At 35.9% G+C, this 144,179-nt stretch overlaps 2 protein-coding genes across 7 annotated transcripts; both read left to right on the top strand.

Moving 5' to 3' along the window:
* The first annotated feature begins 25,339 nt into the window (after nt 1-25,339).
* Spart (spartin) lies at nt 25,340-86,562 on the top strand. 4 transcript variants are annotated; one of them, XM_058582539.1, is made up of 9 exons: nt 25,340-25,446; nt 54,759-55,567; nt 58,849-59,046; nt 62,124-62,273; nt 66,052-66,175; nt 74,730-74,924; nt 75,955-76,113; nt 76,296-76,386; nt 84,908-86,562. In XM_058582539.1, the coding sequence occupies exons 2-9, from the start codon at nt 54,761-54,763 to the stop codon at nt 85,179-85,181; spliced, it is 1,998 nt and encodes a 665-aa protein (XP_058438522.1). In that variant the 5' UTR covers nt 25,340-25,446; nt 54,759-54,760; the 3' UTR covers nt 85,182-86,562. The 4 variants fall into 4 exon arrangements, with proteins under 4 accessions (XP_058438522.1, XP_046310174.1, XP_046310175.1 ...); XM_046454218.2 differs by lacking the exon at nt 25,340-25,446 and adding an exon at nt 48,349-48,560; XM_046454219.2 differs by lacking the exon at nt 25,340-25,446 and adding an exon at nt 48,655-48,810.
* Nucleotides 86,563-94,326: 7,764 nt separating this feature from the next.
* On the top strand, nt 94,327-141,238 carry Ccdc169 (coiled-coil domain containing 169). 3 transcript variants are annotated; one of them, XM_046454193.2, is made up of 8 exons: nt 94,327-94,695; nt 96,580-96,659; nt 103,005-103,115; nt 103,198-103,238; nt 129,231-129,329; nt 129,537-129,590; nt 134,583-134,659; nt 139,075-141,238. In XM_046454193.2, the coding sequence occupies exons 1-8, from the start codon at nt 94,613-94,615 to the stop codon at nt 139,172-139,174; spliced, it is 645 nt and encodes a 214-aa protein (XP_046310149.1). In that variant the 5' UTR covers nt 94,327-94,612; the 3' UTR covers nt 139,175-141,238. The 3 variants fall into 3 exon arrangements, with proteins under 3 accessions (XP_046310149.1, XP_046310150.1, XP_058438521.1); XM_058582538.1 differs by having other exon boundaries at nt 94,585-94,695; nt 96,203-96,659; XM_046454194.2 differs by lacking the exon at nt 129,537-129,590.
* Nucleotides 141,239-144,179: the final 2,941 nt, after the last annotated feature.

The following is a 144,179-nucleotide window of genomic DNA, read 5'->3' as shown; positions in this document are numbered from 1 at the left end:
GTCCTCTCTCAAAATAAAAAATAAATTGATCTGGGGATAAAGCTCAGCAGTAGAGCACCCACGGGTTCAATCCCCACTACCACACACAAAGACTTAAAGTTGGAAAAATATTTGGTGGGTCAAATAGGGAGAACTCCTCCTCTGATGAAGACACCAGTGTCAAGATGTAGGTGAAGAATTTGAGTGAAATTATTTCTGAAATGAGAAGAAATATTTCTAAGTTGACATTTTATAATATTATTTTTTAAGTATGATCATGTAACCAGGTCAATACTAACTTACTCAAGTAATTATCAACCATTTTATTAACATACATTATGTTCCAATATTAACATTGTCCAAAAAGCTTTTTAGTACTGTTTGCATTTTGAAAAGAGAATCATCTCGTATTTAGGGTTGTCTTTTAATTTATAAGTAAAATATTTTTAAATGCTAGAATTATTTTAAGTCCAAATTCATGAATAACATAACGTATGGTTTTACTAAATTGATTTCTATTTTTATTTTTTGGTACCAGGGATTGAACTCAGGGGCACACAACCACTGAGCCACATCCCCACTCTATTTTGTATTTTATTTAGAGACAGGGTCTTTCTGAGTTGCTTAGCGCCTCACCATTGCTGAGGCTGGCTTTGAACTCGTGATCCTCCTGCCTCAGCCTCCCGAGCTGCTGGGATTACAGGTATGTGCTACCATGCCCAGCAACTAAATTGATTTTTTGTCACTTTGGTATCATTGTGTGAGTGCTAATATGAAATTTTACAGATCAATATGATTAATCTTTGAGCACAAGCAACCCAATACAGTGCTACATATACAAAGGCTCATTCAACAGAGTTCACTACAGTAATTCAGTGTGTTTGATTTAGATTGTTCCAACATGGATCATAAAGAAGTGGTAGAGCTTAGCAGAGAGCGTGAATACTACAAGGCCGGACAAGATTTGCTGCCTGGAAGAGCCAAGATCAAACACACTGCATTACATTGGGAAAGAACCACAGCTCACGCACCTGCACAAACTCAGGTTAACTCCAAAAGTTCTCTGTGCAGGTTGGCATTTTTCTATGCTGAATTAAATAGGTTAGTATGTTTTATGCATTTTAATGCATATATTATTATATTCACAGAAGAACAAAATCAAGGAAATAAACAGTTCCTTTTCTGTTTCAATATAATGTTCAAATTTAAAGGAAAACTATCTTTTGGATCCTATGCAGTAATTATATCTTGTGTTTCATTTGTCTAACATTTGGTTTCTTGAGACCTAGGCCATCACTAACACATTATTATTCTATTTCATTTTACTCAGAGTGTTAGGAAGGACAGATGATCAACATCTCTCTGTACAATGAAAAAAAAATTATTTATTTCTAAAAGCCAAAGGGTGAGTGTTTGCAATTGTGAATGAATGTGACTGTTGACCCCCTAATTGATTTTCTCTTAGAAAATTATATATACTAATTTATCATTCCAAGTAAGCAGACAGCATAATTCCTCACTGAAATGAGTTAAATTGAGGTTAAATATTTGTTGTGAATGAGGAATATTTTTTTAAACACCAGATTATGATCTTTCAAAATCATTCACTTCCCCTATGATATAAAGAATAATAATTAGCATGACGGTTGATCTGATAATTAAATATTTCAGGATTAATTAAATATGAAGTTTAGTCTTCCTGACTATTTCAAGTGTAATGCTATTCTATACAGTTTGTTGAAATACGTCATCTGCTCTGACTTGTTATTCTCACTGAGAGATTCGATGTTGGCAGCACTATTTAATTTTGTGTCATTACTCAGTGTCAAAGGATTATGAGACCTTAAATTATATATTTATCCTTTAAGCCCTGGGTGGCTGAATTTATAGCTTATGAGAACATGCACTCTTCAACAACGAAAATGTGGGAAAACTAATTAAAGTTTAATAAGACTAGCAAATCAATGAGATTGATCTCTTCAGAAAAAAATTTCCCTTGCCAAATTTTAGAAGTGCTATAAAACTCGTTTTCAAACATTTATCAGCAAAAGCTTTGGAGATTCACTTATACACCAGAGAGATGCCATAGAAACTCGACGAAAAATAGTTTAGAAAATTGGAGTCTTCAGAGATGGTGCTGTTGCTATTTGCTGTTGCCAAGGCAAAGAAAGGAATCTGAGAAAAGGTACCAAGTTACAAAGATTAATGTTACCCAATTTGGAAATAAAATTAAAGGGGTATATGGAGCTGTTTGAATATTATTTCTCTTAATTATGCAATCTTCTTGAAGTTCCCAAGTCATACTTTGGACAAAAAGCTTAGTTGATAAAACATGTATTTGGGATAAACCCCTGTTCAAAAATGCAAAGTAGAATGTGCTTGTTCCTGAATTTAGTAAAAACATCAAAGTTACCTACTAAGCATCAAGAGTAAGGGAGATGAGATAGTAAGACAGTCTGCTTCTGATAATAAGGCAGGCAGGCTTTTTAAAAACCCTTTGCAACAGAATACCCGGATGCCAGGGAAATTTCAAGAAAATTATTTAAATGGGTAGTTTAGAGGATACAAGAGCAAGACACTACATAGGGCTCTTACATAAAGGGGGAATTAATATGTGAGCGGTAACCTAACTCTGAAGCTTCAGTCAACCTCAAGGTATCTGATTAGCAGGAAATGAGGGCCTTGTTTCTTTAATCATCAGCAGCAGCATTATTATTATTCCGAAGAATTAATTTATTGCTAAGCACCCTGCAAATCTACATCTGTTTCAGCTTCCATGTTTCCAGATAAAAGAGCTTTTCACCATAACAAGTTAGGATTCCTCACAACTCCCCCAGGGGTTCTGAAAACACATGGAGAAACTTCTCAGTTGGAGAAGTTTGTTCCTAGGTCTCTGTTCATAGCTTGTCTTTGAACCTACATGGATGAGTTAATAAATCTAATAAAATCAAAGTAAATTTAAATAAGATATTTGTTTGTATTAGTCAGCTTTTCATTCTTTTTTATATTTTTGGTGATGCTGGGATTGAACCCAAGGCCTTGTGCATACGTGGCAATCACTCTACCAACTGAGCCATATCCCCAACCCTAGTTTTTCATTCTTATAATAGCATAACCAATGCAGGCTACTTTATAAAGAAAGAGGTTTTATTTAGTTCTTGGTATTAGAGGCTGAAAGTCCAAATAGCTTGGCACAAATTCTGATGAGGGCTGCCCTGGGCTGCACCACACTATAGTGAAAATATGTTTGCAACTCTGTGTGTGTGTTCTCTCTCTCCTTCTACAGCCACCAGGACTCAGTCATGGGTGCTCTACCCTAATAACTTAATCTAATCACTTCCTAAAAACCTCACCTCTAAAAACCATGGTTAGGTTAGGTTTCTACCCTTTTAATCATTTTAACATAAGATTCTGGGGACTAAATTCATGCATGTCAGGGGAGATAAATTATATTCAGACTACCACAGTATCATTGGGACTTTTGGGTTAATGCGCTGCTAGACTGTATTCTAGAAACTGGTGAAGAACCCCTAGAGAGAGATCTGTGATATTTGCATGAAGCCTGAAACAGCAGCCCAGACCTGCTATCACAGCTTGGAGGGCTGAAGCAGAAAGATAGCAAGTTAGAAACTAGCCTGGGCAAATGAGCAAGGCCCTGTCTCAAAAGAAAAAGTGAAAGGGGTGGGGGTATAGCTCAGTGGTAGGAGTGAGTGCTGCTGGGTTTATTACCCGATATCTCAAAGGAAAAATCACATGAAAAGTGGCTAGTTTTCTTCCATTTGAAAGCAAGCTTCAAAAACAAGTGACTTCAAATGAACTGGAAATACATGTTTTTCCGAGCCTAACAAAGCTGAGGACCAAATCTCTTTCATCTGCCAGCTAGTTTCGCCATGGTATTATTATCTAAATGTACTAAGAAACAGCTGTCCTATGTCCTACTCTGAGAGCCTCCATGCTAGAGCCAACTATGTAAAATAAAGAAAATGATTAAGTAGTGCTCTGAGCTTCTATTCCTGCAGTACTGTGCTCAAATTTTTGCTTGATGGACGACTGGTTGTCTTTTGTTCAACTAACCAATGGTTGCAATTTATAACTCACTGGAAATTTTTTTGAAGTACATATTTTGGCTTTCGGTCTGACGGTTATAAAATAAACTAGAGCAATGTTCATATTTTTTTTTGCATTATTTCTGTCATGATTTTTTTTATTTTATTGGTTGTGCAAAACATTACAAAGCTCTTGATATATCATATTTCATACATTTGATTCAAGTGGGTTATGAACTCCCATTTTTACCCCGTATACGGATTGCAGAATCACATCAGTTACACATCCACGTTTTTACATATTGCCATACTAGTGACTGTTGTATTCTGCTATCTTTCCTATCCTCTACTATTCCCCCTCCCCTCCCATCTTCTCTCTCTACCCCATCTACTGTAATTCATTTCTCTCCCTTGATTTTTTCCCCTTTCCCCTCACATCCTCTTATATGTAATTTTGTATAACAATGAGGGTCTCCTTCCATTTCCATGCAATTTCCCTTCTCTCTCCCTTTCCCTCCCACCTCTCGCCCCTGTTTAATGTTAATCTTTTTCTCATGCTCTTCCTCCCTGCTCTGTTTTTAGTTGCTCTCCTTATATCAAAGAAGACATTTGGCATTTGTTTTTTAGGGATTGGCTAGCTTCACTTAGCATAACCTGCTCTAATGCCATCCATTTCCCTGCAAATTCCATGATTTTGTCATTTTTTAGTGCTGAGTAATACTCCATTGTGTATAAATGCCACATTTTTTTTATCCATTCATCTATTGAAGGGCATCTAGGTTGATTCCACAGTCTAGCTATTGTAAATTGTGCTGCTATGAACATCGATGTAGCAGTATCCCTATAGTACCCTCTTTTAAGGTCTTCAGGGAATAGTCCGAGAAGGGCAATAGCTGGGTCAAATGGTGGTTCCATTCCCAGCTTTCCCAAGAATCTCCATACTGCTTTCTAAATTGGCTGCACCAATTTGCAGTCCCACCAGCAATGTACAAGTGTACCCTTTTCCCCACATCCTCGCCAGCACTTGTTGTTGTTTGACTTCATAATGGCTGCCAATCTTACTGGAGTGAGATGGTATCTTAGGGTGGTTTTGATTTGCATTTCTCTGACAGCTAGAGACGGTGAGCATTTTTTCATGTACTTGTTGATTGATTGTATGTCCTCCTCTGAGAAGTGTCTGTTCAGGTCCTTGGCCCATTTGTTGATTGGGTTATTTGTTTTCTTAAGCAATGTTCATCTTGACAATTTCTGTTCATTAGCAGGATCTGAGATGCTGTACATTAACATTCCATATATTTTAACAAAATGTTCATGAAGCAGTGTGGTTTTCTCCTCCTTTCTTCCCTCTCTCCCTCCAACTTTCCTTTCCTTTTTCTCTTCTTTGTCTCCTTCTTTCTTTCCTCCTCTCTCTCTCTCTCTCTCTCTCTCTCTCTCTCTCTCTCTCTCTCTTTCTTTTTTGATACAGAGTCTCTCTCTGTAGCCTGGTCTGGCCTCTAACTACTGGGTTCTATCTATCCTCCTGCCTCAGCCTCTCCAATAGCTGGGACTATATATAAGTAGTTGCCACTGTCAAGATTACCATTAACCATACTTTACAAATTTTTAACATTTAAGTATCTTTAAATTTGCTGTATTATATCAAAAAAGCAAAATTTTTTTAGAGTTTTGAAAGCATCCCAAACCTCATCAATCAATCTCCAGAGGAAGTTGTAACCTTTGTGTATAATTACATATGGCTAAATCCACGCTTCTTTTCAGTCACATTACAACATCTATATTGTACCACTTAATTGTCAGCTTTAGGCTATGTATGAAGTTTGTCACTTTTTTTAAAGTTGTTAATGAGCATAATACTCTGTATAAAAACCAACGCTTAAAACAAATGATTAATTAATTGTGCCCATAAGTTTTCATCCTAAAATAATCACTATAATTTTTTTTCTTCTCTTATTTCACAATTATAGTAGTAATTAGCAAATACCAGCTGCACATTTGGTCTGTACCTCACTGCCCTTCAATTCCTTCCCCAACCCACACATCATTTTCCGTACCCACTTCCTTACCCTCACCACCCTTTGTTCCACTCTGTTACAGCCACCCTTATATTTCCCAACTGGATCCACTGCCATTGATTTTAACCTGCTGGTGTACTGCAATAGGGAGAACAAAAATTTGTTCTTAGATATCTGATCATGTTGAGGTTTAAGGAGCCAGAGGACATTTTTCTTGCTCCAACAACATCTTGTAATCTCAGTTATTTCTCACTTGTCCCTGAGATCTCCCCCACCACACCCCATAGGACAGGGTTTGGTTCTAGAGATGGTATCATCATGAACAATGTGCATCCAACTCTATGCATTTATTGAGTCCCACTCTCTGACCTGTCTTAGCATTGTGGGCAGTGATGGCTGGCCTTTGGACCAGATAATCTCATCTGCATCTTTGGTTAAACTAATAAGAGTTTCAGGAGAATCTTCAGCTGAGAGATAATTTCTATATATGTAAAAATGACAGACAATACCTGTCATTTACCTTCTTGGAATAGTTGAGCCATTTATGATGAGGTCGTAAGAATCCTTGGAGCAGAGAAGAAACACAATCAGATCTGTGTTTGAAAAAGGTAAATAAAGTCACCAGGCAAGATGAGTTGTAGAGAGCTAAAGGCAGGGAGAATTACTCAGAGGCTATTAGAACAGACCTGCAGAGAAATAAAGGAAGGCTTAAAATTAAGCAATTTACCACTAGAGGGCAACAGAGAGTTACAGCCCAATAAGTGTACACCCTCCACCTTGTTTCCCAAAGGTGTTTTGATGTTCATCAGAAAAGAGAACAGAACAGAAGCAGAGCACAGAAAATCCCATGCCCTTGGGCTTTGTTGGACTCTGTTGTGATCTTGGTAAAGGCAAGTCGGAAAGTCCTCTGTTACAGCTAGCTTGAGGCTGCCATCATGGTTGGGGCAAGCTGCAGATCAGGACACTGTCCAGAAACTTAACAGAGAGATCTGCAAAAGACACTACCATATTAGGATTTGAAAAGTTCCCACATATCCCTGGTGGCCTAGAAGGCTCTGCACATGCATGAGGCCACACGCTTGCTCAGAAGAGCTCAGAGAGGACCTAGCTATTGGCACAGCTCTGGTGGCACATGAGGCCCTGCACAGGTGTGTCACACACCCAGCAAGACAAGCCAAGGTCAATGCCTGACTGATTTGGCTGGTAATGACACAAGTGGATACTTTTTGATTCCTACGGCATATTACTTACACAGATAACAAAAGGAAGAGTAGCCAAGAGTGCTAGATAGCCCTCCAGGTTTTTATCACACATACCAAAAAGTACAACCATGAAACACAAACAATGGCAATGTGAGGTATGGGATATCCTGTTGGTGAGGATCCAATTGTAGACGGTAGCTAGGGAGTTTTGTAGTCTGCACCTTTATTCTTATGAGGTGGTGGGGGGCAAAGCAGGAAGTCCCATACCTCCCCACAACTGAAAAGATGATGAGAAATGTCTCATGACAGAAAGCCAAGAGAGATAGCAGGGGACAGCCTTGGAGCAGCTTCTTACATGCCTCCCACCCTCTCACTTTACAGGACATTCCAAGGCAAATCACCAAGACTCAGATTTGATATGGCTCCAACCTTTGCATGGGGGGCTCACATGAACTACATGGTCTACAAGGCACCATGGCAAAGTTGTTTCCCTACAAGGTACAGAGAAATCGTGACAGAAAGTAACTGCAGAATGTACGTTCAAGTACACACAAAACATTTGTCAAAATAGGCCCTATTCTGGGCTATAAAACAAGTCTCCATGAATTTAAAAGGACTGGAACCACACAAAGTATGTTCTCCAAACACAAGGGAAGTAAATTTAGAACCAACATCAGAAAGTGATTTGAAAATTCCCAAACATTTGAAAATTTAAAAATATCACTTTATCAATACTTCATGAGGGAAAGAAGAAGTTTGAATTGGAAAGCCAGATGTATGACTCTAAATATGGGATATATTATTATTGCATGTTGATGGAATATTGGGCCAAAGAATAAGGCAGAAAGATATCATTTTATACCATAGGTCACCATACCTAATCAGATTAAAAGCATGCAACAATTGCTTATTATGACGAATACAAGCAACAATAAATGTTGGCGAGAATATGGGGGAAAGGAATGTCCTTACATTGCTAGTGGGACTGCAAATTGGTGCAACCACTCGGGAAAGCAGTATGGAGATTTCTCAGAAAACTTAGAATGGAACCACTATTTGACCCAGTTATCGCACTCCTTGGTATATACCCAAAGGACTTAAAATCAGCATGCTATAATGACATGGCCATATCAATGTTTATAGCAACTCAATTCACAATAGCTAAGCTATGGGAACCAACCTAAATGCCCTTCAACAGATAAATGGATAAAGAAAATGTGGTAGATATCCACAACGGAATATTACTCAGCCATAAAAAAGAATGAAATTATGACATTTGCCAGTAAATGGATGAAGCTGGAGACTATTATGCTAAGTGAAATAAGTCAACCCAAAATCCAAAGGCTAAATGTTCTCTCTGATATGCAGATGCTAGCACACATAAGGGGTAGGGGAAAATAGACATTTATTGGATTAGACAAAACTTTCCTATGTTCATATATGAATATACAACTGGTGTAACTCCACATCATGTACAACCACAAGAAAGGGGAGTTGTATTCCATGTATGTAAAATATGTCAAAACTCACTCTGCTGTCATGTATATCTAAACAGAACAATTAAAAAAAAAAAAGATACCCATGCCCTAATCCCTGAAACCTGTAAAGAATGTCACTTAACATGATAAAAGACTTTGTAGGTGTGACTTAGGTAGGGATCTTGAATTAAGGAGGCTCTCCTGCCTATCTGGGTGGGCCCCATGTAATCACAGGGAACTTTGTAAAGGAAAGCAGTAGGAGAAATGACAATGGAGTAAGAAATGGGAGGCCTGGGTGAAGTGGTTATGAGCTAAGGAATGTGGGCAGCCTCAGGAAACTGGAAGAGGCAAGGAACAGATTTTTCCCTGGAGGATGTAGAAGCAACCAAAAGCTCTGTGGATTACTTGATTTTAACCCTTAAAACATATTTTGGGTTTTTGAAATGCAGAACTGAGAGAATACATGTGTGCTGTTAATAGGCTCCTAAATTTGTGTTCATTTGTTATAGCAGCCACAAGGTAACTAAGGCGCTCAGGAAATGCTCCTGTTCAGTATTTTTAGCATCAGAGTAGAGCTGGCTTTTTGAGTTCTAAGCACTCATTGTGTTTGTATTGTTATTTTCTTGCCAAAACCTCAAATTTTTCACATCAGGTAGTAGATTTTATGGCAAAACACAGTCTTTTTTCTAAAGAGGCGGCAAGAAATTTTCACACAATTACATGGCTTTGAAGTTCTCAAATACAAAGCTCAAAAAGGAAATTGCTACTTTTTTTCAGTTGCCCAAATATACAACCTCATTGGACTTGGACAAATTATTAATTACTCCTTGACTAATTAGTATCTCTTTATTAAATATGCTAGTATTTCATCAAAATTATTTTTTAAAGACTTCAAGTGGGACAGACTCAGTAGGTCCTGAAGTTATCCTGATAGTCTAAAATCTTATTTTTCTGCAGGGATCATCTTGTTCTGCACAGCTGCACTGAAGTGTGAAAAACCAAAATATAACCTGGGTTGAATTTCACTGCTGGACCCGTTTTTGCTTTCAATAAATCCAAATGTGATAATCATAGATTTGCCTTTTGCCAAAATCCCTACAATTTGTACAATTGAGACTGAAAAGAAAATTGACTTTTTTGTAAGAAAGATTATTTCCCAAATGCTAATTTCCCTAATGCCCTAGGATCCACATAAGCTAATACTCACAAAGTATACATATTCAATTTTTAGAATTCTAGTAATTAGGTTTCCTAATAGAGTTTCAGAAAGAGAACAGAAGGGTGGTGGATTCTATTTGAGGAAGACATGCTATGTTACAATTTACAGAGGATGATTTGTTTTTCATAAGACCTCACCCATGCACATTCTTTGGGGTAGATGTGGGAAATTGTATTAAAGAGTAAGAGAAATTGCCTAAGAAAGAAAGTAGGATTTTCTAGATCAAGGAAAGAAGGTGGATTTCCCTTGTGTCTGGTCTTTCTGGCAGCTTTCAAACAACACTCAGAAAATTAGATTTAGTAGCTCCTGGAGTCAAGAATACTTAAAATACCAACCAAGAGTGGAAAGGAAAAAATAGGAACCTAAGAGTCCCCCTCATCTGTAACATAGGACCTAGAATAGTGCTTGACATGTGGCTAACTCAGTACTTGCGGAATACATGCGTGAGTGGGAAAGGCTCTGCTTTCCTGACTATTTTTTCTAATAACTAAAAATATGTCAAAATGAAACTAGGCTTATTATGCTCCTCAAGGAATTACCATTATTCTAAACAAATATTCAAGGTGTCAGGGTGTACAGGATACTTCATCAAGCAAAGAATACTTACATTATTAACAGATTTTCCTCTGAAGGCAACGCCTTCTCCAAGGGAGCACATAACAACCTGCTATTCTTTAGTAACAAAGAATCAAATTACGGTTTGACATGTTTCATAGCAACTCATTGTCTTCAAGGCTGCCTTTCAGACTTATTGGTCTAGAAGGAAAGAGAACAGAACATTGTGGCCCAACAGTTGTTCTCCCTGCAATAGAGATGCGTCGCCAGGACAGGAGTGTCGCTTTCAGCAGTCGGTATACATCGTGTAATTTTCTTCTTCATAAATGAGCTGAGATTTTTGATTAGCATTTGATATAGATGAAGAATATGGCAAATCTATCATATTCCTCCCAAATTTTAAGTATCAGTTTCTCCATAGAAGTCTGAATCTGGAGAATGAGATTTCAAGCAGTGCCTTCAGCCTAGATTCCACAGTTGTCATAAATGTATTCAGGGCATCTGGGGACAGTAGCAAGGAAGAGAAGGTGCATCACAGACACCCTCACTGCTACTGGTGACATCCAGGGGAGCAAAACAACTACAGGAAGGAAACCTAAGCCAAAGCAGGGAGGGCCTGGTATACAGTCCTTAAATCCCGTAAACTGGTACGGGGCCAGTTAGGGACATAAATGGAGGGTGCAAGGATCAGACAAGGTAAGTTTTCAGGAAGCTGGAAAGGGTAGGTGAAAAAGGGAAGGAGTCTCAGTGGTCAGGTAATTATGGGTTCCAGGGTGATTCTGGTACAGCTTGGTCAGGGTGAGGATGTATAATTCAAGTCAGAAGCAAGGAAATTGGTAAAGGACTAATATCAAGAATGGCATTTTAGATATGGAAATGACAAGCTATTGATTGATCAAGCTTGGTCTTGATTTGGTAAATTTTTTTATTATGGTAAAATATACGTAACATAAAATTTATCATTTTTTACACTTTAAGTGCACAATTGGATGACATCAATGTATCAGCAATTTAGTAGATCTATCACCACTATTTCTAGAACAATTCATCATCTCAAACAGAAATTACCATCTATTAACAATTACTCTTGGTTCCCTCATTCTTCAGTCCCTGGGAAGCTCTATTCTATTTTCTGTCTCTGAATTTTCCTTTTCTAAATACTACATCTAATTGGAGTCATGTAACATTTTTCCTTTCATGTCTAGCTTATTTCACTGAAAACGATGTCTTCAGAGTATTGGAGCATGTGTCAAAATTTCATTCCTTTTGTGGCTCAGTAGTATTCCCTTGTATGCATGTACCATATTTTTTTACCTATTCATCTGATGGTGGACTTGGGTTTTTTCCCACATTTTGGTCTATTTTGAATAATGCTGCTATGAACCTTGGTGTGTGGGTGTCTAAATCTTTGCTTTCAATTATTTGGTATGCATTCCTGGGAGTGAAATTGCTAGATCGTATGATGATGGCATATTTAACTTTTTGAGGAACCACTAAATTGTTTTACACAGTAGATGAAGCAGTTTATAATTCCACCGTTACTGTATAAGCATTCCTTTTTCTACACATCCTCACTACTACTTGTTACCAACCCCCAATTTGTTATAATTGCTATCTAGTGGGTATAAAATAATATATCATTATGGTTTCTGTTTGTGTGTCTTGGTTTTACAGTTTTCTAGAGTTAGCTTTAATTGGATGTTTGCTATGTAGTAGGCATGGTCCAAAGTACTTCAAGTGCATTCTCCAATTCATCTTTACAATAAATCTATTAAGTAAATGATTTTTTCCTTTTTCTATAGGAGAGATTAAGAAAAGTAAGGTAACCAGTTCAAGTTCACAAGGTAAATAAAAGAGGAAGCCAGGATTCAAATCTGGTTTGCTATGGTTTTATGATTCGTTCCCTCTGAAACACATATTGAAATGTAATTCCCATTGTAAGGTATTCAGAGATTGGAAATTTAATCTCATCATGTAGTATGGAGATGGAGCCTTTGAAAGTGATCAGGATTAGATAAATTCATCAGGGCAGAGCCCCCATGTTTGATGCTGGTGGCTTTACAAGAAAAGGGAGAGAGACCAGAAGACATATATGTTTGTGCTCTTTATCTCTCACTGTGTGTTAGTCAGTTTTATGTTACTGTAACAAATACCTAATGAATAGGAAAAGGGTTATTTTGGCACAGAGATTGGGAGGTTTCAGTCCATGATTGTCTGTCTCCATGGTTTGGAGGTCACAACAGGAATGTATGGCAGAGAAAGCCTATTTACCTCATGCCAGTACCAAAAAGATTGAGAAAGAGACCAGCACTCCACAATCCCCTTCAAGGGCACACCTCCACTGACGTTAAACCTTCCATTATGCCTGATATCTTGAAGGGTTCCACCACCTTGCAATAGCACCCAGATGGGGACCAAGTGTTTAACACATGGGCCTTTGGGTGGTGACATTTAAGATTCAAACCACAGCACTTTGTGATGTCCTGCTCTACCATGAGACTTTATAGCAATAGGATCACCACCAGATGCAACCACTCAACCTTGGACCAGACTGTGAACCAAAATAAATCTCTTCGTCTTTATAATTTACTCAGCCTCTGGCATTGTGTCTTATAGAACAGAAAATGACTCAGGCAAGGATCTGTCACCATAGTTCATGCCCCCTGTGGTTATTATGCTCTTTCCACTGTATCCAATCCAGGAGAAAGACTGGCATGGTTTATGTTTATGTGCTGTCTTCAGACAGTCCAGGTGATCTGCCTCTGCCTGGTGACTGCCACTCACCAGGTTAGGCAGGATTCCTCAGCCACTGGTGACTGTGACCCATGCAAAGGTCAACTTGGAGGCTCTGATTATCCTAACATAAATCAAGAACATATGTAGATATATTGTCTTCTGGACAATATTGGGCTATTGATTTTTGTTCATAACTAGTAATTAGGCTATTAATGAAAGCCGGAAGTTAAAAGTCAAACCATCTCAAAGGGGGAAATCCTACAGGTTTCTGAGTAGTGAAAAATGTTTTTTCATCACTGAAAAAAAAATATCTTCACACTTTTTCCTTTTACAAAATAACTCAGACTATTACCATGCATATTTTATTTTATTTTATTTTTGGTACTAGATAGATTAAACTCAGAGGCACTCAACCACCAAGCCACATCCCCAGCCCTATTTTGTATTTTACTTAGAGATAGGGTCTCATTGTGTTGCTAAGTGCTTCGCCATTGCTGAGGGTGGCTTTGAACTCCTGATCCTTCTGTCTCAGCCTCCCGAGCTGCTGGGATTACAGGCATGCACCACTGTGTCCAGCACCAGGCACATTTTAAAAGAATTTTTGAAGAAATAGTAATATCATTTCCTGTTTTCATAAGAACTTTATATATTTACATACAATTTCACACACTACTGACCTTTAGTCAATTTCATATAACCATGGAAACCCACAGTATTAGTTCTAGTACTGATAAAAAAAGCAATCTTTCACTTGTGAGTAAAACAAAAAGTCATTGTACACACACTTATTATATAATTGTTATTTTAAAACTAAATCAGCAATTAAGAAGAAGAAGAGAAAAAAAGACTCCCAGAGGCTTTATTTAATCATTTTAGCAAGAAAGATAAATGGAAACAGCCATGGTGCTGATGATTTATAAAAAAAGAGGGGATACCACCAATAAAAACATGCTCATGTTTTTTGAGTTCCTACATTATAAAAGTATCCCAGAAGATTTTTAATTGGGGCTCTAAATTAACATCTACTTATAGCATTTCCCTCTGCAACGAACAATCCATTCTTCATTACATTTAACTATCATCGGCTAGAAGGGCATGTGTATTTTGGTTTATGTCAACAGTTTCTCCATCCTGTAGAGGGGAATGAGCCTGACATGCCTTTCTCTTGACCTCTCTGCTCCTCATCTACATACACCTGTGTTCTTATTTTGTAAGCTCTTTCTGCTTTTATTTGTTTGATATTTATTTCCTGATAAATTATGTTGAATTTTAAAAGAAGGACTAGCACAGAAGGAGGCATGAGGTTCTTGAACCCACCAAGTTAAGAGACAAACCCAAAGTATGGTGACTCCATTTAATTATTGCCTGCCTTGGTCCTGATTCCAGTTTCAGTCTCTAATTGATGCTAAGAGCTCAATGCCATTCTACCAAATTCTCTTTTGTATAAGTTAGAGTCAGTTTCTGTTTCTTGCAATCAACAGATCTTAAAAGATAAATTGAATCATTTCCATTTATAGCTGATCTTACTGATGTTGTGTTGTTTTTTTCTGAAAAGTTTCACTTTTTGGAGAATCCTGGAAAAAAAAAAACTGAGAGTAAGCAAATCCACTTCAACTTTATGGAATGTGCACACAGGATACATACAACAACATCTGGGTCTGACATTGATTTGTCCCTTAGTGAATAAGCTAGTTTGTCCCTAACAGCCATGTATCATGACAGAAAATTCTTCTGCATTAAGAATTATATTTAGATAGATACTTCAGATATTGGAAACTCTCCCTTTTGAACAAGGATGTTTCTTAGAAGTAAAAGATAAATATCATTCAGGGAAGAGAAAGTACATTTAAATTTTTAAGGATCTTCTTTGTTAGATGCAATTTAGCCTTGCCTTATTTTCTATCCCTTTGTAATTAAAACAATGCCAATGTCTCTATAAGGTATAGCCCATTGAAATTGAAAAGAAATTTTTAGCACTAAGTAAGGGGAAAAGGCCATTTTCTTAAAGATTATATTAGATGCTCTTGAAATGGGTTTATTTGAGGAGGAGTTCCCCAGAGTTAGGTATAAATAAGCAGAGCAGTGTTGGGACAGATAGAAAACGGAATACTTGACTTTTACCATCAGAACCTTTAACATTTTAGAAATAAAATCTCAAATATGAATATTTGCATAAATCTCAGGGCTGCATCAGACAGCAGAATAGTTTTTATTACATTTCCCTCATGTCCAGAAGATTCTATTACACTTCAGGAAAAATTATTTCACTCAAGAGCACACTATCCAAAAAGGTAGTGATCTGTTTGTGCTTGATACAGGTATGCCGGCTGGGTAATGATTCAGATGGGAGAAGCCTTTTAACTGTGACAGTGATCATAGCAATTTTCTCTGAGTGCAAACATGCAACAAATATTTTGGGGTCCTGCATATAATGCTTTATGTTATTCCCTTTTTGTGTCTTAATAAGGAGATTTTATTAAAGGAAAGGAGCACTGGACCTACATCAAAATTTAATTTCAGTTATATTTAAAGCATGTATACATTTTAGTAATAATTAGGAGTCTGGTCCTCTAGTCTAATGAGTTTGGAAACTGAACTTATTGTTATTCTTCTAGCTCAAGGTGATTGAGGAATTCTGGACTTGGACTGGACCAATTCAGGCATCCAACAAAACTTTCATTGGGAAAAATAGAAAATATTTTTTCAAAATAAGTAAAAAAAAAGATAGATGGTGACCAATTTAATATAGAGAAATAATAAAGTAATGTAACAAGAGGACAAACGGGATCTGCTTTGAATTAGGTGTGACGGGAATGTCCCTACGGAGGATCTGACATTCAGTTGAGTCCTTATCAGGAAGAGTTATTGTAAAAGTCCTGAGACAGAAATAAAGTGGCACATTCAAGAAACAAATGATTTATCTCTCTGTGCCACAGTTAGCAAGGTAGAAAGTTGTTTACCATCAAATCAGTAAAGTAGCCACAAGCCAGGTTGTAGAAGCTTTGTAAGCTCTGCTGAAGGGTTTGGATTTTACTCTGAGTATAAGGGGAAGCTAGTGGAAGGTTTTTAAATCAAGAAAGGATTTGATCCAGGCTATGTCCATGGGGTCACTTTAGAAAAAGTAGAGGACAAGAGTTGGAGCAGGAATTCCAGTGCCAAGACCACTGTAATAGTCTGGGAAAGAGACAATGATGGCTAGGACTAGAACAGAGTGGGCAGAGAGAGTGGAAATATGTCTACAGGTGGAAGCAACAGAATCTGCTAATGGATTAGGAAGGGGATATGTAGAAGAGGAGTCAAATGGTACCATTTTACAGAGATGAGATGAATGGAGAAGTGGATTTAGGGGTTGGTATCAAGAGTCACATCATGGCCTTGCAATCATATTGTCTATTAAATACCCACATAGATACTCCAACCAGGCATTGAAGATATGAGTATAGGGATCTGGGTGAGGGTGGGGAAACAACTTTTAGCATTCATCAACACAGTGATATTTAAAGTGATAAGTCAAAGTGAAATTACTCCAAGATAATGTGTTGTTATTAAAGAGAACAGAACTCTTCAATATTTAGAGAAAAGGGGGCAGAGGGTCAATATCCACTGAAGAAACTGTGGAAATAATGAGACAGGAGGAAAGTGAGATGAATGCAATGTCATGGGAACCGAGGAACAAAAGTATTTCAAGGAGGGAGTGATCAACAGTGTCAATATGTTGAAGGGTCAAGTTAGATGAGCAACAGAGCTGATCATATTAGTGATGAGACCACTAATAGGGGCCCCAATGTCTAAAAGGATTCTGGATCCAATTTCATATGGTCCCACTCTCAATCTCAGTTAATGGTTCCTGAGAATCCACTTGTTGTCAGTTACCGGGGGAGTGAGATAAAAAAAAAATTCTATAGTCTGGTCTATAGGAGAATGAAATGGAAATAAGACATTATACTTCAGTATGATAAATTGTAGAATAAAAACATATTTAAGATGGCATGAGAATGGCAGAGCATCTATAACAGAGATCCCTGCAGACTTGGCACCTCTACTTATTAACAGCACAGCAAATTATGTGTTCTCTTGAAGTCGAGCTAGTAGTACCCATCTAATTCATTAGGCCACAGTAAGCATTTAATAAAAGCCAGCCATGGTATGTGAGCTGCGAAGAAGGAAGCAGTCTAGAAGGTTCTGGAAGAACTGAATAAGATGTCACAGAGAAGGTGATATTTCTGATTGGTTTCTGCAAGAACAGTGTGAGTCTATAGGCCTTATGACAGGCATACAGGGATTCCAGACTGCAGAAAGAAAAAGAGAGAGAGAGTAGTAAGAGTTGGAAATGCATGACCTGCATAGGAGAATGTGTTTAGTTCAGTGTGACCAGTCATAGGGTATAGGAAATATAGAAAGTTGAATAAAGTTGAGTTGAGACCAGACATGAATAGCCTTGTAAGCCATGCTCTGGGATTTGAACCTTGATCTTCAGGCAGTGAGAATTCAAGGTTCTTCTTAATCAGAGATGTGGCATAATTAGGGATGTTTTTAGAAAAAATGACAACTGATAAATCTGAGACATTGAATGAAGGAAGTGAAGTCAGGAAGCTTTCCTTTCAAAGTCAACAGTGTAATAAAAAAGACATAAACATGAGGAAAGTCTAAGAAAGCGAGACTTTGTTGATTCCCAGAAGGTCCACGCAAAGAGTTTGGAGGCTATTAGAGTAGCGATGAGTGCCTGAAAATGAGAACAGCTATAGAGGGAGGGAGACAATGATATGGATTTGTGGACATGGAAGGGTAAGAGGAAGAACTGAAGAAAACCCTGAGAGTTCTTGGTCTGCAGGTGACCCTCAAAATGGCATGGATCTAGAGATTCCTGGGCCAGGATAGTCTTGGGGTAGAGGTATAACTGAACATTGCAGACAACAAAGAACAAAGAGTTTTTACACACATTACCTCCTACGATCTCTATAGCATCTTGTAACATAGCTATTATCATCATTCTATTGCATGTGAGACCTGGAATGGCTGAAATAATTGCTTACGATCCTGTTGGGAGACAGAATTTTGGGCTGTGTGAGAAACCCAGCACCTCAAATAGCTGTTTCTAGTCAAGCTTCAACTAACAAAAGAATAAACTATTTTTGTTTGTCAAACCACCCTACTCTGAGAATAAGGACAGCAAAATATGATTCATATTCCAGATTTGTAAGATTTCAGTTTTGCCCAATTTAAATTCTATATGTCTAGCCCAATATTCTGCAGGCCAGGATTCCTCATGAAGAAAAACGTCTCTAAGCTGTTACCTGGTCCACAGTATAGACCCAGAACCATGCTGCACACTCTACAGAGGTCAGACTCATGCAGTGAAACAGAAAGCACAAGCAATGGAATGGGAGTAGAAGACTATTGGCTCCTCATTCTTAGGCATCTTTTAAAAATACAATGGACATAAAATGTAATAGAAATGCATTGAGAGTGGCATACAATGAAGTGATATTGTTTATAAAATACCTTCTCAAATCACTCACCATCAAACAGAATCCCTGCCAGTCACTCCTAGGAGAGTAGGAAACAAAGCCTGACATTGGAGCAAAGTGAGGCATACTCTGATGGATTACAAAGACAAGGCAGAATGTATAATAAATCTGCCAAGGAGAATGGTCGAATTGCTAAATCCTGAACATGCACACCAGTTCTCTACTAAGAGAGAATCCACATGCACTTCAGAAGAAAGGAGGATGAGGGAATCCATATTCACCTCAGAAGAAAGGAAAACGTCTTCAGAGAAAAATGCTTCACTGACTCAGGAGCACAGAAAGCTGCTCCGTGTATTCCTGGCAAGTTTCCTTTTCCAAAGTCACTAGTTCACGACATTTTAAAAAAATAAAATAAAGGAGAATATTTTCCGCCAAGGATACAGCCCTTCAGGAAGGCAGTCTGACCACCAGCAGAGGGTGACCTTGAGGCTCCCAGTGAGCCTGGCTTTCTGCTTCCTCTTCTCCGCAGTTCCTCCACCTCCCTTTAGTTTAAAGTCTCCATTTCTTTTAGGGAGCAAGGCTTAGGGATTTGACACCAATCTTCCCAGAAATCACATTTCAAATGACACCAGACGCTGAAAAGAGAATGACTATTAAAGCAGTCAGGCAGAGCAGGCAAGGGAGAGAGTACCAAATGCTTGGAGAGCAGAATGAGCTCCTAGGGAGTTTTCACTACTTTGCATTTAAACAAGCACACTCTGCCCCCTGCTGGAGAGAAGATGTTTTGGGTTTTGTTTTGTTTTTTGATGGTTCTATTCTTCTATTGTCTACTGCCCGCCTGACCTTCCATACCCATGGGTTCTGCAGCATGGATTCAACCAAGTGCAAAACCAAATGTAAGTTTAAAAAAAATTTTTTTTAATGTATCTGTATTGACTGAAGAAGTGCGAACTCTTTTCATTATTTTCTAAACAATACAGTAAAACAATTAGCTTGGATTTTTCAGATTTGGGGATAATTGGATATGCATATTTTGGGGGTAGAACACAAGTTTAAAAATTAACTTCATTCATATTCATCTTGTGTACAGAGACTGGGAGTAATTTGATGCCCCCAAGGTCAGGTATGGAGTATTCCATTTGTGACATGTCAGTGGTCAAAAAATTTAGGATTTTGGAGAATTTTGGATTTTCAGATTAGGGATGCTCAACCTGAGTATATAGTCTACAGAGGATTTAAAGTGTCTGATTGGTCATATGCAGATAGTGTAGTTTTATATAAGGGACTTGAGCATTCACAAACTTGGTATCAGTATAAGGGTTATGGAAGAAATTCCTCATGGACACAAAGGGATAACTGTATGATTTTGATAGCAAGAGAAGACAACGAAGAATCTTAATGTCTCAAACTATCTATGGTGACATTTAGCTTCACCAGCTTGAATGTTTTTATAAACTCCTTCTATCCCCCCTCCCTACCACACTTCTCAATTTCTAGTAATAACTATTATATATTCAGCTCAACATTTTTAGCTTCTTCCTATGAGAGAGAACAAGTGGTACTTGTCTTTCTGTGTCTGACTTATTTCACATAACATAATGTTCCCCAATTCCATCTATTTTGCTGCAAAGTACAAAATTTCTTTCTTCTTTATGGATGTATAATTCTCCACTGTATATATATATTCCACATTTTCTCTATCCATTCAGCTGGTGATAGGCATCTAGACTAGTTCCATATCTTAGCTATTGTGAACAGTGCCCTCAATAAACACAAGTGTATAGATATCTCTTTGGTATATTGATTTCATTTCCTTTTTATATATACCCAGAAGTGGGATACCTGGATGATATGATACGGGTTTTTTTGTTGTATTGTTTTGGTTTTAGTTTCTTAAAGATAATAAAAAAAATAGTAAGATTTTTTATTGTTGGAATAGAAACCAAAGTATACACCACAAGAAGAGATGGAAAGGAGAAAGGATATATAACATAAGGCAGAGCCTCAAGGGACGTGGTGGACCAGGGATAGATGAGAGATTTTGTAACTCAAAAGAAAATTGGAGAGTGGAGAAAGGAATTGTTAGAAAGTGTTGCCCCAGGTTATGAATCATATTTGTCTAATGTTCTTCAGTGAATAAAAATAAAGAATACAATCACTTTTTAAAATTTTCTGTGGCTGCTAGATTCTACCTCTGGGATGTGGAACCCCCCAGATGTGTAAGAGTGACATCACCATCATCATTATTACTATTCTTAGCATTACTCAGATTTTATTTATAGACTTGAAGTTATAGAACAAAAGATTAAAATCATTTTCATGACTAATAACATTTTGCTCTTCAGAAAGATCTCCCTGGTTACATGGCCTGGCTACCTTTCAAAAGAATGAAAGTCCTCCCCTGGTCTTCTTGAGTATCAGGGGCTCCAGCTAGGTGAGGTATGTTGATCATCAAGCATCCTCTTTCCAGAAAGCTGAAATGTGTCTGAATTGATGGTGCTGGAACTTAATCTTCGAAGGGAGAGGCTGCTTCTCGAGAATGCTATTTTTTCACAGAAAGCAAAGTCAGATGGACTTGACCTGGGGGATTCTCCCCACCAGGCCAGAGTCCAGTCTGCTCTGGCAGTTAATGACTAGGGGCCAATCCTTAATATCTATTCTTGTCTCAGCAACTCCAAAGTAAGTATATACAACTACATCATAAACTGGAAAAGGTACCATCTAGATTTACTAAACATGAAAAGAGCAGTTTCAGCCTTGAATACATCCAATTTTCAGTTGCTTCTCAGTGATGTTCAGTTTTTAAACAGTGAAAATGGGAATTCTGTTATCTTCTTGACCCAAATAACCAGAGAAAATCTAAAAACAAATAAAAAGCCTGCATCAGCACAAGGTTACAACTAAATGGAAAGGAAAATTAAGAGCAAACAAAAACCATCAAGCAGATCAGTTCACAAGAGCCATATAACATGATCAGCTCTATAAATAAATAAAGACTCTGACCAGTGTAAATAATTTGGAAGTACCTAACATTACATTACAGGTGGCAATAGAAAAATAATCAGATATTCAAACATACAAAAGGAATGACCACCCCAATATCTCATCTTACTGAATAAAATATTTTAAAAACTAAAAAAATAATGTTCAGGTCTCTACCAATCTATACTAGTAGAAGTTGTAATACTATAGTGTCTGCCAGTAATAATTCACAGCTCAGGTGCTAGAGTCAAGGCCATGTGTTGAATACATTCTGAGCATCAATGGAATCTGTTCAGTAAGATATTGTAGATATTGTGAAATGTGAAGTGTCAGAGATACATTGAATAATTTTAAAATGAAGTTAGTTGATGAATTTAAGCAATCTTACAAAACTCTATTGTACAGATTAAATTTAACAAGCGACCAAATAGGAAGCATTTTTTTCATGGGGTTAAATAATTACTTTTATTAGTACCATATAGGGCACATTTGATGTGACAAGTGTTTATGACAGCTCTTCATATTAAATTGAAGTCATTCCTCATAGCAAAAGGACAATAGATCTTCTCTCTCTCTCTCTCTCTCTCTCTCTCTCTCACTAGGGATTGAACTCATTGCCACTCGAACACTGACACACATTATGCCCAGCTCTATTTTGTATGTTATTTAGAGATAGGGTCTCATTGAGTTGCTTAGTGCCTCACCATTGCACAGGCTGGCTTTGAACTCAAGATCCTCCTGTCTCAGCCTCCAGAGATGCTGGGATCACAGGCAGAGGACAGTAGAGAATTCTAGGCCAACTTTTCTAAAAACTAGATGCATTTCCATTTCTAAGTTGTAACTTTATTTTTATTTCTTATTGACACAAAAATGTTCATGTTTATAGGGTAGAGAGTGATATTTCAATCTATGTTTATGCCATGATTGCATCAGGGTAATTGGCATAATACATTACCTCAAAGATGTACCATTTCTTTGTGTTGGGACCCTTCAAAATCCTCTCTGGTAGCTATTTTGAAATATCTATGTCAATCATAGTTACCCTGCTATGCTACAAAATTCTAGAGTCATTCCTCCTATCCAACTGCACCCCTGCACCCATTTACCATACTCTCTTCCTCCTCTTACCTTCCCAGACCCTGGTGACCACTATTCTACTCCATACATCTATGAAATCTACTTTTTTAGCTGCCATATAAAAGTAAGAACATGTTGTACCTGATTTATTTCATTTAACTAAAAGTCTTCCAGGCTTATCTACATTGCCACAAATGATAAGATTTTCTTCTTTTATGGCTGAATAATATTCCTTTGTGTGTATGTGTGTGTGTATGTGATATTTTCTTTATCCATTCATCAAATAGGAAGCATTTGATGAAAGGAATTTTGTAGATGGGGTAGGGGACAGCATCTAGGATAGTGAGTCCTAAAGCATAATCACGCTTACCCCAGGCACACATGCACATATGCTCACCCGCAAACACATTACATGCCACAAAAACGCATGCAACTTTTTAACATGTAATAGACAACTATGAATATGAAAGAAATACCTTAATATCTGAGAGGGCCTTCGGTGGGCCAAACTTGGTAGGGTTGGGATGGGTGGTTAACTTCAGCAAGCTGGTTTGCAACTGAAGCTTGGGTCTTTTTGCACAGGGATGAAATTACCCCAACATATGTAATCAGCAACAGCAGCAGTAGTAGCAGTAGCAGCCTTCAGCAGCCCTCCACTTCCAGCTCCTGAGTTATTTCTCTACCTACCCAATGCTAAAATTCTCTATGAGCAGGAATGGAGATGGGAAGGAGGAGGAGGCAGGTAGCAGAAGGTGGTGTGCAAGAACAGATCCTGTTCTATCGCCTTGAAAGAGGATTGCTAGTAAGCTGCTTGTGTGTTTTAATGCTGACTCTCTAGTAGGACATACGATTTGAGTCCTTAAACTGGTAGATGAAAAGAAAGTCCCTCTAGTATGGGGGCATCAGCCTTTTAAAAAATTAAATTGTTCAACATACCATTAAAGAAGATTATGGTTTTTGTTTCATCACAAAATGCTCCTTCTTCCTTGTTATGTGTTATTTCACAGACTTCCCAGAATAATTTATCCCACCAATTCTTCTTAGAGACCCTAGAACACATTGGTAATAAAGGTGCACTCAGAAGCATTTCCTGAGGTTTAGGGTACGAGTTGGTGGTTCTACTTTACTAAGAACCATCTACTCACAATCTTAGTTTCATATCCTTCTAAGGCAAAGATGAAAAGTCTGCCATGGACATGATACCATAATTCTATGAGCATGATGGCAAATGATGCAAACCTTTGTACTCAATTAGCCTGTCTTCCATTTAGTTTGTGTTCCCAGCAGTGCAGAAATTCTGGCCACAATGACTAAAGTTTTAAAAAGTAGCATGGGGCTACAGGTAGGCCTAATCAACTGCAAAAATAAAACAAAACAAAGGGGAAATATCACGCTAGATATGGAAATGCATGCTTTATGATGGGTTTAAACCTTTGTAAGAAAAGAGTCAAGAGAACAGAGAAATCCGTAGGTAACTGATAAGGGATAGGTGGAAAGTGCCTTGACATGAAGAAGAAAAAAACATGATTATCATCATGACTTTCTGATAATAGACAAATAGTAGAGGGGAGAAAAGATTGCCTGCGGTGCATCTTGGCTTTAAGGGGTTTGAAGATGATACACACTACAGATGTATGCATCTCCGTGGGAGCTACGATAAACAGTAGTAGTTGGTTCTCTAAGCATGCCAGATCCACAGCATCAGTACCACTTGGAATGGGTTAGAAACATTCATTCTAAGGTTCCACTTTACCCACCAAATTAGAAACTTGAGGTGGGGCCCAGCAATATGTGTTTTAACAAATCTTTCACGTGATTCTAATGCCCTGATTGTGAACAACTGGAGAAGTGTGTCAATTAGCTTTTCATTTCCTTGCTCAAAATCCACATCTGTGAGGTGTGTGTGTGTGTGTGTGTTTAAAATTGTTTAAAAATAGATGTTAACCTTTACATTTTTTTCTCGTTTGAACTCAGTTGTGTTAGTGAAGGAAATAATAAGCAGAAACAGGATCACTAAATAGCAATAAGTGGTTTAAAATGATAGTAAAAGGACAACAGGAAAATACACAAATATGTCATTTTAAATTTTCTTTTTCTTAACAGCTGAGGGTAAGCCCCTTGAAATTCTGTTGATGTGAAAGTCAAATTTGTTTTAATTTGGAAGCGCTCTTTGGCACATCTGTTGCTACCTTCTCAATTTCCAGATGAGAATTTGAACAGGGTAAGGTTTTACTGACTTGCCAAGCTTAAACAGCAAATTGGTGATCCTGGGTCTGAGTAAAGAGATCTCAGGTAAAAGTTGAAGTCGAGTAGATATTCTTGACTTGGGCGTGGCAGGGGGGCAGATAAAATGCTTAACTACCCTTTATTTTATATACTTTTATGATTCCTTTAAACTATCTTCCCAGTCACTTGACTCCTGCCAGAGGCTGGTGCTGAGACACGTCTCACTAGAGGAACACATGTTCTCTCTGGAGGTGACAGGCCAGCAGAGGGATCAGGGCAGCAGACAGGGCCCCAGCTGCAAGGCTGCCTCTGCCAGGCGAATGAAAGAGCCTTTTCACTCCCGGTTTCCTCCCTCCTCCACACCAAGCACGGCACCAACAACCAGCCCCCACCTTCCCTCTGTGAACACATTCTTCAATTCTGGAAGGAAATCATACTCGAGTTGGCCAGGAAGGATTGCTTTTGAGTGAGTAAAGGGATAAACTTATTGTCATTATTCACCATTATTGATTTATTTATGCTCTCTATCCCTCCTTCTTTCAAGGGTATTGGTGGGGTGGGGGGTGGCCTTTATTTTTAAGGGCTGTTCTCAGTCCCATCATCCTCTGCCAGGTCTCTATATCTCCAGAAGGTGAGAGTGAGGAGAGTCAATCCTGGATCCCGTCTTCATTGTTTCTCCAGTGCCAAGTTCACTGCCTTGAACACAATGTAGGCTTCATAAGTACTTGGTGAGCTCCTGAGTAATTGTGAGAAATCAGGAGGGAAAATGGCAATGGAAATTATAGGGGAAATTCTCTTGTTTTGTTGCATAAAAGTGGTAGTTCCTGAGAATAGAATCCTTTGTCTTTACTCTTAGAAGTAAAGATAATGAGAAGGTGTGGAATCATGGTAATGTCACCCTGAAGGTGACGTTAGATGACAAGTCAGATCTCTGTGTTTCTGGGCAAAGAAATCTTCCCAGATTTCCTTGGAGGAAAGTGTCTTGGGTTTGAAGACCCTTCAAACCAGAATCCAGATATTGGTCATAGCTGGCAGTCATGGTTAAATGAAAAATAAACCCTAACAAAAGGGCTTGATGAAATAATAGCAAGATTGGAGGCAAAATTATGTTCTATGTCATCTTAGAATTGAGGGGTCTACTAATACTAAGACAGATTTTGATCTATAATAATGAGGCTATCACACTAAAATGTCAGCCTTAGGATACTTAGGAATAAATTGCAGTACTCCTAACAATGCTGCTTTTTTTTTTTTTACTATATCTTATTCTATAGCTATTAAGAGACTAAGTGAATTAATACAATAGTTTTTATTCTGTCTGGGCCTCTTGCTGTTTAAAGTATTAATGAAGAATGAAGGGGATGAGATATTTTCGAGAAAAAAAGCAGGAAGTAAATATCATCTGATTTAGAAAAGTGTAGGAGTATTCAAAGGCAAAAATTCTGAAATTTTCTCTGTCCTTTTAAAACAATTTTTTTTCTTTTTCTTTTTTCTTTTTATTGAAATATGGTCTCACTATGTTGCCCAGACTGGCTTCGAACTCCTAGGCCACATGATCCTCCCACCTCAACCTCCTGAGCAGCATGCGTCACTGCCCCCATCTTGTCCTTTTCTTGATGGCTTTTCTGCCTCAAAACTTTCTGGATTGGTTTGAGTTCACATGAATCTCCTATCAGCTTGATCAGAGAGGAAACTTGCCTTTGTTGTGTATTCCTGCATCCTCAGAAGCTAATATAGTGGCTAACATATTGCAAATTAGAAGGGAGAAAGGAACAAACAAACAAACAAATAATTCATTTCTTGTTAACATGTTTAAAACATTCCTAACAGGGGCTGGGGTTGTGGCTCAGTGGTAGAGAGATTGCCTAGCATTGGGTTCGATCCTCAGCACCACATTAAAATAAAGGTATTGTGTTCTCTACAACTAAAAAAAATATTAAAAAAATATTCCTAACTGATCATTTCCATGAAAGAAATATGATAAGCCTGAAAGTTTTATAGTTATGAATATTAACCAGTAGCAAAAGTTTATGGGCATTAATGTATGTATCTTGACTCCTTTTCTTGTTTGTAATTTTTAAACCTAAAGCCTGTTACAATGAGAAGAGGGGAGATACAAATAAATCACGCATCTTAATTTTGTGGAGGCAAATGATTATCCATTCTCTTTCTAAGGATACTTTCATTTTTTAAAAGCTTAGGAAAAAATAATTTTAATATTTGTGACTGTTATACATTTGGGCTAAAAGATCTTTCAAATATATTTTATTTGAACTGGATCCTGGTATAGATGACTATAGGATCACATTCTTACATGAGTACATGTTACCAGAAAAGTAGAAGCTCTGCTTCCCAACAGGGCTGAGAAACATTGTCATCTGCCCCCTCGTTTGTTCTCAGATCCCCTTTCCAAGAGGAATTTACAGGACATTTTTCCTTCATATTAAACTACTTTAAACAAAGCAATTTAAAAAGATACATGTTGTAGGTTTTTAGCCTTTTAAGAGTAATATGTTTTCAGAACTCAACTGCACCCAAAATTCCATCTGGAAACTATTATAGATGGAGTCACTGCTTTGCACATAATATTTGATGCATTCATTGACATTGCCAATATAGAAAATTTCTGTGTGGGCAGGCAGTTGAAGAGGGGGAGGAAATAGATTACTAAGAGGCTGGAGGGGAGCAAGTCACATAAAGGTGGTAGTGAAGGTCATTGTGGTGCTAGTGGTGACAGTAGTGGGATAAGTTTACTGGAGCCATAGAACAGGTTCTATGGAATTTGTGGCATTTCAGAGAGATCTAGAAAGCAAAGAGCTGAGGAATGCAAGGTTTGCTCTGGAACAGCTGAGGCATTATATGAACGGGGCAGACACCATATAGAGAGAAGGAAGAGAGGCAAGGCTGATTTGAAAGTCAGACCAGATTTTATGGAAACCTCAAATGCCCTTCTAAAGCTATTAGATTTATTTTCCAGACAGTATGGAGTCATTAAAGGCTTTTAAGCAAGAGAGTGAGGTGAACAGATTGTGTTTTAGAAAACACTGCTCACAGATGGAGAAAGGATTCAATTAGAGAGATCAGTGAGAGGAGACTATTGCAGAAATCCAAGTAAGAAATGACAAGTCTGATAGAGCAGTGGTCATGGCATGTTTGAAGACAGTTTGAAAGTCGAATACACAGGATTTGACAGCTAGTTCTGTGTGGAAAGAGATGAGGAGACCTGAAGATGAGCTCTTACTGCCAACACAGCTGAGTACTCTGGTGCAGGCTTTAGCCCATTCATACAATCCACAAATATTTTTTTTTTGTAGAAATAAAATATTGCAACAAGTAAAATCATTATATGCTCAATAGAGAAATGGGTTGATAACAATGGGTGGGTCGCAGTAGAAGAAATATATGAAGAGATGCTTGGCTTTCCAAAGGATTGAAAATTTTGCATTAAAACAAAATAAAAACTTCTGGGGGGGAGTCTAACAGATTGATAAAAATGAAAAATAATAACTTTATATCCCAATTTTATAAACTAGAATACACAACACACACATAAACACACCCACTAGACAGTAGGACAAATGGTAAATATATACATCAAACTGCTAATGGCTTTCCCTAGACAATGGGGTTATAGGTTTGGTGAGTTTCACTTAATTCTTTGTGCTTTTTAAAAATTTTTGTATACTTTTTTATTCATTCTGTGTTGCTTCTCTAAGGTAAAATTAACCAATACTACTGTTATTACTTTGGGAAAAAAATGAAAAATAGCATTAAGTTTAGAAGGCATGAGAGAAGAGCATCCCTGGCAGTGGAGGGGTATATGGAAAGGGAATGGACACAGGGAGTGTTGATGGGAGTCACTGTTCAGTATCACACAGCATCAATAATCAGGCAGATTGCAATGGTGGTTACATGAGTCTAAATGCAATCTATTAAATTTCAGAGTACATATCCCTCTCCCTCAAAAAAAATTTTTTTAAAAGAACATGTGAAAACTGGAAAACTCCAAATAAGGTCCCTAGTTTAGTTACTAGTTCTGTATCAAGGCAAATTTCCTGGTTTTTGACAATGTCTACTGGTTATGTGAGATATTATCTTTGAGAAAAGCTGGGTGAAGGGTATACAAAATTATTGGTTTTGTGTCTTCTTATAATCTTTAGATCCAAATAAAAAATAGGCAGGAGCACTATCACAGCTGATACACTGGAACATGCCCATTCAGACATGCTAAGACAGGGCTGCCTCAAAGCTGCCTGATAATTTAGAGTAAGCTACTGTATGCTAATGTTATTTTAAAGCTATCTTGAGCATTGATCTAATTTCAGGCCAATATCAAAAGAATGTGACCAACCCACAAGCTGAAACAACTGGGACATTCACGCTACAATCTGTCTCAGTCAATACAAATTCTAAATCTGTGTAGGGGATGGGGAGAAAATCAAGCAGAGGCAGAGAAAATTCAGAAAAGAAAGGAGAGAGCCATGAGGCAGCAGTTCAACATTTCTGTGTGGGCATTGGAGATGAGGGGGCGGGGAGGGACCTATTTAACATGACACATAACTTATTTCCAGATATTTGGAAAGAGAATTTACTTTCATTAAAATACTTCCATTAAAAAAAGTAATAAGGGAAAAATTAAATCAACTAAAAGTATTTTGGGTTCTTATTGCCTTCAGGAAAAGAAACTCTAATTTTAAAAAAATCTCATTAATAATCTTTAGATTTATCCTATTCTTATAGACCCTCTGACATATAAGGACAACTTGAAGTCCTATGCTTCTGAAATTGTGATGCATCCCATAAATACATAATCTCAAGCCCTACCCCAGACCTATTCAATCTGACTCTGTATTTTTTTTAATCTTTTTATTAGTTGCTCAAAACATTACAATGATCTTGACATATCATACATTTGATTCAAATGGGGTACGTAATCTTAATCTTATTTTTCCACGTGTACAGATTGCAGGATCACATTGGTTATACAGCCACGTTTATACACAGGGCCATACTAGTGTCTATTGTATTTTGCTGCCCTTCTATCCCCCCCTCCCCTCCCCTCCCCTCCCCTCTTTCTGCCCAATCTACTGTGACATGTTTCTCTCTCTCTCTCTTTTTTCTTCCCCCTCACACCATCTTATATGTAATCTTGCATAACAATGAGGGTCTCCTACCATCTTCCCTTCAATTCCCCTTCTCTCTCCCATTCCCACGCACCTCTCGTCCCTGTTTAATGGTAATCTTCTTCTCATTCTCTTCCTCCCTGCTCTGTTTTGAGTCCCCCCCGCCTCCTTATATCAAAGAAGACATTCTGCATTTGTTTTTTTAGGGATTGGCTAGCTTCACTTAGCATAATCTGCTCTAATACCATCCATTTCCCTGCAAATGCCGTGATTTCGTTGTTTTTTAGTGCTGAGTAATATTCCACTGTGTATAAATGCCACATTTTTTTTATCCATTCATCTATTGAAGGGCATCTGGGTTGGCTCCACAGTCTAGCTATTGTGAATTGTGCTGCTATGAACATTGATGTAGCTGTGTCCCTGTTGTATGCTCTTTTTAGGTCTTTTGGGTATAGTTTTTAAAGAGTATTCAAGGTATGCACATTAAAGTACCGGAAACTCTGACTAGTTAAGTTTGCCTTTCCACCACAATAATCATCACCAACAGAAAATTAATTCATACAAAGGACAATTATTGACAGTACTTTGGAAAATAACCTCACATAACTAAAACAAGAAGTGAAATAACATTAATTTTTAAAAATTAATGTTATTTAATGTTATTAAAAATACTTTCTATGGAAGTATTTTAATGAAAGTAAATTCTCATTTTGAAATCTCATTTTGAAAGAAGTCTTCCTTCTCTGCATTATGCTCTGCTTTGTTGCTGCTGCTTTGGGGCCAGCAGCTGAGAGGCAGCAGGTGGTGGGGCTGTGGGCTATTTCAGGCACCAAGCAACCTCTGTGGGTGAGCTTTCCAGAGGGGCAGAATGAACACCTGTGGCCCACACAACTTCCACCTGTCCAAGGCCTTGAGCTTCTTTGCACTGTGGTATGGAAGTTAACCAAGAAAAGCTGGACGCACAGAGAGTCCCAAAGCAGGGAATAGAAGTAGATATTCTAAATCTCAAGATATGTCCCTGACAGTAATGTCCCTTTCAGAATGTGGTACTGGAACGTATTGGTTTTTTTCTATAACTGAGTCACTGGTGGTTAGGTTTTCTAACAGAAATGTAGTGAATTTATTGGTCTTGGTTTTGACTCATGAGATGTGGATTTACCTATGCCCCTTCAAAACAGGTCACTTCTCTGAATCTCTGATTCTTCTTTTATACTAATGGACACTGTTTGCCATATATCCAGTGAGGCTAGAGTGATAATAATGCCTATCTAAAATGGATTGCACATGGTAATGTTTACACAGCATGCTGTAAACCTTGAAACATCATACAAGCATATGATATTTTTATTATTGACATAATATTGAAAATTGATCTTAAAATCAAAGAGCAAAAATATCAATTGTGAATATCTTTGAATAATCAGTATAGCTTGCTATTTTAGTAAGCTTTTCATCCCTGTGACCAAAAGGCCTGACTGAACAACATAGAGGAGGGAAAGATTACTCGGGACTCATGGCTTTAGAGGCCAGTCCTTAGACAGCTGACTCCACAGCTCTGGGCCTGAGATAGGGAAAGGTAAAAGGGCATGGCAAGGAAAAGCGACTCAGGATATGGCCACCAGAAAGCAGAGAGAGCTTTGCTTACCAGAGACAAAATATAAACCCCCAAGGCATGCCCCCAGTGACCTACCTTATCCACCCACACCCTACCTGCCTACAGTTACTACCTCGGTTAATCCATTAAGACTCTCATAACCCAATTCATGCATTGGCTAACACATGAGCTTTTGGGGGACACCTCATTTCTAAATCATGACACTTGCTTACTCTAATAATGTTGTACTATGATTTTGTAAGTAAATAATAGTGATAAATATTTATAGTAAAGTTTAGAAAGTTGCAGGACTAACAGGGAAGGTAAAATATACGGTAACTTGACATCTAAGAAGCTCCGTGAACACCCTCACATTTACTCCCCAGGTCTGTTTTCCTCCAGGACTGAATTCTTAAAAGCCCTTGAAACTTAAAATATTATGTCTAGGTGACTAATGCCTGCTTTGCTGGCTTACATGATGCATTTTCTTTAGACAAGATAAAGGCAAGGGAAAATATTGTTAGGGATTTATGATGTAAGTATATTCCAAACATTATCTATTCGCAGCTGACATCAACCTAGTCCTGAGGACCACACCATGGTAACCCTCCCTATGCTCCATGATTAAGAGAATGGTGCTTAGCAGGCTGCTGTCACCCCACCACCATCACCAAAACACACACACACACACACACACACACACACACACGCTTCTCAGGTTCACTGTTTACAAAGATTCCTTTAAAAGGAAGAGCCCAAGCCCCCAAAAGCATGCCTTACTCTTAAACACCTGTGCTCCTTCTCCCTTTGAGCTGGTGTCCTGCTCTATTGCCTGCTTTTCTAAATAAATCTCTTTACTTTCTTAAATAAATCTTTGTGCCTCTTTTGACAAGTTCTACAATCTCTTTCTGTGGAATAAGTCAAGAACCTTCCAGGACTGAGTTGATATCCCCTCCCTTCTGGGAGCCCTTCTTGGACCCTTCTCTGGTGACAGCATGGTTCCACCTAATATTTGCATTACAGTTAGTTTTTGAAATGAACCACAGTTCCTTTTGGCAGTGCTTGTGCTTAAGAACTTTATGGTTCTGTAATTCAGAACTTGGATTTTCGTAGAAAGTTCAGAAATATTACCCTTAAAGAGACATATCTTCTTTTAACCAGTTGAGGTTGTTTTTAATGTGTTTTGTTCCCAAAAGTTTGAGGTAATATAACTGGCAAACATCATTCAGAAGATTGGGATAGAAACATGTATATTTTGATTTTCTGCCAACTAGAACTAGTTAAACTGGTTGAACTTTAATGTTGAAACTGATCTAGACAACTTTGCTATGGTTTGCTACAGGCAATTGCTGCATTGTGAATTTTAGCTCCAAGATAGTGTATGCCTAATTTGAGTAGTAGAGAAATACAAAAACTCTCATGACATTTCTAGGCAGAGTTGTCCGACCATTACAGATCTCTTAAGTTATTATGGAACTCTCAGAGCCCATGTGGCATCTCAAAAGGTTCTCTATGGAGTTATCAACAACCACCAAGAAAAGGAAAGGGTCATTTTGCATTGAAAGTCATGACTACACTAATATATAATACAGTCTAACCCTTGATGTGAAAAATTCAGAGCTTGGAAGGGTGAGGAGGCAGGAGAAAAAGAATTCTTACCCTACTCATGCAATAAACTTATTTGGCAAGTTGATTCTCATATATAGATAGTGTGTATGGCAAAACATACGCCTTCAAAGATTTTCCAAAATCTGTAAAACCATGGTAGAGAGGAAAACCTCTAGGGTGGTTGAATCTTAGAGTGAAATGAGGTGCTATGTATACCATGTGCCTAGCACAGTGCTAGGGAGATATTGATAAAATGTGAGTTCTCTTTCTTCCTCCTTGCCCATATGTCTAATCCTCCTTTTCCCTATCTCAGGCAATACATAATGTCACATTCATTTGCTTTGTCACCCAAATCTAGAAGACCCCCTAACTGTCTTTCTTGCCACCTTTCCTCCCCACTCTCCAACTCCAACAAACCTACTAGGGTGAATAAATCTCATCATTCTGGGGCAGCTGAATTAATTTTATGTTTCCCTAAAGAAAAAAGATCAAAAATTAAAATTTTAAGTTTTAGGAAAAAAATCATGTTAATTTGCTCACATGATAATAGGTAAAATTGCTACCATTTCTTTAGTATTTACTAACATTCAAAGAGTATTTATTTAAATTCAACAACATAGTCTGTTAAATGTTTCAGGAACTATCCTAAGTACTTTAAATAAAAAAAGAAATATTATGAAGCAGTTAGTTACAGTTTTTACCAATGAGAAACCAGTGCAGTGGCACAGCGGCTAGATACAGTAAAATTGCCCAAGGTCACAGAGACAAATAATGGCAGACAGAATTTTAACGCAGGCAGCTGACTCCAGGATTGGTGATTTGCTACCTCCCTTGGGGTACAGAGCTTTGCATACATTATCTTATTTAATCCTAAATTGAGGTGTCTATGAAAAAATCGTTGCTATTCCAATTATACCATGTTGGGAACTTAAACTTTGAGAGTAAGTGATTAGCTTAAGTTCAAGTAGGTAGTAGTCAATCCTGCCAGGATTCAAATACAGGTTTGTCTGATAGTCCATAATGTTAAGTATTTGTCTACTATTAGGGTAACTTGAAGAGGCCACCCCTGTCCTTGACAAAATTACTCTTTTACTAAGATGTTTTAGATTTTTCTATAATATATTACCTGTTAGGATAACCAATTATAAGACATTGTGATATAAAAGATCATGCTCAAGATTTAAAATCAAAGACTCCAGTTTAAATTATAACTCTTACTAGCCGCAAGACCTTGACTATTCTATTTAATGTGAATAAACCCCACTCCATATTGTTTTGAGGGAATTTGAAGATAATATGTTTGTAGTGAGCATACAGTGTTCAATACAACATTAATTTCAAAAAATTACAGGTCTGAAAATAGTCTTTGGGACAAGTCTCAGGTTTTTGCTGTGGGGTTTGGGACTTTCTGAACTTTCTTTTCATTTCATCTAAGGTTAGCCACTTTATACGTTCATGCGAATGGGTTGTGAAAAAAAATGATGAAATAAAACTGAAGGTTTTCCACTTGGTTTGGAAAAATGATCTTTATTACTATTGCACCAATTTTAGTTTTTTAGAAAATTATTTTAATCTAAAAGGGTTACTTAAATTCCCAAAGTTCTTAACTTATTCTGATGGAATATTTATAAACTTGGCAGAGTAAGTTTAATATATATATATGTATTTTCCATGGACTGTTTAAAACTGAATTTTGTTAGCATTTTAATATCTATCTCTTTAGTGCTGCATAAGAAGCACCCTGCTGTTATAATCAAGCCTTGCAACTAAATAGAGTTCAATGATGCTTAGTTATGCAACACTGGGACACCTCAGGGGCTTGTCTGCATATAAATTAAACTAAGGAAAAATCTTGGGTGGAAGAACTAGCTCTTTTAAAAGAAACAAGCCATAAAGAAATGATAAATGTTTGAGGAGATAGATATGTTTAATGAGATTTTCACATCACACAATGTGCACATGTATAGAACACTACACAGCACCCCGTTAGTGTGTACAATTATTATCATTTTATGTATCAGTTAAAATAAATTAAATTTAAATTTAAAAAAAAACAAAATTCTCAATACCTACTTCTATCCTAAATTTAAAATTCTAAAATAGTCATATCTTCTTTTAGTTGGTAAGAGCAATACCAATTATTCAAGCCAAATGAAGCTATTGAGGAAAAAAAAATGTAAATGCCAGTTTGATTTCTCACCCTCATGGCAATAAATCTTTGAAGCAGTGTTAAAAAGATACAAGATTTTTTTGTTTGCTTGCTTGTGTACAAAGTATATTCACACCAATTTGTGTCTTCATACATGTACTTTGGATAATGATGACCATCACATTCCACCATCATTTCTAACCCCATGCCCCCTCCCTTCCCTTCCCACTCCTCTGCCCTATCCAGAGTTCGTCTATTCTTCCCCATGCTTCCCCTTCATACTCATGAATCAGCCTCCTTATATCAGAGAAAACATTTGGCATTTGGTTTTTTGGAGATTGGCTAACTTCACTTAACATTATCTCCTCCAACTCCATCCATTTACCTGTAAATGCCATGATTTTATTCTATTTTATTGCTGAGTAATATTCCATTGTGTATAAATGCCACATTTTTTAATCCATTCATCTACTGAAGGACATCTAGGTTGGTTCCACAATTTAGCTATTGTGAATTGTGCTGCTATAAACATTGACGTGGCTGTGTCCCTATTGTATGCTGTTTTTAAGTCCTTTGGGTATAGATGGAGGAGAGAGATAGCTGGGTCAAATGGTGGTTTCATTCCCAACTTTCCAAGGAATTTCCATACTGCTTTCCATATTGACTGCATCAATTTGTAGTCCCATCAACAATGTTTGACTGTGCCTTTTTCCCCACATCCTCGCCACTTATTGTTGTTTATATTCATAATAGCTGCAATAGAGATACATGTTTTTAAGTTTTTATTGCTCTAGGAAAAATAACTTTTTTTTTTGAGGTACTATGGATTGAATCCAGGGGTGAGCTACAACTCCAACTCATTTTATTTTATTTTAATTATGTTTGAGACAGGACCTCCCTGAATTGCCCAGGCTGGCCTCAATCTGCTGATCCTCTTCCTTTAGCCTCCCACGTAGTAGGGTTTACGGGTATGGACCACTATACCTGGCTAGAATTTTATTTAAAAAAAAAACAAAACAAAAAACCACTAGCAATTAGAAACTCAAACATGCAAAAAAAGACTGAGAAATGCAGACTGTTCAGGAATATGATTTAATAAAAAAGAATTTCTGGGAATAATCATTTGAATTTTTTTACTGTAAAGATGCAACCCTTTCATTAGAGCAGATTATGCTAAGTGAAGCTAGCCAATCCCTAAAAAACAAATGCCAAATGTCTTCTTTGATATAAGGAGAGTAACTAAGAACAGAGTAGGGACATGAGAAGAAGATTAACATTAAACAGGGATGAGAGGTGGGAGGGAAAGGGAGAGAGAAGGGAAATTGCATGGAAATGGAAGGGGACCCTCAGGGTTATACAAAATTACATGGGCTGGGGATGTGGCTCAAGTGGTAGCGCACGCGCCTGGCATGCGTGTAGCCCGGGTTCGATCCTCAGCACCACATACAAACAAAGATGTTGTGTCCGCCGAAAACTAAAAAATAAATATTAAAAAATCAAAATTACATACAAGAGGAAGTGAGGGGAAAGGGAAAAATAATACAAGGGGGAGAAATGAATGACAGTAGAGGGGGTAGAGAGAGAAGAGGGGAGGGGAGGGGTGGGGAGCGGGGATAGTAGAGGATAGGAAAGGCAGCAGAATACAACAGACACTAGTATGGCAATATGTAAATCAATGGATGTGTAACTGATGTGATTCTGCAATCTGTATATGGGGTAAAAATGGAGTTCATAACCCACTTGAATCAAAGTATGAAATATGATATATCAAGAACTATGTAATGTTTTGAGCAACCAACAATAAAAATTAAAAAAAAAGAATTAAAAAAAAGATGCAACCCTTTAAGTATTTTTTAACCAAGTCTTATAAAATAGTAGGTTTTCTTTTTTTCTAAGAACAGTATCTTTACCTATGAACTCTTTGAGCTGATGCACTTGTTGAGTGCTGGGTTTCCGGTCATCATCTCTAACATTTTATTTGAGCAATCAGGCTCAGATGGGCCAGCCCCAAGAATAGACAGTCCTGGTGATGGAATTTCTGCATCTAGATCTTTCCATTAAACTGCCTGCATATTGCCAGAAAAGCACTAGATGTTCTGGAATAAGAACCCTCCCCCGACCACCTTGGTCCCCCAGATAATCAAGGATGTCCAATTATGAATTTGTGTTATGCAGTGGATTTTATCAGCAATCTTTCACTTCTTCACATATATTTCTTCTTGGCCGCCCCAGTAAATTAGCTACACAAGAATGAGAAGGAGGTAGTGTTTGGTGTTATAGCTAACCAGCAGTAAAGATATTCTCTCCTCTTTGTTGTTGTTGTTGTTGTTGTTTTATTTTGAGACAGGACCTTGCTAAATTGCTGAGGCTGGCTTTGAACTTGTGATCCTCCTGCCTCAGCCTCCCAAGATGCTGGGATTTCAGGAATGAGCCATTGCATACAGCTTTTTCTTTGTTCTTGTAATCAGAAATTATAAGGACTTGGAAAGCTTTTATAAGTATATATAGACTACATAAATATAACCCTATTCTAATAATGCAGAAAATCTAACCACTTTGTTTTATCAAGGGGTTCTTTCACATTCCACTTATAAAATCCTTCTATTAAAAAAATAAAAGCAGTGTTTAAGCAGAAGATCTGTGGTATGACTCACTGCAAAGCCACACATATAGAGTGGGACACTTCCTCTGATTCCTCTGTCTCAGTAGAATCCCCACCAGGGTCTCAAGGCCTTTCTCTAAGTTGGCCACTCCTGCACATTCTTCTGAGAAAACTACTCAGTTTTCATCAACTCACTTTGTACCAGCAAAGAAATCTCACTTGTCAGATCTAATTTTTGCTCCCTCAGGTCTCCTGGTGGTGATATCTATCACTGTGCAAGGAGCCTGGATAGCAACACTTCCATTCATGCACCTACCTCCTCAGGAAGCAGGTCCCAGATGAGGAGCATCGATATTCCCAAGAATAAAACTATTAGCTATCCATAGGGGTAAGAGCAGGAGTGTCCACACTCTGCCCCCTATCAAGGAGGATAATGGTGATCCAAACCCACCATACCCCAGAGCATAAACAACTCTGAGAATCTGTGTTAGAGCTTGAAGTTGGCATGTCCTCAAGGCTCCTGTGATGTGGAGTTCACTCTGCCATGATAACTTTATACAAAGCATGTGTTGGGAACCCACATACCCAGTTCTGTTCTAAAAGCCATTTTAATTCCATTATAGAGCAAAAGTTTGATACACAGCAGGTTCTTAATAAATATCATTTGAATGACTGAATGGATACAATCCTAAAAAGCAGACTTAATTTCTCTCAAGATGGTTTATTGGAAATATGTCTTCTTTGACTTTGACCTCTTTCTCTTTACCTCCATTTTCTATCCTTAGCTCCAGTTACTCCTTTAGTTATTATTTAAAGAAGACTGAAACAGAAAATTATTTTATTATGAACAAAGAGGATGTAAAAAAATAAATCCACATTGACTAGAACTGGCAGTAAAGGGGACACCCACCCCCCCCCCCACACACACACACCCACACCCACACACACCCACACACACACAGTGAAGGAGTGAGTCAGGGCCTTCCCAGACCACACTCAGGCTGGGTGATTCAATAGGAGGATTCCCAGGACTTAGAAAAACTATTATACTCACAGTCACAGTTTATTAAACAAAAGAATACAAATTAACATTAGCAGCAGGAAATGGTGTGGGGGGCAAAGTACACAGAATCCAAATGCAAATCCAAGGAATCCTTTCCCAAAGTGATTAGCTTTTCTAGACAAGATGTGTGAAGGGTTGCTAACCAGGGAAGGCCAACTAACTGGGCCTTAATGTTCAGGGATTTTACTGGGAGTCAGTCATGTAGGCCTACATTGCCTGTTATGATTGACTGAGCAACTCAGACTCTAGAACCTGAGAGCAAAACAGGTGTCCTCCATAGATTACCTTTTAACATAAATTATCTGATAAAATTGGTACTGCATGGCCCAAGGCCTCAGGCATAAGGCACACAAAGCTCTCTTATCAGAGAGACTATTCCAAGGGTCAGAGCTCATTTCCCAGGAGCTGGCCAATGGCCAATCCTGGAGACAGGCTTCTCATGAGCTGAGCAGGGTCTGAGCAGTTTAGGTCTATTCAGTTGTTAACCTTGACCTGCACAGAAAGATTATTGTTTTAAGGCAGTCATGGGCACGGTCAGAATCTTATAATAAAGAAAAAAACCTTCTTTATGCTTCTTTTGCTATACTTTTCTACCTTCAAAGGACATCAGATAGATGTCTTTGGTCAACTAATTGGCAGATTAAAACATGACACAGTTCAGTTTTTCTTTTAATGGCATGATTCAAAAGGGAAGAATAGACTGTAGTCAACCAGCGCTTCAACCTGCTGAAACTATGTAACCCAGATATCATCTAAACTCATTCCACTTCATAACATCTAGATAAAATCTGTGAGAAAGAAAAACAGTACCCTGTGACATCTGAGAGCAGGCCTCATACTATTGACCAGGTTTTGGCATTGCCGGGGGCTGGCCTGTTATTTAAAGCTAGGCTTTGGGGTTATCCTACTGAACATAACAGCTGAATAGAACGTGCACATCAGACAAAGCTCCTCTGTGACTATGAAGGATTAAGACAAAAACACAACCACTCTAAAATGGTGTCTGAACAGGGAGCATAAATGTTGTACCATGTACAAATACAGCCAAACATTCCCCTATCCTGGCTAATATGAATGACTTCTTACTGACAGTTTTAGTGTTTTAGTCCTCTCTCCTTATAGATGAGATTTATTAAGAGCCTCAATTGTATAATTATCTCTACTTCCTGACAGCACCCAATTTAGAGCAAAGTCCTTCTTCCATAAACCCACTCCCAAAATCAATTAACACAGGCCCAAGTCCCATAAGTCCTTCCCAACAACTTCTTAATGAAATGTCTCATAGCTCCACTGCTGTGTGTTTTACCTTGCTTCAATGACTAATAAACATGAGTTTTTCAAACTTCAGGTATGTTTTTGGGTCTTTGATCAGAGGGCATTGCATTTGCTTTGAGCCTGGATTCTACACCTCTAGTAAAAAATTCAATACCCTCTTTAAAATATCCAAAAGTTCCCAACAGACTTATAGCCTCAAGGGTACCTCTGGGTTCTGATCATTTGCTTTTCCTAATTTTGTTCAGTTCATAGATTCTTTCAACATCATTCTTTGTCTTGCTCTGTATATATTTGTCTTCTTCTGTACTATGTTAACAAAATGGATGTTGAAGCCTCTTTTCTATATTTAGAGCTAAAACAAAACAAAACAAAATAGAAACAACTTTTTTTTGGCAAACTGGAAATTTAGGCTTCTTATATCATGATAGCATGAACAACCTCAAATATGACATTCAAAACTCTGTCCTTCTGAGTCCTTTGTCAATCCACCATATTGTTTAGCTTCTCTCTCCTCACTTTTTACTGCTCCTCATTCCCTACTCCACCAGTGCAGATCTCTGCTCATTTCTAATGTAGTGACAATATTACAAAATGCGCTATTCTTTCATTCATTTGTCTCCTGTCAGAGCCTTGGAGACTCATCTTAATTCTAGATGGCTTACCATCTAAAGCCATTCCTAAAGCCATGTAATTACCATGAGAAGAATTTGATGTCTGGTGTTAAATTCCATCCCACCATCCTAATGTAAATAGAAAATAAGATAGTTTACTGAATAATCCATTAGCTTCTTTAAAACATAAAAAGTACAATCAGACTAGAGCAAAACCAAATCCAGATTAGTAAGAAATATCACCCGAATTGCTTCCAACACTTTAACCAAGAGATTTTTTAAAAAGTGGGTGTACTTGCTGAAGACTGAATACTTTATGTGGAAATAGAAAACCTTCAAAGCCTGCTTATGTATCTTCAATTCTGTATTAAAAGATTCTCTTTTATACTAAGGATTCAGTTTTTAAAAATGCTGCGTTTGTCTATCAGCCACTGTATTTGGTCTGCAAGGGAGAAATTATGCTGTTCTAAGAATATCACGTCATTGATCTTTTGTCAAATTCATGCTTGTCATATAACAAGGAATTTAAAGGAAGAGAAAATGCAATGATCTCATAGATTGATGACCTAACCTCATGTTGGACTCTTGAAACATTATTATCACATTAGCCCTCATAATAATGTGCTCACTAGGAGTTTTATTTCACTGAGTCTCTCTCGATTTCAACATGATCTCGGAGCAATTAGGTGACAGCACCATGATAACCTAGATCATCAGTTCATGAGATGGATGCCCTGACACCTAGCTCAATTCATGGCTAAAGTAATTTGGACATTTCTCATATTAATGTCATGTAACATTAAATGTCATTTAATGGTTTTTCTATATCTGGTCGACAATACCATATAATAAATGAAGAGAATATATATATATATATATATATATATATATATATATTTAGCATGTGGATAAAAGTAACCAGATAATCTGAAAATGAATATAGTACAATTTATGATAAATTTTTTAAATAAAAGTCATCAAACTAAATTGCAGGCTTCTATAAAACCATTTTTTTACAAACTTTTTTTTGCATAATCATTCATGAGTTGTACTCACAATGGATGTTACAACTTACATACCTAAATAGTCATATATCACTCCTAAAGCCCACTAATACGTAGACTTTTCTTCTAAGCATACTTATGTAATCAAAATAATGCCATGTATTATTGTTTTTGTGGGTGGCACTGTGAGACAGTTAAAATTGTATTTATATTTACTCTTTTCTATACTGTGAAGTAAATTTGTAATTAAGGAAAAAATAACTTCATCAATTTATGGAAGACAAAGTTAGACGGAAAAAATTACTCAGATCTAACAAAACCACTCTTTGCTGATCATTAAAGAATTTTAGCAAAGAGAGAATATCAAATATCATTATGACCGAGCACGGTGGTGCATGGGTGTAATTCCAGCAACTCAGGAAGCTGAGGCAGGAGGATTGAAAGTTCAAAGCCAGCCTCAGCAGCTTACCAAGACACTGTCTCCAAATAAAAATGAAAAACAGTTGAGGATGTAGCTCAGTGGTAGATTACCCCTGGGTTCAATCTCTAGTACAAAAAAAAATTATATCTATATATCTTATGAACATTTGAGAGCCAACTTTAGAAGAGTTATTTCAGTTAATTCATATAACCCTAAGAAATTGGTCCAGTTATCACAGCTTTGTCTTATAAATGAGAAAACAGGTTCATAGTGATATTAAGTATTTGCTATAGTGAGATGAGGTAAATTTGAACTCAGGTACTAGGATTCCAAAGTCAGGGGTGCTCAGCTATAGATACATGATTCATACAATATTTTTATCTGGATTATGAATACTGCTGAAGGTATACAGAAATTTTACAAGAATACAGAAGGTTTAAGATAATCAATACCTACATCCTTAAAGTTTTTCGGGGTACTTCCTAGCATGTCTTTTTCTACGTCTTTCACATTAAAATTTCTCTCTCTTTTCCCAAGAAATGCACACTTCTACCTTCCTAAATCATACTTTAGTGCATTATCCAGGAAAAACCTCAAGAGTGTCAAATAAAAGAACAACTCAAAATTCTATTTGGTGGAAGCCTCTTCCAAACCACCATAAACCAAGCTTAGAACTTTTGTCTTTCCCCATCTAGACACTATGTTTCAGGTAAGACCTTAGAAAAGAGGAATATTTTGTTAGGACATTACTAAATCAGAAATATTGTGGCATGCAGGGAGTATATGAATAATGATAATTTTTGTTTGAAAACTTCACATACCTCTTTAAATTCTTCATTATTATTAAAGAATGCTTATTTATTTGTGTTTGAAACAGGGTCTTGCTATGTTGCCCAGGCTAGCCTAGAATTTCTGTGCTAAAATGATCTTTTTGCCTCTGTCTCCCAAGTATCTGGGACTTCAGACACATAATACCATTTTTGGCACAAAGACATTACTTTTTAGAAGAGACTGACAAGAACAAAAGTTAAGTATTCACCAGCTGGTCCATAACCAATTATTCTTAGCCTGGAATGCTCAAGTAGAAATGATCAAGTCAAAGCTCCTTCAAACATGCTAACTGGAACAAAATATATACAGATGGAAAGATAATGGAAAGTCCTTGTCTTTGAAATGCTTTTAGCTGGGTACACTTGGGTTGTCCAGATGGCTTAAAGCACAAAGACTTGGTATTTACAGAGAAACATATAATGGCCCAGTAGAAAAATGTCAGTGTCAGCTGTAAGCTTACATAAGTATAAAATGGAGAGAGGTCATGAATGAAATAGCTGTGCTTGTGTAAGGGCTAGCTGGCATACCTCATCTAGAAACCTCATTGCTAGGTCATAGGTCAGAGTGTGTTCTTAGGAGGTAGAGGGGAGATGGGTTGGCAGTTTCAGACATCTTATTTCCTTGTGACTGAGTAAAAGTGCTGATTCTTGTTGGCCTGATTAAAAAATCTGAGACTTTGTTTTTATCTCAGTAAGATGTATTAAATGTTAAAAATTATTTTCAAATATAAGCTATTATTTTCTGCTAATCTCAAGCACTGTTTCAGCATAAGCAGATCCAAGTTGTATGGTGGATACACTCCACACAGTTATTTGGTATTTAGGAAAATCCCTTTGGCAAGCCATCTGGAGTTAAGATGAGCCTCCAAGACATAGAAAATAAAGGACAAATGAAAAGAATACAGAATTAGTTGTTGTTGTTGTTTTATTCTAAAAACACAAAATTAGGGAAAAAGTGAATAAAAAAATTACAAATTTTAAAAAGCTGATATACTACAGACACCACAAAATCCAGAAAAAAAACCATAATTCTTATATTACTTAGGTGATTGAAAAATATCATGATACCTTTTTTTTTTTGACTCTTTGCTATTAAATAAAATTTATGGGAGAACAAGGATTTGAATGAGCGTCTGCCCTAGAGTTTAATCACAGTAACAGCTTTAGTTGGTTGCAGAAGCCCCTGTAGCCAATTAACTAATTAGGCTGCAAACAACTAGTTAAGCTGTAACGAACTGGATGGCCAATTAAGCTGTAGCTAACTAAGTTCACTTCCGTTTTTCTAAAAACGTTGTCAGATCACATTGTTGATTGAATTTTTATGATACTATTCTAGTTGTAGGATGCTTATTCAAAAAGTATTTGCCCAAATTTAGAACATATGTAATACAAATAATAATCATTCAATATAGGATACATCTTTAAAACTGCTTTAGTTATAATTTACATATTATAAATTTCACTCATTTTTGAATATTCTATTCAATAAATTGTTTTATATTTACTGAGGTAAATATCCATCATTACAATCTAATTTTAGAACATTCTACCCTAAAAGCTTTCTGCCCATTTACAGTCATTTACCATTACCAACTCTAACCCTTAGCAACCACTCAGGTACTTTCTCTTCAAATTTGCCTTCTTAAAAAAACAATCATACAAAAGACTCATACAATATATGTTCTTTCATGTCTGATTTATTTCACTGAGCACAATGATTTTAAGGTTCAGCTATGTTTATCATATATCAATACTTTATTCATTTTTGTGGCTGAACAATATTCAATTGAATGGATACACTGCATTTAAAAAAAAATCCATCCTTCAGTTGATGAATATATGGGCTGTTTTTACTTTTGATCTACATTATTTAATGCTGCTGTGAATATTTGTGTACAAGTATTTGTATTATTATCTGTATTATACATATTCTATTTTCAGAATGGTCAGGGGTCAATATCAATTCCATTCAAATTTTAATTTTTAACAATGTAAGCTAAAAAATTATGTCTACCTAAATAAAGTAAGTAGCAGCAGAAGAGGTTTTATAACAGCATTAATCAATTCTTTGAATCAAGAAAATTGAAGACTTGCTCTCAAAATTCCACCTAAGAATGGAATTGCTAGGTTATATGGTACTTCTATGCACCAACTTTTTTAAAAAAAGAAAAATTGTTTTCTAAAAAATGATTGCATCATTTTACATTCCTAACAGCAATGTATGTGGGTTTCAGTTTCTGAACATTGTTTCCAAACCTGTCACTTTATTATTATTATTATTATAGTCATGTTAATGGGTAAGAAATTATCTTATAATGGTTATAATTTGCTTTTCCCTAAAGACTAATGATGTCATCTTTTTATGGGTTTTTTGGTCATTTATACATCTTCTTTGAAGATTTGGTCATTTATACATCTTCTTCCTCATTTTCAATTGTTACTTTTTTAATTTATTGACTTGTAAATGTTGTTAATATATACAAGTCAAAAATAGTGATTTGCAGGTATTTTCTCATAAACTGTGTGTTTTCCTTTTCCTGATAGTATATTTTTCAAGAGCAAAAGTGTAATTTGATGAAGTCCAATTAAACTTTTTTTTCTTTTATCACTTAGGCTTTGGAGGTCATATCTAAGAAATCATGGCCTAACATGTTCATGAAGTTAATTTCATAATCTGGGAAGTTATATTTTCTTCTAAGAGTTTTATCATTTCAGTTCTTACATTTAGGTCTATGATCTTTTTTTGATATATGGCATGAGATATGCGTGCAAATTCACCTGTTTACTGAAATATCTGATTGTCCCATTTGTTTTTTTTTTCTCTTACACTTCTTTTTTTTTATTGGTTGTTCAAAACATTACAAAGCTCTTGACATATCATATTTCATACATTAGATTCAAGTGAGTTATGAACTCCCATTTTTACCCCAAATACAGATTGCAGAATCACATCGGTTACACATCCACATTTTTACATAATGCCATATTAGTAACTGTTGTATTCTGCTACCTTTCCTATCCTCTACTATCCCCCCTTGATTGTCCCATTTGTTTAAAAAATTTTTCCCATTGGATTTTCTTGTCACCTTTGTTAAAACTTAGTTGGCTATAAATGCAAGGACATATTTGGGGGATATTAATTCTAATATAATGATCAATTGTATTCCATATGTCTTTACTCACACTAGCACCACACTGACTTTATTACTGCAGTTTTATAGTCAGTTTTGAAACTGGAAAGTGTACGGCCTCCCATTTGTTTTTAAGACTGTCTTGGCTATTCTAGGTCATTGGCATTTCCATGATTTTATGAATTTTAGAATCAGTTGACCAATTTCTGCCTAAGTCTTCTGGGATTTTTACAGGGATTATGTTGAATCTGTGTATCTATTTAAGGAGTATAACCATCTCAATATTAAATCTTTCAATTCAAGATCATGGAGTATCTTTTCAATTAAATTCTTTCAGTCAGGGCTGGGATTGTGGCTCAGCGGTTGAGCGCTCCCCTAGCTCCTCTAGGATTCAATCCTCAGCACCACATAAAAAAATTAAGACATTGTGTTGAGTCCATCTATACCTAAATATTTTTAAAAAATTCTTTCAGTCATATTGTATAGTATTCAGTGCACAGATAAGATTACTTATTTTGCTAAAATTATTTCAAAGTACCTTATTCTTCCTGAAGTATTGAGAGTGGAATTCTTTTTTTTTTTGCACCAGGGATTGAAACCAGTGGCACTTAACCACTAAGCCACATTTAAATTTTTGAGTCACAGTCTTTTAAATTTTTGAGACACAGTTTCGCTAAGTTGCTGAGACTGGCTTTGAACTTGTTATCTTCTTGCCTCAGCCTCCAAAGCCACTTGTATTATAGGTGTGTGCCACCCTGCCCAGCTTGTGAATAGAATTCTTAATTTCATTTTCAAATGTTCATTGCCAGTGTATATAAATATTATTAATTTACGTATGTTTAACTTGCAACATTGATGAACTCATTTATTACTTCTAGTACTTTTGTAGTAAATTCTTTGGGTTTTCCATATATAATGTCTTCACATATAGAAACTTCCATTTTAAGCACTAATCTTTATGGACAAAGGAAATTTTAAAAATTAGAATTAGACTTATTTTTATGCAGAGAAGTATAGTAGATGATCAATGAAAGATTTCCAAGAATAAAGAAATATTATGTTAAGATAAAATTTCACAGAGTGGAATGAAGTGGGAGTTCAAGGTATGAAGTAAAATTTTCTCCTAATAAAGAAAATTGTGTGCATGCAGTATTAAAACTTGATGATATGATTTTAAATTGATATTTTAGAACCCATCAACTACATTTAAAAGTTATGTGACTTTTATTTTAAAATGTCAACCTTTTCAACTAATTGAGATTACACATTTTGATGGTCAATCTAAAATTGTGGCAGAAGGTACACAGCTACAGTTTGTTTTGGGAGTTTCTGTAGGGGTTGGTTATTAAAGAAAAATCAATTCAAATCTTTGTGTTGATACACACCACCCTATCAGGGTTTGCTGTTTTAAGATAGCTGTTACCTTTCTGAGATTTGAGGGAACTACCAAATGACTCCCAATTTTGAAAGTAACAGATCCTCCTCCCACATCATCCAATAGCCCCTATCGTTAACTAATTTTGATTGAGGGAAGCAATAACTCATCTGGAACAAGCCACTGCTTTAATACAAGTTATATAATTATATTTAAACATTTAAGGAACTACAAATAGACTTTTTAAAGTCAAGCTTATTCAAATCTGCCATCTACAGCTTTTTACTAACTTTAAGAACTTTTGAAGAGAAGTAAAGCATGTTTACTTAGACTTCTCCCTTTTAGCATTCTATAAGCCCAGTGGTATTGCCTTGTCATCAGAAATCTTATGTTTTCTACGACATTCGTACAAATGTTCTAACCTATTGAGACCCTTAGGCGGCAGACCATTCTCTGGGTCCTGTAGTTATGAGGGCTGGGCTCCAGACCTGCTGATCAGCCTTTGTTCCCAGATGCACAGCGCCTGCGGCTCCCTCCAGCGGCCACAAGCGGTCACGATCCACGGCTCTTTTCCTAGAGTCTCCAGCTGTCTCCCTTTCGTGGGGCTAGTAGAGATTGCGCAGGCGCAGGGGCGGCCGACGTGGCCGCGGAGACCCTGGTCAGGGGGTCGTGTTGAGTGGCTGACTCACGAGGTTCTCCTGGATTTCCTACCCTCGCTCCCTCCTCTCGCTAAGGTTTTACGGTGGTTCCTGGGTTCAAAGCCGACTGACGTCCTCCCCAGCACCGTTTAGAAGGTCAGAGAGCACAGAACCTACTCTGGGCGGGCTGGTGACGAGTGCGTGGGAAAGACGCCCGCGTGGGCGTCACGTGGCGGCGAGGAGGCGGTGCGTGACGTGGCGCGCGCGGCCTGGAACGCTTTGTGAGCCGCCGACGCGCGCGGGCACTCGCAGCCTCTGGACTGTGGCTTGCGGAGCCCCGGGTTGCCGCGGCCAGGCGGGGAGCTCTCTGGGCGGCGCCGTAGCGCCCGAGATCTGGAAGGCACAGGTGGGGTGGCGGCGAGCGAGTCGCCCCCGCGCGGACCCCACGCTGCCTGGCTGGCGGCCTGGCGCCTCGGGTCGGGTGGGCTCGGCCTGGCGGGCAGGTGTGGGAGGGCGGGAAGCGGGGCCTAGGAGGCCGGCCCGGTGTCCAGGTCTCAACGAACTTTCGTCACAGGGTGCCATTTCTGGGGAGAGCAGTTCGAGAAGTTCTTAGTGAATCCCCATCCCCTGTTTAAGGAACCGTCGGCCTCCCTTCCTGCGCGTCTTACTGTCGGGATGGAGCGCACCCTCCTCCCCCCCCCCCCGCCCCCCGGCCACTCCCAGATCGCGGTCTTCCCGGGTTATCAGTTGGCTGTCTGTGCAGCCCCACCTCCGCTCTTCACCGCGACTTTCCCTCCCTCAGCATTCTCGGCCTCCCGAGGGTCGGAAGCGTGTCTTTTGCTCAGACTCCACAACCAACAGTAATTATATTGGGGATGCAGAACACGGGGTTTTACTCTTTCGAATACTTTGGTTGATGTTTGCTAGGGACTGAGCGCCGCGGAGAATCTCTGACCCAGTTCTGTGTCTGGAAAGTTTGTCTCGGAATGCGCGCTGTAATGACAAGGCATTATTGCGTTACTGTAGGGTTGGCCCGTTGCCCACTCCCTTTTCCACTCCGGTGGATTGCTGTAGTAGTCTTTTGAGGATCCTCGAGGTTTGCTAATTTGTTATTGCTTCAACTATTTAAGAGTTTAACATTTTTTGAGGTTGACAAAAGAAAAATAACGGCAATATATAAGAATATTCTCCCCCCCCCCCCGCCAAAGAATGAATATTTCAGTTTCTGATTCCCTCCCTTTTGTGTTCACTTAATTTGGTGGTTTCATATGACCCCTTTGAAACAGGAAGCCTTTATACTATGTGGCGCTTATTGAAACAATTTGCCCAGCAATCCAGAATAGGATAAGATGGGGTAGGATGTTACAGAGGGAATTGCATACAGATAATACAAAAAACCACTCTCATTTCATTTCTCCACCCCCTCTGCCCACATCAATAGGAATGAGTGATTTTTTTTAAGATCTGTTGCGCAGAATGGTGAATATAGCTAATTGAGTATTGTACATTTCAATATCAGATAAAGCCTCAAATGTTTTCATTTCAAAAAATATCAAATATTTGAGGTGATTGATAAATTAGATTTAATCATTCCATATTAAAAACCCAAATATACCATCACTTCATACCCCATAAACACATACAACTGATTTGTCAATATATAATTTAAATAATAAAAAGTAAATTTTAAAGAAAAAAACCCTGTTTCTTTTTAAAAGGGCCAGATTGGCTGGCAGGCAGGCAGACATTAGACTAACTTCTGCTAGCTCTAGGGAGATTAAATGCTGTATTAAAAACTATTTGGCGATTTTGCTTGTTAAACATAATTGTTTACTACCTTCATTATTTATGGGATTGAATTAAGTTGCCAAGTATTTTGGTTCAGAGTTTTACCTCTGCAAGCGCGAGGGGTTTTTAAAGCATATACATATAGTTATATGTGAAATTAAATGCCTTTTTTACTTCTTTTATTAGAAGATTTAAATAATACAACAAGTTTATCATAGTATTTGGTAATAGATTTTGATTTGTCATATGTCTATTATACTGTGAAGGTACTCTAATACTTTAGGTTGACATTTCAAAGACTTTTCCAACACTGAAAATTAAAGCATGTGAAATCAGTTTTTACCTTTTCAAGATACTCAATAACTACTTAGGAATATGATAGGCCCCTGCTTTCTTGATATTCTCTTATCTTTCTTGCACCTTAAGGGAGGTAGAATGTAGAATGTTTTCCTGTGTTTTTGGAAGGAAGAGGGGGTTTGGGTCTGTGTAAAGGGAAGACATTTTGATGACACAGCAGTAAGTGTAATTCCAGGGAAAGGGGATTATCAGGGTTCTTTTGTTTTTTAGGAGGGTGGGTACTGGGGTTTGAACTCAGGGGTCCTTACCCACTGAGTCACATCCCCAGCCTTTTAGATATTTTAAATTTAGAAATAGGTTCTCACTAGGGCCTCGGTAAGTTTTAGCCCTATTGTTCTATACCACAAGCACATAAACTTTCTATCTATCCATATTCCATCTTTCAAACTGGTTCTTCCATAATTTTGCTAACATCAAGATTCATCAAGATTCACATTATTATGAATTATTATCTTGAATTATTCACATTCTCGTTATTATGACACTAATCAAAACTGGAATGTAATATCCAATGGTTAGTTTTTGTTTCTAGTTTAGTCATCTTGTTTTCCCCGCAGTTAATAATTGTCTTGATAATTATTTCCTTAATTATCCATGTATTTGTCACAAAGTAAACTTTGAATCCTCTTACAATTAATTCTATTATTCTCAGAAATTAAAAGTATATTAAGTCTTCTGTCAATTTTAGTTTCTTGAAGAAATCTTTTCTGGAGTTATTTCTACCCTAATCTGAATAGGTTGCATCTTGAGAATTTTCCATCATGAGTCTTTGTTGGGATACCTTTCTCCAAACATGAAATCCCAGAAACAGGATCTAGTAGCTGGGCAGTCATTTGGCTGGGCTTGGAAGTATTTTTACTAAGAATTATGAATAAATTTTACCATTTTATTTTAAATTATACTTGTTGCCTTGAGGAAGTTCCTTAATACTCTTATTTTTCCTTTTTTAAGCCTTTTAAGAGGGTCCCTTTGAGCCCAGTTTTCTGAAATTTCATTGTATGTTCCTTGATGTGAATCTTTTTTCATCCATATGGGTCTTTTTAAATCTGGAAATTTATGTTTTCCAGTTATGGTAAATTCTGTGAATTATTTATACTACTCTTTCATCCCTTATTTTTTTGGCTATTCTTTTTTTCTGAAAGTTTTAGTTTTCAGATGTTGAACTTTCTGGATTTTCTTACCTATTTTTTCTTTCTTTTTTAAATCGCTTTGCTCTGCTTCCTGGACATTTTTTCATGATTTTATAACCTTTTTTTATTTGTTTAGTACTGGGGAGAGAACCCAGAGTTGCTCTGCCACTGAGCTATATCTCCAGCTCCTTTTATTTTTTGAGACAGGCTCTTACTAAATTGTCTAGGCTGGCCTTGAACTCATGATCTTCCTCAGCCTCCAAAGTAGCTTGAATTAGGGTGCCACCACTCCCAGCCTATAATCTTTATTTTTTTATTCCTCTACTGATTTTTTCTTTCTAGCTATATTTTTATTTAATTTCCAAACACTCCCTCTTTTGGAGGCATTTTCATCTTATTTTTATTTTATGGATTCAGTATTTCTGCGTGTTGTTATAAATGATAGGGTTTAATTTTTTCCCTGCATGTCGTTCTTTTCATCCAAATGCATCATTTTCATTTTTATGTTTAATGTTAGAAGTTTTCCTCACGTTTTGTGATACTTGACTTGCATGTGTGTGTATATACACACACAGAGAGACACACAGACTTATTCAGGGGAGATATTTTCTAAGACCCTACATGGATGCTTGTTGTCATGGATGATACTGAACCCTATATATACATTATTTTTTCTATACATATATGTCTGTGATAAAGTTAACTTAAAACTTAGGCATAATAAGAAATTAACAAATGATAATAAAATAGCAGAATTATAGTATATCTTGATAAAAGTTATATGAATGTGGTCTTTCTTAAAATACAGTGCAGTTTATTCACCCTTTTGTTGATGTGAGATGGTACATTGTGTGATGAGATGAATGACATAGGCATTTAATGTGGTATTATTAGGCTACTATTTAAGTTCTGATGTATTGATAGACTCTAGATGTATCCTCTGCTTTGGGTGATCCTGGACCATCGAATCATGACTATGTTGATTATTGGATGTCAGGAGTTGATGACATCCATGTTTAGGGTCCTTGGTAGTCCAGGTAGTCTTTTACTGAGACTGTTCAGAAGAACATGTAATTAGAAATTTTTGTATGGCCTTCCATGTTTTATGCCATGGTGCTTCCTTTGCACTTGTAGGACTTCTTCAAGAAGAAAGTGGTTTCACCAGGTGCAGTGGCCCATGTCTGTGATCCCAGTGGCTCAGGAGGCTGAGACAGGAGGATTGAGAGTTCAAAGCCAGCCTCAGCAAAAGTGAGGTGCTAATTAACTCAGTGAGACCCTGTCTTTAAATAAAATACAAAGTAGGGCTGGGGATGTGGCTCAGTAGTTGAGTGCCCCTGAGTTCAATCCCTGGTAACCCTCCCCGTCAAAAAATAAATAAATAAATCAAACAAACAAAAAAACAGAGTGGTTTCATTGCAGTTGAAGAATTGTGTTGGATGGTATCCCATTTTCCTTAATTGACTTCTTCAACACTTTGTAGCGGCAATTTCTCATCAGCACATGCAGTTTGGCCCAAAGCTAATGTTGAATCTGTGTAACTACTCCTTATTTGCATTAAGTGATTTTTGATATATTTTTTTTTAGGGAATCCCTTGCTATAGCAAGACTTACTAAGTCTTTCTATAGACTCAGTGCTTTCTATTGCAACACACTGCCAATTAGTCAGAACACATTGTGTTCATGTCTTCCACCCATAAATTTAATGATTTTTCTGTCTTAACTCAGCACTTATTGCACATTGTAGCTGTAACTTTTGAATTTAGAGGTATGACAGTCATACTGGCATGAATATCTTTTTCCTTCTTTATAATTGCGTAGATAGAAGCAACACAACTGCTTTGTGCTTTGGGGCCATTATTAAGTAAAATAAGAGTTACTTGAATACAAGCACTATAGTACTGAGGTTGATCTGATAACCAAGATGGCTACTAAATAATGGGCAAGTACATGGATATGCTGGCCAGGGAGATTATTCACATTCTTGGTGGGTTGGAGTGAGATTTTGTAACACTACTCAAAACAGTGCACAGTTTAAAACTTATGAATTCTTTCTGGAGTTTTCCATTTAATATTTTCAGAACATGGTTAACCTTATGTAACTTAAACCATGGAAAATGAATCTGCGGATTAGGGAGAACTGTACATATTTTTGGTGCACACACATATACGCGTGCACACACACACACACACACACACACACCCCTACCTGCAAATGGAATTGCTGGGTCATAGAGTAAATGAATGTTCAGCTTTAATAAAAATTGCCCATTTTCCAAAGTGGTGTGCCATTTTTTCCAGCAGCAAAGTTTCTTTCTTTTTTTTTGTGGTGCTGGAGTTTGAACCCAGGGCCTTGTGCATGCGAGCACTCTACCAGCTGGGCTATATTCCCAGCTCTTCATTTATGTTTTTCTAACAGTTTTTAAATTTTTGCCATCTGAAGATCACTGTGGATTTTAGTTTTATTTTCCTGAGAAATAATGTGTTGAACACCTTTTCACGTGGCTTTTGAGTCTTTGTGTGTGTGTGTGTGTGTGTGTGTGTGAGAAATGCCTGTTAATGTCTTTTTCTCATTATGAAAAATAGGCATGCTATTTTAATAATCTTTAAAGTCAGTAAGGTTTGGGGAGGGAATAATGCTAACTATACATAATTGAAATTTTTCTCATTTGTCCTTTATAACGTATGATTCAACTCATTTTTTATTAGCTAGAGATAATCTGGATTTATATTAACAATGAATTTCAGAATGAGATTCTTTTGTTCCAATGCTAAATTTTGACATAGAGAACTATTTCATTTATTGTAAGAAACAGGAACAAAAAATTACTTAATAGACGTATTTTGATGTATTCTATTCTGTTTTTTAATTAATAAGATATTTGGACCCAAGAGCCTTTATCTGCTCATCAGCTATATATTGAATGCTTTTTCTGTGTCAAAACTAAGAGTAAGCTTAGGGGATGCCATAGTGAACAAGACAGAGAAAACTGTCCTCTTTAAATATATTCAGGTAGATGAGGTGGATACTAGAGAAGTAAACAGTTAAGCAAGATAATTACGAATGTTTTCTATTTTGCAGTTATGGAGCAAGAGCCACAAGATGGAGAACCTGCTGAAATCAAGATCATCAAGGAAGCATATAAAAAAGCCTTTTTATTTGTTAATAAAGGACTGAATACAGATGAATTAGGTCAGAAGGAAGAAGCAAAGAACTACTATAAACAAGGAATAGGACACCTGCTCAGGGGAATCAGCATTGTATCAACTGAAGCTGAACACACAGGCCCTGAGTGGGAATCTGCTAGACAAATGCAACAGAAAATGAAAGAAACACTACAGAATGTACGCACGAGGTTAGAAATTCTAGAGAAGGGCCTTGCTACTTCTCTGCGGAATGACCTTCAGGAGGTACCTAAGTTATATCCAGAATTTCCACCTAAAGACATATGTGAAAAGTCACCAGAGCCTCAGTCCTTTAATTTACCTCCTCAGCATGCTGAAGTAGATGGAAACACTTCAGCCTTAAGTGCAGGGTTGGTGGCTACATCTTCTTTGTCCTTGCCATCTCCAGGCTGTCCATCAGAAGCTCCTCCTGCTTATTCCCCTCAGGCTGCAGAGGGTCACTACACTGTGTCCTATGGAACAGATTCTGGGGAGTTTTCGTCAGTGGGAGAAGACTTCTATAGGAATCATTCTCAGCCACCTCCTCTTGAGACCTTAGGGCTAGATGCAGACGAGTTGATTTTGATACCAAATGGAGTACAGATTTTTTTTGTAAATCCTGCAGGGGAGGTTAGTGCACCTTCATATCCTGGGTACCTTCGAATTGTGAGATTCTTGGATAATTCTCTTGATACAGTTCTAAACCGTCCTCCTGGGTTTCTTCAGGTAAGTCAAAGGAAAACATAAAACATAATTTCAAATATATTTAGACATCTGCATATCATATATATAAAATGACATCTTTGCATCATTTTTGACAACATTTATAATGTGTCTAGGATTGTAAGACAAGTGAAAAAATATTTAAGTTCTACTTCTTAAATGTATTTATGAGCTTTGAACATCTACATTTCTGTTTGATTTTCTTTTCCTTTCTTTTTTTCTTTTTTTAAGATAATGAGGTCTTGTTTTGGTATTTGTGATGATAGGACCTAAGGAACATCAGAGTGTTTATTCTTAAGTTTTTAATTCTTTACCCGGAGTTACCTAGTAACTTTAATTTCAAGTTATGTAATATATACAAGTTATGTATGTAATTCATGTGGCTGTGTAATTGTAAATATCCACAAATGTTATCAGACCCAGCTGAGCGTCTGAACTGGGCTAGAATCAGCACTGTCTAGAGTAGTAGTTCTCAACTAGGAGCAATTTTGTCCCTCCAGGAAACTTTTGAGTACATCTGCAGACGTTTTCAGTTATTGCAGCTAGAGAGTGGTTGCTGCCAGCATCGTGGTTAAGGATAGGGATGTTGCCAAACATCTACACAGGACGGCTACTGTAAGCATTAAAAAAAAAAAAAAAAAAACAGATCCAGCCCAAAATCTAACATAAAGTTAGAAACTACAGATGAATTTACCAGAATGTAGTTGGTCCAAGTGCAAAGACTGCCACTAAATAATAGTTAATGTTTGAGGCATTATTGTGGATTTAGTGAGGTATTCTGAATGTGATAGTTCAATACAGTCTGCTTTTAAAAGGTTGCATGTAGAAACAAGGGAGATAGACTCTTGAAATAAGAACTTGTTATACATTGAGTATAACAAAGGAGTTTGCATCAATGAGAAATCACTATTTAAGCAAAGTATTTTCATCCAAAGTTCAGATTATGTGGCTTAGTTATAGCACTATTTTTTTCTAATGTATACTAAGTTCTTTTTTAAAGATATGTAGCTTTTACATGGAGTTAACTTGAATGTTGTTTAAAGAACCTAGAAGTTATTAAGAAATTAATATTTTTTAATTCAGGAGAAATTAGTTGCCAAAATATAATGATGAAGAGTTAATTGCTAGAATTTTTTAGAATTCTCCCCACCCCCAAAATCTCTTGACTGGTTTTCCACCATTGAGACTAAATCTCATCTGGATTGAATTATCTTCACTTAGAAAACTGGTATGTTATAACTGATGTTATTGAAAGTTGCCCCAACCCCTTAAGGGTTTTTCTTAGAAAGAATTGGGGATATCCAGTTCAAATAGTCAAGGTGACAATGAATTTTAAAGAAATTGTAGTAAAGTACATAAAGATTTTCACAAACTTTGGTCATTTTACAATAATCTACAATTTTTTTGTCAAAATTATAATCCTATTACTTTGTTAATATTTTTATTTTCACTTGTTAATTTCATCAAACCAGTAACAACTGAAATTAAGGAAAGGATGTTTTTTTCTTGGTACATATTAAAATACATAACTACTCAGATATGAAGAGTTTGTGAATTACCCAACATCATTTTGGAAGACTGTACTTGTTTTGTAGCTGACTGAAGTTTGACTTTTATAAAAGTGACTTTGGGGATGAATAGAAAAGAATATGTAAAAGAAAAAGAATTTTAAAGTGCTTATTAGGCACTTCTAGGAGTCACTTGAGTATTCTAGTTCTTGCATGTTTTTATTTTGTTGGTTAGAGATGATGGTAGTATATCAGAGTTTTCCATCTTTCATATGAAATTTCTCATGCTCTTTGACTTACATTCATTACACATTGTTTTAATAAATTGGCTTTCCAATTTTCTTTATGATAATAGTGTTCTGGAAGTTGTGCACAATAAAATTTTGGTTACTGAAAGAATGTTAACATATTAGAAATGAATGCATTTGGAAATTCTGATTTAAAATTAATCTTGTGAATTTAGATAGCCATGATTTGAATTTAAGTCAAAGTGTATTGATAAACTGCCCTCCCCAGATGGTATTGCAGGAGCACTTTGTGTTATTTTGTCTTAATTTCATAATACATAGTGAGTACACAAACATATCTTAATCTCTTCTAGCTCTGTCATGGTAGGTTCTCTTGGGGTTTAAAAAAAAAGAAAAAATATTTTACATTATGAGTGCTGGGTTGTTTTTAATTAAAACAGTTCTTTTCTTTTCTGATTCAGACTGCATGATCTCAAATCCTACCTTCACTTTTTAATTGTTGACCCTTAGCAAATTAGTTAACCTGTTTGTGCTTCAGTGTCAATGTGCAAAAAAATTATAATACTAACTGCTTTGAAATAAAAATTAAGTGCCTATCAGTTGATGAATTGATAACATATAGTATATATGCACAATGTAATACTATTCACTGCAAAAAAGAATGAAACCCTGTCATTTGTGTCAGTATTGATGGAACCTAGAGGTCATTAAGTGAAGTGAAATAAGCCAAGCACAGAAAGACAGGAACCAGGATTTCCCTGATGTGGAATCTAAAAATGTTGATCTCATGGAAGTTGAATGGTGGTTACCAGAGGGCTGCAAATGAGGGTGAGGTTGGGAGAGGGATGAGGTAGGATTGATCAATGGGTACCAAATTATAGTTAGGAGCAAGAAATTCTGGTATGCTATTGCATTGTAGGGTAACTACAGATAATAATATAATGTACATTGCTAAAAGCTAGAAGAAAGGATTTTGAAAGTTTTGAGCATAAAGAATGATAAATGTTTGAGGAAATAAATGTTTAACCTGATTTGAACATTGTGCAGGGTATATGTGTATTGAGATATTATATGGTACCCTGTTAATATGTACAGTTTTTATATTTTCATGTTATCATTAAATACCAATTTCATAGGATTGTTTTAAATTAGTAAATAACATGTGTAGTACTGGAAAACAATTTGAGTTTGTACATTTCCACAAAGGGATGTCTAATTTGAATAATTAATTCACTTTGATTCTTACATTTAAAGCTAGAAGCATATTGGTAGCACTGGACTATTTAAAGCCATCAGTTTTAAAACCATTATTAGGGGAGCAATAGCATTTTTAAAGTTTTCTTGCAGGAACATCAGATTAGCAAATGATTAATTTTCATTAGGTATTTATTGATGTTGATGGTTCTATAAAATCTTTTAAAATGTGTTTTAGACTTTAAAATGTTTCTTTTATAACAATTTTATTATGACATAGATGAAAATGTATTCCATTTATTGATATATATTTTTTTTTACCTAATTCTTTCAGGTTTGTGACTGGTTGTACCCTCTGGTTCCTGATAGATCCCCAGTTCTGAAATGTACTGTAGGTGCCTATATGTTTCCTGATACAATGTTACAAGCAGCAGGTTGCTTTGTGGGAGTTGTCTTGTCTTCTGAGTTACCAGAAGATGATAGAGAACTCTTTGAGGATCTGTTAAGACAAATGTCTGATCTTCGGCTCCAGGTAATTTGTATTATAGTCATTAGGGTAAAAAAATCTATTTTAACATAAGCACTTCTGCTTTTAAAGAAATTATTACAACATCTGATGTGATAAGAGTTAGAAGATAAGAATATATATTTTTCTCTGTGTTCATAATTTCATGCTGGGAATTTGCTGTAAATAGTGGATAAGATTGTGGAATTCACATTTTTCCACTTAATATTTCTTTAACTCAGCTCTCACTGAGCTTATATGGACTTTAATGTCCTCTTTCCATAAAATGGAGATGTTAAGTGCAATCAATCCCAGATAACTGTCAACATTCATAATAAAAAATATTTTACCCCTCTTGGCAAACAGTATGTTTTAAACTTCATGGGGCTGTGGTAAACTTTAAAGCATTTATATTAATGGAGCAAGTGGTTATGCTCTGTGAATGTTAGCTATTGTTTCCTTTGCTATGTTATTGCTTGGTTGGAAAAATGGACTAATTGGTACCAAATGAAATTAAGATAATTTTAGCCTTAGCTGATAAGTTGTTGGACATAAGACATCTGATTGGTGTTTTAGAAATAGGTATCAATTGAGTAAATTGTCTTTGTTCTCATGGTAAGTGAAGGCCAAATAAAAAGAAAAGAACATGTGATTTAAAATATGATCATCCTGTGAAGTTTCCTTATTTAATCTGTTTCTTCTGCCCACATACTTACCTTTCATTGGAAGGTTGAAATAGATTCATCTGAGGTTTTTCCAATGTTTTTGCTCATCTACTGTTTACCAAGAGGGGAAAAATATTTTTTTATTATGAATGTTGACAGTTATCCGGGATTGATTGATTGCATTTAACAGCCTGGCAGCATAATTTTTTGTTCTTCCCTTTGGTCAGCAGACATTTGTAATCCATTATTTAACCTGTTTTTTTATTAAATGGTGAGATGAGAAGTGAGCAGGACAAATAGAAAGATATATATGTGTGTGTTTGTGTGCATATATGTGTGTATATGTATACGTGTGTGTATGTACATATATATATATGTGTGTATGTACATATTTAACACCTATTCTCAGGTACCTGAGAATGACCTGGTGATCAAGGGCAGTACTTAAGAATAACCAATAGTTTCTTAATACATGTTAGCAAACACATGATCACTTGTATAGAAATGTGTAGCCTTGGTGTGTTCATGCGGAAGAATTTACAAACTCAGGAAAATGATCTGTACTTATATTACTGTGCTTTTGAAAAGAAATTAAATAGACTTTATGTTATAGCATATGTAATTTTCTCTAATTTTAGTTTTTGGTTGTATATTATTTTTACTTTGCTATATTGTTCCAGAACCTCAACTGTAAACAAAAGGTAATAGCCATAATTTTTATTTGTTTTGACTTTAAAGCATTCATTCAGCAAGGTGTATGCTGATAGAATACCTGTTATATTAAATGCAGAAAATAAAAAAGTCAGCTTTTAACAATGAAGAGAGGACATGAGTTTTGTTAATTGCCTTTAAACTCAATTTTAGTCTTGTATATATTTCCTAAAATTTATTATTGGCTACCTAATTAAATATAATTATCATATCTGATTTAAAGATAACATACTAAAATCTGTTACCATTATGCTTTGTTTTTTGAAATTTATTATAGATTATATGTGTAAACAACATTAGGGATTTGAGGTTTGATGATGAGGTAAAAAAGTTTAGGGAAGAGAAAAATAGTTGTTTATAGACTGTCAAACACTGATTTTTGCATAATTGTATCATGAGAGTATGATCTAATGCATCTGGAGGAAAGTCATCTTTTTAACAAATGGTGTTAGTAAAACTGGTTATCCATATGTAGAAGAATGAGACTAGATTCTTATCTTTCACCCTATACAAAAGTCAACTCAAAATGGATCAAAGACCTAGGAATTAAAAGAGAAACTATGCAACTCCTAGAAGAAAATGTAGGGTCAACAATCCAACATATAGGCACAGACAACAGCTTTCCCAGTAGGATCCATCAAGCTCAGGAAATAATAATCGGAAATTATTAATTGGGATTGCATCAAATTAAAAAAACTTCTTTACAGCAATCTAGCAGGAATGTAAAGAGAAAAGCTACTGAATGAGAGAAAATCTTTGCTAGCTCTTATTCTGACAGAGGAGTAAAATCCGAAATATATAAAGAACTCAAAAAACATGGAAAAAAATTAGTAAATAGGCAAATGGACAAAATAGACACTTCTCAAAAGAAATACTAATGGCTAATAAATAAATATGAAAATATCTTCAGCTTCCTTAGCAGTTAGGGAAATTAAAATCAAAACTTCACTGAGATTCATCTCCAATTAGAATGGCAGCCCTCAGGAATACAAACAATAATTGATGCTAGAGAGGATATCAAGAAAATGGAACACATTTACACATTTGGTGGGATTATAAATTAGTATAACCTCTTTGGAAATAAGTATGCAGGTTCCTCAAAAGACCAATAATGGAACCACCATATGACCCAGCTATACCACTCCTTGGTATAGCTTTATCCTAAAGAATTAAAGTAAGCGAACCATAGTGGTTCATGAATTGCCATGAGCAGCACAATTCACAACAGTCAAACCATAGAACCAGCCTAGATGTCTGTCAGTGGGTGAATAGATAAAGAAAATGTTATGTACATACATAGTGGAGTTTTATTCAGTCATAAAGAATGACATTTTGTCACTTGCAGGAAAATGAATGGAACTTGAGAACATTATGTTAAGCTAAATAATCCAAACTCAGAAAGTCGAGAGTTGTCTGTTTCTTCTTGTATGTGGAAGCCAGAGAGGAAAAGGAAAAGAAAGGTGGAGGGGAAATCTCATGAAAAAAGTGGAGGAAGGGACCAGAGGATTGGAGGAGTGGAGAGAAAGGGGAAATACTGGGGAATGATATTGGCTAAATTATGTTGTTATATTGTGTGCGTGTCTGAATATGTAACAGTGAGTCCCATCATTGTGTATGATTATAATGTACCAATAAAAAAATATGGGAAATAAAGATCAATGATAGAGAAAAGAACCAAAAACAAAAGTTAAGTCTGATTTGAGCTAAGGTTAGTCCTTTATGACCTAGGCCAACTGGCAAACGGCAGAAGGGGAAAATGAATTCCAAATCCCTGGAAGAGCAAGATGCCCCTCTGACCAATTGAAGGAAGAAGCTTCTGCCACTTCATTAGACCAAGGCAACAAGGATATGCGTCATAGAGGAAAACGTGGAAAAAAGGTAAATGAAAGAGCAAAAGAGAGTGTGTATGTTCTTTTCTGATGGTACCTTTCTCCAGTTTCATGAGTTTCACATTTACTGAAACACATTCACTTATGCAGATTTCATTAGCAAAGACACTTAAAATCAGCTTTAATATTTCTCTTACCAAGTATTTGTTCCTTAAACTATCTTAAAAGGTATTCTGTGTTTGGGAATAGTTTTTCTCCAATACTTGAAAGATTTGAATAATTAATCATTAATGATGTGCTTGCTTTTTGTTTTAGATTGTTCTCTACTTTCCTGTATTTACCAAGAACTTAGGGCTGGGTATGCTACTCTTTCTTGCACTCTACCATTTTTATCAGTTCCTTATTTTTCATGGATGGGCAAACAAAGCTGAGATTTGGTTTCTTAAAAGTATATTTAGTAGTTTCTTCTCTAATTGTTCAGGTTCTGATTATTAAATATACTCTGAATGGCATATTTGGATTAGAATTCAGTAAATTACTGAGTATTAGAATAGTGGGCATATGTATTGGAAAAAGTATAAACTTCTTATCTCAAGGAGTTATATAGTTGAAAGCACAGATAAGCAAAGAAATAATTTTTATCTAATGCGATCATTACAAGATTCAGCCTAATCTTATAGGTAAGTGTGGATAGATGGGATGGGTGGTATGGGAACCTCATCCTAGAGGACATCATGACCAAGGGGACTCTTGAATGATAAAGAAAAGTTGACCATACAGTATGGTAGCACACTGAAAGAGATTCCAGGCAGGAATAGTAATATAAGTAAATCAATGAAGAAAACAGTATTGTATGTTTATGTATTGCAGGCAGTTCACTGTTGTTCGTTGCTGTATTGTTCATGGTCATTGCTTGTTAATTTTCTTTGGAATTAATGAATATCACATGAATAGTCCACATTTACTCAGAAAGTGTCACTATGACTAATGTTGAACATCTTAGACCACCATTTCCCCTGCCACTATAATCACTCTGGGAGTCTAAAATGATTCCAAGACATTTATTTTAATTTTAAAGATTTTTTTAAAATAAGCTAATCCCAAGAAACCAAATCAAAGGGTATAAAAGGATATATAGTGAATAGTAAGTTGGCCTCTCATTCCTGTCCACCAGTCACCTATCTCCACTCTTCACATTGTTAGTAGCTTATTTTCCTTCCAGATTATATTTTATGCATAGTCAAACAAATATACACACAGATATTATTTTAACATAAATTTTGGCATTGCTTCTTCCTTGTATATTTAACAGTATATTTGGAAATTGTTCCATATCATTAGATGTTCATTTTTTGTAATATTTCTGTGTTAGAAAAATCAAATGATATTAAAAAGGAATATACAGTTAAACAGCTTTACTTTTACTTCATCTTTTCCCTGTCCACACCATTTCCCCTGCCACTATAATCACTTTTATTTTTATCTTATATATCTTTCCGGAGTTTCTTGAGGCAGACAAAACCAAGTACAAATGGTTAATCCATACCCTACCCCACCCCCACCCCCTTTTTTTTACTTTTACAAACTAGAATAGATTTTCCTGTGAGGGGATTTTTGTTTTTGTTTTTTCCTTTGGAGGTAAACTTGAGATATTGTTCCATTTCAGTAAATAGAAAACTTCCTTAATCCTTATATTCATTCTGTGAATATATTATAGATTCTTTAATGAATCTCTTGTTGAGAAGTGCTTTGCATGATTCTGATATTTTGCTATTACAAATAAGGCTTCAATGAATAACTTTCTAAATCTGTTTATTCATTAGTGTGTAAGTAATTGGATAAATTCTTAGAAGTTGGAAAATTGAGTCAAAAGATAAACGCATTTGTAATTTTTGTAGATTTTTATAAAATGCCCTCCTAGGATTGTACTACAGTACAGCAGTCACACACACATCACACATTGGTGGTTTTGATTACTTGTGATCAACCGGACTGAAAGTATTATGGAAAATTCCAGAAGTAATATGTTTAAATTAGGCACCATTCTGAGTAGCTTGATGAAATCTTATGTCTGTCTTGCTCCATGCTTTCAGAGACATGAATTATCTTTTTGGCAAGTGTGTCTGAACTGTATATGCTATCTCTCCTTTAGTTAGTTTGTAGCCATCTTATTTATCAGATGGACTGTTGCAGGATTGCAGTGGTTGGATTCAAATAATTTTTATTTTACCTAATAATTCCCCCAACACATAAGAGCAAAGGTGGGTGCCAAGGAGAAGCTATAAAGTACTTCCTTCAGGTAAAAAGGAGGGGGGAAAAAGTCAAATACAAAGTTTCTAAGATCTATGGTAAGAATAAATTTTCTGTGATATTATGAAAAGAACAAAAATTTATGCTAGTTTTGCTGTCACAAAATATATTTCTAACTGCACCTAATTAATAGGTTAAACTTTACCATAGGTATATATGTATAGAAAAAAATAGTATTTGTAGGATTCAGTGCTATCTGTGTGGTTTCAGGCATCCACTGGGTGTTTTGAAACATGTCTTCCAAAAATAAGGAGGGAATAGTGTACCTATTTCCTTATAGCCTGGTCAACAGACTGGTAGGTGGTCAGTCTTTCTGTATTTGGTAGTCTGATAGATGAGAAATGATATAATAGAATATCTTAATTCAATTTTGAATGTTATTGAGCATCTGTGCTTAAAAGGGCCTTCAGTTTTGTTTTCTGTGTATTGTTATTCAAGTACTTCATTTTTATTATTGGTTTGTTAATCTTTTCTCAGTTTTCAGGAGTTCTTTATATATTAGGGATATTGACCCATAGTTGAAGATAGAAATTGCAAATATTTTACCCAGTTTGTCTTCAGATTTTATTTACAAGTGGTTTTTCTCCTCCATGTAGAATTTGTTTTTTGGTTGTTTTCAATTTTATTTTTTCAAGTTGTTTTGTAATACTGTGAGGTCTATGTTAACATGTTCCTCGTTTCTCATTTCTTACAGTGAGTTAATTTGGCTTTGAGATTTGAGGGTTGGCCCTAGCTATTGTAGCAATGGGCTGTTATATTAGCAAAGCACATTAATTTCTATGCTCCCCATTTCCATTTAAATGGAAGGTCAGGTCATTCTATGTTTATATATTTTTACTTGTTTAAATTAAGACTTTTATTTGATCCCTACCAAAACCAGTTTATTCAGAAAGTTCTTTCCTTATCAATTGAATCACTTATCAGAAAGCTTTTACTCTAAAGTACCATATGTTCGTACTAATATGTAAGAATGAAATTTGTGTGAAGGAACCCAGAATCTGGTCAAAGAAAGAAAAAAATTAGTCAATTTAAATATTGTTTGATAAGTGGTGTTTTGGAGTTCTAATAGTATTTAGTTCTTTCCAGTGGAAACATTCACAAGAGCAGAACAATTTTCAGCTTCATAACAATTCTGGTATTATTATTTTTACTATTATTATTTTTGCCAGTGCTGGGGATTAAGCCCAGGCCATGGCACATGCTAGGAAAGTACTCTACCACTAAGTTACATTCCTAGCCTTTTTTATTCTGAGACATGGTCTCACTGATGTCATCCAGACTGGCCTTAAACTTGGAGTCCTCCTTCCTCAGACTCCTGAATAGCTACAATTACAGGTGTGCACCAAAACACTGTTCCATTATAGTATTCTATAATACTTTCAATAACTAGGCTGACTGGAGATATTTTTTACTAATTATATCTATCTAGTATTTGTTGGCTCAGTATTTTATAAAATAATAATTGTTCCCTCTACTACTTAGATAACTTTCACATTTTAAAATATTTTACTATTTAGACTAAAGATACTTCAAATGAAGAAATTAATCTGAGTCACATTGTACCCTGTGAGCCTGTTTCAGAAGAAAAAGCAAAAGAATTGCCTGAATGGAGTGAGAAAGTGGCTCAAAACATTTTATCAGGTATTGTGAATTTTTTCTCTTATGGCCTGAAACCTCTATAACCTACTGAAGGTATTGTTTATAAGGGAATATTTTGATTATAATTTGTATTTTGTTTTTAAATGACAAATTATAGAAATAATTAAAAGTAGAAGGAACTCCAGTGTCTTAGAACCACATATTGTCAAGTAAATATAAATTCTTCCTGACATATTATCTATTTTACTCTTGGGAAAACTGGGAGTAAAAAGCTTTAAAAATCCTCATACTCTCAAGTAGATTTGAATATAAAATTCCTTTCCCCTTTGAGATTTCTTCCCTTTCCTTGCCCATTCCCCCATTAGTGGTAGTCTAATGTTTGTGTTCTCTCCCCTCAACCTCTCCCCTCAGTTTATATGTTGAAATCCAAACCCCTAAAGTGATAGTATTTGGAGATGGTGCCTTTAGGAGGTTAATCATGAGGGACAAGCCTTCATAAATGAGATTAGTCCCTTATCAGAGAGACTCCAGAGAGCTGCCTTGCCCCATCCAGTATTCATGGGCACAAACTAAAAGGTATCATTTGGTGAACAAGGAAGTACGTCCCCATCAAACTCCAAATCTGTTGCCACTTTGATCATAAACTTCTCAGCCTCCAGAACCATAAGAAATAAATTTCTATTGTTTATAAGCCAGTAATTTGTGATATTTTGTTATAGCAGCACAACAGTCTAAAAGACACCCTCTAAAAAAAAATGAAAAGATATCCATCAATTTTGGAAGTATGTTACTTAGCCTTCTATTACTCTAATGAAATACCGAGGCAATTTTCTTTAGAAAGAGAAAGGTTTATTTAACCTAGAATTCTGTTGGTTCCAGTTCAAGATTGAGTGGTAAAAGCACAAGATGCATTTGTGGGGAGAATAGGATATACATGGTGGAGCAAGGAAACAGAAAAAGAGGAAGAGATTGGGGTTTCTTCATGAGCCAGCAAGCTAATAAAGGAGGAGATTGGGGTTCTATCATCTCCTTTGAGGGTACACCCCAATGACCTAAATAACCTTTCTCCCATAAGGCCCTACCTTCTAAAGGTCCATAGCACCTCCTAATAGCACCATTCTGGGGACCAAGCCTTTTAACACATGGATTTTGGGAGACACCATCTATATTCAAATTATAGCAAGAAGTAAAACAGTATTCCCTAATTACCACAGCAGTGCAAACACCAGAAGGTCTAAAGGTAATAACTCATCTATTTATGAAGCAGGCCTACTCTTTAGTTATAGTTACAAAAGGCTTCAGATCAATTATTCTGAAACCAGAGCTTTAATCGGTTTATATTTCACTTTGTTTTTTAATGTAGTGGCATTCTGATTTATACCTTTTACTTAAAAAAAAAACTGCCACTTTTCAATAAGGCAGATTAATGATAGAATAAATGGGTCTTTATTTATTTAAATGACTATCAATTCAGGATTCCGTCTCCATACAAAAGCAAAGGAAGTCTTCAACATAACCAACAAGCTAAAATAGAGAATTAGGAACTAATAAAATATTTTCCCATTGCTAAAGAACTGTGATTGAGATGAGAAGAAAAGATAAAACCCATAACTTTCAAATATAATTGCAATAGTTAATATTGACCCTTGAAGATATTTTTTTAAAGAAAATTTTAAAGAAAAACCTTCACTTTTATCACTGTGCTCCTAACTTTGCAGGCTGCCCAACATTAGGAGGTCAATATTCAGAAAACTTGCCTATCACCTTCACACATGTGGATAACTAGTTTCAAAGGTTATTTTATGAAGTTTTTTGAGTTTGTACTGCTGTAAGTTTCATATTGTTGTGTAAAAAAAAAAAATTAAACACATAAAACAACAGGTGTTAGTTTACCCATTTTGCAGCTGTAGTATAGGGGCCTGCAGCTGGGTGAACTAGTTGCTGGCATGCCCCAGTTTCGCCCAGAACAGAGGCCTGACAACCCACACTGTGCAATATGGAGTGTGCCTAAGTGACCAGGAGAAAATCAGATGTGGACAGGGGTTTACACAGAAGGAATACTGGTTGTGGAAACCCACCCAGCTCTCCCTGTCCCCATCCAGTCTGGCTGCTTCCCAGGACCAGTTAGGAAACTAACTGGGAATTTGCAAGAGTAGGAGAGGTTGAATTTGGAAACTGAACTGAGAGAGACCTGGTCCACACGTGACGAAGTAGACTAAACATTAATTCCTCCACCCCACAAGTTGAACCTAAGGGAGATCCATGGGGTGCAGTCTTCCAGCATGGACTGGCAGTTGGTGGGCCCTGGAGGTGCACTGATTTAAAATCTCCAGATCAAATGGCATTCAGCAAAGAACCTGGAGCCTACCTAAGCCTAAACCCTTCCTCCAGGAGTTCTGCTCATAAGATTACCTAACGCCATCAACCCCACCGTGAGGGTGGAGCAACTATCACTCTAGATGACCCCACCTAACACTACTGAGAAGGGAAGCTGAAAATCTTTTGAACTCCAACAGAAACAATTCTTTAACTTTTCATCAAGATTTTTTTTTTCTTTTCTCTGTTTAATTGTGACCTGAATGGTTCATGGACACTTACACATATCATATTTGGTTTTATTCCTCATTTTTGAAGCCAGTTAATCTTCATGGATCAGTATTTTGAAGATTAGGATATTTCATTAGTATGTTTCAGGGTTTTTTTTTTTTGTATTCTTATTTTTAAAAATTTTTACTTTATATGTTTTTTCTCTCACTTATGTTTCCCATGATTCTCTTTCTCTCTCCTTCTACTTACAGCCAATCTCTATTGATCTCTTTCACTCTTCCTTTTATTTTTTTTTTCTTCTGTCTTTTCTCTTCCCTCATAATATGCTACATCACTTGTATTCTATTTCTGTCCACCATTCAAAATCATAAACCCTTTTGCAAATTTATTGTTTTTACTGTAGGCAATAATTGATCATATCATTTCTGTTTATTGTGACAGTTAACTTTATATATGTCAGAGAAAGGACTGTTTTGTTTAAGGCTGTATATTGTTTGCATTGGTGGTGGTTGTTATTTAACGTCTCCCTTTATGACATACTGGAAACCTTCAGGGACACTATAAATCCACAGGTTAGAAACTGCTGTCTCAGATCCATACTTTTAGATGGATAGACACAAAAAACCATGTGAAAAAAACAGAGAACAGATAGCCCCAAATAAACCTATTTCCTTAGCAGAATCCACCACAGTAGAAAAAATGTCAGAGGAGTTTAGAATGTCCATTGTTAAAATCATCTGCAACATAAAGGATAATGGTAAGGGGTAAAATCAGAAAATACAGAAAGTGAAAGATCTATAAAGAGATAGAGATTCTGAAAAAAAAAATCAAGCAGAAATTCTCGAAATGAAGGAATCAATAAACCAAATTAAAAATTCAAAGCAAAGGATCACCAACAGACTAGCCCACTTGGAAGACAAGAGTTTCAGGTAATGATTTCAAAATACATGATCTTGAAAATGAAGTTGACTGTGGAGGAAACCATGAACAGAACTTCCAAGAAATATGAAATAACATGAAAAAAACAAATTTAAGATTTACTGGGATAGATGAAGGGTCAGAGATACAAACCAAAGGAATCTTTTCTGTGAAATAGTATCAGAAAATTTCCCAAACCTAAAGAATGAAGTGGAAAATTAAATACAGGTATCTAACAGGTCTCTAAATATATAAAATTACAACAAACCCACTCCAAGACACATTGTTATGAAAATGTCTAACATAGAATAAGAATAGAATTTTAAAGGCTGCCAGAGAAAAATGACAGGTCACATTTAGAGGGAAATAAATCCAGATCTCAGTTGATTTCTCAGCCCAGACCCTTAAAGATGGAGGTCTTAAAATAATATATATCAAGCTCTGAAAGAAAATGGATGCCAACCAAGAATACTATACCCAGCAAAATTAAGCTTCAGTATTGATAAAATAAAAATCTTCCATGATAAACAAAGGTTAAAAGAATTCACAGCTAGAAAGCTTGAACTAAAATATTTCATCAAAAAAATAAAAGTGAAAACCAGCAAAAGAAGAAATTACACTAGAAGAATAGTCCATCAAAAGAGAAACATTCAAATTAAAAATCAGAAATAAACCAAAATGATAGGGAATAAAAAATCATTTCTCAATAGTAACATTGAATGCAGACCTAAACTCTTCAATCAAAAGACATAAGCCAGCAGATTGGATTTAAAAACAAGACCCAGCAATATGCTGCCTCCCCAAGACTCACCTTATAGGCAAAGACCATCCACAGGATGGTAAAAGGATAGAAAAAAACATATCATTCACATGGATCTCATAAACAGGCAGGGGTTTCTATTCTTGTACCAGATAAAGTAGACTTCTAGCCAAAATTAATCAGAGAGACAAAGAAGGACTTTTATACTGCTTAAGGGAATCCTACATCAACAGTATGTAATGATCATAAATATTTATACCCTAAACACTGGAACATCTACGTACATCAGACAAACCCTTCTCAATTTCAAGAATCATAGACCACAATACAATACTGGGTAACTTTAACATGCCTCTGTCACCACTGGATAGATTCTCCAATCAAAAACTAAACAAAGAAGCTATAGAAAAAAAATACAATTGATTATTAGACTTAAAAGATATGTAGAATATTTCATGCATCAATGACTAAATAGACTTTCTTCTCAGCAGCACACATAGCAACTCTTAGCAAATACATAATATCTCAGGGTCTTTGCTGGAAACTCAAATGCTGGCTAGTCATTCGATGTTGGGGGCTGGAATCATCTAAAGGTTCCTTTATTCACACCTTTCTCATCTGAGTTGGAAAAGGTCATAGTATGGGGAGACCAGATGGTAGTGCCTACATGTGGACACTCATGGCTTGACTTTCTCACAACATGGTCATCTTAGGCTAGTGTGACTTACATGGTAACTCAGGCTTTCAAGTGTGAATTGTCCAGCAAATAGAAACTGTATTACATTATCTAATATATTCTGTGAAATTTCCAGCATTGCTTGGTTATAAGCAAGTTACATGCTTATATTCATCAAGATGTAGTATATAACATAGCTCACATCTCAGTTGGAAGAATGTCAAGGTCGTACTGAAAGAAAAACATTGGGGAGATACTGGTTTTTGGCAATCTTTAGAAAATACTACCAGTCACAAAGCCCTGTCTCTCCTAGGTTCTACACAGTGCTTCTACCAGAACAAGTAGAATATCCTTGAAGCTAGGTAATCTTGGGAAGAAGTCTCTTTAGAGGGGTGTGTGTGTGGGGGTGTTTTTTTTATTTGTTTGTTTTTAACAGCAGGGTCTTATTATAAGTGAGCAAAAACTGAATACTGGTAATACGTAAGCAGCCTTTGCTATTTGAGGCTTCATTCCATTTCTTCATTTTGTATTTCTTCATTCTATTAACTTCCTTTTCATTCTATGTCCTCAGGACTAGAGTTCCTAGTAATATCTGTCATAGTTGGTGTCAATAAAATCATTTAACTACCTAATCAGGATATATCTTTCTTTATGTGCTTTTTAATAGGAAGAATAAATAATAACTAGTGCACCAAATATACTTAAGTTATAAGTAAAAAAGAAAGGGACAGAAAATATTAAAGATTTACTCTAGGTAAAACTTCCTGATCTGTCATGAGACTGTTTCTACCTGACTCATGCAAATTCTATATAAAATAACAAGTAACCAGCTGTCTAAATTGAGCTCTTTCACCCTAGCCTATGGTTGGTTCCTATTCACTGTTAAAGGATGAATGAAAATTAGCAAACACTGGTCATAGGTTTTATGAATATGAAAAAAGAAAAAAGTTAAATAGCTGTATTTCAAATTTGCCTGTGTTGAATACTGGTGTAAAAAGGAAGCTGCCATATATTTTCAATGGAGTTCGGTCCAATAAGCTAATTTTGGAGGTTGGTGACAGTACTGTAATTTGAGTATACCGTTGAAGCAGTTTACATTAAACAGTTCTGAAAAATAAAATGTCCTTGGGATGCCATATTTTCATTATGCTTTTCAAGGATCTGATATAAATGAGAGAAGCAGAAGCTTTAAAGGTTGTAAGGTAGCAAAATAACATCAAGGCCATTTGAATGTACCTTCTTAATTCTCTAATCTCCCTCAATTCTGTAAGTAAAGATATGGAATCTAGGATTCTATAAACAGTTGACATGGAGTGTGGAAGTGTGGTCACTTTCTGCTTACACATTCTAATATATGTAGAGCCAGCTACTACAATGCAGTCACAGTTTCTGCACTCACAGTTTCTCCAAGGTAGGTGTTTTTTATTATCATCATGTGCCTCTGGACTCTCAGGAGAAATTTTCCTTTTTGGTTAGTTCAGTCTGACAAAGAATAGTCACAAAGAAGCTCTTCTATTCTTCAGTACATTATTTACAGGACTCCATTGGTCCAGTATAGTCATCTGGCTGTTAGGTCCACAGAGAACTTTTTCTAATAGAGGGGATACAAAATTAATGAAGCATAATCAAAGAGTAATCCTATATTCAAACAACTTATACTTTGATGGGGGTACATGGTGATTAAATGCTAAAATATTTGTAGATTTTTAGGGGACAAAAATCAAACAGGATAATAAAAAATTCATGTCATAAGATGAGAATTGCTGCCATTTCCTCCCCTCTGTTAGCCAAATATAGAATATCGAAAACTGAATTAAAAAGATCAGTGTTCTAAAAATCACATATTTTTTATAAAATTATTAAATACTCAGAAAATTCAGATCTGTATCGTCTTGGATTTCAGGTGGCCTTTTAGAAGGAGAGAAAGTTTGGTTTGGGGTTTCTATTTTTAATAACATGTTTAAGGAGTTTGGTAACTGTGGACTGCAGTGATTGGGTTTAAGTGAAATAATTCCGAGTTACCTGCCGACTTTTCATTTGTTGAGCATTCATTCATTATCTGCCATTTGTTGGCATTATTGAGTAGATAAAATTTAAACATGAATAGAATCAATCTATGTCTGGTACTACACATGCCATTTAAAAGTTCTAGATAGCTACCAATAAAGTTTTATGTTTATCTTCTATTGCTATGTCTACAATTTTAACATATTTACCTGTGTTATGCTATTGCCTGATAATATATTGCTTATTTTCAGCTAGTATTTTGCTTTATTAGTCCTATGATCTTTCATTTATCTTATTTCCATTTATTTTCCTCAGTCGCCAGTAGACTGTATCCCTCCCCCTTTTTTACAAAGTTTAATTTGGGGGTTATAATCTCCTTTGTTCCATTATCAGTCTCTTCACGTTCAACCAGTTTTTCATTTCTTCAGATTTTTCAACCTACAAGTTAGTAACTCTAAAATCTTTTTTTTTTTTTTTTTTTTTTTTTGTGAAGGACATGTTCAAGCCTTTTATTGTTATGGGAACCTGTTTACCTAGGTTTATGACTTGGGCTTCCCTCAGAATTAATTATTGGGCATGACTGGGGTAGGATTAGAGATGGAGGGTAGGGTATTGACTGAATTAGGAGGAGAAACAAAAAAATTTAATCAGTTATTACTTGCCACTTTTTCTAACTTTAAAAAAAAATTTTTTAGGTATGATTTTCACGTGATCACTGGATGCTTACTCATGGACTGGAGTAATCATGTAAAAGTAGGTCATAGACCTTGACATAATATCCTAAAGTATTTTATATGGATAGCTTTAAAAGTTCAATGTTTTGGGGTTGGCCAAAAAGGAGATTGTTTAAATTTTAAGCTCTCTATAGAGGAATGAAATACTCTTAACTTCTTGCTTCTGTCACTCTACCTTTTCTTGGAAGTTGCCAGTGGCTGAGGACTTTTTCTTTTCACCAAAGATGACCCTGGCATTCCATTTTTTTCCCTCTGCTTTTTGATCGAAGGAAACAGCTAGGGACCATAGTAATGGGAAATGACAAATCCTCTAGGCGTTTCATCTTTCAAATTTCCTCTTCTCTTGCAGTCTTTCACGTTAAGTTTTTGTCAGATTTAACAATCTAAAAGGTCCTGAGATCTAGGAGTTGGGTTTAGGATACACTGACCTTTAGCTTTAAAGTAAGCAAGAATTTATGTGGTATTTGAAAGACATCCTTTGTGTTTGCATTGTTCGTGTCTTTCTCCCTCAGGATTTCATGGGAGAAAAATGGTAACTGGACCAAGGCAAAAAGAACAAGAATATCTGGGTCCTCCTGCCAAATACTATCTTAATAGCACCAAAACTCAAAATTAGTGTCTAACAATAGTAAACTGTGGTAAGTAACATATGGAGATAACTACAAGTTGTAGTACCAGCATACAGTAACGCAGAATTCTGTCATGGTGAAATGTTAAACCTAAGTATTGAAAGATAAGTTTAGTTTGAAATAAGATGTGTAATCAAGGCAAAAAAATTGTAGGTACAGATTTAGCTTGAAAATTTATGGCATTGTATTTGTGGGACCTAAACTCCTTTTATGTTTTTCTTGTTAATATTACTTATTAATATATTATATATATATATATATATATATATATATATATATATTTATAACCTTAATGCTATACAATTAATAATTTTCCTTTAAATAGGTGCTTCCTGGGTGAGTTGGGGTTTAGTCAAAGGTGCTGAATTTACTGGTAAAGCAATCCAGAAAGGTGCCTCTAAACTCCGAGAACGAATTCAACCAGAAGAAAAACCAGTGGAAGTTAGTCCAGCTGTCACCAAGGGACTTTATATAGCAAAGCAGGCTACAGGAGGAGCAGCGAAAGTCAGCCAGTTCCTAGGTAAATTAATTCTAGATAACTTTGCTTCTTTTTAGTAAATTAAAAATAATCTCTTAACCCACAGTTAATCTAAATATTCATTTAGATGTTTTAATCTCAGAATTAGAATGCAGCAATTTCACCTTGCTATTCATGGTGAGACCTGTAGACCTTCAACATCAGCCTATCTGGGAGCCTAGAAATGCAGAATTTTAGGTACCATACACACTTTACTCATTCAGAATCTTCATTTTATAAGATCCCTAGATGATTGGTTTTTGCATATTAACATCTGAGAAACTGGTAAAAGGGTAGTTTTGATGTATTGAGAAGGAGAGTATATGTTATCTTGGAAAGGAGATCCAAATGTATTTATTATTTATTCTTTGAGCTTCTATCTAAGGAATATGACACATTGTTTAGTGGATCACAGCTCAGTAGTTGAGGGTCAAGAAAAAAGATATATTGTTTATGAGATGTTGACTTAATGATTCTGGTGCTAGTCTTGCAAAGCTATATTCTTCTTCCTTTATCCTTTGAGAATCACAGTACTAAAATTTGATGTTGTGAGAAGGTCACATTCTTAATATGGATTACCATTAAATTAGTGAGATTATCTTCTTTGATATTTGGATACTAAATAGTATTCTTTGAATCACATTTTGGGTTGTTTACTTTTGTAGACTTAAATACCTTATTATTTCTTGAAATATTTGGTGCTAGAGAGAAAGAGTATAAATATGCTTTGCTGAAAAACTAAAGGTACATCCAGTTTTGTATTGCAAAAGTCAGATAGAAAAGGTGGATGATTTTCTTTTAAGCACAGTGCCAAAAAGAACATGTATAGCCATGTATGTATGGTAAGGTTACCAGTAGTAGATAAAAAGCACACTTTAAGCTAAATAATAGCCTTTGTTTGAAAACTAGCCAACCTAGCTTCTCATTTTCAAGTAGAAATGGTAGCATTATGTAATAAAGCTAAATGATTGTGGTAAAATCAAGGGAGAACAGGTTTTCTAAATACTTTTTTTTTTTTTAATGGTCATATTAGTTGATGGAGTTTGCACTGTAGCAACTTGTGTTGGAAAAGAACTGGCTCCACATGTTAAGAAGCATGGAAGCAAACTTGTTCCAGAATCTCTTAAAAGAGACAAAGATGGGAAGTCTACCCTGGATGGAGCTATGGTTGTTGCAGCAAGTAGCGTTCAAGGTAATAAAAAGGCCCAGAATGTTACACTGTGTTAGTTTGGTAGGGTTCAAACCTGGGCCTTTTGTATGATAGACAAATTCTCTTAACACTGACTGAGCTACATCCCCAGCCCTCAGCAATTTTAATTGGGAAGCTCTGTTTGCTTTGAGTTGAGATTTACTTACTTTTGAATACATTTACAGGATTTTCAACTGTCTGGCAGGGATTGGAATGTGCAGCTAGATGCATTGTTAACAATGTTTCAGCAGAAACTGTACAAACTGTCAGATACAAGTAAGTTGAATTTTATCACTTTAATGACTAAATCTTTTGTATAATTTGTTAAAATCCAGGATGATAAAGATGATTATATAATTATTATTTTTAAATATCTGGTAAAACATTTTTTTCACTGTTTCTCAAATAGGGAGAAGAGTAGTATTTTTAACATAACAATAGAATTCCTGTGACTTTGCTTCATGTTACTAATTATAACAAATGTTTACCATTAGTGCAAAGACTAGGCTTAATTGTTTTTTACCAAAGCTTGCATTTTTTAATACTATTAATGACTTCATTTTGATGGTGATGTTTGTTTGAAAGGAATCAATTGAACTATAGTACCCCTTATTAATGTTAGCCTACTGTTGTACAAGACAAATTTATGACACATCTTGACTCTAGAACCACTGTACATTTGTATTAAAAAGCACAGATGGTATGTCTTCTATTTCATATATTAAGAAATGAACAAACAAATGGTTTGTACATATCTATTTGGTAAGTGGTGTTAAGATTTCTTTCTAGTTTGGCTTTTGAGATCTCTGAGTAGTGTGTATAAATTCTAGTCCTGCCCTTCTAGGGCTTCAGGGTAGGTAATCATGGGTTTTTATAATGCAGCTTTTAGTATTACTTCTTTATCCTGGCAGATGACCCAGTGCCTAAGTTTCCAACCTCTGACCACGTGGTGTCCCTCTCACAGGAACCTTGTTTATGCTGGCAGACATTCTTGTGTCTCTTGTCAGACCTGTATCTAGTTTATTCCTACTGAGATATTCACTAAGAGTCCATTAACTGGAAGGAGAGTTAGGTTTGGTTGCATTGGTCATGTGAGACACAGAGGAGGTAGTACAACAAAACAGAAAATAATAAAAGCATGATGTTACAAATCCACAGGAAAAGAGGTGTTCCCACAAGAGCTGTCAGGAAGTCTGGAGACAGCAGGGTTACTCAACCAGTGTGTCAGGAAAGAGAAAGAGAACAGATTTGTGAAAAAGAGGGGAGGAAAGAGGATCTGCGACATTGTGACTTTAGGATCATGGACATTATCCTTTTAGCTAGGAATTGTGGATTAGCTAGTTTAAAGAAAATGTGTAAGAAAAGAATTTATTCACATGAGTCTGGTGTGGGCTGTTAGGTTTTATCATGGTCAGCAACTGTGCAGTGTGCGGGACTTTTGAGTCAGCGAGATGAGGAACAAGAGGACTATACCACAACACAGGGGAAATTTTAACTAGGTCAAAAGACCTAGGATACCCCAGATTTCAAACAGCTTATGTGAGACCTAAAAAATAGATGTTGTGGCAGCAACTATATTTAGTTTATGACAGATGGTATTAAAGGTGAGATTTAAAACAAGATCTGCTTTTATCTCTTTTTCTTTCTAATTATACTGCCTTTATAGTAAGCACTAGAGGAATCAAGATCTAAAAACTATATCTAGTATGAAGGAGATGACTTGCTTTCTTAGCTTTGAATTAGTTCAGATTTTATGACATAGTTACAAAAGAAAAAACATTAATAATGTTCACTATTCTTGGTCATTTATGTTAATTATTCATTGGCAGTATTGGCATTCATATTTACATATTAGGCACTGTCTGTGTTCATTGCTTTTCATATGTGTATTTTAATATTTTTATTCTACAGATGAGGAAATCAAAGCATAGAGTTAAATACCTAGTTAAAGATTTCAGCCCTAGTAAATTGTAGGGCTAGGATATAAACCAAGTGTTATCATCAGAACTTTTGCTCTGCAGTGCAGAGAATAGTGCTGGGGCACCATGACCTTGTGTTGTGAAAGTTTAGTACCTAGAGTTTTTGTAGCATTACCTAATGATTTTAGAGTCCCTTTGGTTTAGGAGATACCAAACTTAATTTCCATCCTAAATTGGTTTGATCTGCTCGATTTGGATTTGGTGCATGCATAGCTTTGAATCAAAGCAACATGGCACAACATATTGTAGTGTCAGTTTTACCAAGAGTTGAAAAAGAAAATATAGAGTATATCTGAAATTCTTTTGATGGAAATGTAAAAACTCACCTTCCAGTTCACCTCTTCTTCTCACACTGACCTCTAATATTACTAATTTTTTATGCCCTTGAATTTATTTTGATTAGTCATTCAGAATTAGAAAGTTTCTTTTATAAGCAAGAGCAAGAGTAAGTCAGAAGTGCCTTTTAGGCCAAAAGTCAGTTATATTTAGATTATCATTTATTAGCATAATTAGATAGTTATATTAGAAGGTGAAAGTGCTTGTTGGGTTTTTCCAAGTTTGATAGTCTGTTAACTAGGTTTTGATATAGAGTTTATATTTCTGATCTTAGTAATATGATAAACAGAATATTTTAACAGTGGTTCTAAATTAATTTCTGTGATAGTATATATTGGAATTCTTTTTATCCTTTCCTTCATTTGGATGAAAAAAAGGTGAGAATGTAGTTAAGTAGCTTTGTATTTGCAACTGTAGGGATGATTTTCAGTTATCATAGTAATTTATTTTCAAATCCTCTTAGAAAGGATGAGAGAGGCAGTGGAGAATAAAGGATTTTGTCCAGGTAATCTTATTTTCTTTCTTTTTTGGGGTGGAGAGTACCAGGGATTGAACTCAGGGGCACTCAACCATTGAGCCACATCCCCAGCCCTATTTTGTATTTAGAGTTAGTCTCACCAAATTGCTTAGTCCCTTGCTGATGTGCTGAGGCTGACTATGAACTCATGATTCTCCTATCTCAGCCTCCCTAGCCACTGGGATTATAGGCATGTGCCACCACACCCAGATATCCGTTTTTCTCACTGATGGAAATAATATTCAGCCAGTAATAACTTGGTGAAAGAATTGAAGACATGGAAGATCTAGTTGTTCTGTCTTTTAATTGAGTTCTCAGTTATTTACATAAATTTGTACTTTTTTACTACCTTATTTGTTTACATTTATTATAGTATCAAAAAGCAGAGGAGCATTTGTGTTGTGTTATATTCTAATTCAACCGAGGAAAGTAAACCAAAGTAAATGTATATTGTTATTTTAGTGATAAAATGTTACTCTCTCAAGTAATTTCTTTTAAATCTACTGTTATATGCATTATGCCTGGAAGAAAAACAAATACATAAAATCCATTATCTGATTTCTGGTGATATAAGCCTATATAGAGGGTTAGCTAGCTACATTCTTAACATTTTTTAGGTAAAAGTATAGCACTATTAAGACTATTTTTGTCAGTTACATTAGTAGTTTTGTCTACTATAGGAACAATGAAAATAAGTAACTTTAAATCTGCTATACTAAATTGCACTATAGTACCTATTAATCATCACTCTTCTTCATAGTTTCTAGATTTCACTATTGAGCTTCTTTAGTTCCACCTTAAATTGTTTAAGGAGAATAATATAATTCCAGTAGGTTAGACTATTTTTATTTTCCCCTAACAATATTTTTATATTGAAATGTTTGTTTTTGAAAAATAAGCATAATAATAAATATTTTCCTGCAAGAAATTTACTGTTGTATGACACAGTATTTTATTGGTTTGTTTATAATGAAATTTAATTAAAAGATCCCTTAAAATTTGCATGGGGTGAAGGGGTAACTCCAGTGGCAGTTGTCATTAGTACTTGAAACCAGTTCTCTATGACATATACTCAGGAGTTACATATACAGAATCTTCTTTTTCCATGTGGTACCTGTACTGATATCTAAACACTGTCATTGTGTCCTTTACCTGTTTTTTTTCTTGTTTTCTATGTAATCTTAGTTTCTTTAACAATTGTATATATAAGGGAAAAATAGAAGTTTATCAGTATTATTTCCAAGATGTGGCATACAGAATTGAATCTAATATTCCAGCTCTATTGTGATCACATCAAATATAGTGGGATTTGCTTCCCTTATCTTGTTCATATTTTTCACTTGATAAAATAATGGCACACAAGTCAGAGTATGTTTTTTTGGTATCTTGTCTTTGGACATTTGCTACTTGTACCTAAAATTTAGAGTTTTCATCTATACTGTTAATTTTATTTTGTTGATTTTGACCCATCATTTAAGTCAGTTCTTCATTTTAGCTTTTGCTTTTGGTATGTGATGTTAGCCAGCCTTCTAGTTTGGGTTTTCAGTTTATTTGAAAGATAGTGACTTTTTCATGTATCTTTTTTCCTGAAATTTTCATGGATAACTTTTAATCACACGCTTGTTTACCTCTCCTGATTGATCTTGTTTTAGTATTTAATGTTTGTTAAGAATGATGAGTTAGTGTGCAAATCTAACAGTATTCTCATATAGCCCATCTTTCCATTTGGTCTTATCAGACTGTTTCTCAGGATTGTTTTCTTCCACATCTATCTTTTACATATTGGTCCTCATTAAAGTTTTTCTTTTTTCTGTCTTCTTTTACTTTTCATGGATAATCTTATCCACACTTGTTGGTACAATTATGACCTGTATACCAACAACTCTCAAACCTGTGTTTTTTGTTAACTTATGTCTTAATCTTTAGACTCAAACATCCAAATTACATTGCTACAGATTTTTCTGTTTTTTTTTTTTTTTTTTATTCATCCCTTGCTCTCAAACCTTACTGCCTTAGAATAGACCTTCATCATTTCCTATCCAGCCCACAGCTTATTTCCTAACTGGTTCCTTTACTTCCAGTTGTGTATACTCTTCAAATTCAGAATGTAAGCAGAGTTAGAGGAATCTTTCTAAAACATAAGTTGGATCATTCCATTTCCATTAGTAAATTTTTTATCATTTTCCACCAATTTCAAGATAAAATTTAAACTCTTAGCTTCACCTACAATTCCTTCATAAATAGCCATAAGTTATCTACCTTTGATGACTAGGTTAAAAAAAAAAACTATTAATGCTTCAAATATTTCAGGGTAATATATCTGAGGATAATTTTGAAGATGGCATATGAATTGATTTACATGGAAATTTTATTTGAAAGTTGTAATTGAAATGTTACAATAATTAGTAAAATCTAAAATCACTGGCAATATGCTGTATGTGTCAATATGACTGAACACGGGGCTGGGGATGTGGCTCAGGTGGTAGCGTGCTTGCCTGGCATGCGTGCGGCCCGGGTTCGATCCTCAGCACTACATATAAACAAAAATGTTGTGTCCGCCGAAAACTAAAAAATAAATATTAAAAAAAATATGACTGAACACATTAGGAAAATTTCTGAAAAGTCTGATTCATATATGCCGCAGTCTGGCTGGGCACAAAATAACCGAGCCGCCACACAGCCTTGTAGGTTCAAAACAGGAACTCCTTTATTCTCTGCACTCCCGAGGATGCCACGCGCACCGGCCCTCTCCTGGGACACACCACACACCAACCCGAAATCCCTCCTCCGGAAATCCCCTCTCCTCTCCAGAACTCCAAAGTAGCAGGCCTAGGCAGACAGCAGGGATCTAATATACAATTGAATACACAGCTTAACATAACCATCATCATCTCAATGGCTTGCTGGCATCACCTCTCAACCACTTGTTCTGGCAAAAATGCCATGCGTTATCCCCACTGGGCTGTGGCCCTCAACACATAAATTCCTTTGATTTATTTAGAACATATTTCATATTCACTTTGTATTCTTCATTTGGTAATGTTAGTATATAAAATCTAACATAATAATTTATCAAAAAGAGATCAAGAATAAGCTTTATATTCTTGCCAGATATATGTTTCCTATGAGTTCTTAGCAGTGTAGTTTGAATATGAGTAAAAAATGTACTGAGAAGTTAATTATGAAGAGAAGAATAGACACTTTTATGAAAACTGGTTGTAAGTCTTTGGGAAGCAGATGAGGAAGAGGTGAGCATATATTTAAAAATAAAACTGAAAGGTCTCTTAAAACGTATTTAGTACTACTTTAGAATTTTCAAAGTGCTTTCATATATACATCATTTTTATGAGATAAAGAAGTTGAGAAGCAAAGAGATTGGGACTGGACCACGGTCATATGGCTAGTTATTTGCACATCTGATATTAGAATCTAATTTTCTGATTCCTAATTTTATAACTGTTTTCCTTAGCTTAACAGAAACTTGTTGTGATAACATAGAATAAGAAGTGAAATCAACAGGGTATCAAAACAAATTGAGTTTTAATATTAAGGACAGTGTTGTTTTTAGAATTGCATTACACATAGAAATATGAGTGCAATAAGAGGTATTAAACTTGTAGTAGAGTAGAAAACATTGTAAGTATCTAGCAGTGGAAGTTTATTCATCTGGAGTGCTTCCTGGACTTGAAAACCTGACTGTGGCCAAATTCTTGTCCCAGTCGTAGAGAAGTAAGCTTTAAGAAAAACTGGTGTCACTAAGAGTTAGTTACTTTTTCAGTACTGAAACAGCCACTATCCCTTTTTATTGTTTAGTCATAGCCATTGCCTCCTGACAATAGTATTTTCTGACTCGGGCTTGGTTGGCTATGAGAAGGTCCCCAATGTGTTCTGCACCATTAGCAAATCCTGCAGAATGCTGAGGACTTACAAAATAATAGGGACTGACCAGGCATGGTGGTACATGCCTTTAATCCTAGCCACTTGAGAGGCTGAAGCAGGAGGATCACAAGTGTGAGGCAAACCTTGGCAACTTAGTGAGAACTTATCTCAAAATAAAAAAATAAAGCTGGGTGCAATGGCCCATGCCTATAATACCAGTGGCTCAGGAGGCTGAGACAGGCCTCAAGAGATTCAACATCTGGTGAGTACAAAGCCAGCCTCAGCAATTTAGTGAGGCCCTAAGCAACTTAGCAAGACCCTGTCTCTAAATAAAATATCAAAAGGCCTGGGAATGTGGCTCAGTGGTTAAGTGCCCCTGGGTTTAATCCCTGATACCAATAAATAAATTAATTTAAAAAAAGGGGGCTGGGAATATAGCTTAGTGGAAAGCACCCCCCCTGGGTTCAAACCCCCAGTACTATAAAAAAGAGAAAAAAAAAACAATTAACTACAGAGAGCAGTTACAGGAAGCTTTTTTCTCACATACCTGGTGAGAAATCTCTTGGTGGAGAGTTAGCCCAGACTTAAGGTTTGAATGACTATAGCTTCTGTCTATATAATTAGTATAATGTAATTATTAACATTAGACAGAGGACAGAATGTAATCATCATTCAGAGCCATAATAAGATTACTCACACAGCACTGGGTTTGAGGAAAGCAAAGCACAAATAAGCCAATGGAATACCACCCACTGTTTAAGGCCAGGCTAATAGTAATAGGACTTGTTAATTTAAAGACAGATCCTGTGTTGATATATAGTACATCCAGATGTAGGTCCCAAAACACCTGTGCAACTTTCATGTGTCCTGGAAAAAGTGTAAAATTTTTCCCTTTGGTGGTTGATTATTGTTTAAACAATGCTCTGCTTAAGGAAATATGTAAGCAAGAAAAGCTTCAAAAAGCTTGATGCTGCAACAAGGGGTACAGAGTAAAACAAATAACAGGGAGATATGTTTTAATATCCTTATATAGGATTTCAGATTGTATTTTCTCAGATATAAAATTAAAGACATAGATTATTGACATTAATGACTGCTTTTGTATATGTTTGTAATTTCTCAAGTACTTTGCTATACATTTGATGCTCAAGAAACTGAGCTGTATAGAGTGGGAATTAATCATTTCAGTCCTTAAATATTTATTGATGATCAGACACTGTTCTAGGTGCTTAGGATACATTAACAAGGGAAAGATTCTGCTTTCCATTGAAGTTTATATTTTAGTGAGACAAGCAATAATATATTTTAGTGAGACAAGCAATAAATAATAGTTATTGATAAATTCTATAGCATTTAGAAAATGATAAGTATGGAAGAACAAAGAGTAATTCAAAGAGGAATTGATTGGCAGTGAGATGGGGCATATGGATAAGGCCATTTGAACTGAATTAAATACTGAGAAAATAATAGTTGAACCTGCTTGAAGAAAGTGAGGCAGTAGCTAAAGGAAAATGAGGTAGATTCCAGCCAGCAGGGAGGTCCTAAGACCTTTTCTATGCTTGGTAGATTCAAGGAAAGGCAAGAAGACCAGTGAGTCTGTAGTAGAGTGGAGTTCCAAGGAAAATGTCAAAGAATCTCTGCTTAAAGGCAAACTCAGATTCCCATGGTTTAAAAGTCTTCACCAAAGTATAGTTAAGCTAAAATGTGAAACCATTTATAATGACTCTAGATTCTCTGTACTGCAGTTGCTTCAGTGAAATTTTTTCCTTAATATTTCCAGAAGGTGAGGGGAGTATGAAAAAAAACCTTTATTATAATTTACATTTTATTATTATTCAGTTGTCTTTATTATATTATTCCCAGCTAGTCTTTTATTTTCAAACATGGTTTTTACTGCAAGGGAAACTATTGCTTTGTCACAGTGTGATTTCATTTTGAGTTGTTAATTAAATTAAACCTTAAGGTTTGATTTTACTTTTTAGGGATAACGTAGTAGTCACATAATTTATTAAATACTAATGCAGAAGACCTTATTTTATATTTATATTTCATCGTACATTCTCTCATTTTCATTTTATTTTGTAAGATATGGGCATAATGCAGGAGAAGCTACACACCATGCAGTGGATTCTGCCATCAATGTTGGTGTAACTGCCTATAATATTGACAACATTGGTATCAAAGCAGTGGTGAAGAAAACTGCAAAACAAACAGGACAAAAACTCCTTGAAGACTATCAAATACCTGGTGCTTCTCGGGGAGAAAGTCAAGAAGGAGCAGCAACTGCAAATATGAGAAAAGAGAAGGATGAAAAGACAGAAGAAGTAGAAAAGAAAGAAGGAAAGAAGAAAGATAAATAGTGAAAGTGCTGGGAATCACCTATACCAAAGCCTTACCAGATGGAGGAAATTCTATTTAATAGGCAAATGTGGAATTCCCTGAAAATTAATCAGTATTTTTTAAAATGCATTCATTCCTACAAAGTGACTGTCCTATGTTTTATGACATGTATTCCACTTACACAAGGAAAATAATCAGTATTCTTGCACCTGGCCTTTAGAAGTTTGCAGTTATATTCTCAGTAAATTTATTTTTTCCCAAAATGCAGCCAAAATATTTTTGCAGTTAAAATAAAGCTTATAATACATGTGCTATAACCCTCATTAAACTTATTATAAAACTATTTTTATATGTTATCTTTCAGAAAGTAGAAAATTATATATTTACATAAAATTTGGCATTTAGTAACCTTAGTTCTATTTATAGTGAGAAGGAATGACTTAACATACTGCCTCTTTTTGCACTAATTGTGGATCTTTTTAGACAGTTGTCAGAATTTTCAGTGTGGAAGCTAAACAAAAACTATAATCTGAGCTAAAAGAATTCTTAGATAATATTTTAAAAGTGTTTTCAAAACAAGGATGAAGTTGGATCATGAAAAATGAGGTTCTGTAAAATTATTTGGTAGCTTATATGTTGGTTCTGAAATGAGATTTTTTTAAATTTAAAATCAATACAAATAAATCTGTAAATCTTTTGGATTAAGAATGGTATTGATTTATTAAGAGCCTAGAAAAGTTTTCAGTATGATTGATATTGCATTAAAATTTGGAGTGATTATTATCAGCTTAATTGGACAAAAAGTACTCTAAGAAATAATTTTGCCCTATATTGTTTCTCAGAAAGGCAAACACTTTGTTTAAAAAAATGTTTTTGGAAAACAATATATGAGCCATTGAATTTACTGATGGTAAATATATTTTTATTTTTGGCTTTAGCCATTAGAATTTGTATTTTAAAAGCCAATAAGTTATTAAAAGGGAAGATCCTATTTGTGATCAAGGTAAATAATATGACAACGCTAGGCTCAACTGGGTGTGTAGACACAATAGTTTCCACTTGGGGAATAAGAATATCCACCAATCTTAATTTAAGCTACAAATAGATAAGTAAATACTTAATGGCATTTTATTTTTGTTTACTGATTTTAAAAGATTGGTATTGATTTTCATAGCTATATTCTATTGCAGTCATTTGTAAATCTCTAGTGGCTAGTTTGTGGGACTTTATTTGAAAATGGCTGAAGAAAGCACTTTGTGAATAAATTTGCTGAACCGCTTGGCCTTAAATGTATTCATTGGGCTTGTCTTTTAGGAACACAGAATTGGTGGAGCTTTTTCATAAGGCCAAAGATAATGTACTAGTTGATAAGAGAAATAAAATTTGAATTGGTAAATAGCCTCCAGTCAGTCTTTGCTTTGTTTATGTTTAAGAAATGAAATGGCAAATAGTGGAGCCAAAGTTTGAAAAGTTACCTTAGACTAGAGGTCCACAGATATGCCTCATTAACCAAATCCAGCCAGCTATTGAACGTTCTATTGGAGCATAGTTAAACTCATTTATTTACATATTGGCTATGGCTGCCCTCTAGTACCCTATCAGAGTTAAATAGTTGCAAGAGACTATAGGGCCCACAAGCCTAAAATATTTACTATCTAAACCTTTATAGAAAAAGTGTGCTAACCCCCATCTTAGAGCAAAGAAAATGGACCTTCTGTCCCCAAGGAGTTAGGCCACACCACCCTCCAGGTATAATGCATTTACCAATCCAAAAGCTCTCTGAACTCTTATTCAGGGGTTTTACAGAGGCCCCATTATATAGGCATAATTAAGTCATTGGTAATTAATGAATCCTAGCACTCTCCCATCCTCTTAGAGGTCGGAGTTGGGAGAGAGAGAGAGAGAGAGAGGTGAAAGATCCAAACTTCTAACTACCTGATTGATTCCTTTGGCAGCCAACACTCATCTTTCATAAAATCAGACATGGTTGAAAAAGGATTACTATGAATAATCAAAAAAACTCCTTGGAAAATTCCAAAGCACTGGAGCTCTGTGCCAGGAACCACAGACGAACACCGAATACCTATTTTGTATATCATACCCTCTCAAAGCATCCAAATATCTGGGTACTCCATGGTCCATAAAAATTAATTATCACAACTTTTTAGCCCAGTTTTCATTGTCTAGAGGCTTACTATAGTTAAATGTTTGTGTCCCCTCCCAAATTCATGTTGAAACTTAATCTCCAATGCAACAATATTAACAATCAGGGCCTTTAGGAGGTGATTAAGCCATGAGGTCTTTTCCCTCATTAGTGTGATTAGTGCCTTATAAAAGGGCTGGAACTAGCAAGGCCATTTTTTGGCATTCTACCTTCTGTCTCTTTCACCCTTCATACTTTTACCATTGAATGACACAGCAACAGGGTACCTCTTTGGAAGCAGAGAACAGGCTCTTCCTAGACACTGGATCATCCAATATCTTTTTTTTTTTTAAAGAGATGAGAGAGAGAGAGAATTTTAATATTTACTTTTTAGTTTTCGGCGGATACAACATCTTTGTTTGTATGTGGTGCTGAGGATCGAACCCGGGCCGCACGCATGCCAGGCGAGCGCGCTACCGCTTGAGCCACATCCCCAGCCCTCATCCAATATCTTGATCTTGGGCTTCCAGCCTCTAGAATTGTGAGAAAGAAATGTTTGATCTTTTACATATTACTCAGTCTTGAGCATTTTGTTAATAGCACAAACAGACCTAAGACCTTTTGCCTATCTTTGCTTGAATTGTTGAGATTCAACAGATATAATATAAAAATAATGTGCATGATTCTGAGCACTAGAAAAATTAAGATACTTCATTTTATAGAATAGGAAACTGAGGTTATAGAGAGGTTAAATAACTTGCTCACGATCAAAGAGAACGGTATTAATTGGTAGGAAGATGAGATCATATATTAGCTTCAAAAATGAAGGACCTATGTAGAATGATAGGTCAGTCTTCTGGTCTTTCATTAACATACATACAGAAAGACAAGTGGCCCTTACAGAGTTCCTCTGATACTAGCTGCTTAACAATGTTGGCATTTTTTTTTAATTAAATTACAATTGGCTTAATGGTAGAAATTTTCCTAAGATACTAGCAATAATTCACCAGTTCTAGATTTTTGTTATAGTGTGAGCTTCCCTGTCTGTAGGTATTTTAGGGAAAGCTAAGCAAGCTTTGGGAAAGGCAGTTTCATATGTACAATCTTTTCACATTCCCCACACCCTGCCCCAGCCACATCAGAATAGGCCTCGAGTCTGGAACACTTCCTTATCAAGAATTAAAGAGGAAAAAAAGAAAAAGAAAGAGACCACACTGCCTGGGCCTTGTGTGGAAATGCCTTTCCCCCGTTTTCAGACTCGATGACTATTGCTTTGATCTGCCTCATCATGCATCCATGGCTCCTCAGGCACCCCATTTTTCCGTGTTTCATAATCCCTGGAGGAAGGGGTCAGGGTTGTTTCACAACAGCACAAGAGAAGTGCATGTAGGCGCACTTTCCTGCTGTGGCTGACTGGGAACCCACTAGCCATGAAGAATCCGTACACACTATTGGAGCTAAACTTCCTCTGTTTCTGTGTAACTTATGTTGTGCCATCCAGTGTTTGTTGTGTTTTCCTTGCTGACTGGTGCCAAGATGCAATGAGCAGAAATGTTTGTAGAATCAATAACTGGAGGATGGTGTTCTGCTTGACATTCAGCCAGATATAAGAATTGTTAGCTAGACATCATTTTATATTCTACTTCTCAAGAAAATCTGATAGATAATGCTATGCTCAAAGGACTTTCACCAGTATTTTCTTACCATTCTAAATAGGTATTTGTCTAAACAGACTTCCAGTGGATTTTCCAATTTTGTATTTAGCAACAAATACTTGAAAGAGAACACTTCATTGATTTCTGAAAACATTTTTATCTAAAGACATCACACATACACTTCTATTCACAATATATCTAAAAGATTCAGGAAGATAAATAAGAAGCCAGATACAAAAATAAAGTCTGAAATAATAACTATACCTTATCAAAGGTCTGTCATATGTAAAGAAACAGCTTGATCACCTTGGAGGCTATTCACTGGAGATAACAGTTACTAGTGGGGAAAAGTGTTCTCCATCACCACTTCCAAATATACTCTGTTCAAATTTATAAGACTGATTTTGGTAACCAGCTCAATCTAGGACCCCTGATATATAGGAAAGGGTCCTAGAATTTGCATGTTTAAAAATACTCTGCATGATACCTTTAATGGAAATGTGTGAGTGGGGGGGGGACTCTGTTGTGTAGCTCAGTAATTGACTTGGGGGTTAAAAGGAATTAGGAGAGAATGTCGAGGTATAGCAACTGTCAGTGATGACAAGATTGAGAATATGGCTGTGGAAGAGAAGTAGAAATACAAGTAATGAGAGTTGTGAATTGAAGGATGAGATTGTAAGATGGGATTGGAAGTCCAGTCAGCTAGGAATATGGCAAGACTTATAAGGAAAAGAACCTTGGTTGTCTTAGTAGATACAGAGTGACTATGAAGTCTGTGAGTGAAGCCAGGAGGAAGAGTATATTTTGTTATGCAAAGGAGGCATGAGGACTAAAAAAGCAGGTATTTTACATTCAGGTGGAAGAATATGATTTGGAAGTAGCATTATAGAAGGAAAGGATTCTTGACCTTCCTGGCCTAAAGGAGAAATGGGGTTCTACAGAGGAAATCAAACAAAAATATCAGTTCTTAGTTTTGATAGCACAGAATCTATAGGTAAAGTGTGCATAAGAAAGATTTGAAAGAATATATAACATCTGACTAGCTTTTCACCTATTCCCAGCTCATTCTTACTTCTGCTCATCTGTCTAAAAAAGAGAAAAAAATTAACAACTCTGGCTGGGAAGAGGGAGGAAGTCACCAAGGTGGAGAGAAGACTGGTAAGTATCTTTAAGAGGAGATTAACATGAATTCATATTATACTTCTCGGGTTGCGGATATAGCTCAGTGGTAGTGTACACCTAACTTGTGTAAGGCTCTGGGTTGTATACCCAGTAAACACACACACACACACACACACACACACACACACACACACGAGAAAGTCATATTACACTTCTCTTTTTCATAGATTCTTTGAAAACAGTATATTTAGCATCTTAACTTTGTTCACAAAAACTCAATTGTTTTTAGTTGAACTTATGCTCAAAATGCTTCAAGTTATCTCTGGCCTACAAGTCTGGGTAGTGCTTTTGAACATTAAGCACACTACCAGTAATGTGCTACTATGTTTGTGTGTTTTTCAAGCAGTTCAATTCCAAACTGTTTCCATGCTTAAAACTTTTCCTAGTACAGAGATTTTTCCAAAGTTCTAAAATCTCCTTTCTGTTGAGAGCCACAGCCAAAGGGGCCCCAGCAAACTTCCAGCTGCCAGCAAACTTCCAGCTGCTGGCTGATGATTGGCTCACAGTGGCCCCAGCAACATCTAGCTGATTGGCTCCCCGGCCCCAGCAACATCTAGCTGATTGGCTCCTCTGCGGTGATGCTCATTGGACTGTTTCCCTGCCCTTTCAGACCACGGAGCTGCTCATTGGGGGACTTTTTTGGCTCCGCCCACATGACCCAGCCAATCGGCCTCAAGAGCAGGAGGATTGTGGGAGGTGGAGAGAAGTTTGTGTGGGAGAGAGAGGCTTGGGGAAAGCCGGTGGTGGCAGTTGAGGCTCTGAGGGTTTTTCCTGAGAGACTATTTTGTTTGTCGTGTGTGGTTCTAAAAATAAAGTTAGTTTCTTTTGACAAGTGGCTCCTGATTGTGCCCAGCCAGACTGCGGCATTTGGTGGCTCGCACGGGGAGCGACTGAGGGTAAGTGAACTGCTCGCCCCTGAGGGCAGGGCGAGAGGATGGGTAGCCATTTTAAGATTCTTCTTTTGTTATTTTGTTTCACTTTTGTTTTAAGTTGCCTGTCCCTGGAGATGTGTAAGTTGGAAGAAAAACCACTCACATCTGAGGAACAGATAGGGAGAAAGGACGGATGGACATTTCAGGAGGCTATTATAATGATTTTGTGTTGTTCCAATTTTGTTTCACTCAGTTTCAGTTTTGTTAGGCGTTATCTTGTTGGGTTGTATTATAGTAGAAATACGGGATCAGAAATTAGTAAAAAACAAACTGAAAGAGTGTTAAGTAAATTGTTAGAGGAAGGAGGCATCTCAGTAAAATCAAGAACAATCAGGGCATACGTTGATACAATACAAAAATGTAGCCCATGGCTTTTTAAGGAGGAGTTGTTAAATATATCACAATGGAACCATCATGGTGAAGATTTAAAAAGAATAGAAAAGAAAAGCCCAGGGACTCTGCCAGTTGGCACATTGCCATTGTGGACATTCGTATCTTGTTTGCTTAGTCCAAAGCCTTCAGTTCAGACAATGGTAGAGGAAGGAGAAGACATAATGATTCAAGTAAAAGAGAAGGTCTCTCAAGTTAGTCAGACAGAGGAAAAGATTCAAGTAAAAGAGAAGGCCTCTCAAGCTAGTCAGACAGAGAAAGAAAGTGTAAAACAGAAAAAGCCATCAGGGGGAAAGTTACAACAGGAGACTGCTACTAACACCTTTCTATCACCAGAGGACGTAAGTGTCCAACTAACAAGGCCACCTCCATATGCTGGGAGGCCCCCAATCCCCGCAGTTGATAGTTGGGATCCTGAGACAAGGTCTCAAATATTAACATGCCCTGTATTTGAGGCAGGAGGGCAGCGATTTTACCAAGTTTTAAATTTCAAAACAGTGAAGCAGCTAAAAGAGGCTGTAACAACCTATGGTCCTCAAGCACCCTTCACTGTAAGCTTGGTCGAATCCATTAACAACTTGAACATGACGCCAGCAGATTGGGCTAATATGTGTAAAGCTGTGCTAAATGGAGGACAATACCTGTTATGGAAGGTTGCCAATGAGGAATTTTGCAAGGAGACGGCTAGGCGAAATGCCGCAGTCTGGCTGGGCACAATCAGGAGCCACTTGTCAAAAGAAACTAACTTTATTTTTAGAACCACACACAACAAACAAAATAGTCTCTCAGGAAAAACCCTCAGAGCCTCAACTGCCACAACCGGCTTTCCCCAAGCCTCTCTCTCCCACACAAGCTTCTCTCCACCTCCCACAATCCTCCTGCTCTTGAGGCCGATTGGCTGGGTCACGTGGGCGGAGCCAAAAAAGTCCCCCAATGAGCAGCTCCGTGGTCTGAAAGGGCAGGGAAACAGTCCAATGAGCATCACCGCAGAGGAGCCAATCAGCTAGATGTTGCTGGGGCCGGGGAGCCAATCAGCTAGATGTTGCTGGGGCCACTGTGAGCCAATCATCAGCCAGCAGCTGGAAGTTTGCTGGCAGCTGGAAGTTTGCTGGGGCCCCTTTGGCTGTGGCTCTCAACACCTTTCTTTAGAAACCCATATTGTAACAGAAGACTTTTCCTTAGCTCCAGCATCTATCTTGCAAATCATTCTAATTTTTATTTTGTATGAACAGTACTTTAAAGTACAGCATCCATAGGACTCTATTGCAGTTAGTCTTTTAATATTTTTCCAATAATATATTTTCTGTTTCTGAAAATTTGTTGGTAAACAGCAACCAAATAAAATACACCTTAAATATATATGATTTTTATGCTTTTATACCTTTGAAATATTTTCTATTTATAGGAATCTGACATATTTACTGACCTCTATTTAGGGCCACTTCTCAGCCTTTTGAGAAGAGAATAAAGAAAATATTTACTAGATACAACATTGTGCTGATTTCTACCGAAAAAACATGTTCTTATGCTTAAGCCTCTCAAATTGATTCAGGAAAATGTACCAAAATTAGAAAGTAAAGGTCATTACTTTCTTAGTCCATTTTGTATAGCTAGTTACACAATATCATTGTGTTAGCTTTTCCTTGCTGTGACCAAAATACCCAACAAGAAAAAATTAGGAGAAACAGTTTACTTTAGCTTATGGTTTAGTCCATGGTTTTCAGAGTCCATTGCTTTGAGGCTAAGGTGAGCAGAACATCATGGAGAAGGGTGTGGTGGAGGGGCGCTGCTGCATTCGTGGAAGCCAGGAAGCAGATAGGCTGCAGGGAAGATGAACCTTTCTAGGGCAGGTCCAATTGATCCACCTTCTCCAACTAAATCCTACCTGTCTACAGTCACTACCCAGTCAGTTCATTCAAGCTAAGATGGACTGATTAGTTTACAGCTCTCATAATCTGATCATTTCAACTCTGAATATTCCTGCAGCGGCACAGAAGCTTTTGGGGAACACTTCATATCCAAACCATAATAAATACACACTGGGTAAGTTAAGAAGAGGGTTTGGTTCACGGTTCTTGCTCCAAGATTGAGGGGCAACATCAGGTGTTGGCCTTCCAGCAAGAAGTCCCAATGTAGTGTAGGATATCACTGTCCAGAGACAGGGAGTATGAGAAAGTCCTAGTCAAAGGGGCTTTCATAGCAGACCCTCTCTGGAGATAAGCCATTAACCAACCCATTAATCATGAATGGAATCAGTAATCATGAATGGATTATTCCTCTCATGTGGGCATAGCTTTAATCACTTCATGAAGGTCCCCTGGTCTCATCTCTTTAATATCTCATAATTCCGACATGAATTTTGAGGGGGAAAAGCCATATTCGAATCAAAGTAGCCAGTGTACTTGTCAATGATGGGGACAGGGAGAAGATATTGAAACAGATGTATCTTGAGCAGAACGCAAAATATGTAATTAACATATATAATGAAATTTCAAGTTGCAGTGGACATTCCTCAGATTTGCCTAAACTTCAAGACAAGAGCATCCCGGAATGAGGTTTAAAACTCTTTTCAGGGGGTACCTTTTCAAGGTCTGCTCCTCCCGGGTCACCCCTAACCAGAGCCTCTGGTGCGCATCCAACTGAAGCAAAGAAAGGTGCAGCCACTTTTGACCCAGCATTCTCTAACAAGGCCCAGGAATAAAGAAACATGAGGCACTGCGCAGTGTTTAGAAAAGCAAGCAAGGCCAAAAGGAGGTAAAAAGAAGGAGGGGGGTGTTCTGGAGCCCCTCACACTCAGCTGTGTAGCCGGTGCACATCCCTCTTGGCCTCCAGATCGAGGCGGGAGTTGGGGAGGAATGGGGCCCTCAGTCTAGCCACGGGGCTGCTCCCAACAGGACCCAACTTGCAAAACCCGCCTCCCTCAATTCCCGCCCGCGTCGGCGCCCCACTGGGAGGGCGATGCGGGCGACGCCCTATGACGTCACGCGTGACGCGGCGCAGTGGGCGGGAGAGGGTGACTGTGAGGCGTTTCGCCATGGCGACCGTCCCTGGCGACGCTTTTTCTTTCCCCGCTTGGGGATGCCCCTTCCAGGTCTTATACTCTAAGCAGTGCCAAGTCGAAGGGCGCGGGAGCTCTCCGACCTCTCGCTATGGGGGAGGGAAGAGGCGAAAACTTCGACGGTGTGAGCACCGACCGCCTTAAACTGGAGTTGCTGGAAGAAATCTACCAGAAGTGAGTCGGCGGCGCGCGGCCTCCCGCGCCCATGAGGGGCAGGTGCGCGACCCCGGGCTTCCCGGGGCGACCCTCGGGTCAGTTGGCGCTCCGCCTCAGACAGAAGCCGTCAGGATTAAGAGAGGGCACGTCCGGCGACTTCCCCTAACAGTGTTCTGTGCTAGAGGTTGATTTGCCTTCTTGATTAGTTATGCCTGTCAGTATGCAGGTTGTATTTTCTTTATGGTTGAAACTAAGTGGCCCCGCGCGGTGGCGCATACCAGCAATTATAAAGTCTGGGGAGGCCGAGGCAGGAGGATCGCAAGTTCAAAGCTAACCTCAGCAATTTAGGAGGTCCTAAACAATTTAGTGAGACCCTGTCTCAAAAAAAAAAAATGCACCCCTGGGTTCAATCCCTGGTATATATAAATATATAAATAAATAAATAAATAAAGCAAGAACAACAAAACCAAAAAACACCACCACCAACACCTCCCCCCAAGTGTATTTGGTATACATGTATATATGTTGTAATTTTAAAATAGGTCTTTGGTTTTTATGTTCTACTGAATTCGGGTTTTTCAGTTTAAAATCCCAAGGAATTTATTTAGTATTTCATCCTTTAGAAGAACTTAGAAATGGTAACTTTTTGTAAAAATCGGGCCTTCTTCCTATGCTTTCTTTTTCTCTTTCTTTGTGCAATGCTGAGGATTGAACTCAGGACCTTACCAATGGTAGGCAAAGGCACTATTGAAAGCATGTTCATCTCCAGTTTCTCAGATGCTTTTTCATTTCTTGTAACAAAGGCATAGACAGGTTTATTTAGGAAGATAGATAACACATTCAAGGGAGAATGTGTGCTGTCTCCAGAGTAAGCAGCCTCTCCTATGCTTTTTAGAACAATATTAATATTTCTTGTTAAAACTGAATATGCTATTTTTTAAAAGATAATCTTATCACACCCACAGGCCCCATGAGAATTGACTTTTCTCTGGGTCCCATAGCATCCTGTGCTTTCCTCTATTATAACTCCAGTCACACTACTAATTAATTTATTACTTATTTTTAAAATCTTGAACCAAATGATAAACATTCTGAGAATCAGGTTCTGCCTTCTCTGAGGCAGTAAAGGTTCAGAGCAAGTATTTAGAGGAATTCTGCATAAATTTAAATCTCAGCTCTTATTACTCAATAACTATAGGACCTTATTTAAGTTAACTAACTTGCTTAAGCCTCAGCTTTCTCTTAAGAGTGTTATATAAATAGTTACACTTCCTATTGTTGTTGCCAGGATGGAGTGAAATGTGTAAAATGTTTAGCACTGGCTAGTGCATTCCAGGTAAGCATTCAAGTGGAATTTAGCTGCTGCTGTTGATATTGTTCTGTCCACTTGCTCATTGTACTGTCTTTAACAAAATGCCTTAAATACAAAAGGCATTCAGAAATATTTACAAATGCTTTTTTAAAGAAAGTGTGTGTGTGTGTACATGTGTGTGTTTTATTAGTGTTTCTTTTTTCTTTTTTTCAGGTTGACACTTGTTGCCTACTGCCCTTGTTAGCTATTCCTGTCTGTAATAATTCGCAGCTCTTATTTTACAGTGTTCTGAGAAACTCAGTAATCAATCTCTTTGGGATCATATTTAAGGGTAATTGGCTTCCAGTGATTACCTGGGAGCTTTGAGCCTTAGTGCATATTTAATCTTTTCTGGACCTTATTAATCAGAAGCTTGTATTTGTCTGATTCTTGATACTCAACCATGTCTTCAATAAATAATGTTTAATAATATTCAATAAATAAATGATATTTCATAAGAAATTATTCCTAAAGTAATGGGGGTTAAATGTATTAGTTTTCCCATGTTATTTTTAATTGAATCATAATTAACAAAATATTTTTAATAACAGGGATGTAGTGCAACTCTCAGTGTTTGAATTAAGACACAAGATAGCAGAAATGGAAGCCAAACCCAATACTGACAATGAAGGTATATACGTAAATATTTATATATATATATATCTTGTATAATTATTGTTCATTTTACCAAGATACCTATGGTACATTAAATTACATATATTGAATAATATATTACCAAGTTTTTAGTATTACTCTCTGGTGGCATTAATAATAATTTATGACAAAAGCTTTAAAACTGATACTTCAGAATGTCAAACCATTACTATATAATTATTCAAAAATGTTATTTCACAAAACTTTTCTTATATGACATCAATATACTGTTTCCTTTGTAAATAACAAAATATCATAAATATTCTGTTCAATTTATGTCACACCCTTTATATATTAACTACTGAATTTTCAGTTTAACTGTAAAATCCTTATCTAGGATTTATCTGTTTGTGTTGGAAGAATTTTTGTGTGTAGGGGTGTGTGTGTGTGTGTGTGTATTATATATGTACACATACCCACATACACATATCCTTAAAATTTATAATGTATGCCAGACATTTATTAATTCCACAAATAGTAATTGAGATTCATATATCAACACTTTGGAAGACCTTTATTTTCCCTATTTTAAAGAGGTGCAATGACTATTGGGGAGAAAGTGACAAGCTAAAATATGATTATGAGACGTGATATATGTTCTGCAAATAGAGAAACGGGATCTTAGAGAAAGAATCTAGCACAATTTTAGTGAAGGTATAAAGACAGCCTTTACAGAGGAAGCAGTGCTTAAACTAAACAAAGTAAGGAGTTTATTAGAATTATGGGGGTGTGCTTTGGTTCTTAAATTCATTTGTACTTCTTTCTTATACTAAGAAGCCATGAACAAAAAAAGATTAGTAGCCAATTGAGAAATAAAATGCTGCTTTCTATGAGAATCCAATACTCTGTTAAAGCTTGCTTGGAGAATACTACACCAAGGCTAAAGTAGCATTATATATCTATCTGTACTTTAGTTATAACTAGCTCTGTGGGGGCAGACTTTGAGTTCACCTACCAAGTAGTTGTATTGGCAAGGGTAATACACTCACCTACCCAGTTAGAGAAAAAACAGAAGACATGCTCACACATATAGTATGGAGTCCAGTACCTATGCCCAATAGTAATATATTGCTCACTAGTCATAATATAAACTGTTCTTATGGAGAGGAAGTAGGATATGGCTGCAAAGAGTAGGAAAGCTTTTGCCTCAGTAGTCTAAACTGAAGTCTTAAATGAATAGCAAAAACACTTGTCCCTTAATCAAGGCCAGGAACTCTGTCAAGTGAGGTGATCCTTTTTTTGTTTGTTTGTTTCAATGAGAATAGCTAGTATTTGTGTAGTGCTTTAAATGAATTTTCAACTACCCTTTTAAAAAGTATTATTACCCCATTTTATAGATGAGAAAACTGAGATCCTAAATGACTTTCTGAAAAATACAGAGGTAATGAGTGATATTTCTGAAATTTTCAATCCAGGCATGCTGGTGTCAAATTCCACTTAGCCTCCACTTCTTTCTACCTCTTAAGCTTAAATTTGCACCTTGATTTTTTAATTTTTAAAGTTTTTCATCTAGAGAATTGAGCCTTGGTTTACAACTAGGAATAGAAATAGGCCAGGTTTGCCTAGTACATCCATGCTTGTCTAATTTTTTTTTTTAACTCATTCCAATCAGAAGTTTTGCCTGCTCAACTGTGTAACTATTCTTGTCCAGGTCCCCAATGATTTCTAGTTTGCTAACTCCCACGTCAGCTGAGTCATCTTATGTGATCTCATTAGCTGATCTCAACTTGTCCTTGAAGCCCTTTGTTCACTTGGCCACTGGGACACCATACTCTCTTGGTTGTCCTACTTATTAGTCACTTGTCATTTCTTCATTTCTAAAAACTCAGGAATGCCTCGGGGCTCAGTCTGCGTCTTCTGACATTTCTTCAATATATGCTTAGGCAATTTCTGGTCTTCTAGGGTTAAATACCATCATATACTGACAACACACATCCATATCTCCACTTTGGACCTCAAGTCTGATTTCTAACCCCAAGTACCTTTGGCCATTTCATAATATATTAAAAGAGCAAACATTTTTTTATACTTAGTAAATGCTAAATTTTTTTTTGTAAAACTCAATTTGTCTTTCATATTTCAAAACAAAGAAAAGAATACTTTTTTCTGGTATAATACTTAATGATGAAAAATTAGAGGGATTTCCATTCCTTGGGGTGGGAGGAAGATGCCTATTGCCATCATTCAAATGTATTAGTGATTTCAAAGTTCTAGTCAAACAATAAAATGTGAAAAAGAAATGAATGATAGCTATTAGGAAGAGATAGACTTTTATGATTTCCATTTTCATAATTTAATATCCAGAATTTTCCAGAGGATCAACTAAAAACTAGTATAATAGTAAATATTTAGAAAATGATTAGATAAAGCCTGATGCAGTGGCATGTGCCAGTAATTCCAGTGGCTTGAGAGGCTGAGGAAGGAAGATCACAGAGTTCAAAGCCATTCTCAGCAACTTAGTGAGGCACTTAGCAACTCGGTGAGAACCCTGACTAAATAAAATATAAAAAAGGGCTGGGGATGTGGCCCCTGGGTTTAATCTCTTATACACCCCCCAAAATTGTTGGATATAATAATAGAATAAATGTTTATTTTAAAAAAATAAACAAGTTTCAGCAATAACAAGCTAAAAATATAGTGTTGAAATGACCTCAATCACAATTTCTACATAGTCCACAAAATATCTGATCATTTCTTTGGCAAGAATTATGCAGAACCTGTATGAAGAGACAACAAAAGACTATGACTATAGAGGAATAATTGTTAAATCAGAATTCTCACCTTATTCTACCCAAGAGATTTCATACCAAACAGAAACCATAAGGGAAAAAAGAAATTGAAAAAGTTTTCCCCTTAGCCCATGCCTTGTTGAAATTCTAAGCTTTGTTAGTGGGAGACACAAAAAACAGCAAAAAAGGTGGACTGGGGATGCTGCTCAGTGGTGAGCATATGCCTAGCAAGTGTGAGGCCTTGGGTTTGATCCCCAGCACTGCAAAAATAAGAAACAAGAAGTCTTTGTGAACCTTGTTTTAGTTAATGAGCTCAATTTATTTTTCATTAGACATATAAGATTTCTATTGGAAAGAAAACTAAATTAATAAAAATGTACCACCCATTTATGTGCTCATACCCTGAGCATCTCAGAATCTCTAGTGGAGTGGGGAAAATGCTAGGAGTTAGCCTGTAAAAAGAACATTGACTTTAGAATCAGGTGGCCCCTGGCTTTAATATTACAGCTATGGGACTTAAATGTATAACTTTGAATAAATTACTTAAAACCCTCTTTGTCTCAATTTCCTCACATGTAATTGGTGAAAAATATACATAACTTGTAGGGTTGTTTGAGGACTAATATATTGAGTTTATCCTCTTCATTATTTTTAAAAAAATATTTTTTAGTTATAACCTTTATTTACTTACCATTATTTGGTGCTGAGGATCGAACCCACTGCCTCACATGGGCTAGGCAAGTGCTCCACCGCTGAACTACAATCTCAGCCCCTTCATTATTATTATGTTAAAAAGGAGGGAAATTTTTTCCTCTATGGGAGGACTAAATATTATAAATGTGTTCATTCTCACCAAATTAACTTACTGGTATCATGTATATCTTATTAAAATACCTAGGTTCCCCTCGCCCCCCCCCCCCCCCCCCCCCGCAACTTGAAAAATTTAACTCTAAAACTAACTGGATGAAAAAATAGGCAGAAATAACTGTGGAAAGAGATACTTAGAAAATAAATTCATTAACACTTAAAATGAATCAACAGAACAGTAAAATTAGTCTTTTCAGAGTCTCATAGACCAAAAATGGGTAGGTTAAACCACAGACATTTATTTTCTGACACTTCTTGCGGCTGGAAGTCAACTCAAGATATTGGTGGGGTTGGTTCCCTTCAAGCACTCTCTCCTTGGCTGGTAGATGACCACCTGCTCTGTATGTGTTCACACATAGTCTTTCCTTTGTGTCTGTAACCTAATCTCCTTTTATAAAAACATCTGTTGTATTGAATTAGGGCTCATGTATGACCTCATTTTGCCTTAATTGCCTCTTATAAAATCTTGTTTCTAAATACAGTCACTTTCTGAGGTACTTGGGTTTATGACTTCAATATGTGAATTTGGTGTGCAGGTGATGGAGCAGGGTATGTTGGATGTGAAAGAGTGGTTAGAACACAATCCATCCTGTAACAGGAAAAGAGTCTAGTTTATTAAAACCATAATGCAATACCATAAAATTTAGGACCAGGTTATTGTTAATTTTGAAAATTGAATTTTTTGAATTAGTCTTTTAGTTACTTTAAAAAAAAGTACAAAACCATTTTCATTTATGACTTGGGGAAATAGATTATTACAAACAAAGTCTGTGCAATACTCTGAAATCAGACCCCAAATAATCAATGCATTATTCTATTCAGGCTCTATAACAAAATACCTTAAGTGGCTTAAATGATAGAAATTAATTTTCTCATAGTTCTTGTGGCTGGGAATTAGTAGATCAAGGTGCTGGCCAGTTCAGTTGATGGTGAGAACTCCTTTCTGATTTGGAGACACCTATCTTCTTACTATGTACTCACATGGCAGAATCAAACAGAGTCAGTTAGCGCTCTGCTTTCTCATCTAATAACACTAATCTTACAGAATTAGAGCCTCAGTGTTGTGACCTCATTTAAGCTTTATCACCTCCTTACAGACTCTCTCTCCAAATACATACAGTCAAATTGGAGGACAGAGCTTTAATATATGAATTTTGGGGGCAGGCACATAAATACTTAGTCCATAACAATCCTTTAGCATCACTTTCTAAGTACTATTTTCTCTCTCCCTACCATCAAAAAGGAAACAAAATAAAAATGTCAGACTGCCTGCTGCATTTGGGAAAGGGCTTCTGGGTAGAAAACTGGAGCCAAGGGCCTATTACCAATCATGTTTTATTGGAATTTAAGGAAGCTAAATGAAAAGTGATGAATTATTCAATAAATTCTGTTTGAAAAATTGGTGTAATATTGAGAAATGCTCATTTAGATCCTCATTCTATATACTTAATGCTAAAAACTTCCAAATGGATTATAAAGTTATTTTTTTTATTTTGGTAATTTTTATTTATTTTTTTAAAATTTTTTTATTATTAGTTGTTCAAAACATTACAAAGCTCTTGACATATCATATTTCATACATTTGATTCAAGCGGATTATGAACTCCCATTTTTACCCCATATACATATTGCAGATTCACATCGGTTACACATCCACTTTTTTACATACTGCCATACTAGTGTATGTTGTATTCTGCTGCCTTTCCTATCCTCTACTATCCCTCCTCCCCTCCCCTCCCCTCCCCTCCCCTCCCCTCCTCTCCCCTCCTCTCCCCTCCCCTCCCCTCCCCTCCCCTCCCCTCCCCTCCCATCTTCTCTCTCTACCCCATCTACTGTAATTCATTTCTCTCTCATTTTTTCCCCTCACTTCCTGGATTATAAAGTTAATATAAAAAAAACAAAAAGCATAGATGAGTATCTGTCTCCCCATCCTTATTTCTCTTTCAGATCAGATGTCCTGTGTATTCCATAGCATCCACTTAATTGAAAAATTTCTCAAATGTTCTAGTTAAGTGTGTTTTTTTTTCTTCTTATTTTTATTGCTGAATGATAGCAAGGACAGTGTCTATTTTATTTTTGCATCCTTAGTTCCTTATAGAGTACCACATTAGTCTTTTTCCTTTCCATGATAAAAATATTTCATTTTTCAGTCTTTTCAGATTAAGATAACTTCATTGTTGCCATCATTATAACTGTAGTGACTAGAACAAACATGACTGAATTATTAAAACCCATGTGGTGTGCTGTGGTTTGAACGTGTCTCTCCAAAATCCAATGTGATAATACAGAGAAGCTGGGCCTTTAAGAAGGGATGTGGCCATGAGGGCTCCTCTTTTTTTTTTAGTGGGATTAAGGCCCTGACCAAAGAGGCTTCACACACCACATTTTGTTAGCTTGCTTGTCTGTCACATGAAGACACAGAACAAGAAACCTTACCAGTGCCTTGATCCTGGACTTCCTTGCTTCCACAACTGTGATAAATAATTTCTGTTCTTTGTAAATGACCCAGTCACAGTGTTATAGCAGCACCAGATGGACCAAACATAGTGCCATTTTTCAACCCCAAACTGTTCTTTTTAATAGTTGAAAAAGTATTATTTGGCATTGTTTTTTTAATGGGACTTATCTGTATTACTAAAAAACACAGGTAAAGATTGAACTGTTTCATGTTATTTGAATGAATAAATAAGAGTTGGTGGGCTAATCTTGATCTCCCCACACCTCAGGCAGTGAATGGAAAACCCATTATGAGACACAACTAGAAATGAATGATCAACTAGAAAAGCAAATTGCATCTCTTAAAGAGAAAATGGAAAAATTCCGTGGGAATCCTTCAGGTACAAAAGCAATTATATATATGTGTTATAAGTTGAGTTAAAACTGATAAAATATCAATTGTTTATATTTGCTTTATTGTAGACAGTCTATCTTCTATTCGTGTCTATGAACGAATGCCTGTGGTGAGTAAAAGATGGTTAAAAAGAATAACTGTAGGAAAGTATGTATATTTTCCCCCAGACAGATTCTAAACAAAAAATTAAAGATTGTCAATGGGATCCAAATAAAATATTTTGTTCAGGAGAACTGTTCCTTGCATCCAAAGAATCTAGTCACAGGCCATCAGTTTACTCTCCCTGTTGGAAAGCAGAGCATAGATTCTGGTGTATGTACAGATAAACAAAATAGAAGAAAAAGAATCTCAGTAGTCAGGCTAGCAGGGAACCTGAGCATGTCTATTCCTTCTAATCAGAAGAAGCCTAATATTTAACACAAAGAACATATCTTCTACATTTCTAAAACATGTCCATTCTAGTTCCTCTGTAATATACAAACACATGTACTCACATATACACATGGATGTATTTGTGTACATACATATACATATACACATTACATATGCAAATATATTAAAGAGAGATATCAAATCCATCAGAGAACCCATAAAGTTACCTTATGAGGATCATGAAACCTCAATGGGCTGACCAATCTGCTTTCTTTTCTGGTTGCCTCTTTGTGAGTTAATTTTAATTTATAATAAATTACTTAAGTTTATCTGTTTTGTAAAGTGTTTTACAAAACAGATTCATTGTTTTTCAGTCATTCAAATCTATACTTTAAAATGTACAGAATCCTGAAGCATGACCTTGTTGGATTCAGAGCCTGCTTAGAAATAGCCTTTTCCTCAAAACTCTGAATTATTATTTCAGAAATACTCAGAAAAAAATCCTGTGAAAAGCCAAGGGTACTTCTATTGAAAATGCAAATGCCATACTCTGTGAAATTTGTAGGATTTAACATATCATTATCATCAGCAGCAGCAGCTTTAATTGAACATATACAGTATGCAAATTAATTTCATTTCCCTTTTTTCAGTCTTGCAACAACCGCATGAGGTGAAGTTTAACCTTATTTCCTTTGATGCATGTGATGATAAGCTTAAATAGATGAAAGAATTTGATCAGGCTCACACAGTCTATAAGTGGAGCCAAATTCTCTCCCTCTATAAAAAGCCTTCACGCATTTACTACACCTTGCTGTAGTGCTTATCAGAAATAACAACAAAAAAAAGTTTTTTAAAGAGCTATAGGTAGAGTACTAAGTTGATATACAGAGAATGAGAATGAGAGCATTTATGGTTGCTTTTCTTTGAATAACTGCAATTCATTAGTGAAAGTTACAGGGAAATTCTGCATTTTCAATAATAATGAATTGTGGAGAAATAAGGCTATTTGTTCCTGTTACTTTCAACTCAGAAATGCTCATATTTCTGTGTCTTGGAAGTTCAAGAAAATAACATTTTCTTTTTTTTTTTTTTTAATGGAAAAAGTAGCTTTTTTGTTTTTGTCTCCTTCTGTATTATAGTGGAGTTATATCCCCCTCTTGTGGCATTCAGAAATTGCTGCTAGACTATTTTCACTATAGTGCCCTTTCTTAATTGCAGGTAGAATTTCAATAATACCTATAGAATATAAAGTATAAAATACTCCCTACAGAATATAAAATATTCTGGCTACCTGATTTTGATAAGGCAGCCCTAGTCCTCAAGAAATTAAGTATCAACAGCCTAATACTTATATAACATGGTAAAGTATTTTATAGTATATTTATTACTGCTACCTGAGAATGAGATTCTGTAACATACTTATATTGATAAACTAATTTTTCTTGGTGTTATTCTTGAATAAAGTGTGCTTCTCTGTAGACCTAGAATCAGACAAGTAGTATTTCTCTTCAGAAAAGGACTAGGATATAAAGAACAGCATAGGTCAAGCAGAAAGAGAACTTAAATTCAATATAAATGGAACTGGTCTTCTATTCTCTGGGCAGATGCCCTGCACAAGAATTTAGGTTTTGTTAAACAATTAAGTCCAGGAAGGCTTTTCTGAGCAGCAGGTAATAGGAATCTGGCCTGCAGTTGATGATGGAAGTATCTATTCAACTACTCAGCAAAAAGCACTGGTTTCCAAGAATCCTATATCCAGTCAAGAGATCTCTTATTATATAAGAACAAAAAATATATTAAATCGTAATATTCAATATAAAGACCAATATTTGTAAAATTCAGACATGATGTTTATTTATAAAACATTTTTAATTCCTTTTAAGTTGATAGAAAAGAAGACATACATTATTTGTTTTTGTGGGACAGTATGGATTTACATTATTTGTAAATTTAATCTTTATCCTCATGGATCATTCATTCCATCTTTAGGACTAACATATACAGACATACTTATAAAATTAATGTAAATTTTCTTGAATACTAATTTTGAGTAACTTCAAACTGTAGGCTTGTTTATGGATGACAAAAGGGATGGATACTAGGGTTTTTTTTTTGTGTGTGTGAGTGTGTGTGTGATTTTGGAGATTGAACCCAGGGTCTTATGCATTCAAGGCAAGCACTCTACCAACTGAGCTCTATCCCTAGCCTGGATACTCAATTTTGACGGGCACACATGTAATATTTAAAAATACTATTTGACAAAAATAAATGTTATTTTCAAACTAGATCAATTAAATGGGCTTGATTTTAATATTTTGAAAAATTATTCTCAATTAGTTTAGAGCTTTATCTAGTTTTATTTTATTGTTTTTTGAATCACTTTTCTCCTCTGAAGGTATTATAGAGTATATTATCTTGAAAATATTTTTCAGTGGTATAGTTATTCACATTTAATTTTAGCACTATGTATCAGTTAAGGATTGCATTTGGCTGTATATGAGAGAAAGCTCTAAGCAAGCACTTTTTTTCTATTTTCCTCCCTCATGTAATAAAAAGAATTAGAGGTTTGCATTTATTGGTGCAATGACTCTATAAAGCCCTCAGGAATTCAGGCTCCTCCTCATTTTCCACTCATGTGTGAGGGGCTAGAAATAGTGTTTTGTGTAAGTAGGAAGAGAATAGATACAGGGTATACAGTTAGTTTTATCTACCATACAAGGTCATTTTATTTTAAAGTTTTTGCATTTATTTAAAATTTTTGGTATTTCATTTTAAAGTTTTATGTGTTTGATATTATTTGAAAGTTAAAGACAAAAATGAAATCATTAAGGCAACAGTGCCTACTATTTATATTTGTTTGGTAATTTTTATATGCATATATTTATTAAAAAGAATAACCTAATAAATCAGGAGAAATAAAAACAAGAATTAAACAGGATTGCACTTAGTTTTGTTTTTTATATTTTAAATATAATTTTAGCCTTACTACACAATTTTGTATTCTATATTAGAGCACCTAAATCAATTACTACTTATGTTTCTTTTTTTAAATCTGATTTGTTATACATGATGGCAGAATGCAATTCATTTCATATTACAAATATAGAGCACAATTTTTCAAGACACTGATTGTACACAAAATATTTTCACATCATTTGTGTCATATACATGTACTTAGGGTAATTATGTCTAACTCATTCCACCATCATTTCTACCCACTTGCCCTCTCCCTTCCCCTCTCTCCCCTTTCCTTCTCTAAAGTTCTTCCATTCCTCCCATGCTCCCCCCATCTCGCCATTATGCATCTGCATCCTCATATCAAAAAAAACATTAGGCCTTTGGTTTTTTGGGATTGACTTGCTTTACTTAGCAAAATATTCTCCAACTTCATCCATTTACCTGCAAATGCCATGATTTTATTCTCTTTTAATTCTGAGTAATATTCCATTGTGTATATATACCACAGTTTCCTTATCCACTCATCTACTGAAGGGCATCTAGGTTGGTTCCATAATTTAGCTATTGTGAATTGTGCTGCTATAAACATTGATATGGCTGTGTCCCTGTGGTTGTATGCTGTTTTTAAGTCCTTTGGGTATAAACCAAGGAGTTGGGATAGCTGTGTTGAATGGTGGTTCCATTCCAAGTTTTCCAAGGAACCTCCATACTGCTTTCCAGATTGGCTGCACCAATTTGCAGTCCCACAAGCAATTTATGAGTGTGCCTTTTCCCCCACATCCTTGTGAAAACTTAATGTTGTTTGTCTTCATAATAGCTGCCATTCTGACTGGAGTGAGATGATATCTTAGAGTAGTTTTGATTTCATTTCTCTAATTGCTAGAGATGTTGAGCATTTTTTCTTATGTTTGTTGATTGATTGTATATCATCTTTTGAGAAGTGTCTGTTTACTCTATTGGCCCATTTATTGATTGGGTTATTTGTTTTTTTGGTGTTAAGGTTTTTGGGTATTTTATATATCCTGGAGATTAGTGCTCTATCTGATGTGCTTGTGGTAAAGATTTGCTCCCATTCTGTAGGCTCTCTATTCACCTCACTTCTTATTTTGCTGAGAAGAAGCTTTTTAGTTTGAATCCATCCCATTTATTGATTCTTAGTTTTAATTCTTCTACTACAGGAGTTTTATTAAGAAAATTGGGCTAATCCGACATGATGGATACTTGGGCCTACTTTTTCTTCTATTAGGCGCAGGGTCTCTGGTTTAATTCCTAGGTCCTTGATACACTTTGGGTTGAGTTTTGTGCATAGTAGGAGATAGGGGTTTAATTTCATTTTGTTACATGTGGATTTCCAGTTTCGCCAGTACCATTTGTTGAAGAGGCTACCTTTTCTCCAATGTACATTTTTGGTGCCTTTATCTAAAATAAGATAACTGAAGTTATATGGGTTAGACTCGATGTCCTCTATTCTGTACCATTAGTCTATAGGTCAATTTTGGTGCCAATACCATGCTGTTTTAGTTACTTTTGCTCTGTAGTATAGTTTTAGGTCTGGAATAGTAATGCCACCAGCTTCATTCTTCTTGCTAAGGATTGCTTTGGCTATTCTGGGTCTCTTATTTTTCTAGATGAATTTCATGACTGCTTTTTCTATTTCTATAAGGAATGCCATTGGGGATTTGATTGGGATTGCAGTGAATCTGTATAGTGCTTTTGGTAGTATGGTCATTTTGAAGTATTAATTCTGCCTATCCAAGAACAAGGTAGATCTTTCCATCTTCTAAGATCTTCTTTAATTTCTTTCTTCAGCGTGTTGTGGTTTTCATTGTAGAGGTGTTTTACCTCTTTTGTTAAATTTATTCCCAAGTATTTTATTTTTAAGACTATTGTAAGTGGGGTGGTTTTCCTAGTTTCACTTTCAGTGGATTTGTCACTGATGTACAGAAATGCCTTTGATTTATGGGTGTTGATTTTATATCCAGCTACTTTGCCGAATTCATTTATTAGTTCTAGGAGATTTTTGGAGGAATGTTTTGGGTCTTTTAGGTATAGAATCATATCATCTGCAAATAGTGATAACTTGAGTTCTTCTTTTCCTATCTGTATTCCTTTAATTTCTTTCATCTGTCTGATTTTTCTGGCTAGAGTTTCAAGAACTATGTTAATTAGAAGTGGTGACAGAGAGCATCCCTGTTTTGTTCCAGTTTTTAGAGGGAATACTTTCAATTTTTCTCCATTTAGCAGATGGTCTGAGGCTCATCATAGATAGCCTTTACAATGTTGAGGTATGTTCCTGTTACCCTAGTTTTTCAAGTATTTTGAACATTGAAGGAATGCTGTATTTTATCAAATACTTTCTCAGCATCTATTGAGATGATCATATGATTTTTATATTTAAATCTATTGATGTGATGAATTACATTTATTCATTTCCATATGTTGAACCAACCTTGCATTCCTAGGATGAACCCTACTTGATCGTGATGCACTATCTTTTTGATATGTTTTTGTATTTGATTTGCCAGAATTTTATTGAGAATTTTTGCATCTATATTTATTAGAGATATTGGTCTGAAGTTTTCTTTCTTTAATGTGTCTTTGTCTGGTTTTGGAATCAGGGTGATATTGGCATCATAGAATCTGTTTGGAAGTGTTCCATTTTATTCTATTTCATGAAATAGTTTGTAGAGTATTGGTATTAATTCTTCTTCATAGGTCTTGTAGAACTCAGTTATGTATCCATTCAGTCCTGGGCTTTTCTTGGTTGGTAGACTTCTGATGGTGTCCTTTATTTCCTTGCTTGAAATTGATCTGTTTAACTTGTGTATATCATTCTGTTTTAGTTTAGGCATATCATATGCCTCTAGAAATTTGTCGATGACTTTGATTTTTTTTCTATTTTATTGGAGTACAAATTTTCAAAATAATTTCTAATTATTTTCTGTGTTTCTGCAGTATCCATCGTAATGTTTCCTTTTTCATCATGGATTTTAGTAATTTGAGTTTTCTCTCCTTCTCTTCATTAGCATGGCTAATGGTTTATCAATTTTATATATTTCTTCAAAGAACCAACTTTAGGTTTTTTCAATTTTTTCAATTGTTTCTTTTGTATCAATTTCATTGATTTCAGCTCTAATTTAATTATTTCCTGTCTCCTACTGTTTTGGGGGTTGATTTGTTCTTCTCTTTCTAGGGCTTTTAGATGTAATATTAGGTCATATATTTGTTGACTTTTCCTTCTGTGAAGGAATGAACTCCATGCAGTGAACTTTCCTCTTAACACTGCCTTAATAGTGTCCCAGAGATTTTGATATGTTGTATCAGTGTTCTCATTTACTTCTAAGAATTTTTTAATCTCCTCCTTAGTATTTTTTGCTACCCATTGTTCATTCAGTTGCATATTATTTAGTCTCCAGGCGTTGGAGTAGCTTTTAGTTTTTATTTCATCATTGATATCTAGTTTCATTCCATTATGGTCTGATAGAATGCAAGGTAGTATTTCTACTTTTCTGTATTTACTAGCATTTGCTTTGTGGCATAACATATGGTCTATTTTAGAAAAGGATCCATGTGCTGTTGAGAAGAAAGTGTGTTCGCTCATTGATGGATGATAATATACTCTCTATATGTCAGTTTAAACTAAGTTATTGATTGTATTTTTGAGTTCTATAGTTTGTTTAGCTTTTGTTTGGTAGATCTATCTAGTGGTGAAACAGGTGTGTTAAAGTCACCCAAAATTATTGTGTTGTGGTCTACTTGACTCTTGAACTTGAGAAGAGTTTGATTGATGAACGTAGATGCTCCATTTTGGGGGGCATATATATTTATATGTTGATGTATGGTTCCCTTAAGTAGTCTGAAATGTCCATCTTTATCCCTTTTATTAAGTTTGGCTTGAAGTCTTCTTTATTTGATATGAGGATGGAAACCCCTGCTTGCTTAGGTAGGCCATGTGAATGGTACATTTTATCCCAACCTTTCACCTTCAGTCTGTGGGTGTCTTTTCCTATGAGATGAGTCTCTTGAAGGCAGCATATTGTTGGGTCTTTTTTTTTTAATCCAATCTACCAGCCTATGTCTTTTGATTGGTGAGTTTAAATTTATAAACAAATCCCCCCTAACTTGCATTTTGTTTAAAGTAATAACTTTATATCATACAAATAAATTTCAAGTATGAAAAGTGCATTATTGCAATAATACCTCTTTGCAAGAAATAATACTAATAATGTAAAATGGTAAGGACACAAGTAGTTTCTTTGTAATTATATGTTGCTTCCAGACATATTTCTCTGCAACTTGTTGAGCAATATTTTAAGATATTGGACTTCTGCAATAGATGGCACTGATGGTTTTATTTATTTATTTTTTTAAATAATATTTTATTTTTTAATTTTAGGTGGACACAATATCTTTATTTTGCTTTTATGTGGTGCTGAGAATCGAACCCAGTGCCCCACGCATGCTACGCGAGCATGCTACCACTTGAGCCATATCCCCAGCCCCGATTAAAAAACACTTTACAGTTTGTTATAAACCAAGAACTTTGGACTTGCAAAGAGGTATAGATCAGATATATAGATACATACATAGGCTAGATTTTCAGCTTTGCAAGCATAAGATTCCTGATCTCTATTGCAATTACTCAACACTGCTGTTTTAGTACAGAAGGAGTCACAGACAATACCTAATAGATATGTGAGCTGTGTTCTAACAGATATTGGCTTAGAAAAAAAAAAAAAGCAGTTACTGGCTTTTGACTTTAGGCTATAGTTTGTTGGCTCCTGTTTTAGGAAGAAGTCTGTAAACTTTGATAATTCGCAGATTGGGGGCCTTTCATAAAAACACAAAGGCCTGGTCCCATCGTTCAACCAACTTGTCACCTCTGTGTTCTTTATTAACTCTCCAGGTCATTCTGATAAACATCAAAGTTTGAGAATCACTGATTTAAGCACATGTATACTTAAAAGTGGATTTTTAAAAATCATGGGATCTATACCTTTAAAATATTTGAGATAGTGATAAAGTCTCTATGGATCAACGTGGGTGTCTCTAAAGACACCCAAGATATCTGGCATGAATAATGGAAAATATGGCTGGAAATACATTCAAGGACTAGATAATGAAGGGTTTCATATTTATGTTAGGGAATGTGAACCTTTTTATATATGATGAGAAGCTGTTGGAGTATTTATGTATTTTAAAATCTCTGCTCACCCTCCTATGGAGAAAGGATTCCCAGGGTGAGAATTGAGGCATAGAAGCCAGTTAGGATTCTTTTCAGACTGGGTAAAGGAAGGTGAGTTTTTAGCTTGGTCAGTATTATATGTGGGAGGAGCAGAGGAAACAGATTGAAGATATATTTAGAAATAATTTCATGAATACATGGGTAATAGGATGAGATTGGGAGAGGATTGAAGGATGCGTAACTTCCTGGATTGTGATGAACAGGACTATAGGAATAAAAAGTAGTTGAGATGTTAGGAAATGATGATTATGGTTTGTTTGTGCATTTTATATAGGTAAGAGTAGTTAAAACTGGACGTGGTTTTAGACTACAGAAAGTTGTCTCTGAAAATAGAGATCTTGGAATCATAGGTGTCTCTTGAAGTCATGAAAGTACAAGAGACTGCTGGGGGTGGAGTGGGGACAGAGTCTGAAAAACAGGATTGAGGGTGGAAGCCTGGAGAAATACTAACAATTAAAATATTGGCTAAAAAGGCAATTTGGTGAAGATAATAGTGAAGGAAAAATATTGAGAAAGGATGAGGGGGACAATTGGAAAAGTGGATCACAGAAGCCAAGGAAGGAGAAAATTTTATGACTATTCACCAGAAAAATGTTCTCCAAGAAACTTCTGGCTCAGGGTAGGATAAAGCACTAGTTCAGGCTAATTATAAGAAAACAAGTACTAGTCAAAGGATAGGATTTTGGGAGAAATGTTGTGGAAAGGAAGAGTAGGGGATAAGAAAATGAAGTGAGGATAACCTACTTCATCTAGAATTATAGCTTTTGGAATCAGACTTGCCCTGGTTCAAATCCAGACTAGAGGACACTGAGGAAATCACTTTACCTCTCCAAGGCTTAATTTCCTCATCTGTAAAATGGAGTTAATTAGCTTTCTTGCGCAGGCTGTTGTGAAGATTATTAGTGTTAATAAGAAAATAGCATAGTGCCTGAAGTAATAAGTACTGTTAGTTCTCTTCCTAACTTCCCTTGGTAAAGGAGAAGTAAAATTTCATCAAAAACAAATCTGTTGTGAAATTAACCTTAATCCCATTGGAAAGGATAATAATAAAGGTAAAGCCCAAAGATGTGCAATCTGTTTTTTCTTAAGCTGTGCTGTTATGTAAGCTACAAATATTCTGCTACCTTTTCAAAACTGCAGTACAGTTTTGTGGTTCTAAGTACCTACCCACAAAGTAGGGGCTTCATCAGGAGTTTAACACTTTTAATAAAAAGCACAGAACATATACTTCCTTTGGGCTAGCTGGATGTACATTTTCCAGCTCCTGTTGGCATCTGTTAGAGAAATGAACTATTAGGTTAGAATGTTCCAAGAATTTCCAAGTATGTCTAGAACTATCACAATTCACAGCAAGATTAGAATCTTTCTTGAGGATTCTAGGTAACTAAAAGTTGAGGTTAAATGAGTTTTGTTGTATCTGATGTTTTTGAGTTCTTGCTTGGCACTTCAGGCTTCTTCATTCATTTCTAATTAGATTATGAAGCTAAGGATTTAGCTGAACTCTTTCATCAGAACTTTATGGCTCCCAGTCGTCAGCCACAGATAGTTCCCTGATAATATTTTAATTAATATTTCAGTGCTTTACTATCACTATTAGCACACGATGGTGATTTTATCTTTCTTACGTTAGCTTATATAGGCCCACTGAAGCTCAGTATTTTTGATGCTATACCATAAACAGGAAAGATGATTGTTGGCCCATCTACTTTCTTGCTTCCCTGTGTTATTCAGCATTACTATGTGCTTACTTGCCTGCTGTGGATTTCTTGAATTTTTGAACTGTATAAGGATCACACAGTACATTTATTTAAAATATACATTATTCCAGGACTTCCCCTAGAGGAACTCATCTGTAGGTCTGGAGTAAGGCCTGTATATTTGTACATTTTAGCAGGCATTTTAATAAGTTCTGTTGCCAAGCACATTTGAGAAAAAAAGATTTAGGGGAGCTGTGTCCATCAGAAAAAGATGTGAAAGTCTCTCTTATGATAAGAGTTCCTATACAGACTATCAAAAAGCACTTTCATATGCCTGTAGTCAATTCTGTCATAAAGTAGAAATTTTGCTCTTTGACTGATTCATAGTCATAAAACTAACGACCCCTATTCTTCTATGTTACTGTTTTCCCCATCAATTCACTCCCCTTGTCTTACATTACACCCAGACAGTTTGGATCCTTCAGGGAAATGTCTCATCAGTGCATACACCATGTCAATTAGATGGATATAGTACTGGGGATCATTCTTCTAAAGTTACAAGACTAGCTGATTGTGGGAGCCACTGGGGGAAGAAGCATTAATTAGAAAAATATTTTATCTCCCCACAAACATTGTCTGGAAAACTCTTGATCAATTTGTGGAAAAATCAATTCATGGGAAGCCAACTTGTTGAAATCTGAATTCTTAAATATGTTCTTATGAATATATATTTAATAGAATTTTAAGAAATGTTCAATTTTTTAACTAAAGACTCATAGAAATAGTTTAGCATTTAGTATCATCATTGAAAAATATATTCTGAAAAAAAGATGTTCAGGATATAAGTTCACATATAAGAAGGATTCTCCTTAAAAAGCAAAGTTTTGGTAAATTTGAAATTGATCTCTAGGAAAATTGTTCTCTTTTATGTTAATTCTTTAATGAAATGATTTTTTAAATGTTAATTTTTGGCTATTTGTCTGGCTTTCCTTCCAAACTATGTTTTAGTTTTCTCTCGAACTGACCAGAAGACCCACTCTCCTTACCCTGCTTATAAGGAGAAGTTTGAAGTAAGAGATGGTTTTAAGTCTTAGAAAATCCTTTTAAACCATCAGACCATTCTCTTTATCATACACTTGGCCCTTTAGAGGAACAAGATACTCCCCTCATCATTCTCTGTTTTGCTCCTTTTTTTAATATTTATTTTTTAGTTATAGGTGGACACAATATCTTTATTTTATTTTTATGTGGTGCTGAGGATTGAACCTAGTGCCTCACACATGGTAGGTGAGTGCTCCACTAATGAGTCACAACTCCAGCCCAGTTTTGCTCCTTTTTATGTTCTAACTTCATTGACATTCTATCACTTCTTTATCCTGATTCCCTATACTATCTTCCTGTGACACTTGCTTCTTTCCTTTATCATGATTCAAATTCTTCTTTTATGTGGGCTGCCTCATGGACATCTAGCCCAATTTGGCCCTTCCTAGGACCCTTTATGTCACTGCACTCACTTCACATCCAACTGGCATGGTCCCACTGGACTCTCATTTTTGTCATTTCTACCTTCAGAACCTTCTAAGAAATATTCTAAAAGTCTAAGTATACATTTAGAACCCGATAACGAGGCATTAAAATAAATGACCTTAAAGCACCATTGACACCCATAAGTATGTTTTAGTTAAAATATATTAAAGTTATATGCCAATTATATAGTGAAAAGGATTAGCGAAATGATCTTGGGTTCTCAAAAGTGTGGTATTTAAAAAGGAAATGGAATTCCCACTGCCCACCTGGCTCTGGAAGATCTGCAGATCCAATATGAGACTGCTTCCTGAAGTATTCTGCCACAGACCTCACTTAGGTTTACATTCTCCCCAAAGATCCAAATGATCAGTTTGGAGACAGGTGGATGTCTTCAAACTAGAGAAAAGTTGAAAAGATTTTGTATGTTGAGAAGTTAGCCACAAGGGGGCACTGTATCTAAACATGAGAAATGCTGCATTCTTTCACCATCAGAATTGTCTTTTTTGAAAGGTACTATGTGGAAGCTGTGATGAACTAAATTGTATTCTTGTGCTTTGCTCTTGTAAGCCTTCAATGGAGTATTTTTTTTAACTCGTAGCTTTCTTTTTCTTTCCTTTTCTTTTTTCTTTCTTTCTTTTTTTTTTTTTTTTTTTGGTGTATTCTTTAGTAATTAACATTGGTTTCTTTAAAAATAGGCGACCAGCAGAGCTTCCTTTCTGCTTGAAATATGGAGTATTTTTAAAAATTTAAATCCTGGGCTGTGGATGTAGCTCAGTGGTAACTTGCCCATCATGTACAAGGCCTGGGTTAAATCCCCATAATCACAAAAACCAATACTAACAACAAAAATTAAAATCTAAATAAAATTTACTTCAGATATGTAAACAGTGCCCTAATTTTCTAATTTTTACCTTGTGTTTCAATCGACTTTTACAAAATGACCTTTCCAAAACAAATTTAGAAAGAACATAGGTAAAATAGATAACTGCTTGGGATGCTAAGAAATGATCAGTCTCTGAAACAACTCTTCTATGATAGTGGAAGAATAAATTTTTTATGTGATATTTTGGGGGTGAGGGGCTAATTTTCAGTACAACCACTAATTTAGCTTTACTTTGTTATTCCAGGCTGCAATTTTCTAGTATGTGACTATTGATTATATAATTAGATTGTTCATTTTATAATCAATAAAATCAAAGTCAAAATCTAGAATGAACCCAGAAGTTATTATAGTACAATTTTACTATTTTTAAAGAATTTCTCTGGATTTATTTTTATATTTTGTCAGGTTTTTTTTTTAATCAAATTAAGCCATAATAAATTCATAAGCAATCCTGTGTTGTAATTTAAAGAAACAGCAAAAATGATTCTATTTATTAATATCTTCATCAACTACTTATAAAGAAGTTTATATGTAGTAAACTCTTGCAGTTGCTAACCAAATATATTTTGTTATCTAGTACATATGCATTTTACCTTATTATTATGAAGTAATTGTAGATTTATGGGAAGTTATAAAAATAGTATATACATATAGTACATATATTGACCCCTTTACCCAATGATGACCCTTTAAAGAACTGTAAAACATTATAAAAACCAAGAAATTTATGTTAGAACAGTGCTTCTAACTAGACTACGGACTAAGGCTGTGTGTGTGTGTGTGTGGGGGGGTGTTGTTGTTATTTGTTTTTACAGATGGATAAACACAAATATTTTACAACTAATGAGCTAGGGTATCAATGACTGGTATAGTTTTGGCAAAAATACAAAATGTGTTCTTTTCTCCCCCAAATAATATATGTTTATGTTGCTTCTATTCCCATGAGACTTCTACAGTGAACCATCCTAATTTTCTGAGTTGCAATATAATTTAAAAGCATAGTGAGTCAACTCATAGGAATCAGGCACAAGGAGAAAGGAGAATGAGGTGTGTCTGAGGAAACGTGGGCCACACCAGCTAGAACTGCTTGTGGGCACAGTGCTGAGACTAACAGTTGAAAGAAAAATTCTGTATGTTGAGTCTCAAGGGACCCAACAACAAGCTGGGGGATAAAATATGTGGTATGTTAGAGGCTGAAAGAATATGAAATCAAGGTGTTAAAGCTGAAAGTGGTAATTTAAGAAAGTCAGGACAGCAGAGTGTGGTGGTATGCGCCAGTAAACCCAGTGGCTCAGTGGAGGTTGATACAGGAGGATCTCGAGTTCAAAGCCAGCCTCAGCAAAAAGCAAGGCACTAAACAACTCAGTGAGACCCTGTCTCTAGATAAAATATAAAAAAATAGGGCTGGGGATATGGCTCAGTGGTTGAGTGCCCTGAGTTCAATCTCTGGTACCCCCATCCCCCCCACCCCCCACCCCCTGAAAAAAAATGTTAGGATGAGGCAAGGGGTTCACATCTGATATGAAGTTGCTATTTTAGTTCATTTTCTACCAGCTATATAAAAAGCCTATACAATTAGTATATGACTGTTTTTTTAAATGATAGAATTCTTCACATCAACCAGCAAAGCATATTGTTAACTTCAAATGTGATCTATTTTAGAATTTATAGTGTTTGAATATAAATTATTCAATATTATCAAAGTAGTATTGTGCTTTTTAAAAAATGCACTTAATTGGAATGGTTTCCATTTTAGCAAGACATTTTGATTGTGAAACTAGTAAAGGAGGCAATATGTGGGTAGGGCCTGAGAGCTGTTGGACATTTTTTTTTTTCACTTGACTCTTTTACATGTTCCTTTCTCACAAATCCATATTTTCTTTCTAAGTAAAAAAATCATAAAATACTTCCACCTATTTATCAAATCTAGATAGCCTAGGTAAAATTGGAAAGCTGGCCTTGGTGGCATTAAAACATTGACTTTATTGATTACAGTTTGTGTAAATAAAATCATAATGTTGTTTTGGATACAGTGTGAAGTGTCAAAAAAATGTTAGACATAGGCATTGAGGGATTTTTTTTGAATATGATATTTATTAGCAGAAAAATTATTCTTGATAATTGAAGGGAGTAAATTAGAATAGAGAAGGAAATATAAACAGATAAAAGAAACAAATTTTGGAAGGCTGTAGCTGGAGGAGTGGTAATTGACTTCAAGAAGTTGAGGAAGCAACAGCAAAGTACCTGCAGAGAAGGGATATCAATGGCAACAAGGCAGTGGGTCTCCAGATCTGCCTAATGCTTTGGAACTTGGCATATCAGGTATGGAAGAAGGTGAGTGTAAGAAATGTGAGCAATTGTTCACTGGAACCCCTCTGCCACTCCCTGTAACCAGGACACTCTCCTTTAGTTGGGAGTCTATTTTCTGGAAAAATTAAACTTCCATAACTTTGGACTTTAGGGCTCAGACATAGAAAAGGGTGAGAGTGAGACACAGTACTAAGAATAATGGGATAAAATGAAAACATGCAGTCAGTGTAATAAAACTCTCAGTCCTCTTCTAGAAATGCTCAGGTAGGATTAACGCATACAGAGTAGGAAATTAGAGCCTTCTTCAGTTTAAAACTGAAATGCCCTTAAGACAGTTAGTGTAGTGACCCAGAGAGTGGGCCTCACAGACTTTCTAGGACAGGAGGATTAGATGGCTGAGGACCATAGGTGCTGAACTTTGAGATCCATCAAGGCCACCCTTTCCAAGAGTTGTTTTCTGGTCATGATTGGCTGCAATGGAGATAACTAAGTCAGACCTCTTTCTGGGATACAAGGGACTTCATTGTTGGCTGATTTGGCTTAAAGTTCTCTGATAGTTTGGCCAAACTGTTTTGCATGACAGCCAAGAATACTTCTGCTTCCAATGAACCTTCTAGACTTGTACTACAATGAGACCACTGTCCCAGATTCTCTCTGCCTTCCTCCCTATTTCATTTCACACTGAAACATTTATGATCCTTGTACATTAGATCCTATTTTGGTGTACATTTTTCAGAAGAGCATATATAAAACTTAAGGGTACTGCGTGGGATCAAACAAAACAGAGAGTAAGATGGGGATTCATGTCTGGCTGACTGACTTCAGAAGATCTGTCCTGATTGGTAGGTGTGACACCAATGGATCTGGCTCAGGATATGTTACTTGCAAAAGACTTTCCTAATGATGACCTTGGAAAATGTCCTGGGAGAAGGGAATACTATGGGAGAAGCCACAAGGCAGGCATTTGGAAAATAATGGAGTTACTCCTAAGTCACATTGACTTCTACACAAGGGTAATGAGAGATCAGCAACTGTTAATAAGAAGTAATATCTAACCATAGAGGCTGTGGGAGCTTCTCAGGAGGCCTCTGTTCCAGCAGTGGAAAGGCAGACACACTAGAATAGCAGACTGGAGTCATTGTGTTAGCTACACAGTTCCAGAGGCATTTGGATGCTAAACTTAGGTGGTTTTGTTATGTGAAGGGAAGAATCCTGATAGGGATAACTAGGGATGCTAAAATTGTTGCAGAACATCTGGATAGATGCCCCTGAGGATGTTGGCTCTACAATTCTTACACCCCCTGGGCATGTAGAGTGGCCTGCCTAAGGGCTAGAGCACTTGTTGTACTGGAAAATGCTGTAAAGGTCTCTTCCTAGTAAGGCAGCATATACTCCCTCAAACAACTGTCCTCCTACTTCCTCTCTGGGCTGCTAGACCAATTAATAAGGGTGTTATTCAATATCTATAATAACAATTTTTAAAAAGAAAAGAGGAACAGAAAGTTGAGGATAGTCAGTGCAATAGAAAACACAATTGTTTTCATATTCCCTGGACCTGAACCAACTTCTTGAACTAGGAATTGTTGGCCAAAGAGGCGGCCTGAAATCCTAGAAGGGCTGGGCCTGAAACAGCTCCAATATTGTGACAATATTCTCAGTCTTCCCTCAAAGAGATCTCTGGCCACTTACACAGATAACACTGGGGGAAGAAAGATAACTAGATATTTACAGGATGTTTGAACACAGGGTCTGTGTTGGCATTGATTCCCAGAGTTGAAATCTATGGCTAAAGTCCAAATCACAGTGGACTCATTGTCCCACAGACTTCCCTATCCTTGCAGTGGTCATTTTCTCAGTCTTCAAGTACATAATCAGAATAGATATATTTGAAAGTTGAAGTTAACCCATCATATTAGGTCCCCTCATCATGGAAGAAAAAGTATCATGGTTGTGAAGGCCAAGTAAAAACTTCTGAAACTGCCCCTGCCCCCACTGAGATCAAAATAGAAGCTAAAACCACTTTATTATTCCAGGAAAAATAGCAGAGATTAGCCACAATTAAAACTTTAAAAAGATTCAAGGATACCAGTGCCCGTCTTCATTGTTTTATTTGCCAGTCTGATCATGCAGAAACTGGATGGATCTTGGAGAAAGTTGTAGGCTGCCACAGGCTTAACCAATTAGTGGTCTTAATTGCATAAGCTTTTCCACATGTGGTATCACTAGTGGAGCCAATTAATAGAGTTTCAGGTGCAGGAGTCCTAGTCATAGACTTGGAGAAAGTATTCTTTCATTTTAATTAGAAAAGAGGATCAAAAACAGTTTGTGACTTTCACTTTCAGCTCCAGCATATAGTAAACCACAGAAGTCCTCTGTTATTACAGCGAGGAAAACTTTAAAGGTGAACAAACTGGAAATCGATGACTTTGCTTGGGACCATTAGAGAACTGAGGTTTCAGACAGGCAGACTTCCACCCTGAAATCTAGATAAACAGATGAATCCAAACTTGAGATCTGCTTACCTGGAACAGAAGCTGCTGGGACTATAAGCTGGTAGGGACATTTAAGTAGTAATTTTTCATGAATTACTGGAGGAAAAATAGGCAAATCTGCTATTAAAGTTGACAACTTCAATGGTCTCTGTCAGTAATTAATAGATCAAACAGCCAGAAAATTACTAGAGATTGATCTGAAAAGCACCATCAACCAACTTGATCTAAGTGACATTATAGGCTATTCCACCCAACAGCAGCAGAACACAGATTCTCCTCAAACTTACATGTAAGATAGACCACATTTTGGAGGCCCCTATAGATTCTCAGCTTCATAAGGATGGAGTCTGGGTTATCATATTCCTAGCACAATGCCTGGCACAGAAGGCATTTGATAAATATTTTTAGAATAAATGAATGAATTATAAAATTAGGCTACAAGACAAGAAATCTAATCATGATATACAGCAGCAAGATACAGGTTAGTCACAAAGAAAGCATATTAAAAAGTGTAAGCCTCAAGGGTTAGAACTGAGAATATCAATAAAAAATATCCTTCTGATGAGATGAACATCATTACCCTAAGTATCTGTATGAAGAAACAAATGGTGTGAATATACTTTGTATATAACCAGAAATATGAAAAATTGTGCTCTATATGTGTAATATGAATTGTAGTGCATTCTGCTGTCATATATAAAAATTAGAATAAAAATTAGAAAAAATAATAGAGAAGAAAGTGATAAAAGAGAGGGGAAGAGCTTTTTATTGAATTCAGCTTTTTTGTAGCTTGGCCAAAAGAGTAGAGAGAAGCTGATTCTTTGCTGTTACCTCAGGTGGAGTGATGGAAAGTGATTGGGATGGTTTCTGAAGCAGGGCCCTATGTTCTATACTTCCACAAGGATTAAATGAGATCATATATAAGGCAGAGTTTTATAATATTAAAGTGCTATGTATTATTTATTTATAATTGTTTAATAAGTTACTTGAAGTCAGGGAGTGAAATATAGCTTTCTGGAGAATGATCTTTATAATTTTAATACAGTAATACATTCTTTATCTGATAGTTACAATATGAACTATTCCATGCAGGTGAATTTTCCAGATAATGAAAACCCATATCTTCATTTTATTAAAAAATATAATTTTGCTAGGTTTGATGCAAATCTCTTATAAATATAAACATACTTACACATCTTATTAAAATGGTCATATTTGCTTAATTTGACCTTAGAAAAACAAAAACAAAAAACCATCCTTCTGAGCCGAGTGCAGTGGTCCACGCCTGTAATCCCAGGGAGGCTGAAGCAGGAGAATCAAGAGTTCAAAGCCAGTCTCAGCAAAAGCAAGGTGCTAAGCAACTCAGTGAGACCCTATGTCTAAATAAAATTCAAAATAGGGCTGAGGATGTTGCTCAGTGGTCAAGTGCTCCCAAGTTCAATCCCCAGTACCAACCCCCCCCCCCCCAAAAAAAAAAATCCTCTGTCATATAGAGAATGCCACTTGATTCTAGGTCCTAAATATTCTTTTTATCAAGTCACTTTTTAAATAACTTCCAGTAGATCCCAGTGCTTCAATCCCTATGCCTATCATCCCAAAGCTGCCTTTTCTAGCAGGTTGTTTTCTAAATTTGCCTTTTATGTATTGCTTCAGCTCTAATCCTACCATTAAATAGTCATTTCTGATTTAAGCCTATGATAAATATTTGGCTTCCTTCATGTCCTTTTTCCCTTTCCATTTTGGGGACCTTTTATGTTATACCCACCTTGATTAACACCTTTTAAAAATGTGTGAAACATTTATTTTCCATTTCAAATTTTCTATTTAATCATACCTTGCATTTTAACTGCTGTTTTTTATGCTTCCATTTAGTATGAGCTCCTACAGTTTTGCACCATAACTCATTCAGGTCACCTTTAATACAAAAATAATTTGTATTCTAGTAGGTTATTTGTAAGTGAACTTCTTTTAAAAATTCAGATGCATTTTACTAATGATATAATGTTTAAATGGGTTGGATTCTATGTACATCTATAAATGTACTTAACAAATTATATAACTGATTGATATTGCTATTGTAGCCTAACCTGAAGTCCTTGGAGCAAGGGTCCATAGAATAGCATTTTGAACTACTTCTACCACTCACTAATTATCCCTTCAAAAGTTCTTCATACATAGGCAATATATTCATGAGGGTTTCATTTTCTATAAAATAATTCAGTTTAGCTTCTTACATATGTTCAACTTTAATGGATTTGTTTTTCTACAGTAAGTTTATGTTTGGATGAAAGGAGCTGGAAGCCATTCAAGATGCCAGTGCATAATTAACTTTCAAAGAATAATAATGCCTACCTGAGAAACATCACCTGCTTATGTTTTAACAAGAATGCTAATGAAATATGCGTAGTGGTGGATCATCACCTCCAAGGGATTTATCACTAATGCTATTTTGAGACTGGAATTTGCCTCATTTCAGCCAACCTATATACCCTCAATACAATTTTTTAAATGCCAATAATTATTAACAAGTATCTATGAGAGAATAAGTTTTTGTTGAAAACTATATTCAGCTATATTTCAGGAAGATATGAACTCTAAACTATTTTGCAGTTTTGCTTTGTAGAGATTTAAATCAGCTCCTTTCATTTTTCTTTGAATGCTTCTTTTAATAGAGTTAGTGACCTAGATCATGACCAACAAGAGTTGAGATAATTTGACTAGAAGATATTTTATTTAATTTGTAAGAACACAAGTAATAATTGGAGTTATTGAAAATTATGTTACTAGTTTGGGAATTAAAATTTGGTACCTGGATACTGTGTGCCTGTGTTAAAATGTTGGTGAATGCTATAGCTTGGATATGGTTTGTCCCCTCTGAAATTAATGTTGAAATTTAATTGCCATTGTGGTCTTGGAAGGTAGGGCCTTTAAGGGGTGATAAGGTAGTTAAGAGGGATTTATTTTTTTTCAGGAATGATAGTTAAAATAAGGCTGCCTCTTGTGTGTTTTTAATCTTCCAATTGCTCTCATTTGCCCTTCGACTTTCCCACAATGCTATGATGCAGCCCAAAGCCCTTGTCAGATGCAGCTGCTTGATCTTGAACTTCTGGTTTTCAGAACTATGAGCTAAATAAAAGTCATTTTTGGATGGTAGATTTGGGTTGGGCAATACCAGGAGAGTGGACAGTTATTCCTCTATGTGGACTTTTTGGAAAAAGTTGTCACATGCAAAAAAGTTCCCATCAGGGGTACCTATTCATAGTCTTCCCAGAGTGTAAGAAAGAAAAGTGTAGGATGATTAAACAACCTTATCTATGCAGGCTTAGAGCGAATTAGCACCTGGGCCTATTGGACTAAAACCAGCTAATAAATTTACCTAAAGTCACAAATATACCACAGTAGTTCCAATAGAAAGCTCCCAGTGGCATGTTCTGATGTTGAGTTCTGTGATCATTGGTCTGGCTATGGAGACAAAACTAGTGATAAAGAAATCAGCTTTCCTTGATGCGTCTTTGTTCAGTTTTGGTTTTGTGTTATACTGGCTTCATAGAATTTATTTGGAAGTGTTTCCTCCCTTTCAATTTCATGGAATAATTTGAGAAAGACTGGTATTAGTTCTTCTTTAAATGTCTGGTAGAACTCAGCTGAGAATCCATCTGGTCCTTGGCTTTTTTTTGTTGGAAGGTTTTTAATTGCTGTTTTAATTTCATTGTTTGATTATAAGTCTATTTAGGTTTTCTCTATCTTCCTGGTTCAATTTAGCCAGGTCATATGTGTCTAGAAATTTGTCTATGTCTTCTAGATTTTCTAGTTTATTGGAGTATAATTTTTAAAAATAGTTTCTAATGATCCTCGGGATTTCAGAAGTGTCTGTGGTGATATTTTCTTTTCTAATCTTTATTTGGGTCTTTTTTCTCTTTTGGTTAGTTTGGCTAAGGGCTTTTCAGTCATACTTATCTTTACCAAAAAAAAAAAAACAACAACAATTCTTTGTGGTATTGATTGATTCTGTGTATTATTGTTTGGTACTCAAATGAGACAAAGATGCATGAAGGAAATAAAATTACACAACAATATCCCTGAAGGACATAGATGCAAAAATCCTTAATATTAGCACACCAAATTTAAAAACACACCAAGAAGATAATACACCATAATTAAGTGGGCTTCATCCCAGGAATGCAAGATTGGTTCAACATACATAAATCAATGAATGTAATTTACTACTTATGTAGAATTAAAAACACATACTTACAGCCATCTGATACTTGACAAAAGTACCAAAAAATACATATGAGAATCATATGATCATCTGCATCAATTGATGCAGAAAAGGCCTTTGATAAAATACAGAACCCATTCATGTTAAAAAAAAAAAAAACCACTGGAGAAACTGGCATTGAAGGAACTTATCTCAACATTTTAAAGGTTGTACATGACAAACCCAAAGCCAGTATCATACTAAACTAAGAAAAAACTTAAAGCTTTCCCTTTAAAGTCAGGATCAAGGGGCTGGGGATGTGGCTCAAGCGGTAGCGCGCTCGCCTGGCATGCGTGTGGCCCGGGTTCGATCCTCAGCACCACATACAAACAAAGATGTTGTGTCCACCGATAACTAAAAAATAAATATTAAAAAATTCTCTCTCTCTCTCTCTTTAAAAAAAATAAAAAATAAAGTCAGGATCAAGACAAGGATGTCTACTTTCATCACTTCTATTCAATATAATTCTTGAAACTCTAGCCAGAGCAATCAGTAAATAGAAGGAAATTAAAGGGATATAGATAAAATAGAAAAAGAAGAAATCCCAACTGTCTCTGTTTGCTTATGTCATGGATATCTAGAAAACCCCAAGAATTCCACCAGAAGACTTCTAGAACTGATAAATGAATTCAGCGAGTAGCAGGATACATGATCAACATTCAAATCAATAGCATTCTTATATTATGACAGCAACTTAGCTGAGAAAGAAATCAGGAAAACCATCCCTTTTGCAATAACCTATAAAAAATAAAATATTGGGAATTAATCTAACCAAGGAGGTGAAATATTTCTACAATGAATACTATAGAACACTGAAGAAAGAAATTAAAGAAGACCTCAGAAGATGGGAAGATCTCCCATGTTCTTGGATAGGCAGAATTAATATTGTCACAGTGGCCATACTATCAAAAGCAATGTACATATTCAGTGCAATCCCCATCAAAATACTGATAACATTCCTTGCAAAACTAGAAAAAATAGTCCTTAAATTTATTTGGAAGAATAAGAGACCCAGAATAACCAAAGTAATTCTGAGCAAGAAGAGTGATGCAGGTGGTATCATGATACCTGATCTTAAACTATACTACAGAGCTGTAAAAGCAAACCAGCATGGCATTGGCATCAAAATATAAATTAAGACCACTGCAATAGAAGACAGAGAGAAATGCACATACTTACAGTCATCTGATACTTGACAAAAGTACCAAAAATACACGTTGGAGAAAAGACTGGCATTTTAACAGATGGTACTCAAAAAATTGGATATATCTGCATATATAAATATATGTGGAAGAATGAAATTATATCCCTATCTCTTACCCTGCATGAAAGTCAAATCAAAATGGATCAAAGACTTGTACATTAGACCAGAAACTTTGCAACTGCTAGAAGAAAACATAGGGTCAACATTCCATCATATATGTGCAGCCACCAATATCCTCAACAAGACTCTTGAAACAAAACCAAGAATATGTGGCATGCCATCAAATTAAAAACATTTCTGCAGAGCAAAGGATTGAGCTTGAAGAGAGAGCCTACAGAATGGGGAGAAAAAGACTTTGCCACTTGTTCTTCTGACAGGGAATTAATATTCAGAACATATTAAGATCTCAGGAAACTTAACACCAAAAACCCAAATGACCCAATCAGTAAATGAACAAAAGAAGAAACAAAACAGCCAACAAGTATATGGAAAAATGTTCAACATTTTTAGCAATCAAATGCTAATCAAAACTACACAAAGATTTCATCTCACATCAGTCAGAATGGCAATTATCAAGAATACAAATAACAAACGCTGGTGAGGACGTGGGGAAAAGATACACCTATACGTTGTTGGTGGAACTGTAAATTAGTACAACTATGGAAAGCAGTGTGAATATTCCTCAAAAAACTTGGAATGGAACCACCATATGACCTAGCTATCCCATTTCTTGGTATTTATCTAAAAGAACTAAAATCAACATACTGTAGTGATATAGCCACTTCCATGTTTATAGCAGCACAATTCACAAGAGCCAATTTATAGAATCAGTCCAGATGTCTATGAATAGATGAATGGATGGAGAAAATGTGTTACATATGTACAGTGAAGTTTTACTAGCCATAAGAAGAATGAAATAATAGCATTTGCCAGTAAATAGATAGAAATGGAGAACATCACACTTTGCAAAATTAGCAAGACTCAGAAAATCAAGGGTCAAATGTTTCTCTTGTGGAAGCTAGAGAAAAATAAGGGAAAGAAGGAGCTGGAGGTGAGGCTTGGATATCAATTATGTAGGAAAGATCAAGAAGGTAGAAAATGAGAGGGAAGAAGAATGAGAAAGGGGAGGAAATATGGAATGAATTTAATAAAATTATGTTATATGCATATATAAATGTACCAGAGGGAATTTTACTTTTCTACATATATATGTAGAAAGTACCAATCAAAAATAAAGGAGCAAAAAAGAAAAGAAAAAAGAAACCAGCTTGCCTTCTACTAGCAGTGTTGACTAACTTTGCTCTTTGCTACAGTGGTTCAGCCTTGTGCTCAGCCATCCAACTTTCAAGTCACATATAATTAAGCTAGGCCACCAGTCTTTGACACTGATTAGTCAATCCTTCCTGAAAAAGGGTGGTAATTTTGGTATCTTGCCTAAAGACTTTTTGGTAAAAATAATCTCTTTCCATCTCAGAACTGATAGATTAACAAAGTATATGGCTGGCTAAGGCACTGTGGATAGGAAAGGAAGGTAAAACTATATCAGAAACATAGATCAGGATGAATGGATAAGAAGCCCTTTTATATAATCAACTTGCCACCAAGTGGATGGTTGATCTCATTGAGGGATAGTGCCCCTTACAGGGCTCATGTTGGTATCTCTTGCTAGCATTTCCAACATTGATCAGCAGCAGTATTAGCTTACCCTTAGTGAGAAGGAACCCATGCTGTTGGGCCAAACAGTGCAAAGGCCCCATCTCAGTCACTATGGTTACTCTGTTCATCAGCTCACTGTTGGCTGACCAAGGACAGAGTTAGAAAATATCTCTTGGCCAAATATTTGGCCCATTTAGTTTAATACCTCATCTGTGGTGATGCTTTCTGGTAAGGATTATTGTGTAATATATAATACACAAGAAATTTCACCTTTATATCCACTTTGGTAGGACCTGCCACATTCCTCTTCCCCAGAGCTCTTTGCCCTCAGTTATCAGCTCTGTACAGATTTCTGCCCCTAGTAACATGATAGTCAGGCAGAAGATTGTAAAACTCTCTTAATATTTTCCCATATTTCTACATGTGGTACCCAGGAAACTGTTCACATCTGTCCTTTCTGAAAAATCAAAATAGATAGGATAGGAATCTATTAGGGAAAGTAGAATTTAGAGAAGAAATTTCTTGATTTTGTGAGGTAAACGTTGATGAGAGAGAGGTAGGAGGGATGATGGGAAAACAAGATTATTAAGCCAAAGGAGAGAAGAAGAGTGGTAGAAAAGGCAATAAGGTTGAAAACCAGAGCAATTGGGAGATTATTACAGAGTAGAACAGTTCTGGAAACTAAGACCTCAGTCCAGACACTCTACTTCTGAGCTGAAGCTTTTACAAAAAGGTTTTTAACATTTATTTCACACTAGGAAATTAGGGTAACTCTGGTTGGCAGATATAAATTATGCATTTTAGTTGTGCAGTTCTCCAACAATTTATAATTATGTGTGTATGTATTATATATATATATATAGTTATTGATGTGAATCAAAATAATGTATCCCATTTTGTCCTTTTATGAAAGAGGAACCTTAAACTTTTCTTTCTATATAAAGAACGTTTCTCTCTTGTTCTCTAGTTTTCACCAGCATGTAAAAATGGACTTAAATTATATAGGATATAGTATTTAAGTGTCTTTACATGTACCTCTTTTGTTACAATGGTAGTAATAGTATGACTACCTCCTATTGTTAATACAAATAATTTTTCAGCATGTCTGGCCTTTGGAGTCATTTTATCTGAATTCTAATTTTAGCTGTATCATTGATGAGCTTTATGTCTCTGAGCCAGTTATACAAACTCTAAAAGACACAGTTTTCTAAACAGTAAAGTGGAAACAAACATTAGGCATCTCAAGTATTGTAATAAGGATTAAGTGAAATAATCTAGGGAAGGAACTTAGTATAATACATGTGATATATAATACATATATAATACAAGTGTTAGAGCTCAACAAATATTTTGATTATTTTATTGCTATTACTGGAATTATAAGATCACAGAATATTAGGTATAGAAGGCATTCATTGGTGAAGAATTTGGTTGTCATTTCTATTGTTGGATCTTAGGATATGAGTACATATAAAATTTACTATTTATACTTTCAGGAATCCTTAAATATATTACTTAAACAACTAGAAAAAGAAAAAAGAAGTCTTGAAAATCAAGTGAAAGACTATGCACTTAAACTGGAACAAGAATCAAAGGTTTGTTTTTATTCTACTAAACAATTCATTTGAAGCTGCCTTTATTTCTAGGGTTATCTACAAACCTACTATATCATTTTCATAAAATGGTACAAAACCATTTCCTACAGTTTTAACAAAAAAGCAGGAGATACGAACCCTAACTTGGCAATTTTCTTGCTAATCTTCTCTTATGTTGGATTCTTTACATTTGTATATTCTACATAGGCTTACCACAAGATCAACAATGAACGCTGTAAATACATATCTGAAATGTCTCAGGTAATTTTTTTCTTTTACTTTCAAATTCTAAGGCTTTCCCTTCTCCTAAGTTATGTATTTTATTTTTCTATAATTTGTGTGTGTGTTTGGTTAGATAAACAGTTGTTGAAATTATGGGGAAATGTTACCGAGTTTCTAAATACGGAAGATGGAAAGGGAAATACATAATTTATAAAGAGAGAAAACAGTCTCCCTAATTAAGAGATTATCTTGCATATCTGCTTCCTTAGTTATCCTTTTAGTTTGATCCATGATCACTAGAATTCAAACAGATAAGCTACTATCCTTTAGCTATCACTTCATAATTGTAGACACAGTATTGCTATTCATAGAAATATAAGACAGGAAAATTATCAATACATTATCTTGCACATATTTTCAGCTTTTCATTTGTCTTTCAGTTTTATTTATGATATTGTTGGAATTTTAGAGCATTTTTATATTGCCAGAGCTCTTTTATTTATGGTTTCTTATGTCATAGTTTAAAAGATAATCTTCAACTCAATGTTTCATAATGTTTACAGCATCATTTAATACTTACATGGCTTATTATTTAATATTTAAATATTTAAGCTATATTACCTTTATTTTGGCATATATTTTAAGATTAGGATATGAGTTCAGTTTTAAAAGTATGTTATCCAAACAGAAGAGTCCAAAGAGTAATTGGATATGGGAATCTCAGGAAAATGTTAAACTTTAGAGATAGATTTGGAAATTACTATCATATAGATAGTAAGAGAAGTCATGCGAATGAATGAAATACATCAGGGAGGATAAGTAAGGTTAAAAGAAAAGATAGGCTATAATTCTGAAGACAGTGATAGTTATGGGAGTAACAAAAATGGTTGGGATCCTCAAAGCACAGCAGTTAGACAATGAGGTAGAGTACCTTGAGGGTGAGCTTGATCCAAAAGGTAACCTGCTCATCAAATCTAGAGTATCTAGAGGGATCAAGAAAGGATTCAGAGGAGGAGATTTAGGTTTGGGAATTGGAGCCAAAAATGGGATGAATAGTAAAATATGAGAATAAAAGTCAGCAAAATGGTGGGTAAAAGGAAACTTGGACTTATAGTGTTCACCAAGCTTAAGCAGGAAATGGAGCTAAGGTAGAATCAGTGCTTGTAGTCTCTCATCCATAAAATGGACAATCAACTTAAACTTCATGGATCTTGACAATGGGTTGGAAGCACTGCTTCCTCCAAAGGTACGGGTACCCATGTGCCTTTCATCTGACTCTATACCCTGCATGGAATATTCTTTTTCTCTTACATGCTAATTCCATCTCCTTCAAGGTATAGCACAAACACCACCTCCTTCATGAGGCCTCCACATGATGAAAAGACCACAGATAGTGGAGCCATTGCAAATTTGGGTTTGAATCCCAGCTCTGCACTTAACTGCTGTATGACCACTTCTTTCCTCACCTGTAGAAAGGGAGAATCTTTATGATGTCAGTATCAGTCTCAGGGTTCTTGAGTGCTTAGAGACTTGGTATATATGAAGTGCTAAGTATAGTACCTGGCACATTATAGGTTCTAGATTTCAATTAATGGTGAATATTATTTTCCTGTTTTTTTCTTTCTTGAACACACTAGTCCATATGTATATTCTACATATTGTGTAGTGACAGCACCATCAGAATTTCAAATTGCTTTCTAGATCTTTGACCGATCTTCACTTAGCTATAGGTTCCTGAGGTCAGTCAGAGTGCCTCATTATTGCTGTTACTTTACACTGAGCAAAAAGAGTGGCAAATAGTCAATGTTCAAAATTATTTGCCAAACTGAACATAGTACAAAATTTATGAATAAAAATTATGGAGATAATGAAAAGTTCAAATCCTTACACAAAAGGTGGTATGTAAAACACTGAAGGTTTTTTTTTAAAAGGTTAAAATTAAAGTCTTTTGCCCATGAAGCATTCATTTGCCTTTGTTTATCTTAAAAAAAAATCATTTAGGTGGAATAAGCCTACTCTGACTGTACAAGATCACTGAATGTACAATCAAAGCCTATTTTAACAGCTTCCAGGGAAGGTGTTAATCCTGTCTCCAGTATAATGTTAATAAGGATTTTCACTCAACTGAATTGTTAATCTTTATAGTCAAAGATGGTTCTGACCATGAGGATACTGCAGTGACTGGAAAGGTTAATGGATGATTTGCAGTTCTTTCCATGCTGAATACATAAATAATTGATTCTTTGGTAGATAACTAGAGCTATTTGCTGAATCTGCTTTTTATACTTCTGCAACTATATCTGAGGCTTTGTCTCACTCTCAAACCACTGTTTTGACTGAAACTGAATTGCCCCATCTCAGAATTATTCTAATTTGCACAATGTATGCACAGTATAGGTATTACTTTTTTTTTAGAGAGAGAGAGATTTTTTTTTTAAGAGAGAGAGAGAATTTTTTAATATTTAGTTTTCGGTGGACACAACATTTTTGTTTGTATATGGTGCTGAGGATCGAACCCGGGCCGCACGCATGCCAGGCGAGCGCGCTACCGCTTGAGCCACATCCCTGGCCCCCGAGAGAGATTTTTTAATATTTATTTTTCAGTTTTCAGTGGACACAACATCTTTATTTTATTTTTATGTGGTGCTGAGGATCGAACCCAGCGCCCCGCGCATGCTAGGCGAGCGCGTTACCGCTTGAGCCACATCCCTAGCCCATAGGTATTACTTTTTAAGAATACACAGGTACATTGCATCTCTGAAAAATCAAGTGGTAAAACTGACTACAGCTTGTTGCAATACCTGATAAATTTAAATTTAAGTTTCCCATAAACACTGAATTTTGCAGTGGGTCTGAGTGATTATTGAATATATTGATTTTGGTTTACTCACAGGGAATCTGAGGTGGTTCTAAATTCATCATCAGGCAGTTCTAACTCATAGACTTGTTCTTAAAACACATGAGATAGTACTTCTTATTCTCCTTCCCTGAAACTTCCTTAAAATTCACTGATTTTTCATCCTCTGAACAATACAGAACAAGTCCACACTCCAAAGTGATGGCTTTTCAAAGATTTAGAAACAATTCTTCATTTTCCTATAGATTTTGTTTGTTTCTTTGTTTGATTTGTTTTGCTTTTGAACTAAATATTGTTATCTTAGTTATCTCTCATGACATAGGTTCCAGACTGTCCCTGCATTTCCGTTGCCTTTTGGGAAAACTCTATTTTGTTATTGTTCATTTTAAAATCAAGCAAAGTCTTGTCTCTGTCACACCCATTTTTCTTCTCTGTTGCCTAAGTGATCAATCTAAAATACAGTTATCATGGCATAATTTCCTTTTATAATACTTTCTGTTTGCTTTGCCCCAAAGATCATAGCAGAGCTCCTTGGTGTTGTCAACAAAGTCCTCTCCCAACATGGCAGTGCCTGTCTTAGCCTTTTCCCTGCTAATATCTGTGCTGCATCTAGACCAAATGCTATTTGCAATTCCTGCATCTATCATGCTGCTTTTTAGCTGAGGTTCTTGCTGTTCCTTCTAGGTAGAATATCCTTTCTCTAGTTCTTAACTGGTTACTATTCTACATGTGTCCCCTATAGCCTGAGTTAATTGCATCTCACAAGCTGTAAGCTCACAAAGCACCCATGCAAACCTTTAATCAAGGACCTTAATTGTAATCTTCTATTTGTTTTGCTATTTCCTCAATAGAAATGTGACTTATTTGTCTTTGTTCCTGGTCCATAATGTGGTGGTGACACATGGTAGATGCTCAATACATTTGCTACATGAATAAAGGAATGAATGAATTCTAGTACAACACACTCAAACCTGTCACTCTTAGCATATGATCTAATATCTTAGATCAAAAAAGAGAGATGGCAAGGGGGCAAGGCAGAGGGAGTTGGGGGTCTATCAGATATAAAATCTAGTTTTTTTTTTACCTTCAGATTTATACACACCTTTATCTACCACTCATGTTTTCCCCTCTTGTCTTAAAGAAAAGGATTCCAGTCTTCTTCCCAAGTCTGTCTGCTGCCTCTAGGACTCAATTTCCTCTTATTTTGTCTTTTACTATGGCTTATCCTTTGCTTGCAATATGCTCAACTCTTCCACCAAAATAACAACCAAAAAATTTTTATTTTATTCCAACTTTCCTCATAAAACTACCACCATAGATTTCTTTTTCTCAGCCAAATTTCATGAAAGAGTGGGTATACTCACTGCCTTTGCTTTGAGTATACCCCTCAATCTCTTTTCATCTCTCTTCTGATCCCAACACTATGGCCCCCGTTTATCATTTCATAGCTACATACAAAGACTCTTCTTCAAACCTGAGGTATTAGCAGTCTCTGCACACGTCTTTGAATACATGCCCTAGCCCCAATACACACAGTTGACTTGCATGACATTTTTTTTCTTGGGTTTTCCTGATGTTTAAATGATGGCCATATCTTCAATGAGTCTCCCATCCCCTAAAAGTTGCTTTCAGCTTTATATTATTGTGTCTTTTACTTCTCTGTATTACTCTTACTGTATAATCTCATTTTTTTAGTGACTTCAATTGCCATCTCTAAGTTTATCAATTTCAGTTGTTCCTGAATGGAAGATTATATTTATAACCATTCACAGAAAGTCACCACTTTTGTATAATGGATGAATTTCAAAATAGACAGAAATGAATATATTAACTTGTCTTTCTGTCTCTGCTGTACTATATCTATGTTTCTATTGTCTTATCTATCATAAAGACAGAGTATATGTTTATATACTTTTACTTTTATGATTACTTGTAATGATTTATCTATGTGGATATTTCTCTATGTGGTCTCTGGGGATGAGATAGGGGTATTTCCAGAATCTTTAGACGCTTGTTTATACTGGAAGTCAGAATTTCCCATTATTATTCAGCTTCTCTTACACATGCTACTAAAGGACCTGGTGGTAAAGGAGTTAGATAATTGACTATTTTTTCTTCCCTCTGAAATTCAGCATGAAAGAAGAGGATAAACACTCAGTTTTATTGTATTTCAGGTCTCTGGCACACATCAAGTTTCTAAAAGGCAACAGATGGATCAACTGCCTAGAATGAAAGAGAATCTAGTGAAAACGTAAGTCTAATTATATATTTTCTTTCTAATTAATTATATTTGCTTGTGAATGGTAATGACAAAACGGGTGTCCATTACATTTTGGAAGTGGAACTTCTAGATTTTATAGCAACAGTATAAAATAGCAGATGGTAAGAGAACTTAAAAAGTTTGTGATCTCTGTTCACTATTTTTACACTTTTTTTTTAAATTCCCAGAAACATTTTTAGCTTTTAAACATGGGAAGAACTTATTTTTTAAACTAAAACAATGCAGTATCCAATGAAAGCTTAAAACTACACCATTAGTAACAGTATAAACAGAATTGAAGTATCAGCCCTTACCTTTTTAGTGAGGAAGTATGGTCATTTGCAGCGGTCACTGAAATATAGATGCAGTTCTTAAAAATTATTTATTTATTTATTTATTAAATTTTTAATTGATTTTTTAAAAATAAATGACAGCGAATGCATTACAATTCTTATTACACATACAGCACAATTTTCCATATCTCTGGTTGTATATAAAGAATGTTCACACCAATTCGTGTCTTCATACATGTACTTTGGATAATGATGTCCATCACATTCCACCATCCTTGCTAACCCCTTGCCCCCTCCCTTCTCCTCCTACCCCTCTGCCCTATCTAGTGTTCATCTATTCCTCCCATGCTCCCCCTCCCTACCCTACTATGAATCAGCCTCCTTATATCAGAGAAAACATTCGGCATTTGTTTTTTGGGGGGATTGGCTAACTTCACTGAGGATTATCTTCTCCAATGTCATCCATTTACCTGCAAATGCCATGACTTTATTTTCTTTTATTGCTGAGTAATATTCTATTGTGTATATATGCCACATTTTTTATCCATTCATCTACTGAAGGGCATCTAGGTTGGTTCCACAGTTTAGCTATTGTGAATTGTGCTGCTATAAACATTAATGTGCCTGTGTCCCTGTAGTATGCTGATTTTAAGTCCTTTGGGTATAGACCCAGGAGTGGGATAGCTGGGTCAAATGGTGGTTCCAATCTAGTGTTTGCCTCATAGAAAAAAAATTAGGGAATATTCTCTTCTTTTTGATTTTTATAAAGAATTAGCAAAGGATTGATTTTGTATATTTGTAAAATCAGTGAAGCCATCTGGTCCTGGTCTCAGTGGTTGCCCTGGTGATTATAATTAATATCTTAGTTAGCAATCTACTTGAGATTAAAAACAGCTTGATTCCAAAATTGTCCTACGCTCAATTCCCTCCTCCTTTGTGCTGTTGTTGTACAAATCACTTCCTTTTGCATCTTGTTTCCTTCTTCCATCCACAGATTTCTAAGTATTGTTTTTCAGTTTTTTAAATTTTATTTGTTCTGTTTAGATATACATGACAGTAGAGTGTATTTTGACATATTAGACATACATGGAGTATAACTTAGGATCCCATTCTTGTTGTACATGATGTAGAGTTTCACTAGTCATGTATTCATATGTAAACACAGGAAAGTTATGTCTGATTCATTTTGTCTTTCCTATTCCTATCCTCTCTCCCTTCCCTTCCTTTCTTTTTGTCTAATCCAATGAACTTCTATCTGCCTCCCCTTATTGTTTTGTTAGCATCCATATATCAGAGAGAACATTCAGCCTTTGTTTTTGGAGATTGGCTTATTTTGCTTAGCATGATAGTCTCCAGATCCATCCATTTATCAGCAAATGCTATAATTTATTCTTCTTTATGGATGAGTAATATTTCACTGTACATATATATCACATTTTCTTTATCTATTCATCTGTTGAAGGACAGGCATCTAGGTTGGTTCTATAACTTAGCTATTGTTACTTAAGCTATTGTAAATATTGATGTGGCTGTGTCACTGTAGTATGCTGATTTTAAGTCCTTTGGGTATATTTTGAGGAGTGAGTAAACTGGGTCAAATGGTGGTTTCATTCAAAGTTTTCTGAGGAATCTTCATACTGCTTTCCAAAGTGGTTGCACCAATATGCAGTCCCACCAGCAATGTATGAGTAAACCTTTTCCCCCATATTGTCATCAACATTTATTGTTACCCTTATTCTTGATAGTTGCCATTCTGACTGGAGTGAGATAGAATCTCAGTGTAGTTTTAACTTGCATTTCCCTAATTGCTATAGATGTTGAACATTTTTTCACATGTTTGTTGATCATTCATACATCTTATTCTGTGAAGTGTCTGTTCAGTTCCTTTGGGTCATTTGTTTTTTGGTGTTAAGTTTTTGAGTTCTTTGTATATCCTGAATATTAATGCTTTGTGGTATCATCGTACCAGGTGGTAAAGATTTTCTTCCCGTTCACACAGTCATTTTTAGGAGTGAGTTATTTTTAATCAGTTAGAAGACTTAAAGTAACTATAAACAAAAATACATTTTTACTATCTTTTATTATGTTTCCCTATGTAACTACTTTTAGTGGGTCTCTTTATTCTTCATGTGAATTTGCATTACTTTCTAGCGTTCAACTTGGAAGACTCCCTTTACCATTTCTTGTAGGGCAGGTTTGCTAAGGAAGAACTCCTCTAGTTTTTGGTTTTCTGGGATTATTTTAATTTCTTTTTTATTTTAGATTGATATTTTTTGTTGCATTTGAAGTCTTAGCAGTCTTTTTTCCTCAGCCCTTTGGATATTTCATCCCACTGCCTTCAAGTAGACCATGGTTTTTTGATGAGGACTCACTGCTGATTTTATTGAGGATTTTTTGTACATACAGAATTACTTCTCTAAGCTGCTTTCAAGATTTTTCTCTTTGTCTTTTAATAGCCTGACTTTGATATGTCTGAATGTAGATCTTTTTGAATTTATTCTTCTTGAAATTTATTGAATTTCTTAGATCAATGTTTTTCATCACACTTGGGAAATTTTCAGTTATTATTTTTCAAGTATTCTTTCTGCCATGTTTTCTCTCCCCTCTCCTTCAGGTATACCCATTATACATTTGTTAGTACATATGATTGTATTCCATAGATTTATGAAGCCCTCTTCATTTTTCTTATTCTTTATTGTCCTGCTCAAAATGAACAACCCTAATTGATCTATCTTCAATTTCATTGGCTCTTCTACCTCTAGTCTGCTGTTGAACTCTTCTGCATGTGTATGTTTTGGTATATCTTTAATACTCATCCAGGAAAATTAGAACTCTACCTTAGCCTTCATTTTCTGCTTGTGCACAGAGACTCAAGGTCAACCAGAGGCAACACCTAAGGGCCTTCTCATATCTTTCCTGAGAAGGCACACAATCCTATGCATGTACGTAAGACACTTGAGTATGGACTTCTAGATTCCAAGAACTATTTATTAATGCTTACTCCCCTGCTTTTCTTTTTAAGTTTCCTTGTTATTTTTTTTTTGCCCCTCTTATTTATTGCTATTTACTGACTCAAGCAATATAAAGTTAAATAATGGTTTCTAATAGTTCCAACAAATGCCCAACTGACAAAGCTTTTTACATTGGATCATCTCCAAGTCGGGTCAAATAAAAATAGCCTTATAATTGGGTAATCATTAGACTTTAAATAATGAAAATTCTCTGGGAACAAATAATTAGGCTTTAAAGGATTTACAACTTCATTCTGTTTGCCTCCTATGGTGTCTTTCAGACTGTTGGTTTTCACTATAGTTGAGGGATATTTATTTTCAAGGCTACTACAGAGTTATTCAGGGAGGTAAGAGGTGAGGGGCAGAAGATAGGAATGGGGTAAGTTAAAGAAAAGCTACATATCTCAGAGTTCTTACTGAATTTCCACTGTTTTTGTTGTTGCTTGTTGTTTAATACCCCAGACTTCTAAGAAAATTGCTTCTCAACATTTTTGAGTTTGTTATTGCTTTTATGGAGGAGAGAATTTTCTCCTTTGTGAGGAGGAAACCAACAGGTTCTGTCATTTTTGCTGACATCGGTCTCTAATTTGTATGTTAAAAGCATATTGCAGGAGATAAAAGTGCCCTCTTACTGTCTCAAATAAGAATATAAGCAAGATTAGTTTTATATACAAAGGGATAAGAGGATCCTATGAAAATTTAAGGACACAAATTCATAGATACTTACTGCTTTACTATCCCTGTTCTATTTTATAGCATCTGTATTTCTATTTCCTTAGCTTCAATTCAATTATCAGGGTAAATATAAAAAAGATGCATCTCATTTCTCTTTAGAACTTTCCATATTAGAGCACTTGAAGGGCTTCTTCCAAGTGTTTGGTGATTCTACCCTGGAGTTGGCTGCCTCTTTAGCTGTGGTGAGATGATGTGGTATAATATATAACTCTCTAAAATTGTACTTCAAGCAAAAATATGCATAGGAAGATTTCCATGTGAAAGATGGAACAAGGTGCAATGTACAGTTCTGCATGTGTGGCACATAATGTTTTTGTTATATATATTGGTGACTGAAAAATCATGATCAATGTATATTTTATTTCAGGGGGAGATACAATCCAGTTCATCAGAAGACAGTGAATGCCAAGAAAGGACCAGTAAAAAAGATTATAAAATCAAACCACCTTCCAAAACTCAATCCATAATTCCGGAACTGGATTTCTATTTCTTCCTTCTTTTTTTCCATCTGTACTATTCAACTGGTGAAGTTAATGTTCTATACGTTTTTCAGGAATGAATAGATAAGAAAGAGCTTCCAAACTTCTCTTTAGCTCTTCTTCCAGAAGTTTATTCCTTTGTCTGCATGAATGCATTTTTCTCTAGTAACCCTGAAATATCTAATAGAAATACTTGTGATTTTTAAAATATCTTAGAAAACCTCAAGTTTGGCATCATTATACTCACTTTTTAATTTTTTTTAGTTGTTGATGTACCTTCTATATATATGCAGTGCTAAGAATCAAACTCAGTGCCTTATGCATGCTAGGCAAGTACTCCACCACTGAGCCACAACCTCAGCCCTATACTCACTTTGAATAATATATTCACGAGCTATCCTACAGTAACATTGCTATTATATTTGGTTTCTAGTTGTCTGTTAGCTAAAAATATGAGTTTATAAAAAGATTTTGCTGTTTTAGGCTATGTCATGCTTAGCTTTTAATTCACAGTTTAAACAAAATTTCAAATCAAATGCATGTTAGATTTTGACTGATATATTATGGTGTTATGAGAACAGTCTTCAATCATGAATCAGCTTGTTTATAGTCCCCATTCTGCCACGAAGTAGATGATCTTGGATGGACAAGTCCCTTTATCTCATCTTTAATTTCCTACTCCTCTAAAATGACTAAGGCAATATAATTTTCTAAGGTTTCTTATCATTTCTTGAAAGTAAATATTTAATCATTAGATTCTGCCACTAAACATGTAGTGATTTAAGTCACTTTGTGATATTTATTAATTCATAATAATGGTCTAGTTCTTTGGACCAAAGAGGTAAGTGTAGTTTTCAGCTAATGGTCTCACCTATATCTAGCACTAAACCTAAATTCTATTCAGTATCACCGGTAATGAATACCAAAGGTATTTCTACAACCATCTCTATAGATGTTTATTTTCTTTAAGGAAGAATACACAAATTTCATATAGCCAAATAATTTTTATGTGACTCTAAAATGTAATGCAGAGAAATAAAGTAACTTTCTGTAAGTTGTTCTGCTTTGGAACTTTTTAGAAATATTGTCCCCTGATTTTAAGTAAACTACAGGTATTAGATACTATGACCCTTATTATTACACAAATGCTAGATTTTTATGTCTTTTAGTATGTTTCCTGGCCTTAGTAGAAAATTGATTATTTAAATAATGTAACAAGTATAATTATCAATGAAAAATAAACAAATTTGTTTCTTTTATACACAAGTAAGCCATTTGGTGGCCAAATGGAGGAACATTTGACATGGAGGAACATTCGAAGTTATCTCAAGCACTGGGACAGTATTAGTTAAACATCTTATCATGGGGATTTCTCTCATTCAGATGTTAGTTCTACAGGAGCTGTTTTGGGATACTTTCTGCATGTTAGAAAATGTCTAAAACGAAGTGATGGTATGTTGGTAGGAATAGTACAAAGAAGTTGGAAATGGGGGACTCTAGTCTGTATTATAATACCTGTTTGCCTTTCTAATTTTCTAACTTGAATAAATCACTTTTTATGTTCCCATTTAAAAAGCTGGGAATGTTTACACTCACAACTGCATAGGGATTTCTGTGAAGATAAAAAAGTACCTTCTATTTGTTTATTTCTTCATAACCCTTTTGTCTCTGAGAAGAATATGAGTTAACTTTTACTAAATATAAAGGTGTAAAAACATTCACAACATAAAAGATAAAAATAAAAGGTGAAGCTTTGCAAGAAACCCCATCTAATTGAAGCTTTACCTTTAAGCCTCCTAGCTGCCAGTACAAAGAAGAAAAGAGTTATATGGTTATCATTTTTTACAGAAGTAATATGCAAGTAGAAAAAGGTTTTGTGTAATTAAGTTCTGAAGGTAATTTGTCATGTAAGGGTTTTTAAGAAAATGTGATCTTTATAATAATCAAAGAAAGATAATTGTTTGATATCTTTTATTTTGTTTGATAGTCAAATATGTATTGACATGAATATATCATTTTTTTAATTGGAAAGTTTAGAATTCATAAAAAAACAGTAAAATAGTAGATTAGTAAATCATATTTAATGTATTTCAAAGCTTTAATTTTATATTAAAATATGAGTATAGCAATATTTAATATATTTCAAAATTTAAAATACCTAAATGTATCACAAAATATAATCAATTACCATTTATGAAAAATAAATGTTCAGATCCAAGATGGCGGGTAGAGGACTGCTGCATTCTGTGTCGCTCTGTGACCCTGGGACTCAAGTAGTGGGAATATTGTTTCTCTGCAAGTGATTAGAGGACCCCCAACAGCTGTTCCCATGCAGTAATAATGGCCACTGTGTCACACACTGCAGTGCAAAACTCCCGGCCACTCACCCATGCAGGACCTCTGTCTGAGTGCCCGAGCAGGGCCACCAGCATCAGCACCCATACAGGAATCCCAGCCACAGCTCCCACACAGGACACCCAGCCACTGCCCACATGCAGGAACTCTGGCTGCCCCTCCCTTGTGGACCCCCCATCTACCAATCTTAAACCAAATGGCTGCTATTAAGATGTTTAAGGTTTTGTCACAATACACAGAAATGGTAAGTTATTAGATCTTTGAAAGCGTGAAAGAGGAATCTAAATAGTTGGTTAGTAGCAGGAGAAGAGAGAGAAAGTGGTTTTGGGGATACAAGTAAGTGGGAAGACAATAGACTACAAAAAACAAACAGAAATATTTCCCAAGATGGAGGTTTCCCTGGTCACCTCCATCTTGGGAAATTGCAACCACTGCCATAGTCCACTACATGCAGCAGCCTACACCTGGGGATACTACACAGGGTCTGGAGATAGCTGCCAGACACAACATAGCATGCTACAGAACTGTTATCTCTGAACACATTGCCCCTCACCACCACCTAGCCCCACCAGACTGGACACCCCGTCGCTGAAAGCAGCCACCTTCATCTTGGGACACCTTCACTGCCATCTTTAGTTGGGGCAACCCCCAACTTGGAACACTGGCTGGGGCTTAAAAGCAATATCAAGATAACTTTTGTCCCCAACTCCCCCATCTCCCTGACATTCCCTAACCTGCCACAGTGCTTGCAGCTATGCCATCAGTCTTGTAGCTCAAAAAACCTGGTTCTGAACTGCCCAATACAAAACAGCTCTCCAGGACAGGTACACAGCCCGCAGAGCACAGCCCAAAGACCTCTGGAGAGAAAGGTTCTGATTGGGAAGTAGAAAGGGAGGGGATGAGTGAGATAGTTTAGAGACCAGGAATTGTGAGGTTTACAGGTGATATAAGGAGATAAGACTAGGAGCACACATCATACAAGCAGGCACCAAAGGAGATCCTTGGGGTGCAGTCTCCCATCAGGGACAGGCAAGTGCTATAGCCCACCTCCAGGAGCTACGCTCCCAAGACCAACCCTCCCACCCTAATAACTTTCATCATCCTGAGGGTGGAGTTACCAGCAAACAACAGACAACCCCACCTATTGGACAAGAAGGGTAGCAGGAAAGATACTGATCTCCAGCAAAAACAATCCTTGTATTTTCCTTCAAGATTTTTTTTTTCCTCTCTTCTCTCACCCTCACATCCCTGACATTTTTGAAACCAAGTACTTTTCATGAATTAGGCTACTGAGGACTGGGATGTATGAATACTATACTACAGTTGTGTTATATATTCTTTTATCTCCTATTTTTACATTTTTTATTTTTCTTAATATTTCTGTTTGTTTTTTGTACTCTATTGTATTCCCACTTACTTGTATCCCCAAAACCACTTTCTCTCTTTTCTCCTGCTACTAACCAACTATTTAGATTCCTCTTTCACACTTTCTAAGATCTAATAACTTACCATTTCTGTGTATTGTGACAAAACCTTAAAGTCTTAATAGCAGGTATTTGGTTTAAGGTTGTATATTGTTTGTATTGGGATCTGTTAATATTGTTCTCCCCTTGAAAGGAGAGGTATTAGAATCCAGCAGGGACACTATAAGCCTATAGGGTAAAAACTGTAATGCCTCAGATCCACAGTGCTAGAAGGGAAGACACATTAACAACAACAACAACAACAACAACAAAAAACGAGGGATAAAATTGCCCCAAACAAAGATACTATATTATCAGAATCCATAGCCAGCACAACAGAAGAAATTACTGAGAAGGAGTTCAGAGTGTACATAATTAAAATGTTCTGTGAATTAAAGGAGATATAAGAGAGCAAATACAGGCAGCAAAAGATCATTTCAATAAAGAGCTACATAAGCAAATACAGGAAGCAAAAGATTACTTCAATAAGGAGATAGAGGTTCTGGGGAAAAAAACCCAGAAATCCTTGAAATGAAGGAAACAATAAACCAAATTAAAAACTCAATAGAAAGCACCACCAACAGACAGTGAAGACAAAATATATAATCTTGAAAAGAATATTGGCCACATGGTGAAGAAGGTAAGAAACCATGAGCAGGATATTCAAGAAATATGGAATAACATAAAGAGATCAAATTTAAGAATTATTGGGATAGAGGAAGGTATAGAGTTCAAACCAAAGGAATGAACAATCCAATAATATCAGAAAGTTTTCCAAACATGAAGAATAAATCAAATACAAGAGGCTTACAGGACACCAAATGTATAAAATCACAACAGATCCACACCAAGTTACATTAGAATGAAAATGCCTAGCATACAAAATAAGAGAATTTTAAAAGCCACAGAAGGAAGGATCAGATTACATATAGGGGAAAACCAATTAGGATATCTGCAGATATTTCAACCTAGACTTTGGAATCTAGAAGATCGTGAAACAACATATACCAAGCTCTGATAGAAAATGGATGCTTAACCACTAATCTTACATCCAGCAAAATTAAGCTTTAGATTTGATGATGAAATAAAAACCTTGCATAATAACTAAAAGTCAAAAGAATTTACAATTAAAAAGCCTGCAACTCAGAACATCCTCAGCAAAATATTCCATGAAG

Source organism: Marmota monax, unplaced genomic scaffold, assembly GCF_021218885.2.
Source record: "Marmota monax isolate L192 unplaced genomic scaffold, Marmota_monax_Labrador192_F-V1.1 WCK01_AAM20220418_F8-fsc00011, whole genome shotgun sequence".
In the NCBI taxonomy this organism is placed as follows: domain Eukaryota; kingdom Metazoa; phylum Chordata; class Mammalia; order Rodentia; family Sciuridae; genus Marmota; species Marmota monax.
Note: the sequence above shows the minus strand (reverse complement) of the source record. Positions and strands in the feature narration are given on the sequence as shown.

Excerpts from the sequence above, each read along its gene's own strand:
- Spart (XM_058582539.1), top strand. The coding sequence starts at position 54,761 with ATGGAGCAAGAGCCACAAGATGGAGAACCTGCTGAAATCAAGATCATC. Across the intron at positions 66,176-74,729 it reads GGCTCAAAACATTTTATCAG|GTGCTTCCTGGGTGAGTTGG; the intron begins GTATTGTGAATT and ends TCCTTTAAATAG. Across the intron at positions 76,114-76,295 it reads TGCAGCAAGTAGCGTTCAAG|GATTTTCAACTGTCTGGCAG; the intron begins GTAATAAAAAGG and ends ATACATTTACAG.
- Ccdc169 (XM_046454193.2), top strand. The coding sequence starts at position 94,613 with ATGGGGGAGGGAAGAGGCGAAAACTTCGACGGTGTGAGCACCGACCGC. Across the intron at positions 94,696-96,579 it reads CTGGAAGAAATCTACCAGAA|GGATGTAGTGCAACTCTCAG; the intron begins GTGAGTCGGCGG and ends TTTTAATAACAG. Across the intron at positions 129,591-134,582 it reads ACATATCTGAAATGTCTCAG|GTCTCTGGCACACATCAAGT; the intron begins GTAATTTTTTTC and ends ATTGTATTTCAG.